We start from the raw sequence: 121,078 nt of genomic DNA, 5'->3' as shown, positions 1-121,078 counted from the left end.
ATATGGCGAAAAAATGGGTGGATTCTTACCCTCAAATTTCCGTACCACGGATAGCTACGGGCCCCGTTCAGACGGACGAGTTCGTCCATGGTCGGAACAGAGGGGGAGAGAGACAGCTGCGAAGCCCTAGTATACTCCATGTTGTAAACCATACCATTAACCGTGGTGTGAGAGGTATTAAGAGGCAATGCTGGCGAAAGAGCTGCGGTCTGAAGGTCATCGTAAAATTACAATTAATTAAGAACAGAAATGATTTAACACATCTTTCCAGTGGTTACTGAGCCTGAATCCATCTTCTCGGTTGAAATTGTCTCTGTGCTTGTATATGTGAATGGCCTCATGAACGAATCTCTCATGGTAGCCAGTTGGTTTGCAAAGAACCTCCGTCTTGGAGAAGTCAATGTCATGTGAGCCCACTGAATTGTAACAGTGATCTGCCACGGCAGAGGAGTTCGTCTTACCGTGTTTCAAGTCTGCTTTATGTTCGCGGATGCGATCCGAGATATGTCTTTTGGTTTCTCCAATGTAGCTACTACCACAGAGGCACTTTAGTTTGTAAACGCCCGGGTACTGTATGTCTGGAAGAGCATCTTTTACAGATGGAACTAAATCACGGATTTTGTGTACTGTGTTGAATCGGACCTGGATCTTGTGTTTATTCAGGATTTTGGAGATCTTTTTAGTGACCCCTGCAATGTAGGGTAAGGTGATGGTTTTGAGTGGCTCCACAAGAGGATCCTTCTTCATGACTGGAGTGATGGCTTTGCGGATTGTGTAGTCGGAGTAGCCATTAGCCCTGAGAGCCTGGTGTACGTGTTTGAGTTCACTGGTAATGTGTTCCTGGTCGGAAATGCATTGGGCTCTATGGTATAGAGTCTTGATGAGGCAGTTCTTCTGGGATGGATGGTGGTGGGAATCCGGTTTCAAGTAAGCATCTGTATGGATAGCTTTCCTGTAGACAGAGTGGCTCATTGAACCATCATGTCTCCTTTTAATTAAGACATCCAGAAAGGGTAGTTTGCCATCTTTTTCGACCTCCATGGTAAATCTGATGGCTGGGTGTATGGAATTGATGTGGTCGCGGAATTGGTCTAGAGCAGGCTGGCCATGTGGCCAGATGACAAAGGTGTCATCAACGTACCTCTTCCATAAGGTCGGGCGTAGAGTGGCAGTCTGGATGGCGTCAGTTTCAAATTTTTCCATGAATACGTTGGCTACAACCGGAGATAGGGGGGAGCCCATTGGGGTGCCCTCAGTTTGTTTGTAGAAAGTTCCATTCCAGGTGAAGTATGTGTTGGTTAAGCAATGTCTCACCAGGGGGGGTACATCAGTATGCAGTCCTTGATGAACCAGGTCTTCAATGATAGCGATGGTGTCAGGTACCGGGACTTTGGTGAACAAGGACACCACATCAAAACTGACAAGCAGGTCGTTTGGGGACAGGGAAATGTCTTTGATTGTCGATACCAGGTGAGTAGAATTTAGTACCGCAGAGGTGGTTTTTCCAGTCAAAGGTCGCAGTATATCAGCCAGAAAACGTGCCAGTTTGTAGGTGGGGGAGCTGATAGTAGAGACGATGGGACGAAGGGGTGTATCTTCTTTGTGTATCTTTGGAAGGCCATATAATCTTGGTGGTCTGGCAGCAGAGGGTTTCAACAAGAACTGGCACGTTTTCTGGCTGATATACTGCGACCTTTCACTGGAAAAACCACCTCTGCGGTACTAAATTCTACTCACCTGGTATCGACAATCAAAGACATTTCCCTGTCCCCAAACGACCTGCTTGTCAGTTTTGATGTGGTGTCCTTGTTCACCAAAGTCCCGGTACCTGACACCATCGCTATCATTGAAGACCTGGTTCATCAAGGACTGCATACTGATGTACCCCCCCTGGTGAGACATTGCTTAACCAACACATACTTCACCTGGAATGGAACTTTCTACAAACAAACTGAGGGCACCCCAATGGGCTCCCCCCTATCTCCGGTTGTAGCCAACGTATTCATGGAAAAATTTGAAACTGACGCCATCCAGACTGCCACTCTACGCCCGACCTTATGGAAGAGGTACGTTGATGACACCTTTGTCATCTGGCCACATGGCCAGCCTGCTCTAGACCAATTCCGCGACCACATCAATTCCATACACCCAGCCATCAGATTTACCATGGAGGTCGAAAAAGATGGCAAACTACCCTTTCTGGATGTCTTAATTAAAAGGAGACATGATGGTTCAATGAGCCACTCTGTCTACAGGAAAGCTACCCATACAGATGCTTACTTGAAACCGGATTCCCACCACCATCCATCCCAGAAGAACTGCCTCATCAAGACTCTATACCATAGAGCCCAATGCATTTCCGACCAGGAACACATTACCAGTGAACTCAAACACGTACACCAGGCTCTCAGGGCTAATGGCTACTCCGACTACACAATCCGCAAAGCCATCACTCCAGTCATGAAGAAGGATCCTCTTGTGGAGCCACTCAAAACCATCACCTTACCCTACATTGCAGGGGTCACTAAAAAGATCTCCAAAATCCTGAATAAACACAAGATCCAGGTCCGATTCAACACAGTACACAAAATCCGTGATTTAGTTCCATCTGTAAAAGATGCTCTTCCAGACATACAGTACCCGGGCGTTTACAAACTAAAGTGCCTCTGTGGTAGTAGCTACATTGGAGAAACCAAAAGACATATCTCGGATCGCATCCGCGAACATAAAGCAGACTTGAAACACGGTAAGACGAACTCCTCTGCCGTGGCAGATCACTGTTACAATTCAGTGGGCTCACATGACATTGACTTCTCCAAGACGGAGGTTCTTTGCAAACCAACTGGCTACCATGAGAGATTCGTTCATGAGGCCATTCACATATACAAGCACAGAGACAATTTCAACCGAGAAGATGGATTCAGGCTCAGTAACCACTGGAAAGATGTGTTAAATCATTTCTGTTCTTAATTAATTGTAATTTTACGATGACCTTCAGACCGCAGCTCTTTCGCCAGCATTGCCTCTTAATACCTCTCACACCACGGTTAATGGTATGGTTTACAACATGGAGTATACTAGGGCTTCGCAGCTGTCTCTCTCCCCCTCTGTTCCGACCATGGACGAACTCGTCCGTCTGAACGGGGCCCGTAGCTATCCGTGGTACGGAAATTTGAGGGTAAGAATCCACCCATTTTTTCGCCATATAGCATTGTGATATATAACGACTTATGGTTGGTAGCTTAGCTGATTGGAGAATATAGAGTTTATTGATAACATGAAGGTAATTTATATTTTAGTTTTTATTGGTTCACTATATAGTACTGTGAATAGCTCAGATTTGTAGTCATTTCTGTGACCAGTCACTAGCAAATCACCCAGTTATTTCAATGCTAAATTCGCCTAGTTATTTCAATGCTAAATTCTCCTGTTTTGATTTGTACTAAGTGCCTCGGTGAATGTGTATGCTCTGACTTCAACGTAACTATTTCTGTAGCAGTTACAAGCGAATGCCTTAATTTAGCTATTTCAATGCTAAATTCTATGCTAATTCCTTTTAACAATGGGTGCCTCTGCGGATGTGTATGCTTTAACTTTTAACATAGCTATTTCTGTGACCAGTCACAAGTTAATCATTCAGCCTTTTCAATGCTAAATTTTATGCTAATTCCTTCGTCAAGGCTCTTTGTTCCTCTCACACAGCTTAAAAGCCGTGATCTGAACGTGGCTCTCTCACTCCAGCGCTGTCCTACCAGACAGTCTCGCTCCCTTCACCTGATGAAGGCCGCTTGTGTTGTGGCCGAAACGTCGTGAGAATATTATGGTGTTATTTTATTTTATCAATTTATTATTTTATTCTCATTCTACGTGACTTTACCGAAAGAACCAAAGAAGATGAATCATTGCAGTCACGAAAGCTTTAAATCGAAAAATGTCACGTAAAGTTGAAAGTTTTATTATGATAAAATTAAAATTCTTAAAATCAGTTGCGAAAAAAAAGACTCTACTCAAGAAAAAACTGCTGTGATCGCCGAGTAAATTTAACACAACGTACCTATAGAATTCGTGAACTAGTTTATGTTGCGTTACAATCGAATTTACATACACTGGGATGCATGTCAGTACAACCGAGTAGACGTGACGCTTCATTTGAGAGCGACTGCATTTAAAAAATAAAATTCTGACCTGGAGACCCCTTGCCACGGTACCAATCTAAACGTCTCATATCTAATCGCTCACACATTCCGTTTGTGATGATCCCCCTCTACATCAACCGCGTAGTTTAAACGCCCGTACGCAAACGGGACAATTGAATTTGGCTTCGTCGGGTGGTTGAGGCTTTTCGACGACGCAACATTCGGGCGAAATTATCACGCGGCCTTAACCCGACAATTGTGAATTTAAACATTGGCCGTGAAAAACGCCTCAAACGTGTTCAATTGTAAGTGGTGTAGGAGCTCTTAAAAAATATTGCAGCTGTAAGCACCGGGTTCATAATGCTGTTGGATTATGGCAGGCAGAGAGCGTTTAATCCTGACGAGTCTCTCCCTCGCCTGGCTCAGGGTGCTCTCATTCACGAATTTATCACTGAAGAGATTGAGGCGGAACTCTCTGTGGGTAATGCTGCTGGGCACTTGCGCGTCCCTCGCCAGGCTCGATGGATTCCCCATAAAGAAGTGGTTGAGTTCCCTTCTCTGCATGCACTCAATGAGGAAGTCCATCAGCTGGTGCAGGTGCTCGTGCAGGCCCTCCTGGGTGTATGGCCTCTGCTCGAGCAGGTGGAGGGAGGCCGTCTTCAGGTGGTACGAGCAGAGTCCACTCGCGAACTGAGACGTCTCCTCCAGCCGAGTGTCGTGCTCCCGCAGGTACTTGAGGATCTTCAGGGCCTTCAGGTGGCAGGAGGAGCTTGGAAGCCGGCTGAGGATGTTTTTCTCGAAGACGGAGAACGACAGCCTCCAGAGATCTGGGTCTGGGGATGTCTTCAAGGGTTTGGCCACCACGAAGAGGTCTCTGCCAATGTAGATCGCTGGGACGAGGTCCACGCAGATTTCAACATCGGGCCAAATATTTAAAATGAGCGTACGGGCTGGCAAGTTGCCGACAAACTTTGTAACAAATTTAGACTTGTTTTTGTTCACCGCTCTGTCTGCTAATGACTGAAACCACTGATATATTTTTGATGGTATCAGGTATCCATTGCTGGTAAAGTCCTTTTCAAATGAGTGAAAGGGACTTAATGATGCCCAATATTTTGCAGTGTGCATTTGAAATTGTGGCTTTTGCTGCTCAGCATTTATTTTACAATAGCCACTGTAATCTGAGGTGATGGGGATAAACTTGAATTCCGAGTGAGAGAGAACGATCATAAAATCCAGCTCCATATCCCCCTTCACTTTGAGTCCTTCGTACGAGCTGCCAGTTTGAACGATGCCATATTCAATCGAGGGATCTATGTTTGGCCGCAGAAGGCTTCTCATCCCCGCCAGGAGTATATGAACCTCGCGTTCGGCAGTGTCGATGTGGGAAGCGAGCAGCCGAGGTGGAAACTCAACCTCTTCGCTGTAGAACCGATCGAGTTCAATGCTGGACGTCATCGTTGGAGTTCACTGCAAATGTGACACAACATGAATGGACCACTCTTTTAATTATTTCCTCGTGCAGCAATGGAGTAAAGTGTGCTGTGCAGTACATCAAAGCACGTGTGTCCACCAGCATGCGATACTGAGTCGGGCCTATAGGTGACTGGCAGGGTTATTGAGTAACCTGATCTGTACACAAGTCACGAGGTTGATAGCGACTCGGTTATAAACTTCTGTGTGTGATATACGTGCTGTTGCATTTTACAGATTACCACAATAAATGTTTGCCCTCGATTTGGAGCACCTGCGCACGTCCTTAATTTCGAGTGTGCAACAAAAACACACGGTAAAATCACAGCGAACTTTTACCTTTCGTGATGTTTACTGCCACGAAGCATTTCATATAATCGTGTTTGTCTACCCAGGGAAAAAGCCTCAAGACATTATTTCAGAAGGGTCCTGACATTTTTTTTCCAGTAGGGTGTGAAGTTGCTGCTGTGTGTAATGTTAATTGAGTAATCTGCAGGTAATTTTGTTTTGGCATTTGGGATGCTTAAACAATACCAGGTACATTGCATGCGGCCTTTTTTGTGTTCGCCGTGGGAGGAAACCGCAAAACTTGGAGCAAACCCACCAGCTAGACACACCGATGACAAGGCATCATCAAGTTCGCATTGACCACACGTGCTCGTGGCAAAAACATGCAAACAAACATGCTCTGATAATAACCCACGCTTTGTCTTTGAAACTGAATGGCCTACACCAGAGGCAGCAGCCTTCTTTATGGCCTTGTCTCACCACCAGCATGAGACCAGAGACCAACGTCAAAGGGCAAAAACTCCAAGGCCAATGCAAATATCAAAGCAAGAATAGCTGGGGTTGAGCAGTGATAAGCAGTTACACAAACCCCACGACTGTATAACCGATGAGCGTCATATATGAGGCATTGCATCTCATCCTCGCACGTTTTAGTTGCACATTCTAGGCAGCATCTGTTTTTAGAAAGACGGGATGGACCCCATCAGAGGAATGTGGAATGTCCATTGGCACTTGTTCAACGACGAACACCGCGCTAAACCACATGCACCCACTGCAGAGTATGGCAGGTCTGCCCCTGGTCAATGGATGAACTTGTCCTTACTGGGATTATATACAGGTTAAGGGGGAGGGAGGAGCCAAGAAGGGACGTGGGTGGGGGGGGGCTGAGTTAAGCCGCCTTTTGTTATGCTGCAGAGGGTTCGGGGGGGGGGGGGAGATGCACAAGTATACGCAACCCACTGAAAGCAATGGCTGTACAATTATAAGGCAGCCAAACTTTGACTTGGTTTATAACATCTTTTCAATGGTTGATGCTGTAGGGGGTTCGAGGGAAGAGATGCATGAGTACATACAACCCACTGCGAGCAATGGAAATGGCTGTACAATTATAAGGCAGCTAACGTTTGACTTGATTTATAACATCTTTTCAATGGTTGATGCTGCAGGGGGTTCGGGGGAAGAGATGCATGAGTACATACAACCCACTGAGATCAATGGCAATGTCTGTACAATTATAAGGCAGCTAACGTTTGACTTGATTTATTACATCTTTCTAATGGTTGCTCAATTTGAAACCATCCTCTCGGTTGAAGTTGTGTCTGTGTTTGTATATCTGGATGGCTTCATGGACAAATCTCTGGTAATAACCGGGAGGTTTGCAGAGAACTTTGTTATCAGAGAAAACAATGTCATGAGAACCCGCTGTGTTGAAACAATGATCAGCCATGGCCGAAGAATTCGTTCTGCCGTGTTTCAAATCTGATTTGTGCTCACGGATTCGGTCAGAAATATTTCGTTTCGTCTCCCCGATATAGCAGTCACCGCAGGCACAACTCAATTTGTAAACACCGGGGTACTGTAAGTCAGGAATGACATCCTTTACGGATGGGATCAGATCACGGATTTTGTGTACTGTATAGAACCGGACCTGGATCTTGTGTTTGTTTAGAATTTTAGAAATCTTTTTAGTAACCCCTGCTATGTATGGTAACGTAATGATTTTGATCGGAGTATCAGGTGGTTGTTTCTGTATGGTGGGAGTAACAGCTTGGCGGATGGTACGGTCAGAGTATCCGTTCATCTTAAGGGCCAGATGTACATGTTTTAATTCACTGGCCAGGTGGTGTTGGTCAGAAATACAATGAGCCCTATGGTATAATGTTTTGATGAGAGAGTTCTTTTGAGTCGGGTGGTGGTGGGAATCAGGCTTCAAGTAGGAGTCTGTGTGGGTGGACTTCCTGTAAACAATGTCCCAAAGAGCCATCAGTCCTCTCAAACAGAACATCCAAGAATGGCAGCTTGCCATCTTTCTCCACTTCCATGGTGAATTTGATGGATGGGTGTCTGGAATTAATGTGGTCTAGGAAATGGTTCAATGCTGGGAGGCCATGTGGCCAAATGACGAAAGTGTCATCCACATATCTCTTCCAAAGGGAAGGGCGAAGGGTGGATGTCTGGATGGCGTCTGATTCAAATTTCTCCATGAAAACATTGGCTATCGCTGGTGACAAGGGGGAGCCCATAGGGGTACCCTCATTTTGTTTGTAGAAGGTACCATTCCAGGTAAAGTGCTGGTGAGGCAGTGCCTAACCAGCGCAGGGACGTGGTCTCTCTGTTTACCAAGGTCCCAGTACCTGACACCATAACAATAATTGAAGACTTGGTCCAACATGGACTGAACTCTGATGTCCCTGCGCTGGTTAGGCACTGCCTCACCAACACTTACTTTACCTGGAATGGTACCTTTTACAAACAAAATGAGGGTACCCCTTTGGGCTCCCCCTTGTCACCAGTGATAGCCAATGTTTTCATGGAGAAATTTTAATCAGACGCCATTCAGACATCCACCCTTCACCCTTCCTTATGGAAGAGATATGTGGATGACACTTTCGTCATTTGGCCACATGGCCTCCCAGCATTGAACCATTTCCTAGACCACGTTAATTCCAGACACCCATCCATCAAATTCACCATGAAAGTGGAGAAAGATGGCAAGCTGCCATTCTTGGATGTTCTGTTTGAGAGGAGGACTGGTGGCTCTTTGGGACATTGTTTACAGGAAGTCCACCCACACAGACTCCTACTTGAAGCCTGATTCACACCACCACCCGACTCAAAATAACTCTCTCATCAAAATATTATACCATAGGTCTCAATAAATTTGTGATCAACACCACCTGGCCAGTGAATGAAAACATGTACATCTGGCCCTCAAGATGAATGGATACTCTGACCGTACCATCCGCCAAGCTGTTTCTCCCACCATACAGAAACAACCACCTGAAACTCCGATCAAAATCACCACGTTACCATACATAGCAGGGGTTACTAAAAAGATTTCCAAAATTCTAAACATACACAATATCCAGGTCCGGTTCAATACAGTACACAAAATCCGTGATCTGATCCCATCCGTAAAGGATGTCATTCCTGACTTACAGTACCCCGGTGTTTACAAATTGAGTTGTGCCTGCGGTGACTGCTATATCGGGGAGACGAAACAAAATATTTCTGACCGAATCCGCGAGCACAAATCAGATTTGAAACACGGCAGAACGAAATCTTCGGCCGTGGCTGATCATTGTTTCAACACAGCGGGTTCTCATGACATTGTTTTCTCTGATACCAAAGTTCTCTGCAAACCTCCCGGTTATTACCAAAGATTTGTCCATGAAGCCATCCAGATATACAAACACAGACACGACTTCAACCGAGAGGATGGTTTCAAATTGAGCAACCATTGGAAAGATGTTATAAATCAAGTCAAACGTTAGCTGCCTTATAATTGTACAGCCATTGCTTTCAGTGGGTTGTATGTACTTGTGCATCTCTCCCCCTGAACCCACTGCAGCATAACAAAAGGCGGCTTAACTCAGCCCTCCCCCCACCCAAGTCCCTTCTTGGCTCCTCCCCCCCCTTAACCTGTATATATAATCCCAGCTGTCTCAGAGCTGTCCACTTGACACAGATATTCTGCTGTGACTGTTCCACCTGAAGACGGAAGCTTGTGTTGCCTCCGAAACGTCGTGATTTAATTTAGATGTTTTATTTTATTTTACCTACGTGACTTTACCGAATAAACCAAAGAGTATGAATCTTTGCAGTCACGAAAGCTTCAAATCTAGAATTGTCCTTACCGATTCACATCACAAGCGACCACCGTTGTGACCACAACAACGGTGGTCATTTGAGGCCATTCCTAATGTGGCACATTAGTGGCACATTAGGAATGGACCACTCTTTTGTGACACATTTGGAATGGACAACTCGTTTAATTATTTCCTCGTGCAGCAATGGAGTAAAGTGTGGTTTTGTGAGGGTCCTTATGTGCTGTGCAGTACATCAATGCACGTGTGTACACCAGCATGCGATACTGAGTCGGGCCTGTAGGTGGCTGGCAGGGTTATTAAGTCACCTGACCTGTACACCAGTCACATGGTTAATGGCGACTCGGTTGAAAATTGCTGTGTGTGACACACGTGCTGTTGCATTGTACAGGTAAAGGACCCGAATGTTGTTTTTGATAGTTATAGAAACGTTACATTCTTTAAACTTGGCTATGATCTGGTAGTTTGTGATATGTTCAATCGGAGGGAGTTTAGCACTGTACACTGTAAAGAGTGACGTACTGTAGTTAATACTGGTAATTCTCTAACCCTAATACTGTTTATTCTATAACTATGCCCATGCACCGAGTATGACTACTTGCAATGCTATTAAGAATGTAACATATACAGTAGTAAGTTGTACAATGGTGACAAGTACAGCACACATACAGTACAGATAATGGGTACAAGATACCAATATAGTGGATGGTATAGACATACAGCTTAGGAAGTAATATTCGAATAGTAAAGTGTAAAGGTTATGATTAAAGACAAAGATGGTTTATCAGTAGTGGAATTGGGTTTAAATGAAACGTATTCAGTAACCTTACCTGTACATCAGCCACGTTGTTAATGGCGACTCGATTGAAAATTGCTGTGTGTGACACGTGCTGTTGCATTTTACAGATTACCATGAATAAATGTGTCTGCCCTCGATTTGGAGCACCTGCCCACGTCCTTCATTTCGAGTGTGCAACACACAGCAAGAGACATCCACTGCTGGACATTCTGTCGGTGACTGGGAAGCAACTCACCTTGCGTTGCCGAACCTCAAATGACGATGAAGCTGTGACCCCCCCCCCCAGGGACATCGCTGCTTTATGCCCCGACTGAGTCGTCCTGCGTCACCTGACGGGGTCACTTCCAGGCAACGGCCGTCAGCAACATTTGCTCAGTAATTGGTCACTGACGTGAAGAACGCGACGCGCCCAATGGGAGAAAGCCACGGGTTGTGTGTGCACAGCGATGGGGGTGACGAATAACCCCGTTGCAAGGCACAGTCTAATACAGGTCACTCCGTGTGTCTCTGTGTCTGTGTGTTGCATCTCCGTGTGTCTCTGCGTCTGTGTGTTGCAACCCCTTGTGTCTCTCTTCTTACAAATCCTTGTGTCTCTGTGCCTGTGTGTTGCAACTCCGTGTGTCTCTGTGTGTAGCGGGTAGCGCTACGCTGCGCTACTGAACCCGGCAACTCGAGTTCGATTCCTGCTCACGGCCACCAACACCAGTGACCATTATCTGAACCGGTCCTGGGGTTTCCCTTAGGTCGACTCAGCCTCAAATGAATAACCTGGTGCGGTGTGAAAACATCGCCACTGGGGAGACAAAGGCGGTCGGGCGTGGTGCTGGCCACCCATCCGTTCCAGCCTTCATAGCTGCTCGCTAACAGCACTTGCCCCGACAGTCTGTTACAGTCTACACGGGGGATCTTTGTCTTTGTGTTTGCAAATCCACTTCTTTCACCTCAATACTCCTCCCCATGCTGCTGTGCCCGTACACTCCCGTGGTGGCGTAGTGATAAGAATGTTGACTCATAACCAAGTAAATAATATACCCGGGTTCAGTTCCCGACTCGGGGTGCCTATCTGCGTGGACTCTGCGTGTTCTCACCCCTCCCTTTGAATGCACAAGTTTCCTCCAGGTTCTGCATCTTCCTGGTATAGGTTAAAAACTCACACAACGTAGGCTGGTGTTGATTGTCCAATTCCCTGCAAATGACTCAGTTGGGACTCAAACGCAGCAGGAACATCGCCTACCTTCTGCAAAAACAAACCGTGGTAGTTCGCTTGCTGGGTAAACAGGAAACATACTCCATAAAACAAGTTTTTTTTGGGTTACATCGCGGAAATATATAAATGTGTCGTTAAACCCGCCACCACCCGACGCAGCCAAATGGTAAGGTTTGTCACGTGAATAGAACGTGCCAATTCGTTACTAGTACAGCACACCGACATTTACAATCAATCTACAATCATTGTAACTGTTGTGGCTTTGCTCTCCTACACACCGGTGTGCTGTACGAGCAACGAATTGGCACGATGATGACTTTCCAACAGTTGGTGCTGCTGCTGCCCTGTGTCACTACCGCCACCACTGTCACTAAAGCTGATTAAAAAAAAACTTTCTCCGATCAACCATGGGACAACGCCGCCTTGTCTTCCCTTACCCTCGATATACGGAACACGTAAGTTCCTGAAAAATCTGTCCGCAAGGCGACATTCCGTGTACAGAGCCCTGTTTTCCCATTGACTTCTATGATCGAATTGGAGATGCGATCCAACGGAGAAAATGTCTGGCCCCAAGACGTAATGAAATAACTGTACATTTAAGCATGCTGCAAACCGTTTTTTTCAAAGCATATGCATATATATGTCACTTAAAGTTGAAAGTTCTTTTTATGATAAAATTCTTAAAATAAGTCGCGACAAAAAAAGACTCTACTCAAGAGAAACTATGGTGATCACCGAGTAAATTTAATACAACGTATATATAGAATTTGTGCACTCGTTTATACGTCGCATTACAAGCGAATTTACATACACTGGATGCATGTCAGTACAACCGGGTAGACGTGACGCTTCATTTGAGAATGGCTGCATTTTTACACAAAATTTCTAACCTTGATGGATCTCGTCCTGGAGACCCCTTGGCACGGTACCAATCTAAACGTCTCCTCGTATCTAAAATAGCTCACACATTCCTTTTGTGATGATCACCCTCTACATCAACCTCGGCGAGCTCGGCCGCAGCGAGGACAATAATACTAATAGGCGCATAGTTTAAACGCTCGTACGCAAACGGGACAATTGAATTTGGCTTCGTCGGGTGGTTGAGGCTTTTCGATGACGCAACATTCGGGTGAAATTATCACGCGGCCTTAACCCGACAATTGTGAATTTATATAGTTTTGGCCGTGAAAAACGCCTCAAACGTGTTCAATTGTAAGCGGTGTAGGAGCCCTTATAAAATTTTGCAGCTGTAAGCACCGGGGTAATAATGCCGTTGGATTACGGCAGGCAGAGAGCGTTTAATCCTGACGAGTCTCTCCCTCGCCTGGCTCAGGGTGCTCTCATTCACGAATTTACCACTGAAGAGATTGAGGCGGAACTCTCTGTGGGTAATGCTGCTGGGCACTTGCGCGTCCCTCGCCAGGCTCGATGGATTCCCCATAAAGAAGTGGTTGAGTTCCCTTCTCTGCATGCACTCAATGAGGAAGTCCATCAGCTGGTGCAGGTGCTCGTGCAGGCCCTCCTGGGTGTATGGCCTCTGCTCGAGCAGGTGGAGGGAGGCCGTCTTCAGGTGGTACGAGCAGAGTCCACTCGCGAACTGAGACGTCTCCTCCAGCCGAGTGTCGTGCTCCCGCAGGTACTTGAGGATCTTCAGGGCCTTCAGGTGGCAGGAGGAGCTTGGAAGCCGGCTGAGGATGTTTTTCTCGAAGACGGAGAACGACAGCCTCCAGAGATCTGGGTCTGGGGATGTCTTCAAGGGTTTGGCCACCACGAAGAGGTCTCTGCCAATGTAGATCGCTGGGACGAGGTCCACGCAGATTTCAACATCGGGCCAAATATTTAAAATGAGCGTACGGGCTGGCAAGTTGCCGACAAACTTTGTAACAAATTTAGACTTGTTTTTGTTCACCGCTCTGTCTGCTAATGACTGAAACCACTGATATTTTTGATGGTATCAGGTATCCATTGCTGGTAAAGTCCTTTTCAAATGAGTGAAAGGGACTTAATGATGCCCAATATTTTGCAGTGTGCATTTGAAGTTGTGGTTTTTGCTGCTCAGCATTTATTTTACAATAGCCACTGTAATCTGAGGTGATGGGGATAAACTTGAATTCCGAGTGAGAGAGAACGATCATAAAATCCAGCTCCATATCCCCCTTCACTTTGAGTCCTTCGTACGAGCTGCCGGTTTGAACGATGCCATATTCAATCGAGGGATCTATGTTTGGCCGCAGAATGCTTCTCATCCCCTCCAGGAGTATATGGACCTCGTGTTCGGCAGTGTCGATGTGGGGAGCGAGTAGCCCAGGTGGAAACTCAACCTCTTCGCTGTAGAACCGATCGAGTTCAATGCTGGACGCCATCGTTGGAGTTCACTGCAAATGTGGCACAACAGGAATGGACCACTCTTTTAATTATTTCCTCGTGCAGTAATGGAGTAAAGTGTGCTGTGCAGTACATCAAAGCACGTGTGTCCACCAGCATGCGATACTGAGTCGGGCCTATAGGTGACTGGCAGGGTTATTGAGTAACCTGATCTGTACACAAGTCACGTGGTTGATAGCGACTCGGTTATAAACTGCTGTGTGTGATACACGTGGTGTTGCATTTTACTGATTACCACAATAAATGTTTCCCATCGATTTGTAGCACCTGCGCACGTCCTTAATTTCGAGTGTGCAACAAAAACACGCGGTAAAATCACAGCGGACTTTTACCTTTCGTGATGTTAACTGCCACGAAGCATAGAAATAGGTTTTACCATTTTAACTGGCACAAAAAACTGACACTTTTATTCAAGGCATCATGCTTGCAATAACCACGACACAAACAGTCAAAATGCAAACAAAAGAGACAACTCTGATAATAATATGCACTGTCCTTGAATTTGATTGGTCCACACCCGAGATGGCTCTTCTTAGAGCCTAGTCTCCACTGGTGTTGGACCAGAAGACGCCAAAAGGCGTACAACTCAAAAACAGCGCACTATCAGAGTATTGAGGGCTCGGGGTGAGCATTTACATCATGAGACCTCCTTTGCCAGTAACAAGATATAGTAATAGGTTTTACCCTTTTAAGACATCCCCAGACCCAGATCTCTGGAGGCTGTCGTTCTCCGTCTTCGAGAAAAACATCCTCAGCCGGCTTCCAAGCTCCTCCTGCCACCTGAAGGCCCTGAAGATCCTCAAGTACCTGCGGGAGCACGACACTCGGCTGGAGGAGACGTCTCAGTTCGCGAGTGGACTCTGCTCGTACCACCTGAAGACGGCCTCCCTCCACCTGCTCGAGCAGAGGCCATACACCCAGGAGGGCCTGCACGAGCACCTGCACCAGCTGATGGACTTCCTCATTGAGTGCATGCAGAGAAGGGAACTCAACCACTTCTTTATGGGGAATCAATCGAGCCTGGCGAGGGACGCGCAAGTGCCCAGCAGCATTACCCGCAGAGAGTGCCGCCTCAATCTCTTCAGTGGTAAATTCGTGAATGAGAGCACCCTGAGCCAGGCGAGGGAGAGACTCGTCAGGATTAAACGCTCTCTGCCTGCCATAATCCAACGGCATTATTACCCCGGTGCTTATAGCTGCAATATTTTATAAGGGCTCCTACACCGCTTACAATTGAACACGTTTGAGACGTTTTTCACGGCCAATATTTAAATTCACAATTGTCGGGTTAAGGCCGCGTGATAATTTCGCCCGAATGTTGCGTCATCGAAAAGTCTCAACCACCCGACGAAGCCAAATTCAATTGTCCCGTTTGCGTACGGGCGTTTAGATTGGTACCATGCCAAGGGGTCTCCAGGTCAGAATTTTATTTTTTAAATGCAGTCGCTCTCAAATGAAGCGTCACGTCTACTCGGTTGTACTGACATGCATCCCAGTGTATGTAAATTCGCTTGTAACGCAACATAAACTAGTTCACGAATTCTATAGGTACGTTGTGTTAAATTTACTCGGCGATCACAGCAGTTTTTTCTTGAGCAGAGTCTTTTTTTTCGCAACTGATTTTAAGAATTTTAATTTTATCATAATAAAACTTTCAACTTTAAGTGACATATATATGCATATGCTTTAAAAAAAACGGTTTGCAGCATTCTTAAGTGTACAGTTATTTTATTATATCTTGGGGCCTGACATCGCATCTCCATTTCGATCATAGAAGTTGATGGGAAAACAGGGCTCTGTACACGGAATGTCCCCTTGCGGAGAGCTTTTTCAGGAACTTACGTGTTCCGTATATCGAGGGTAAGGGAAGACAAGGCGGCGTTGTTGTCCCATGGTTGATCGGAGAAAGTTTTTTTTTTATCAGCTTTAGCGATTGACAGTGGTGGCGATAGTGACACAGGGCAGCAGCAGCAGCACCAACTGTTGGAAAGTCATCATCGTGCCAATTCGTGGCTCGTACAGCACACCGGTGTGTAGGAGAGCAAAGCCACAACAGTTACAATGATTGTAGATTGATTGTAAATGTCGGTGTGCTGTACTCGTAACGAATTGGCACGTTCTGTTCACGTGACAAACCTTACCATTTGGCTGCGTCGGGTGGTGGCGGGTTTAACGACACATTTATATATTTCCGCGATGTAACCCAAAAAAAAACTTGTTTTATGGAGTATGTTTCCTGTTTACCCAGGAAGCGAACTACCACGGTTATTTTTTGCAGACGGTATGCGATGTTCCTGCTGCGTGTGATTCCCAACTGAGTAATTTGCAGGGAATTACGTTGTGTGAGTTTTAACCTATACCACAGGGGTCGGGAACCTTTTTGACTAAGAGAGCCATGAAAGCAAAAAATTTGGAAATTTATTTCAGTGAGAGCCATATAATATATTTTAAAAGTGAATTCAACTAAATGTCAGTATAATAAGCCTCTGAATTTATTCTTTTAAATAATGTTGTTATAACACTCACCATTAATGCGACTTCTGGTGCTGCATGGATTTGCTGATGTCTTTGTAGTCGGGTTGGTACTTGGTGAGGTTAAGCTTCATGCAAGCGTTGAGGCTTTCATCCGTTAAACGTGATCGTAGGTTGGACTTGATGTTTTTAAGATGTGAGAATGACTGCTCACATGCATACGTAGATCCAAACATGGTCAATACAGCAATACTCACACGCTGCAGTGTGTGGTATGTGACAGGAAGCGCGTTCCAAGTTTTGAGAATCAGCTGGTCTTCGGGTTGGAATTTTTTCATTTCTGTCCACATGTGCTTGCTCGCCAACTCCGCTTTCTGTCGTGTGATTCTTTCCAAATCTTCATTCAGTGACTTGAACTTATTCACCCACATGTCTGAGGCCTTCAGGTCAGCCACTTCTGCTTCAAAATCTCTGACGGAGACACCAGGGATGTAATTCAGGTCGGCTGTGTTCAGTGAACACTCGTTTGGATGGGTGATGAACTTAAAAAGACGAGTGTGCTCACGAAATTCTCCAAAGCGTGCTTTGAAGGACTGTAGGAGACTGGATGTGCAGCCAGCTAGCTGGTGGAGATCAAGGTTTTGAATGGGCTCACTTGCTGTGCATGCATCTTTAAATTGGCTCAGTTTTTCAAAATGTAGTAAACGACCTGTTTCAAGATCCGTGATGAAAAGCTCCAGCTTGTTTTCAAAAGCAAATACAGCTTGTTGAAGGGATAACACTGTATTTCCAATGCCTTGCATTTTCACGTTGAGCTGGTTCAGATGTTCAGTCAGATCTACGAGATAGTAAAACTTGAGGAGCCACTCGGTGTCGGCTAGCTCAGGATGCCCGACGCCTTTCATTTCAAGGAAAGTCCGGATTTCGTTCAGGCAAGCCGCAAAACGGCTAAGCACCTTCCCTCTTGACAACCAACGCACATTGCTGTGCAAAAGCAGACCAGGATAGTTATTTACAACTTCATCCAGCAGTGTTTTAAACTGGCGATCATTTAAGGCTCGGGCAACAATAAAGTTGATCACACGAATGACCAGCGACATCACTTCGCCAAACTGCCTGTCACACATCTGAGCACAAAGTGCCTCCTGGTGTATAATGCAATGGAAACTTAGGATGGGTCTATTTTCATGTTCACGGAGAAGCGCCACAAATGCTTTGTTTTTCCCCACCATACACGGAGCACCATCAGTACACACTGAGAGAAGTTTATCCATAGGTAGACTTTTTTCTTGAGCAAACTCCATGAAAGACTTGAATAAATCCTCACCTCTTGTGGACCCTTTTAATGGCAGAACAGCAAGACTTTCTTCGCGCAGTGTGTCACCAACAGCATATCTTGCAATCACGCTGAACTGCGACAAATGGCTCACGTCTGTTGACTCATCCAAAGCCAGAGAAAAGAACGGCGCTGCATTTATGTCCTTCACTTGCGTTTCCTCCACTTTGTTTGCCATCACGATGGTACGATCATGAACAGTTCTTGCCGACAGAGGCATGTCTTGTATCCGTTTGATTATCTTGTCTTTGTTCGGAAGATCATCAAAAAGTTCATTGGCTACATCCAGCATGAACGTTTTAGCATACTCGCCATCTGTGAATGGTTTTCCGTTCCTCACTATTGCTAAAGAACCAGCAAAGCTAGCCGAATTATAGTCACCTTGCCGGGTCCATACGCGGAGTTGCTGCTGGCTAGCTTGCACCCTGCTCAGAAGCTCTTGGCACGCTTTCTTTCTGCTGTCTCCCGCAGGGTATTTTGATGCAAAGGTAGCGTGGCGCGTGTCGAAGTGCCGCTTTACATTCGACCGTTTCAACGATGTAATTTTGTCATTGCAAATTAGACACACCGCAGAACCCGCTCTCTCCACAAAGGCGAATTCTTCGGTCCATTCGTCCTGAAATGTACGATACTCGTCGTCTTTTTTTCTTTTCGCCATCTTCTTCGTCGAAGGGTTAGCTTTGAGCTAATGACCGAGCAGACGCAGTCTCAGACTGATTCAAAAGGGGGCGTTTACCTGTTTTACCCAGCAACGGCAAACGTAGGCCAGTATCATCCAATTAAAATAATGGACAATTGCTCCTGCAGCCCTGAACAGGACATGCGCAGTGAAAAATCGATGGATGGATTAAAACAAGTGAGAATATTTTGTTTTATCTGCGAGCCATATGCAATCATCAAAAGAGCCACATCTGGCTCGCGAGCCATAGGTTCCCGACCCCTGCTATACCAGAAAGCTGCATAATCTGGAGGGGGGAACGTCCGGCCTGTGGGCCGTATAAGGCCCGCGAAATAATTTGGTCTGGCCCTGCCAAGGCAACCGCACGACTTGAAATTCAATCAATCTAGGAGCTTTTTTCATAGCAACGTAAATTTTATTTTGTATGGCCCGCGAATGATGTTACAAATATCCAAATGGCCCTTGGCAGAAAAAAAGGTTCCCCACCCCTGAGTTTTAAAGGGAGGGGTGAGAACACGCAGACTCCACGCAGATAGGCAGGCCGAGTCGGGAGCTGAACCCGGGTATTTTATTTTAATAATATGAACGCCCAACTTTATCTGTGATGAATATGATGAACGCTGAACTTCCCGTCGTTTTCATGCAGGGGGCGCTGCAAACCCACGCGCCCCCTGCATGAACGACGGAGGCGGAGGGACAGACGTTCGATTACGTTGGAATCGATCTGCAGACGGCGGTCTTCTCGCACGGCCAGCAGCTCTGTGTCGCCTTATCTCGATCCCGCAATCCGAAACAGGTGAAAGTCCGCATCGAACCGAACCCCCAGCAAGGCCATCTACTTAACGACGAGATGAAATGCACACGAAATGTCCTTTTCAATGAAGTCTTCCAGATGTAAAATGATACAAGCTTTTAATGAAGAAATAAAAAAATATCTAATTCAAAACATAAGACAATTAAAAGATGTTTCATTTTAAAACTTCAAAACGGAGCATCGGGTGCTTGCATAATTGCGTCGTTCGTGTGAAAAAAATTTCGTGACTTTCCTGGCCGAAGGCCACCATGGGAGTGTCCGGGCACAGCACATGGGGAGGAGTATTGGGGTGAAAGAAGTGGATTTGCAACACAAAGATCCCCCGTGTAGCCTGTAACAGACTGTCGGGGCAAGTGCTGTTAGCGAGCAGCTATGAAGGCCGGAACGGATGGGTGGCCAGCACCACGCCCGACCACCTTTGTCTCCCCAGTGGCGATGTTTACACACCGCACCAGGTTACTCATTTGAGGCTGAGTCGACCTGGGGGAAGCCCCAAGACCGGTTCAGATAATGGTCACTGGTGTTGGTGGCCGTGAGCAGGAATCGAACTCGGGTGGCCGGGTTCAGTAGATGACAAAAGTGTCATCCACGTACCTCTGACACTTTTGTCATCTGGCCACATGGCCCGCCTGCTCTAGACCAATTCTTCGACCACATCGATTCCATACACCCAGCCATCAGATTTAACATGGAAGTCGAAAAAGATGGCAAGCTACCTTTTTTGGATGTCCTAATAAAAAAGAGACCTGATGGTTCAATGAGCCACTTTGTCTACAGGAAAGCTACCCATACGGATGCTTATCTGAAACCGGATTCCCACCACCATCCATCACACGAGAATTCTCTCATCAAGACTCTGTATCATAGAGCCCAATGCATATCCGACCAGGAACACATAGGCAGTGAACTCAAGCACGTACACCAAGCTCTTAAGGCTAATGGTTACTCCGACTATACAATCCGCAAAGCTATCACTCAAACCATGAAGAAGGACCCTCTTGAGGAGCCTTTCAAAACCATCACTTTACCCTACATTGCGGGGATCACAAAAAAGATCTCCAAAATCTTGAATAAACACAAGATCCAGGTCCGTTTCAACACATTACATAAAATCCGTGATCTGGTTCCGTCTGTAAAAGATGTGATTCCGGACATACAGTACCCTGGTGTCTACAAACTAAGTTGCCTCTGTGGTAGTAGTTACATTGGAGAAACCAAACGTCATGTCTCGGACCGCATTCGTGAACACAAAGCAGACCTTAAACACGGTAGGACCAACACCTCGGCCGTGACAGATCATTGTTATAATTCAGTAGGCTCACATGACATTGACTTTTCCAAGACAGAGGTTCTTTGTAAGCCATCTGGCTACCATGAGAGATTCGTTCATGAGGCTATCCACATATACAAGCACAGAGACAATTTCAACCGAGAAGATGGATTCTGGCTTAGCAATCATTGGAAAGATTTGATAAACCATTTCAGGTCTTAATTGATTGTTTACGCTTACAGTGGCTTTCAGACAGCATACATTAATTTTTCGTCTCCCCCCTCCTCTTTTCAGAACATAGATGGACTAGTCCTTCTGAATAAACTGCCAAATCGCTGCGTGTGGCGCTGACGTTTTAATAAATAAATACACCGTTAAAAATAAATAAATTAATGCAAACCGACACACCTGATGACGATCGTTTGTGTTATGGTCGAAACGTCGTGAGAATTTTTATTTATATATATATATTTTATTATTTTATTGTTTCCCTTCAACGTGACTTTACCGAAAGCGCTAAGAATAAGTAGGACGTGTTGTCTATATAGTATTTATTTAAAGTTGCACATTTTTACGTGACGTCACATTTCTCAAACCCCCCCCCCCCGTCACACATCGTCACAAATGTCTGACCCCTCCCCCTAGGTGCGTGACGTCATTTATGGACGGCCCCTATGACTTCACCACTAGTTCACTGCACGTGGAATGTCACCCCCCATCGCCGTTCACACACAAACCGGTGGCTTTCACCCAATGGGCGCGTCGCGTTCTTCACGTCAGTGACCGATTTCCGAGCAACAGTTGCCGACGTTGCCTGGAAGTGACCCCGTCAGGTGACGCAGCTCGACTCGGTCGGGGTATAAGGCAGCGATGTCCCTGGGGGGCGCCACAGCCTCCACGCGGTTTGAGGTTCGGCGACACGAGGTGAGTTGCTTCCCAGTCACCGACAGAGTATCCAGCAGTGGATGTCTCTCGCTGTGTGTGCACGTGTCGACTCAGCCTCAAATTAGTACCTGGTGCGGTGTGTAGTAAACATCGTCACTAGGGAGACAAAGGCGGCCGGGCGTGGTGCTGACCACCCACTTTTTCGTGTTTGCCGTGCCGGCCTTCATAGGTGCTCGCTAACAGCACTTGCCCCTACAGCCTGTTAAGGCTACACGGGGGATCTTTGTGTATGTATACGTGTCACTCGGCCTCAAATCTAACATCGCCCACTGGGGATACAAAGGCGGCCGGGCGTGGTGTTGGCCACCCACACCCTCGTGTTGTCGTGCCGGCGTTCATAGGTGCTCGCTAACAGCACTTGCCCCTATAGTCTGTTAAGGCTACACGGGGGATCTTTGTCTTTGTGTGTGTTTAAGACTCCTGCGCTTGCCACCACGGACATCAAACACCGAGAAAAACATCCTCCCGTGTGCCCCGACTGGACCGACTGGACGACCGAGGTTTTTACTTATTTGCTTATTGTTACTACTACCACACGCTTTTATTTAACTCACTCTGTTGTTGTTGTATCCTCCAATCTTGTAACTCAATTTTACCCACTTCCCAATGTGGTATCGACTGCAAACTTGCTATACTTATGTCATACTAATGACAATACTATATTCTATCAAAATAAATATTTTAAAACATTTTTATATATGTTACTAGCTGTACTAACGGGCTTCGCCCGGGACTTGGATTCACGACGCCCGGCCGCCTTTGTCCCCCCAGTGGCGATGTTCACACAACCACAGCAGTTACTCGTTTGAGGCTGAGTCGATCTAGGGGAGGCCCAGGACCGGTTTAAATAATCGTCACCGGCGGTGGCCGTGAGCGGGAATCGAACTCGGGTCGCCGGGTTCGTAGCGCGGCGCGCTAACCACTACACTACAATGCGTTACGCTTCCACAAGCGCGGGTCACGTGACAGATTTGACGTCACAGCTCACTTGCCGTGCAAAAAAAATATGCATTATTGAGCTCCCCACCCACAAAAAGTGTATTTTTATAATTTCTGCATGGTGTATAGTCTGGAAAGTACCCACATGGCATGTCGGGAAGTAGGCTAAACATTTTGAACAGATACACAGAATCACAACTTTGCCTTTAACATATATGGAGATGTTTCGGCTTGGGTCTAATTGTCCACGCTCAACTCACGTTGGCTGTACATCACCACGGCCCCCTTACGTTATGGCAAACCTCGGGGCCACTTCCTGGAGTCGTGGAATTTTGCCATTACTAGTACGGTACATTTAATTAAAGCGTGTTTAAAAAAAAAGTATTTTTTTTTAATTACTTATTAACATCTAAATCCAGACGGCAAAACTCATTCCTTTAGAACTCGCGTGTTGCCCATTCGTGTTTAAGTTCGCTGTCCTTCCCCCGCACCTACCTGCGGTTAGCACGGCCGGCCACGTACGGCGCAAAAGAAGTTCAGCGTGCGCGCGTACAACGCAGGGTTCTCAGCGGTGCCAGCTCAGCGCTCTGACCTCGGGCGGGAGGGGGGAGGGTCACCCGGTCACCTCGTCAATGTTGAACTTCAGAAATGTTCACGCCCGTTGTTGTGGTCACAACAACGGTGGTCGCTTGTGTTGTGATTCGGTAAGCGGCCGTCCATGAATGACGTCACGCACCTAGGGGGGAGATCAGACATTTGTGACGACGTGTGACGAGGGGGGGGGGTGTGAGAAATCTGACGTCACATAAAAATGGGCAACTTTAAATATGGACAACACGTTCTACTTAATTATATAGACTATTTTTTATTAATGTTTTCTCCTACATCAGAGTGCAGCGCCACATTAAATACGCTCTGCAATGACAATTGTTTAAAACGATTTGAAGCATGTTTTATTTGGGGGGGGGCAGAGCTTTGTGACGTCATATTTGAGGGGGCGGTCTGACTTTTTGTGACGCCGTATGACGAGGGGGGTAAAAAATCGTCCAAAATCGCGTGACGTCATTTATGGACGGCCCCTAAGGACAAGTTCATCCATTGACCAGGGGGCAGACCTGCCATGCTCTGCAGTGAGTGCATGTGGTTTAGGGCGGTGTTCGTCGTTGAACAAGTGCCAGTGGACATTCCTGTGATGGGGTCCATCCCGTCTCTCCAACAACAGATGCTGCCTAAAATGTGCAACTAAAACGTGCGAGGATGAGATGCAATGCCTCATATATGACGCTCATTGGTTATACAGTCGTGGGGTTTGTGTAACTGCGTATCACTGCTCAACCCCAGCTATTAGTGCTTTGATATTTGCATTGGCCTTGGAGATTACTCAATTAATATTACACAAAGCATCAACTTCACACCCTACTGGGCAAAAAAAAAATGTCAGGACCCTCCTGAAATAATGTCGTGAGGCTTTTTCCCTGGGTAGACAAGCACGATGATATGAAATGCTTCGTAGCAGTAAACATCACGATAGGTAAAAGTCCGCTGTCATTATGACGTTCTTTGTGTTTGCAGTGAACTCCAATGATGGCGTCCAGCATTGAACTCGATCGGTTCTACAGCGAAGAGGTTGAGTTTCCACCTGGGCTGCTCGCTTCCCACATCGACACTGCTGAGCGCGAGGTTCGTACACTCCTGGAGGGGATGAGAAGCCTTCTGCGGCCAAACATAGATCCCTCGATTCAATATGACATCGTTCAAACCGGCAGCTCGTACGAAGGACTCAAGGTGAAGGGGGATATGGAGCTGGATTTTATGATCGTTCTCTGTCACCCGGAATTCAAGTTTATCCCCATCACCTCAGATTACAGTGGCTATCGTAAAATAAAAGCTGAGCAGCGACAACCACAATTCCAACTGCAAGCTACAAGTTGGAAATCATCAAGTCCCCCTCACTCATTTCAAAATGACTTTACCAGCAATGGATACCTGTTACCATCAAAAATCTATCAGTGGTTTCAGTCATTAGCAGACAGAGCAGTCAATGAAAACAAGTCTAAATTTGTTACAAAGTTTGTAGGCAACTTGCCAGCCCGTACGCTCATTTTAAATATTTGGCCCGATGTTGAAATCTGCGTGGACCTCGTCCCAGCGATCTACATTGGCAGAGACCTCTTCGTGGTGGCCAAACCCTTGAAGACATCCCCAGACCCAGATCTCTGGAGGCTGTCGTTCTCCGTCTTCGAGAAAAACATCCTCAGCCGGCTTCCAAGCTCCTCCTGCCACCTGAAGGCCCTGAAGATCCTCAAGTACCTGCGGGAGCACGACACTCGGCTGGAGGAGACGTCTCAGTTCGCGAGTGGACTCTGCTCGTACCACCTGAAGACGGCCTCCCTCCACCTGCTCGCGCGTCCAGCGCAGCCGCCGGACACCCCGGAGGGCCTGCACGAGCACCTGCACCAGCTGATGGACTTCCTCATTGAGTGCATGCAGAGAAGGGAACTCAACCACTTCTTTATGGGGAATCCATCGAGCCTGGCGAGGAACGCGCAAGTGCCCAGCAACATTACCGACTGGGAGTGCCGCCTCAATCTCTTCGGTGACACCGTTATGAATGAGTGCACCCTGAGCCAGGCGAGGGAGAGACTCAACAGGATTAAACGATCTCTGCCTGCCGTAATCCAACAGCATTCTGGCCCCGGCACCAGAATTCTGGCACCAGGGCCTTCGCCGGGATATCACGATATCGCGATATCGCGTTACGGCGATATCGTATCGCGGCGACCGCCGTCGTTTCAAAACCAGGCAAATGTCCGCGGTCCCCTGAGCCTCCACATCCCGCCCCCTCATCCCCTCCAGCTGGGCAATCTGGAACGGTTCGGCCAATCAGAGGCTAGGACTTTGATGACGTCACAGAAAGTCGCCGTGGTAACCAGGGACCCCCTGCGCGGGAAATTTGCTGCCGCGTCAGAAGGAGACGCCGGCGGCTGCCCTTGGCTGTACTTAGGCTGCTGTTGTTGTTTGGTTGTTGTTTGTTGTTGTTTGTTTGGTTGTTGTTATTATTTTGGTTTAAGCCGGATTCTGTCAGCCGCTGCTTCTGTCCGCATTGCGGGGGCCACTTTTTGGTGAGCAGGGCTCGGCACGAACTTATACTCGCTTAGTTCGTATAGAAGACACTGGCTTGTACTGTACACGAACTGACTCACATAGACACACTCACATAGACACACTGACTCATAGACTAACACATAGACACACTGACTAACAAATAGACACACTCACTCATAGACTCACTCACACATAGACACACTGATTCATTGACTGACTAACACATAGACACACTGACTCATAGACTGAATGACACGTAGACACACTGACTCATAGATTGACTAACACATAGACACACTGACTAACAAATATACACACTCACTCATAGACTAACAAATAGACACACTCACTCATAGACTAACACATAGACACACTGACTCATAAACTAACACATACACACTGACTCATAGACTAACACAGAGACACATTGACTAACAAATAGACACACTCACTCATAGACTAACACATAGACACACTGACTCATAGACTAACACATATACACACTGACTCATAGACTAACACAGAGACACACTGACTAACAAATAGACACACTCACACATAGACTAACACATAGACACACTGACTCATAGACTAACACATATACACACCGACTCATAGACTGACTAACACATAGACACACTGACTCATAGACTGACTACCACATAGACACACTGACTCATAGACTAACACATATACACACTGACTCATAGACTGACTAACACATAGACACACTGACTCATAGTCTCACGTATTTTTCACTTTTTTCATCAAGGATTTCAAAGCATTGTACAGGATACAGCAGCAGCAGCAGACACTCAGCATAAAAATAATATTATACATACATTTTGAAATATAATTTACTAAATAAACGTTTAATAAGCTTAAGCGTATAAGCTTAAGCGTATAAATAGTTTTTAAGATGAATTTTTTAAATGTTCACAGACTCTAGAGAGAGATCCCTGATGTCTCGTGGAAGAGCGTTCCACAATAGCCTGGGGGGGGGGGGGGGTGGAGGCTACACGGGGACAAAGCTGGGTCACCCATAGACGGAAGCCTCGACTTAGGAATAGAGAGAACATCTGCATCCCCCATCAGGGGTGGGGAACGTCCGGCCCACGGGCCGTATAAGGCCCGCGAAATCATTTGGTCTGGCCCTGCCAAGGCAACCGCACGACTCGAAATTCAATAAATGTAGCTTTTTTCATAGCAACGTGAATTTTATTTTGTATGGCCCGTGAATTATGTTATGAATATCCAAATGGCCCTTGGCAGAATAAAGGTTCCCCACCCCTGCCCCAGATTTTAGTGACCTTAGAGTTGACACATTCACAGTGATAGAGTTGAAATATGACGTGATACTTGCAGGCAAATTTCCAGTCCGTATGCTCATCAAGGTTAGAACCAAGGCCGTAGCCATGGAGTCAACATTGGGGGGGACCATATCTTACAGGGGGTCTGGCGGTCCCCCCCCCCTAGAAAAAAATCTAAATTTGAAAACGAATTTCCTGCTTAAAATATAATAAATTAACTAACACCTCGGATGGACTTTTTATGTTTTTTACAATAATGTCTAATAGTATATTGTATTACATTGCTCTGTTTTTCTTTTTTTACCTTTTCTTGTTTTATTGTATGTAATGCAGATATTAGGGATTAATAAAGTACAACCATAACCACAATAATATAAACAGAAATCTATTTTATAGCAATATATTGGGGGGGGACATTTTGAGCATATTTGAATATTGGGGGGGGGGGGATATGTTCCCCCCCAATATATATTATAATTACGGCCTTGGTTAGAACCGACTTTGAAATCTGCGTGGATCTCGTCCCAGCGATCAAAATCGAGGGAGATCTCTACGCGGTGGCCAAACCCTTGAAGACATCCGCAGACCTGCACCTCTGGAGGCTGTCGTTCTCTGTCTTCGAGAAAAAAATCCTCAGCCGGCTTCCAAGCTCCTCCTGCCACCTGAAGGCCCTGAAGATCTTCAAGTACCTGCGGGAGCACGACACTCGACTGGAGGAGACGTCTCAGTTCGCGAGTGGACTCTGCTCGTACCACCTGAAGACGGCCTCCCTCCACCTGCTCGCGCGTCCAGCGCAGCCGCCGGACACGCCGGAGGGCCTGCACGAGCACCTGCACCAGCTGATGGACTTCCTCATTGAGTGCATGCAGGGAAAGGAACTCAACCACTTCTTTATGGGGAATCCATCGAGCCTGGCGAGGGACGCAAAAGCGCCCAGCAGCATTACCCACAGAGAGTTCCGCCTCAATCTCTTCAGTGGTAAATTCGTGAATGAGAGCACCCTGAGCCAGGCGAGGGAGAGACTCGTCAGGATTAAACACTCTCTCCCTGCCGTAATCCAACAGCATTATGACCCCGGTGCTAATAGCTGCAATATTTCATAAGAGCTCCTGCACCGCTTACAATTGAAGACGTTTGAGGCATTTTTCACGGCCAATATTTAAATTCACAATTGTCGGGTTAAGGCCGCGTGATAATTTCGCCCGAATGTTGCGTCGTCGAAAAGCCTCAACCACCCGACGAAGCCAAATTCAATTGTCCCGTTTGCGTACGAGCGTTTAAACTACGCGGTTGATGTAGAGGGCGATCATCACAAACGAAATGTGTGAGCGATTAGATACGAGGAGGCGTTTAGATTGGTACCGTGCCAAGGGGTCTCCAGGACAAGATCCATCAAGGTTAGAATTTTTTTGTAAAAATGCAGTCGCTCTCAAATGAAGCGTCACGTCTACCCGGTTGTACTGACATGCATCCAGTGTATGTAAATTCGCTTGTAACGCAACTTATAAACGAGTGCACACATTTTATATTTACGTTGTATTAAATGTACTCGGTGATCACCGTAGTTTCTCTTGAGTGGAGTATTTTTTTTGTCGCGACTTATTTTAAGAATTTTATCATAAAAAAACTTTCAATTATACGCGATACATATGCATATGCTTTGAAAAAAACCGGTTTGCAGCATGCTTAAGTGTATATTTATTTTATTACGTTTTGGGGCCTGACATTTTCTCCGTTGGATCACATCTCCAATTCGATCATAGATGTCAATGGGAAAACAGGGCTCTGTACACGGAATGTCACCTTGCGGAATGCTTTTTCAGGAACTTACGTGTTCCGTATATCGAGGGTAAGGTAAGACAAGGCGGGCGTTGTTGTACCATGGTTGATCGGAGAAAGTTTTTTTTTAATCAGCTTTAGCGAGTGACAGTGGTGGCGGTAGTGACACAGGGCAGCAGCAGCAGCACCAACTGTTGGAAAGTCATCATTGTGCAAATTCGTTGCTCGTACAACACACCGGTGTGTAGGAGAGCAAATGTGTGGGCTACCGTACCCCGCCATCACCGAATTGTCGGGGCCGTTGTCCCCCGATTCCTCCATAACGCTCGTACTGCTACCCCCCAGCTGTTCCATGGGGTCCGGGCTACCAGTCTCCACTCCCTCTCCCCCCTGCACCCCTGACTTTGCTGCTGACCGCGTCGGCATATTTCGATCAGCGGGGTGGTACGCTTTACGTTTGCAGTGCACCACGCTGTTCGGTGGCGGTGTGCCGACGTGCGATTCTCTCACGCCCACGTTCCACGCGCTCCGTCGGTGACAACACACCGCGACCCCCTGCCCAGCCCCGTACACTAATCGCCCGCGAGGGAGTTGGGGGTGGGGCAGGGCGTCTGCCGTGCGCGTGCCGCTGGTTGGAGGGGATCCCTGCGTTCTGACTTAAAGGGACGTTTAAACCGCCGCGCGAACACGCGCACGCCTGGCGCGTCGCTCGTTACCTCGCTATAGACACTCGCGGAGGCGAGCGATCGCACCACAGTCACGCCGGCGCGCGAGCGCTAAGCACTACTGTAAGCGATTGCACAGGTACGCGAGCGCGGGACACCACCCGAAAATAGTCGCGTGTGTACGCGGGCGCTAAACACTACTGTAAGCAATCGTGCAGATGCGTGGACACCCAGAACGCTCCACACTCTCAAAGACCACACGACGCAGTTTATCCCCCTACTAGAAATTTTATTTGCCGCGAGTAACCCGTTTAATCTACGCGTGATGGGGTGGGTCTGTGGACGCTAGTCTATCCCTCGGGGATCTTAGATTCAATTTATCCTGCCTGTCGCACCGCTCGCTACCCTGGATTAAAACACTCAAACTCACGTCTCTCTCTCGCGCTTATTTCCACTCTGCTGTGCTGGTCGCTGTAGAAGGACGAGGCGATGAGTTGTCTCTGTAGGGGGTCGAGCCTGGCGGCGCTGGAGTACGTCTCACGGACGTCTCGGACAGCTGACTTTGCTGCTCCCTGGACCGCGATGATCTTGAAGAAGAACTTCCCCAGTACTGCCTCCTTTTATCCTACCTATCACAAAGGCATTCCGTGGTGCCCCCATGTTCCGCACCCGTGTCCTTTGATGTGCGGATCCTAGCGCTGGTGATGTCACCGCAGTGGTTTCCCGCTACCAGTCCACTGACCCGTGCTTGTGTGTGTGTGGTTCCAACCGCGGTGGCCCGACGGCCCCTGCCGTGACCATGCAACTTTAATATTAGGTCACGGCGCTGCAGAACATGTCAGCTACGGGGGGAAGATCGCCCAATTTCCCGGCCGCAGGAAACCATGAAGTTCGATCCCATTAGGGACTTCTGGAAAAAAACCTATCGGCCGGGTGACCTCCCCTCCCGGCTCTACGTGGGGTGCATGTGCGTTCGTGCGGGGGGGGTGGGGGGGGGGCGGCGAGGGTGCGCAGCGTCGGCATCGGCATCCCCCGGTGGCGGCTTCACGGCGGTGGGCACGACCTCGGCAGAGCGGCTCTGCTGCGGCGGCCTCACGACTGTGAGTGGGTAAAACGCGGACGTCTGAGAAGGCACCGGCGCCGGGAGAGTGGCGGGAAATCCGAGGCATCGGTGACGGCGTCGCGGCGGTGGGTACGGCTCCGCTGGAGCAGCTCCACACAAAGCCACAACAGTTACAATGATTGTAGATTGATTGTAAATGTCGGTGTGCTGTACTAGTAACGAATTGGCACGTTCTGTTCACGTGACAAACCTTACCATTTGGCTGCGTCGGGTGGTGGCGGGTTTAACGACACATTTATATATTCACGCGATGTAACCCAAGAAAAAAAACTTGTTTCATGGAGTATGTTGCCTGTTTACCCAGCAAGCGAACTACCACGGTTTGTTTTTGCAGAAGGTAGGCGATGTTCCTGCTGCGTTTGATTCCCAACTGAGTCATTTGCAGGGAATTGGACAATCAACACCAGCCTACGTTGTGTGAGTTTTTAACCTATACCAGGAAGATGCAGAACCTGGAGGAAACTTGTGCATTCAAAGGGAGGGGTGAGAACACGCAGAGTCCACGCAGATAGGCACCCCGAATCGGGAACTGAACCCGGGTATATTATTATTTACTTGGTTATGAGTCAACATTCTTATCACTACGCCACCACGGGAGTGTACGGGCACAGCAGCATGGGGAGGAGTATTGAGGTGAAAGAAGTGGATTTGCAACACAAAGACAAAGATCCCCCGTGTAGACTGTAACAGACTGTCGGGGCAAGTGCTGTTAGCGAGCAGCTATGAAGGCCGGAACGGATGGGTGGGCAGCACCACGCCCGACCGCCTTTGTCTCCCCAGTAGCGATGTTTACACACCGCACCAGGTTACTAATTTGAGGCTGAGTCGACCTAGGGGAAGCCCCAGGACCGGTTCAGATAATGGTCACTGGTGTTGGTGGCCGTGAGCAGGAATCGAACTCGAGTTGCCGGGTTCAGTAGCGGAGCATAGCGTTACCCGCTACACACAGACACAGAGACACATAGATTTGCAACACACAGACACAAGGATTTGCAATACAGAAACACAAGGGGTTGCAACACACAGACACAGAGACACACGGAGTGACCTGCATTAGACTGTGCCTTGCAACGGGGTTATTCGTCACCCCCATCGCTGCGCACACAAACCCGTGGCTTTCTCCCATTGGGCACGTCGCGTTCTTCACGTCAGTGACCAATTACTGAGCAAATGTTGCTGACGGCCGTTGCCTGGAAGTGACCCCGTCAGGTGACGCAGGACGACTCAGTCGAGGTATAAAGCAGCAATGTCCCTGGGGGGGTCACAGCTTCATCGTGATTTGAGGTTCGGCAACCCAAGGTGAGTTGCTTCCCAGTCACCGACAGAATGTCCAGCAGTGGATGTCTCTTGCTGTGTGTTGCACACGAAATAAAGGACGTGGGCAGGTGCTCCAAATCGAGGGCAGACATTTATTTATGGTAATCTGTAAAATGCAACAGCACGTGTGCCACACACAGCAATTTTCAATCGAGTCGCCATTAACCACGTGACTGGTGTACAGGTAAGGTTACTCAATACGTTTCATTTAAACCCAATTCCACTACTGATAAACCATCTTTGTCTTTAATCATAACCTTTACACTATACTATTCGAATATTACTTCCTAAGCTGTATGTCTATACCATCCACTATCTTGGTATCTTGTACCCATTATCTGTACTGTATGTGTGCTGTACTTGTCACCATTGTACAACTTACTACTGTATATGTTATATTCTTAATAGCATTGCAAGTAGTCATACTCGGTGCATGGGCATAGTTATAGAATAAACAGTATTAGGGTTAGAGAATTACCAGTATTAACTACAGTACGTCACTCTTTACAGTGTACAGTGCTAAACTCCCTCCGATTGAACATATCACAAACTACCAGATCATAGCCAAGTTTAAAGAATGTAACGTTTCTATAACTATCAAAAACAACATTCGGGTCCTTTACCTGTACAATGCAACAGCACGTGTGTCACACACAGCAATTTTCAACCGAGTCGCCATTAACCATGTGACTGGTGTACAGGTCAGGTGACTTAACAACCCTGCCAGCCACCTACAGGCCCGACTCAGTATCGCATGCTGGTGTACACGTGCATTGATGTACTGCACAGCACATAAGGACCTTCACAAAACCACACTTTACTCCATTGCTGCACGAGGAAATAATTAAACGAGTTGTCCATTCCTAATGTGTCACAAAAGAGTGGTCCATTCCTAATGTTCCACTAATGTGCCACATTAAGAATGGCCTCAAATGACCACCGTTGTTGTGGTCACAACGGTGGTCGCTTGTGATGTGAATCGGTAGGGACAATTCTAGATGTGAAGCTTTCGTGACTGCAAGGATTCATACTCTTTGGTTTATTCGGTAAAATAAAATAAAACATCTAAATTTAAATCACGACGTTTCGGAGGCAACACAAGCAGGGACGTGGTCTCTCTGTTTACCAAGGTCCCAGTACCTGACACCATAACAATAATTGAAGACTTGGTCCAACATGGACTGAACTCTGATGTCCCTGCGCTGGTTAGGCACTGCCTCACCAACACTTACTTTACCTGGAATGGTACCTTTTACAAACAAAATGAGGGTACCCCTATGGGCTCCCCCTTGTCACCAGTGATAGCCAATGTTTTCATGGAGAAATTTGAATCAGACGCCATCCAGACATCCACCCTTCACCCTTCCTTATGTAAGAGATATGTGGATGACACTTTCGTCATTTGGCCACATGGCCTCCCAGCATTGAACCATTTCCTAGACCACGTTAATTCCAGACACCCATCCATCAAATTCACCATGGAAGTGGAGAAAGATGGCAAGCTGTCATTCTTGGATGTTCTGTTTGAGAGGAGGACTGATGGCTCTTTGGGACATTCTGTTTACAGGAAGTCCACCCACACAGACTCCTACTTGAAGCCTGATTCACACCACCACCCGACTCAAAATAACTCTCTCATCAAAACATTATACCATAGGTCTCAATAAATTTGTGACCAACACCACCTGGCCAGTGAATGAAAACATGTACATCTGGCCCTCAAGATGAATGGATACTCTGACCGTACCATCCGCCAAGCTGTTTCTCCCACCATACAGAAACAACCACCTGATACTCCGATCAAAATCATCACGTTACCATACATAGCAGGGGTTACTAAAAAGATTTCCAAAATTCTAAACATACACAAGATCCAGGTCCGGTTCAATACAGTACACAAAATCCGTGATCTGATCCCATCCGTAAAGGATGTCATTCCTGACTTACAGTACCCTGGTGTTTACAAATTGAGTTGTGCTTGCGGTGACTGCTATATCGGGGAGACGAAACGAAATATTTCTGACCGAATCCGTGAGCACAAATAAGATTTGAAACACGGCAGAACGAATTCTTCGACCGTGGCTGATCATTGTTTCAACACAGCGGGTTCTCATGACATTGTTTTCTCTGATACCAAAGTTCTCTGCAAACCTCCCGGTTATTACCAGAGATTTGTCCATGAAGCCATCCACATATACAAACATAGACAGGACTTCAACCGAGAGGATGGTTTCAAATTGATCAACCATTGGAAAGATGTTATAAATCAAGTCAAACGTTAGCTGCCTTATAATTGTACGGCCATTGCCATTGCTCGCAGTGGGTTGTATGTACTCGTGCATCTCTTCCCCCAAACCCCCTACAGCATCAACCATTGAAAATATGTTATAAACCAAGTCAAAGTTTGGCTGCCTTTATAATTGTACAGCCATTTCCATTACTTTCAATGGGTTGCGTGTACTTGTGCATCTCTCCCCCCGAACCCCCTGCAGCATAACAAAAGGTGGTTTAACTCATCCCTCCCCCCCACCCACGTCCCTTCTTGGCCCCCCCCCCCAACCTGTATATAATCCCGGCTGCCTCAGAGCTGTCCACTTGACACAGATATTCTGCTGTGACTGTTCCACCTGAAGACGGAAGCTTGTGTTGCCTCCGAAACATCGTGATTTAATTTAGATGTTTTATTTTATTTTACCTACGTGACTTTACCGAATAAACCAAAGAGTATGAATCCTTGCAGTCACGAAAGCTTCAAATCTAGAATTGTCCTTACCGATTCACATCACAAGCGACCACCGTTGTGACCACAACAACGGTGGTCATTTGAGGCCATTCCTAATGTGGCACATTAGTGGCACATTAGGAATGGACCACTGTTTTGTGACACATTAGGAATGGACAACTCGTTTAATTATTTCCTCGTGCAGCAATGGAGTAAAGTGTGGTTTTGTGAAGGTCCTTATGTGCTGTGCAGTACATCAATGCACGTGTGTACACCAGCATGCGATACTGAGTCGGGCCTGTAGGTGGCTGGCAGGGTTATTAAGTCACCTGACCTGTACACCAGTCACATGGTTAATGGCGACTCGGTTGAAAATTGCTGTGTGTGACATACGTGCTGTTGCATTGTACAGGTAAAGGACCCGAATGTTGTTTTTGATAGTTATAGAAACGTTACATTCTTTAAACTTGGCTATGATCTGGTAGTTTGTGATATGTTCAATCGGAGGGAGTTTAGCACTGTACACTGTAAAGAGTGACGTACTGTAGTTAATACTGGTAATTCTCTAACCCTAATACTGGTTATTCTATAACTATGCCCTTGCACCGAGTATGACTACTTGCAATGCTATTAAGAATATAACATATACAGTAGTAAGTTGTACAATGGTGACAAGTACAGCACAGATACAGTACAGATAATGGGTACAAGATAGCAATAAAGTGGATGGTATAGACATACAGCTTAGGAAGTAATATTCGAATAGTAAAGTGTAAAGGTTATGATTAAAGACAAAGATGGTTTATCAGTAGTGGAATTGGGTTTAAATGAAACGTATTGAATAACCCTACCTGTACACCAGTCACGTGGTTAATGGCGACTCGATTGAAAATTGCTGTGTGTGACACACGTGCTTTTGCATTTTACAGATTACCATAAATAAATGTGTCTGCCCTCGATTTGGAGCACCTGCCCACGTCCTTCATTTCGAGTGTACAACACACAGCAAGAGACATCCACTGCTGGACATTCTGTCGGTGACTGGGAAGCAACTCACCTTGGGTTGCCGAATCTCAAATCACGATGAAGCTGTGACCCCCCCAGGGACATCGCTGCTTTATACCCCAACTGAGTCGTCCTGCGTCACCTGACGGGGTCACTTCCAGGCAATGGCCGTCAGCAACATTTGCTCAGTAATTGGTCACTGACGTGAAGAACGCGACGCACCCAATGGGAGAAAGCCACGGGTTGTGTGTGCACAGCGATGGGGGTGACGAATAACCCCGTTGCAAGGCACAGTCTAATGCAGGTCACTCCGTGTCTCTGTGTCTGTGTGTTGCAACTCCGTGTGTCTCTGTGTCTGTGTGTTGCAACTCCGTGTGTCTCTGTGTCTGTGTGTTGCAACTCCGTGTGTGTCTGTGTTGCAACTCCTTGTGTCTGTGTGTTGCAACTCCGTGTGTCTCTGTGTCTGTGTGTTGCAACTCCTTGTGTCTCTGTGTCTGTGTGTTGCAACTCCGTGTGTGTCTGTGTTGCAACTCCTTGTGTCTGTGTGTTGCAACTCCGTGTGTCTCTGTGTCTGTGTGTTGCAACTCCGTGTGTCTCTGTGTCTGTGTGTTGCAACTCCGTGTGTCTCTGTGTTGCAACTCCTTGTTTGCCTGTGTGTCTGTGTTGCAACTCCTTGTGTGTCTGTGTTGCAACTCCGTGTGTTTCTGTGTCTGTGTGTTGCAACTCCGTGTCTCTTGTGTCTGTTGCAACTCCGTGTGTCTTTGTCTGTGTGTTGCAACTCCTTGCGTCTCTGTGTCTGTGTGTTGCAACTCCGTGTGTCTCTGTGTCTGTGTGTTGCAACTCCGTGTTGCAACTCCGTGTGTCTGTGTGTCTGTGTGTTGCAACCCCTTGTGTCTCTCTTCTTACAAATCCTTGCGTCTCTGTGCCTGTGTGTTGCAACTCCGTGTGTGTCTGTGTGTTGCAACTCCGTGTGTCTCTGTGTCTGTGTAGCGGGTAGCGCTATGCTGCGCTACTGAACCCGGCAACTCGAGTTCGATTCCTGCTCACGGCCACCAATACCAGTGACCATTATCTGAACCGGTCCTGGGGCTTCCCCTAGGTCGACTCAGCCTCAAATGAGTACCTGGTGCGGTGCGTAAACATCGCCACTGGGGAGACAAAGGTGGTCGGGCGTGGTGCTGGCCACCCATCCGTTCCGTCCTTCATAGCTGCTCGCTAACAGCACTTGCCCCGACAGTCTGTTACAGTCTACATGGGGGATCTTTGTCTTTGTGTTGCAAATCCACTTCTTTCACCTCAATACTCCTCCCCATGCTGCTGTGCCCGGACACTCCCGTGGTGGCGTAGTGATAAGAATGTCGACTCATAACCAAGTAAATAATATACCCGGGTTCAGTTCCCAACTCGGGGTGCATACTACATGAAACAAGTTATTTTTCTTGGGTTACATCGCGTAAATATATAAATGTGTCGTTAATCCCGCCACCACCCGACGCAGCCAAATTGTAAGGTTTGTCACGTGAGCAAAACGTGCCAAGTCGTTACTAGTACAGCACACCGACATTTACAATCAATCTACAATCATTGTAACTGTTGTGGCTTTGCTCTCCTACACACCGGTGTGCTGTACGAGCAACGAATTGGCACGATGATGACTTTCCAACAGTTGGTGCTGCTGCTGCTGCCCTGTGTCACTACCGCCACCACTGTCAATCGCTAAAGCTGATTAAAAAAAACTTTCTCCGATCAACCATGGGACAACAACGCCGCCTTGTCTTCCCTTATCCTCGATATACGGAACACGTAAGTTCCTGAAAAATCTGTCCGCAAGGCGACATTCCGTGTACAGAGCCCTGTTTTCCCATTGACTTCTATGATCGAATTGGAGATGTGATCCAACGGAGAAAATGTCAGGCCCCAAGACGTAATAAAATAACTACATTTAAGCATGCTGCAAACCGTTTTTTTTCAAAGCATATGCATATATATGTCACTTAAAGTTGAAAGTTCTTTTTATGATAAAATTCTTAAAATAAGTCGCGACAAAAAAAAGACTCTACTCAAGAGAAACTACGGTGATCACCGAGTAAATTTAATACAACGTATATATAGAATTTGTGCACTCGTTTATAAGTCGCATTACAAGCAAATTTACATACACTGGATGCATGTCAGTACAACCGGGTAGACGTGACGCTTCATTTGAGAGCGACTGCATTTTTACAAAAAAATTCTAACCTTGATGGATCTCGTCCTGGAGACCCCTTGGCACGGTACCAATCTAAACGTCTCCTCGTATCTAAAATAGCTCACACATTCCTTTTGTGATGATCACCCTCTACATCAACCTCGGCGAGTTTGGCCGCAGCGAGGACAATAATACTAATAGGCGCATAGTTTAAACGCTCGTACGCAAACGGGAAAATTGAATTTGGCTTCGTCGGGTGGTTGAGGCTTTTCGATGACGCAACAATCGGGCGAAATTATCACGCGGCCTTAACCCGACAATTGTGAATTTAAACATTGGCCGTGAAAAACGTCTCAAACGTGTTCAATTGTAAGCGGTGTAGGAGCTCTTATAAAATATTGCAGCTGTAAGCACCGGGGTCATAATGCTGTTGGATTATGGCAGGCAGAGAGCGTTTAATCCTGACGAGTCTCTCCCTCGCCTGGCTCAGGGTGCTCTCATTCACGAATTTACCACCGAAGAGATTGAGGCGGCACTCTCCGTGGGTAACGCTGCTGGGCACTTGCGCGTCCCTCGCCAGGCTCGATTGATTCCCCATAAAGAAGTGGTTGAGTTCCCTTCTCTGCATGCACTCAACGAGGAAGTCCATCAGCTGGTGGAGGCGCTCGTGCAGGCCCTCTTGGGTGTCCGGCGGCTGCGCTGGACGCGCGAGCAGGTGGAGGGAGGCCGTCTTCAGGTGGTACGAGCAGAGTCCACTCGCGAACTGAGACGTCTCCTCCAGCCGAGTGTCGTGCTCCCGCAGGTACTTGAGGATCTTCAGGGCCTTCAGGTGGCAGGAGGGGCTTGGAAGCCAGCTGAGGATGTTTTTCTCGAAGACGGAGAACGACAGCCTCCAGAGATCTGGGTCTGGGGATGTCTTCAAGGGTTTGGCCACCGCGTAGAGATCTCCCTCGATTTTGATCGCTGGGACGAGGTCCACGCAGATTTCAAAGTCGGTTCTAACCTTGATGACCATACGGACTGGAAATTTGCCAGCAAGTGTCACGTCATATTTCGACTCTATCACTGTCAATGCTCTCTTTGCTAATGATTGAAACCACTCGTATATTTGTGATGACATTAGGTATCCGTTGCTGGTGAAGCACACTTCAAATAAGCAACAGACGGTTCCCGATAGCCAACGTGCGGCTTGAGATTGAACGTGTCGCCGCTCAGCTTTTATTTTATGAAAGCCACATGGTGTACTGGGGTCTGAGATGGGGAAAAAGTTGAATTCAGGGTGAGAGAGAACGATCATGATATCCAGCTCCATATCCCCGTTGACTTTGAGTCCTTCGTACGAGCTGCCGGTCCGGACGATGTCATAGTGAATCGAAGGATCTATTTTTGGCCACCGAGTGCTTCTCATCCCCGCCAGGAGTGTACGGACCTCGCGTTCGGCAGTGTCGATGTGGGAAGCGAGCAGCCGAGGTGGAAACTCAACCTCTCTGCCGTAGAACCGATCGGGTTCAATGCTGGAGGCCATCGTTCACTGCAAACACAACAAAAGGTTACAATCACAAGAGTCTCTGACAATCCACTTCCGTCCCATCTCGCCTATCAGCTTCTGCGGACCCCGATCGACATCCCGACTACAGACCGCGGCTCGCGGTGTATCTGCCCCCGCGGGAACCTTGCGCGCGATACGAACCAACGCTGTTTTGGGGTCACCGGCCCCAAAATGCCGCTGGAACATCGCTACCAAGCTCACTTTCGGGATCCATCCCTGAGTCTGAGCCACGATCTGCATCAGATCCAACACGCTGTTTTAGATAGCCTACTTCACTGTGTGACCAATGTGGGGTCAATGTTTGATCGATGTTGGGTAGTGGAGGCTTTTTGACGACGCCAAACATTCGGTCGAAATTATCACGCGGCCTCAACACGACAATTATGAAATGGGAATTTTGGCCGTGAAAAAAACTCAAACATGTTCGATTGTAAGTGGTGTAGGAGCTCTTAAAAAAAATATTGCAGCTATAAGCACTGTGTGATCAATATAGGGGCAATATTTGATCAATGTGTAATAAATGTGGGATGCATGTGTGATCAATATAGGGGCAATATTTGATCACTGTTTGATAAATGCGTGATCAATGTGGCGCTACTATTTGAACAATGTGGGATCAATGTGTGATCAATGGGCACACGCGATGGACTGCACTCATAAGAGTGTGCAGTGTGCAATAACAAGCGTGCTTGCTGACTCTCACATTTTTTGTGAAGTTTACTTCGGCAAGCGTCCATGTTGCACAGCGTGTTTGTCCAGGATAGCCTCACCGAGTCTCAAGATATTCTCTCGCGAGGTACTCCGCGCCGAGCTGGCATGGGGTTAACAAGTGCAGTGGGTCGGTGGACCACCGAGTCCACCACTGTGGTCTCTGCTTCTTCAACGGAGGAGGAACAGCAAAACGACATGAACTCTCTCTCGTCGTGGTGTCGGCATCTATCTCCTGAACATGTTTCTGCTGCTGCTGCTGCTGCTGCCATCACACGCAAGAGTGGAATAGTTGATGGTCTCAGCCCAGTCACCACTGAATGCGCACAAACACGCAAATCCTTATCCACATATAGTTATGACGTCTCTGAAAATGTTAAATATTTTTTTCCGTCCCACCAACATTATCATCAAACTGGATATCTTTAAAATCATCCGAGCTGGAATGTATGCATAGCAATGACAAATACCCATCCCCCCGTATATCATTTAACAGACTGCTGGGGCAAGTGCTGTTAGCGAGTGGCATCTATGAAGGCCGACACGGTGACCCTGCGGCTCCAATACGGTCTCCTCCTCAGGGTAGACACGGCGCCTGCCTCAGGGTAGACAGGCCGCCATCTCCGCCCCATGTTCCAGTCACGCCTGCCTGCCCGCCTGCCCGCTTGCCCGCCTGCCTGCCTGCCTGCCCACCTGCCTGCCCGCCTGCCTGCCTGCCTGCCCGCCTGTCTGCCCGCTTGCCCGCCTGCCCGCCTGCCTGCCCGCCTGTCTGCCCGCTTGCCCGCCTGCCCGCCTGCCTGCCCGCTTGCCCTCCTGCCTGCTTGCCCGCCTGCCTGCCTGGCCGCCCGCCTGCCTGCCTGGCCGCCCGCCCACCTGCCTGCCCGCCTGCCTGCTTGCCTGCCCGCCCGCCTGCCCGCCTGCCCGCCCGCCTGCCCGCCTGCCTGCCCGCCTGCCTGCCCGCCGGACGGACAAGACAAGTCACCTCGACGGAACCGGCGCTCTGGCACGCGCGCGAGTGTCGCCGCAACTCCGAGGAGAAGGCGCTTCGACATCGACCCGAGCCGGGGGGGGGGGGGGGGCTGCCTGGGGGCCGTGGGACGGCCACTCACCTCGGCGGCGGGGAGCAAATTTCATCGGCCGGGGAACGGAGGAGAGAGGTCTCGTGCGAGTTGGGGAAAAGATCCGTCCGCCCTGCCGAGGTCGCGAGCACTCAAAGACAAAAAAAAGAGCGTGGAACTCATAAAACGGTAGTGGTCTGGACTTCCCCCCCACTTAACTTCCTCCAGCTCCTGACCTCTCGCTGCACTGGTACTTGCAAGAAACTAAAGGCGATGCCATTGCGATAAACGCCGGGGCGGCTCTACCGAAAGTTCACACCGACATTGCTCACGGGTGTTCGCCAAACAGCCCAATGCTCCAAAATGTTACCATTTTCTCAATTGGGATCCACACGCAGCTGCAACATCACCCCCCCCCCCCCTACTCTGAAACAGTGGCCCGATAGCTTTCCTGGGAAAACAAGCACACCAATAATAATTCTGTGATAGTGACAGGAATGCATCACAATGCATTGTCTAGGCTCTCCCAACTCTGCATGCTGAGTGGGGGTTAAATAAGTTAGTGAATGAGGAAATGGGTGAGTGGATGACTGGGTGAGTTGATGAATGAGGGAATGGGTGAGTAGTTGCCTGGGTGAGTTGGTGAGTGGGTGAGTTAGTGAATGAGGAAATGGGTGAGTGGATTACTGGGTGAGTTGGTGAGTGGGTGAGTTAGTGAATGAGGAACTGGGTGAGTGTATGACTGGGTGAGTGGGCGAGTTAGTGAATGATGAAATGGGCGAGTGGATGACTGGGTGAGTTAGTGAATGAGGAACTGGGTGAGTGTATGATTGGACGAGTTGGCGAGTGGGTGAGTTAGTGAATGAGGAACTGGGTGAGTGTATGACTGGGCGAGTTGGCGAGTTAGTGAATGATGAAATGGGCGAGTGGATGACTGGGTGAGTTAGTGAATGAGGAACTGGGTGAGTGTATGACTGGGCGAGTTGGCGAGTGGGTGAGTTAGTGAATGAGGAAATGAGTGAGTGGATGACTGGCTGAGTTCACGAGGGAAGGGTTATTGGATGGCTGCTGGCCAGGTTTGGTGTCTCCCAGCCGTTCCGACGAGTTGAAGCCGACACCACTCACCGGTCCGCTAGGCCACACCTCGGCCAACCATGGCGTGTGTCTGTGTGGTGTGACAACGAGAATTTGTAACGATTACTGGGGCGTTAAACAAAATAGCGAGACACATCTTTATTCCATTATCGTCACAAGCCGGGGTTCAACACAGCTCTGTACGCAGACGCACGCAACACCGGCGTATCAAGGGTACACTGCCCTTCTGTTATCAACGCCATTCCATTATCGCCACAAGCCGGGGTTGTGATAATCGCGCGTTGTTACTGTTGTTGTTGCTGCTGCTGCATAGAGGCAACATCGTCATTGTATCAGGGTCAGCAGCTCCCGTGATCGACGCTGTGCAGTTGAGTGGTCCCGGATCTCAGCTGCCACCCAAAGACGCCGATTCTGGAAAGGGTGGTGACCTTGGATTGGGGTGGGGGGGGGGGGAGGTGATGGTCACTGCAGATCGTGGGGGGCCCTGGTGAGCGTCTCCATGCCGTTGGAGGGGGGGTCACTCCAGTTAATGGGGGGCCCTGGTGAGCGTCTCCACGCCGTCGTGGGGGAGTCACTCCAGCTCGTGGGGGGCCCTGGTGAGCGTCTCCATGCCGTCGTGGGGGGGGGGGGTCACTCCATTTCGTGGGGGGCCCTGGTGAGCGTCTCCATGCCGTCGTGGGGGGGGGGGGTCACTCCATTTCGTGGGGGGCCCTGGTGAGCGTCTCCACGCCACTGCTGGTGATGGCGACCGTGTGCTCCGCCTGCGCCGACCTGCGGGGTTCACGGTGGGGGGGGGGGAGGGGGGTCGCCTAGTCAGCTGCCAAAGCAGTAAAAATGTCAACTCGTAACGCTGCGCCCTCGCCACCACCGCACGGTGTCGAGATTTAGCGAGATGGGGGGGGGGGGGGGGGGGGTTAAGAGGAGCCGCAGACGAGCGGGAAGGCGGCAGCAGCAGCCACGCGACGGGCCGGCGCTGCCAACGATCGCCCAAGCTCTGCGGTCCTCCGTGCACGAGGATGGTTTTCGGCAACCGATGGAGTGTTCAGGCACGTGCGAGGAAACAGCCGGAGCGCACGGAGAAAGGCCGCGCGCGAGTGCGAGGGACAAACGCTATCCTCGTGCGGACGCAACGGGTGCGGAGTCCGCGTCGTTTTTATTTTCAAATCAAGTTTGCTGGACCACTTCGTCCAGGCAAGGGAGTTTCGCAAGCATCCGTGCGGTGATCCAACAACCCTCGCTGCTCCCTCCACAGCGCTGGATAAGAGGTCACTCGCGTAGGACCCACCGCCACCGCCCGGCTAGGCCTGTGGCGTGACACTGCCGCATCGGCTGCCCTTCTTCCGTAGTCGGTGGAGAGCGACGGTTATTGGAATCCATTTATTATTTTCTTTTTAAGTCAAGATTTAACAGGTCCCTGCAGGGTGGGCTGGTAGGAACATTGGAATCTTGCGCAATTTCATTTTTACACCCCAACAGCACGAGATTTCACTTCGTTAAAGTATTGAAAGGGGACGGACGGACGGACACATTAATCTATTGCAGGCTGGTACACTCAGTTTACATCTTCGTTCCTACCAGTATTATTATCTTATTATGGTTCTGCGTGGTTACCCAGGTAAGGCTCCCTCCCCAGTCTCAAGACTTTTTTTTAAGGAGTCCTGGCAAGTTTGTCGGAGTAGGGGCTGCTGCTGCTGCTGCTGCTGCGTGCGATCTCAAATGATGGGGAGCGGCGGTGTAGCGGCTACCGTGCTCCGCTACGAACCCCGCTCGTGGCCAGCACCAATGACGATTATCTGAACTGGTTCTGGGCCTCGCCTAGGTCGACTCAGCCTCAAATGAGTACCTGATGCGGTGTGTAAATATGGACACTGGGGAGACAAAGGGGGTCAGTCATAGTGCTGGCCACCCATCCCCTCGTGTGCTGTGCCGGCCTTCATAGGTGCTCGCTAACAGCACATTCCCCAACAGTCTGTTAAGGTTATACGGGGGATCTTTGTGTATGTATGCGTGTCACTCGGCCTCAATTGAGTAGCTGGTGCGATGAATCTAACATCGCCCACTGGGGATACAAAGGCGGCCGGGCGTGGTGTTGGCCACCCACACCCTCGTGTTGTCGTGCCGGCCTTCATAGGTGCTGTCTCGCTAACAGCACTTGCCCCTACAGTCTGTTAAGGCTACACGGGGGATCTTTGTCTTTGTGTGTGTTAAAGACTCCTGCGCTTGCCACCACGGACATCAAACACTGAGAAAAAACATCCTCCCGTGTGCCCCGACTGGACCGACTGGACAACCGAGGTGAGTATGGGGGGAGCGGTAGCGTCGGCATTCGTTTGCATCGTGCGTAACCAACCCGGAATAATCGGAGGTGCAGTACTACGGTAGCGCTAGCCGCTACCCTACCCCTCCGCACGGGCACAAAGACCAACAGCCGCATGCACACAGATGGGGAGACGAGGACAAAGATGCACACGATGCCATGTACCTGCTGTGATCCAGCGTGACCACGGTCCATCCGTCTGCGAGCGTTCTGACCTCCGGCGAGCCCTCCATCAGGATTGGTTCTGGAAGGAGTAAGGCAGGTCGTGTTTGCAAGGCCGAAATTATAATATATATTGGGGGGGGGGGGGGACACATCCCCCCCCCCCCCAATATTCAAATATGCACCAAATGCCCCTCCCAATATATTGCTATGAAATAGATTTGGTCCCCCCCCCCCCCAATGTTCACCTCCATGGCTACGGCCTTGGTTTTTTGTATCCCACTTGTTAACCAAGGGAAGCCGAATCTTAAGGCTTATTTTTCAGGAGGGTCCTGCCAGGTTTTTGCAGTGGGGGGGGGGGGGGGGAGGAGGGTTGCTGCTGCTGCTGTGTGATCCCAATTGTGGGGGGAGGTGGTGCAGCGGTTAGCGCTACGCTGCGCTTCGAAGCCGGCAGAGGCCCGAGTTCGTCTCCCGCTCACGGCCAACACCGGTGATGATTATCCGAACCGGTAATGGGACTCCCCCTAGGTTGACTCCGATTCAAATGAGTACCTGGTGCAATGTGTAAACATCGCCACCGGGGAGACAAAGGCGGCCGGGGTGTGGTTACAGGCCGCCCACCCGCTCGTGTGCCACAGTGCCGGCCTTCATAGGTGCTACTCGCTAACTGCACTTGCCCCAACAGTCTGTCAAGGCTCTGCATAGGGGCATCTTTCTGAGTACTTGCAGGGAATGTTTCAGCATTGGGATGATTTCGATGTAAAGCTTTCGTGACTGCAATGATTCATCTTCTTTGGTTCTTTCGGTAAAGTCACGTAGAATGAGAATAAAATAATAAATTTATAAAATAAAATAACACAATAATATTCTCACGACGTTTCGGCCACAACACAAGCGGCCTTCATGTGTTGTGGCCGAAACGTCGTGAGAATATTATTGTGTTATTTTATTTTATAAATGTATTATTTTATTCTCATTCTACGTGACTTTACCGAAAGAACCAAAGAACATTGGGATGATGTTCGTTTTGGTCAATTCCGGTAACATTGTGTGTGGGGTTTTTTTTTTTGCTAGGGGAGGAAGCCAGCGAACACAGAGGAACCCCACGCAGAACAGGAGGAGATCATACTCTTTGGGTCTTAAGGTAATCGTGTTGCCACGGCTGATGCGGGACTCATGCAGGTGAGTGGCTGCCACTCGTCCCCCATCCATCCAAGCCATCCATTCATCATCATGTGCTCTCATCAATGTTGCACGGTTGGCTACGTATGGCGCGAAAGAAATTCAACTAACGTAATTCTCTGGTGAAGTGCATCGGTCGAGGCGCTTTAGAAATCATGTTAAGATGAGATTGAGAGCACAGGAAGATGACATTGAGAGCACAGGAAGATGAGATTGGAAGTACAGAAAGATGAGATTGAGAGCACAGGAAGATGAGCTTGAGAGCACAGGAAGATGACATTGAGAGCACAGGAAGATGAGATTGAGAGCACAGGAAGATGAGATTGGGAGCACAGGAAGATGAGACTGAGAGCACAGGAAGATGACATTGAGAGCACAGGAAGATGACATTTGAGAGCACAGGAAGATGAGATTGGGAGCACAGGAAGATGAGACTGAGAGCACAGGAAGATGACATTGAGAGCACAGGAAGATGAGATTTGGAGCACAGGAAGATGACATTGAGAGCCGACGGCATTGCGTCCCACTACAAGTCGCCCACCCCCCCCCACCACCACACCGCGTCTCCATGGTCCACCCACCGATGGTGAAGACCATCCCCTCCTCCATCAGCAGGTCGACGTCGTTCTCTGCAGAGAGGCGAGAGGGGACAGCGAGGCGTCACAACGCGTCGTTCGGCCGCCCTGCGTTGGGTGGCCTGTGCAGGAGCGCCGCACACACGCGATCGAAGTGCAACGCATTCGCCGGCAACACTGCACTGTTTGTCTTTTGCTTGTTTTTGTGTGTGTGTGTGCGAATAAACAATACAATACGTACAAAGATGAGGAGGAGAGAGACGGCGGGGGGGGTCACGTTGATAATGATGTTAATGATGATGTTAGTGATGATGTTCATGATGATGATGTTAATGATGATCCATAATACAGGGGTTTTTTTGGGTTAGATCTAAATGTTGTGTCGTTAAACCCGACACCACCCGACACAGCCAACTAGTAAGGGGTTGTCACGTAAACAGAACGTGGCCAATTCGTCACTAGTACAGCACTAGTGTGTAGTGTATAGTAGTGTATAGTGTAGTATACTAGTACAGCAGTAGTGTGTAGTGTATAGTGTAGTATACTAGTACAGCACTAGTGTATAGTGTAGTGTAGTATACTAGTACAGCACTAGTGTGTAGTGTATAGTGTAGTATACTAGTACAGCACTAGTGTGTAGTGTATAGTGTAGTGTATAGTGTAGTATACTAGTACAGCACTAGTGTGTAGTGTAGTATACTAGTACAGCACTAGTGTGTAGTGTATAGTGTAGTGTATAGTGTAGTATACTAGTACAGCACTCCGGTGTGTAGTGTATAGTGTAGTATACTAGTACAGCACTAGTGTGTAGTGTAGTGTATAGTGTAGTATACTAGTACAGCACTTGTGTGTAGTGTATAGTGTAGTATACTAGTACAGCACTAGTGTGTAGTGTAGTTTATAGTGTAGTATACTAGTACAGCACTAGTGTGTAGTGTATAGTGTAGTATACTAGTACAGCACTCCGGTGTGTTGGAGAGCCAAGCCACAACATTTACAATCTGAGTACGACGTTTCGCCAGTAGTTACAACTAGCAGGCGACAGCCAGATTTTAATAAGGAAATGGCATGTTTTGTTTACATGACAAACCTGAATAATTGGCTGTGTCGGGTGGGTTTAACGACACATTTAGATATTTCCACGATCTAACCCGCGCAAAAAACCTATATTACGGATGACATTGGTCGCGAAAGCCTACGTGTTAAGATGATGATGATTATGTTAATGACGACGACGACGACGACCAAGTTGATGGAGGTGCCGCCGCGGCACTCACCGTGGTGCCAGACCTCGGGGTGGCCGTGGAAGTAAGAGCCGATGCCGTGTCCCACGAAGTAGGGACACACGGAGAAGCCGCCGTCACGGGCAAGCCGGCTGCAGGGCAGGTGAGCGCAGGTGAGCAGAGGATGAACATAGGCTGTAGGACGAGGCTCACAGCCGTGTTCTGAAGTCATGGCTTGCCTCTGGCTTGGCTCTAGACGACCGCTGCCTTGTGCCCCGGGCTGAGGCCGTGCCTAAAGATCACCCGCAGCTGAGCTGCCGCTTGCGTTTAGTTTGCTGTTGGCTGTAGCAGAGGGGCGAGGGATTCCTAACCACGGCGCTTGTGCCAGGCTCGGTGGCTTTCGGGGCCGTCAATGTGAAGTGTGGAAGGCCCTCGCTGGCAGGAGGTCACGGGACAGGCTAAAGTGAGCGTGCAGGCTTTAGCGACCGATGTTATGACTCGGAATCGATTTCTTTTTCGGGTCGGATCACCGCGTAAGCGCAATACCTCGCCGATCTCGTCAAGGAGCATAAACCTTCACGTAAATTTCGGACATCCTCGCATCAGCGGCTTTTGGCTAGCCATCGAGCAAAGACGGTCACTTTATCGCCCGCATTCAGATACGCTTCTGTGGCCGTCTGGAACGCTCTTCCGATGTTAGAAAGCAACTGGAGCTGTGCACTTTTAAATCTGGATTGAAAACTAATTTCTTTAGAACTGCTTTTTTCCGTTCAGTTTGCTGTACTTTCCCCGCACCTCCGATTAGCACGGTTGGCTACATACGGTGCGAACGAAGTTCAACACACACAGACACACATTACGCAGTCACCCGAGCCGAACGTCAATGATGAATCGCGGCTCCGTCTCACTGCCGCTCTCACACCTGATGGTGTTGCCGATGACGCACAGAGGCTGGCCCGGGCCGCAGGCGGCGATGGCGGCGTCACGGCAACGCCGCGCCGCCTCCACGAGACGCCGGCCGGCCGCGTCCACATCGCCCACCAGCACGGTCTCGGACGTGTCGCCGTGGAAACCCTCGTGGTAGACCTGCTCGCTCGCGCGCACGACCCTGGCTCGGTGAGACACCGAACGCCCTTAACCCGGCTGCTGGGAATTTCCACGCGGCGATAAGCCGCTTCGTTGAGCTATTATCATTTGCGGTCAGGTCGCTTCTGGTAACAACAGAGCTACACGGCTCAGTTGTGCATAGTTTAGTTTTAATAGCAAACGAACACGGAGAACTTGCTGATCCGCCCATACTGGACGTCTATGAAAAAGAGCTTCATTGCTCATCGGATTCCCCCTCCTGTGGACTTCACCAGGTGAAGCTCAGCGGGCCTTTCAGGGTAAAAAAATAAAAATAGTAACCGGGCCGGTTTGCTTGCGTTTAACCCAACGCTGCTGAGATTATGCGCTCGCCAAAAGGCCATGCGGCTGATGAGATGTGTTTAAAAAAAATTGTGGAGGGACTGATATTTCAAGGAAGTTATTTGGTTACGCGTAGCTTATATCACTTTGTCCACCAGAGGGCGCCATGTATTGCAGTAATTGCGTGTGCCCACCAGAGGACATCGCATAGCCAAGTGCAGGATTTAAAAAAAACTGCAGCTGTTTTTTTGTTCCACGGCTGGGGGTGAGTTCTAAAGGAACAGATGGGCGCTTAACCCACTGTTTGTTGGGAGCATGGGGACACGATCATGTCACCATCGTTTTTGTTCCACGGCTGGGGGTGAGTTCTAAAGGAACAGATGGGCGCTTAACCCACTGTTTGTTGGGAGCATGGGGACACGATCATGTCACCATCGTTCCGATTTCGCTCGTTTACCCAGGAAAGTCTCGCCGAGTCTCAGGGATTCGTTTTACAGGAGGGTTCTCCTGCCGAGGGCCACGGCGGTGGTGAGATGTGAACTACCTCGCCTGGTATACAGGAGGTCGTGGGTTCGATCCCGACCCTCTCCCCGTGGTCGTGTAGATTTTTCTCAGGGTCCTCCGGTTTATCCCTCCACGTTTACAATCATGCGTTTAGAGCAGTGGTTCTAAACCTTTGACTGCAGCCTTGCACCCCTTTGGTCCTCAATCGTGAACAATTGTATAATGTTAACAAATACACAGGTTTGATAAAACAAAGTAGTTGTACTTACATGCCCATGCTTAATTTGTGTTTTCGATGATTTACCTTCTCAGAAATATCTGGCCATGTCTCGCACTCCCAGAAGGGGCATCTCGCACCCCCAGGTTAAGAACCACTGGTTTAGAGTATTTGGCTGCTATGAGTTTCCACGTGATGACGATAAGCCATTTCGTTGAGCTATCATTTGCGATGGCCAGGTCGCTTCTGAAAAAGAGCTATGTAGCTCAGTGGTAGGCACCTACCTGGTAAAATAAATAAAAAATTAGGAGCAGTAGGGGGGGGGAGCAATGTTGCTGCTGCTGATGCTTCTGTGATTCCGATTGAGTAGTTTGCAGGTGATCTTGCAGCATTTGGGATCTGTGGCCAGTACCGATTACATTCTAACGTGGGGTTGTTGTTGTGTTTTTATTGTCCACCAAATTTCAGATAGACGCTGAAGAGACACGTTATCGGAGATTTCCTTTTCACGTTTATGTGCAATTGATTGCTCTGCTTTTTTTGCAGGCTTTAAGTTGGCACACACACATGTGTTTCTATTTGACTATCGCACCAAGCTCGGTGCCATTTTTACCCTCGACTTTTTTTGTACGTGATGCATTCTACTCGCCTAGTCATACAGCAGAACTCAACGACGGCGATTGGCGGCACGTAACTGGTCGTTAAGTGATTTAGTCGTTAAGCGAGTATAGGAGATAAAGTGAGGGAAAAAAGTATTTGATCCCCTGCTGATTTTGTACGTTTGCCCACTGACAAAAAAAGATCAGTCTATAATTTTAATGGTAGGTGTATTTGAACAGTGAGAGACAGAATAACAACAACAACAAAATCCAGAAAAACGCATGTCAAAAATGTTATAAGTTGATTTGCATTTTAATGAGGGAAATACGTATTTGACCCCTCTGCAAAACATGACTTAGTACTTGGTGGAAAAACCCTTGTTGGCAATCACAGAGGTTAGACGTTTCTTGTAGTTGGCCACCAGGTTTGCACACATCTCAGGGGGGATTTTGTCCCACTCCTCTTTGCAGATCTTCTCTAAGTCATTAAGGTTTTGAGGCTGATGTTTGGCAACTCGAACCTTCAGCTCCCTCCACAGATTTTCTATGGGATTAAGGTCTGGAGACTGGCTAGGCCACTCCAGGACCTTAATGTGCTTCTTCTTGAGCCACTCCTTTGTTGCCTTGGCCGTGTGTTTTGGGTCATTATCATGCTGGAATACCCATCCACGACCCATTTTCAATGCCCTGGCTGAGGGAAGGAGGTTCTCACCCAAGATTTGACGGTACATGGCCCCGTCCATCGTCCCTTTGATGCGGTGAAGTTGTCCTGTCCCCTTAGCAGAAAAACACCCCCAAAGCATAATGTTCCCACCTCCATGTTTGACGGTGGGAATGGTGTTCTTGGGGTCATAGGCAGTATTCCTCCTCCTCCAAACACGGCGAGTTGAGTTGATGCCAAAGAGCTCCATTTTGGTCTCATCTGACCACAACACTTTAACCCAGGTGTCCTCTGAATCATTCAGATGTTCATTGGCAAACTTCAGACGGGCATGTATATGTGCTTTTTTGAGCAGGGGGACCTTGCGGGCGCTGCAAGATTTCAGTCCTTCATGGCGTAGTGTGTTACCAATTGTTTTCTTGGTGACTATGGTCCCAGCTGCCTTGAGATCATTGACAAGATCCTCCCGTGTAGCTCTGGGCTGATTCCTCACCGTTCTCATGATCATTGCAACTCCACGAGGTGAGATCTTGCATGGAGCCCCAGGCCGAGGGATTGTGAATAATCGCACCAACTGTTGTCACCTTCTCACCGAGCTGCTTGGTAATGGTCTTGTAGCCCATTCCAGCCTTGTGTAGGTCTACAATCTTGTCCCTGACATCCTTGGAGAGCTCTTTGGTTTTGGCCATGGTGGAGAGTTTGGAATCTGATTGATTGATTGATTGCTTCTGTGGACAGGTGTCTTTTATACAGGTAACAAGCTGAGATTAGGAGCACTCCCTTTAAGAGTGTGCTCCTAATCTCAGCTCGTTACCTGTATAAAAGACACCTGGGAGCCAGAAATATTTCTGATTGAGAGGGGGTCAAATATTTATTTCCCTCATTAAAATGCAAATCTATTTATAACATTTTTGACATGCGTTTTTCTGGATTCGTTTGTTGTTATTCTGTCTCTCACTGCGTCAAATAAACCTACCATTAAAATTATAGACTGATTATTTCTTTGTCAGTGGGCAAACGTACAAAATCAGCAGGGGATCAAATACTTGTTTCCCTCACTGTACACGTTAGAGGCTTAATTCGTTCTGAAGGCATCGAAAGTTACCCTCTTTCACCCAAAAAACGTACTTAATATTTTAACAATGGGTATTAATACTTAAAGATACTAACACCATTAGAAACATATAATATTAAAAGAAACATGGTTAATCAATGCATTAATTCATATTTACCGTACCTACAACAGCCCGTCGTTCACAGGGGAATGGTCGGTAAGTGGACACATTGGGCTCTACGGAGGCACTACACTGCACTAATACACTACACTATACACTAGACTACTACACACTACACATTGGGCTCTATCGAGGCCCGTCGTTAAGCGATTAGTCGTTAACTGGGGTGGTCGTTAAGAGGGGTTCCACTGTATATGTTTTCATGCTGCTGGTACTAGATTAACGTACGACCGTGCCATTCTTTACCTCACACTATTGATTTTAAAGTTGTGTTATTACGTTCTTTGCTGTAACCAGGCTCCTGTTGTGTGACCAGGTCCCCATCGACAATGTGCATTCATTCGCCAATGCGTGTTTTACGGGTGCCAAAAATAAACGAGCTCAATAATAATAACAACAACAGAAAAGGCGTCCTACCGTGACGTCAACGTTGACGATGTCTCCATTCTGCAGCGGTCGGCTGCAAAGGGGAGAAACGCGCGCCGGTTTAAACGCCGATTCGCGGCACTGCAGGCTGCACGTGTGGTAGGACACGCAAACTCCACAGACGGAGGCACGGATTCTATAGCTGGCGATAAGTTCACTCGACGCGTTTACATTATTTTTGCTTTGCGGATTTTGCTAACTGCTTTCCCTCCCCCCCCCGTTTCCCCCCTTAATAATGATAATTTAATTTCACCTAACATCATTCGTGCAATTGCATCCCACAACGCTGCACATCAATTAGCCAGTCCCTTACGCAGATGGTACCAAAAATAGAACCCCTCTACTTAACGCATCAAAAACAAAAAAAATGAATGTAAAAATAACGAGAGAGAGAAAAAAAATGCACGTAACGAGAAAATGTTTCCCTTCAATGTGACTTTACCGAAAGAGCTAAGAATATGAATTACTGCAGTCACGAAAGCTTTAAATCAGAAATGAAATTAATAAACCCGTTCAGTCTCCAGCGCTCCAGAACACAATCCCAACATTTTGCCGGATTTAGCAGAACCTTCACAGGAAGGGAGGGTGGAGTGGCCAAAAAGTCATGAGCCAGTTGGACTATATTTCCCTTCTCTCCCCGTGCCACCCCCCCTCACTCACTCACCTTTCCCTCCCTTCCCCACCCCCATTTTTATCCCCTTATTTTTGTCATCCTTCCCCTATCATTCCCACCCAAAATGAATGTTCGTGCCCTCGCTCGCCGTCCCCCCACCTGACCGGGGGCAGTAAGCCCAACTTCTCTCCCACTATACTCTGCTGATGACGGACGCTTGTGTTGCGTCATCACCTGATGACGGACGCTTGTGTTGGCGCCGAAAGGTCGTGATTTCTTTTATTTTATACCTACGTGGACTTTACCGAAAGAACCAAAGAGTATGGATTCCTGCAGTCACGAAAGCTTCAAATCAAGATTCTCTCCCCCTGCTTCCTTAAACGCCGGAGGAGCACTGAGCTTGGGTTTTTGTCCGCCGAGTTTTCGGTGCGCACACCCCACCCTCCATCCTCCTCCTCTGCCCCCCCCCCCCCCCCCCCCGCCGGTGACACCCGCGCCGGCCCTCGCCTGTCGGGGATGCCGTGGCACGCCACGTTGTTGACGGAGGTGCACACCGACTTGGGGAAGCCGCGGTAGCCGAGCGGCGACGGGTAGGCGCCGTGCGCCACCGCCTCGCGGTGCGCCACGCCGTCAATCTCCTCCGTCGTCGTGCCCACCTGCACCGCCCGCCGGCACCACGGTGGCGAGGATGTTAACTCCCTCGCCTGGTATACAGGAGCTCGTATGGTTTTGACCCCGACCCCGACCCCGACGCCTGCTGTATAGTTGGAGTTGGAGTCTCTCATCATCATCACAGTGGCGAGGAGATGGTAACTATCTCGCCTGGTATACAGGAGGTCGTGGGTTTTGATCCCGACCCCGACGCCTGCTGTTGTATAGTTGGAGCTTGAGTCTCTCATCATCATCACGGTGGCTAGGAGATGGTAACTACCTCGCCTGGTATACAGAAGGTCGTGGGGTCGATCCTGACCCTGACGCCTGCTGTATATTTGGAGTTTGAGTCTCTCATCATCATCACGGTGGATAGGAAATGTTAACTACCTCGCCTGGTGTACTAGAGGTCGTGGGTTTTGACCCCGACCCTGACGCCTGTGGTATATTTGGAGTTTGCGGTGTCTCTCTCTTTCCCCATGGTAGTCGCGTGGATTTTTCTCCGGGTCTTCCGGTTTTTCCCTCCACATTTAGAATCGACATCACGCGTTTAGAGTATTTGGCTGCTATACATTTCCATATGATGATAAACCACTTAATTTGCGGACAGGTTCGCTTATGAAGAATAGCTACATAGCTCAGTAGGCCTTCACTCGTCAAACTAATTTCTCTCGAACTGCTTTTTGTGTTTAGTTTGTTGTCCTTCCCCCGTACCTCCTTTTTTAGTGGACGTGGTGATAGTAGTTGTTGTTTTGTTTGTTGCAGTAGTTGTCAACTGAAGATGTTACTGTAGTTATTAAGTTTGTAGTGTCTGTGGTTGTTGTTACTATTGTTGTGTATGCAGTGGTAGTTGTTACTGTTGTTTGTAGTCGTGGTTGTTGTTTATCGTAATAGCTGAGGTTGTTATTGTTGCGGTTGTTGTGTTTGTGGTTATTGCTGTTTTTTGTAGGACTAGTTGTGTTTATTGTTTGTATGTTGAACTCGTCGCACCGTACGTAGCCAACCGTGCTAATCGGGGGTATTCGCTGCAGTCATAGCTGCTGCTGTTTTTGCTGTGGATGGAGGCCGTCACCTGAATGCGCGAGGCCGCGTGCAGGAGGATGTGGCGCGCCAGCTGGCACGCGGCCCGCACGCCCGCCAGCTCCTCCGGGCCCTTGAGCTCGATGTAGTCGCCCCACTCCGGCACAGCCCCCGACAGCACGTAGTCCGGCCGCTCGATGTGCTGCGCGCACACGCATCACGCGGCCGAGACCGAGGGTCTGCAGTTCGCTGTCCTTATCCGTGCCTCCGATTAGCGGAGTTGGCTATGTATGGTGTGGAAGAAGTTTAACATGCATACGTCGCCGTCATTATTCCGATAGTTACGTCAATTTGTGACGCGACGAGGAACCACAGACAATTCTAGATTTAAAGCTTTCGTGACTGCTAGGATCCATACTCTTTGGTTCTATTTTTTTGTTATTTTATTTTCACCTACGTGACTTTACCCAATAGAACCAAAGAGTATGAACCACAGACGAGCAGGAAGGCGGCAGCAGCAGCAACCACGCGGTGAGCTGGCGCCAACAATTGCCACCCCCGCCCCAAGCTCTGCGGTCCTATACGTATTAAGATGTTCAAACTTGATTTGGAGCTTTTGTGACTGCAGGAATTACTCTTTGGTTCTTTTTGGTAAAGTCACGTAGAAAGAAAAAAAAAGTTAAATATTTGTACCTGATGATGATTGCTTGTGTTGCAATCGAAACGTCGTATGCTAAGGTGTTATCGGTCAGGTGAATGTTCACACGATGTGGGTGGGGACCGGAGCACCCGGAGAACACCCGCATGTGCGGGTGGCGCAGCACAGCTACGCGCGCTCTACCTCGGGCACATCGTGGGCTGGTCCCACCAGGGCCGGCTCCACCACCGCGTAGGCCCTCCTCCTCCACAGGCCCCCGCCAAACACCGACCGGAGCTGCGTGCGCGGAGGCAGACGCAGGGGGGGCCGGCGCCCCCCACGGAGCGCCGACACGGCCGCTCGGGACGCGTTGAGTGCCATCATCGCAGCTGCCCCGACACACAGAAGGGAGAAAGAGGGGAGAAAGAGGGGAGAGGTAAGACAACTGTTGTCAGCACTGCGCTCGCTCACCCAAGGCATCTTTTTCAGGAGGGCCCTGCCAGGGTGTTTTGTCGGGAATCGAACCCCACGTGCTCCTTGCTGTGAAGCGTCACGTGGGTACCACGGGGTCAACCACCACCCTGCTACCCCAGTATCACTCACCAGCATCACTCACAAGCATCACTCACCAGCACCAGTCACAAACACCACTCACCAACATCACTCACAAAGACGTCTCACCAGAAAACAATGCAACACGCTGCAAATCACACCACGCAGCACACCGCGCCGTCCAGCACACCATGCAGAACGCTACACCGTGCAACACAACACACCCAAAGCAGACTACACCACACAGCAGGCGATTTATCACGCAGCCCTACACGCACACGTTCTTCGGGACTTTCGGTAAAATCACGTCGATAGTATTTCGATTTAAAGCTTTTGTGACTGCAAGGATTCATCTTCTTTGGTTCTTTCGGTAAAGTCACGTAGAATGAGAATAAAATAATAAATTGATAAAATAAAATAACACAATGAGAATATTATTGTGTTATTTTATTTTATCAATTTATTATTTTATTCTCATATAATAACATAAATAACACAATGAGAATATTATTGTGTTATTTTATTTTATCAATTTATTATTTTATTCTCATTCTACGTGACTTTACCGAAAGAACCAAAGAAGATCACGTCGATAGGTTCAGAGAAAATAACAAACACGCGCACACGTTCTACACACGGGCTCACGCACACCCCCAAGTGCCAGGCTAGGTGCACGTGGAGACCACGACGTGAAGCGTGCTGGGTGTTTACGGTTCGACTGTCTTGAGATGACTGACAGTGGCGTCTCGTGACATCGCCACAAGGTGGGGCTGTTGCGAGTGACGCTCTGAAAATGTGGCGTTCTAATGAAGAAAAACCTCGTCATGTTATTATTGGCCTTCCCGTGAAAGTGGCACAACGGGTAGGCATTTGCAAGCAATACAACAAAAACAACAAAACGCTCAAATGCTGTCCCCATGACCCTCAAAAGTCCACGTCACACAACCCCGTTCATCCGTTCAAAGTGAATATTTAGGAGTGGCTCCAAAGTGTTCCTTGCTATCATCTTCGGTTCTTTCGGTAAAGTCACCACGTAGAATGAGAATAAAATAATACATTGATAAAATAAAATAACGCAATAAAATTCTCACGGCGTTTCGGCCCACAACACAAGCGGCCTTCATCAGGTGAAGGGACGAGACTTATTATTTTATTCTCATTCTACGTGACTTTACCGAAAGAACCAAAGAAGATGAATCCTTGCAGTCACGAAAGCTTTAAATCGAAGTGTTCCTTGCTAATTCTTCGTTTGCTTGCACGTGCTGCACGTGCAGCCATTGCCCCTGCCGCTGCATCCCCCTGTAAGACCGTGAGCTGCTGCGTTTGCACGGTGCGGCCCAGCGTTGTGACTTCGTCTCACGACTGCCACGGGCGACTTTTTTCACCGCCCTGAATGGGTCTCGTAACGGCGTGGCCGCGACAATGCCGAGGAGCTCATCGCGGCGGGCGGAGGGGACATCTCTCTCACTGGGAGGACGCCTTCTTCACGACCGCCCCGAGACCTCCCCACAAATCAAGACTTGCGGTGCTGCGGCCGTTTCTAATACGAACTTAAAATGTTATCTTCGTTAGGCAATTCACGTCGAAAGAATCCTCATTATACCTACTTAAAACAACAAAAACTATTGATAGAAAAGTATTATTTTTTTAACGAGAAATAATCATCTCTCATCTCCAGCTGCTTTAGTCAGATGGCGCCCCCCTACGACCCCTTGTGAACGAACTGCGCCTGCTGACAGATGATGGTGCATCGCCGCCTGTGCATCACCGCTTGTGCATCACCGCCTGCGCCAACTCACGCTACACTCAACACAGGCCAACAACACTCGCACACCACACACAAAGACCCCCCCCCCCGCCCGCCCCCCTTGACAGACTTTTTGGGGTAAGCGCTGTGAGCGAGTGGCAGCGCCTGTGAAGGCCGGGACTGCGGCAGACAATGGGGGTGCGTAGTCAGCAACCACGCCCGGCCGCCTTTATCTCCCCCAGGGGCGATGTTTACTACACACCGCGCCGGGTACTCATTTGAGGCTGAGTCGACCTAGGGGAGGCCCAGGACCGGTGCTGATGATCGTCACCGGTTTTGGTGGCCACGAGCGGGAGTCGAACTCGGGTGGCCGGGTTTGCGGCGCAGTGCGCTGACCGCTACACTCGAACAACCCAGCCACACACACACACACCCTACTACAACAACAACCGCCATTCGCCACTAAGTGGCGGTGACGTCACCACGACGCTTGTGCCAGGCTATGTGCACCCTGAGGCCACGTGAAGTGTCGAACGCCCGCTGGCAGGAGGTCACGGGGCAGACCCAGGTGCCACGGGTCGACTGACTGAGATGACTGGCTGATGCACCACCTGTGCCCCCTACTGTGCCAACCTGCTGTGCTTTAGCCACCCGGCGCTCCGCTCGCTGTTGTGAGCGTCGCTCCTCCGCCCTCCGTTGTTGTTGGAGGGCGACTGCCTCCAACTGCCCAGTAGCATCCTTCACGAGCCTCCTCCACAGAGGCCGATCTTGACACCGCTGGTACCAGTCATCGGCAAGTCCACTCAGCTCCACGTCCTCCTGTACCACATCACTCCATCTCTTCTCTAGCCCGTGCCGCGCCCGCTTAGCCCCCTCAATCCGGCCAAACAAAAGCTGTTTCGGCATGCGGTGGCTGGGCATGCGGGCTACATGACCCAGCCATCGCAGCCTTGCCTGCCGGAGGAGCTCACCGATGGGACCCTGCCCAGATCTTTCAAGGATTTGTGAGCTCCTCACACAATCCAGTCTGGTTAAACCCAGGATGGATCGTAGGCAGGCCAGCCTAAATGTTTCTAACCGGCGAAGATGTTCCATTAGGGGGGTCCACGTTTCGCAAGCGTAGAGAAGGGAGGGAATGACCGTGGCCGAGAAGACCTGAAGCTTAGTGCGGAGCGACAGACCAGGTAGCTTCCACACAGCGTTACGCAACCGATGAAAAGATATTGCCGCTCGACTGATTCGGAGTGAGACCTCTGCTGTTAAACTGGAGCCAGTCATAAGCACACTGCCCAGGTATGGGAAACTCTCCACTCTCTCCACAACTGTCCCATCACCGATTGGGAGTTGTGGGGGTGGAGTGTCGGATGGTACAAAATACCCAGGCAGGTGCTTAGTTTTGGTGGGGCTGATGGTAAGGCCCCACCTCTTAGTGGCACGCTCCAGTCTCAGCAGCAGCGTCTCCAACTCCTCCTCTGACTGAGCAGCTATTACCAAGTCATCAGCATACATAACGTGGTTGAGCAATAGGGAGCCATCTCTTGACCGCACCCGGGCATCGATTAGCCTCCCATTATATCTGTACCATATGGAGATTCCCCCGGTACAGCTATTGAAGGCTTCACGAACTACGTGGTCAAAATAGATGTTAAATAATGTGGGAGCCAGAGGACATCCCTGTCGCACCCCAAGGTGTACAGGGAATGGCTCTGACTCCCGGCCACGTAGTTTTACCCGGGCCCGCTCACCATCATGAAGGTCCTTAATGATCGTGAGCAGAGGGTCAGGTACTCCAAAAGCACGAAGAACGACCCAGAGCCCAGGCCTACTGATGGTATCATAGGCCTTGACCAGGTCAATAAAGCAGAGATGTAGGTCTTGTTGGAATTCCCTACACCTCTGCTGTAGCAGACGGACTGAAAATATGGCATCTGTGCAGGACCGCCCTTTCCTGAAACCGCATTGGGGCTCCGCAAGCCTCTCCTCAGCGTGCCTGGCAAGGCGATGCTGAATAATCCTTGCCAGGACCTTTCCCGGCACACTGAGGAGTGAGATGCCCCTGTAGTTGTTACAGTCTGTGCGGTCCCCCTTCTTAAAAAGGGGGACCACCAGGGCATCCTTCCAATCCTGCGGAACCCGTCCAGTGGTCCAGACTGTTGTTATGATGTCATATAGGGCAGTCTGTGCACAAACGCCACCCTCCCTCAGCATTTCGCTTGGGAGATCATCTCTGCCCGCTGCCTTTCCTGGTCTCAGACTCCGGATCGCCTTCAATACTTCATCAGCAGCTGGCACCTCAGCCAGCCACTCACAGGGGGTGACTTCATCCAATATTTGAGGCACCGCAGCCTCAGCAGGGTCATCCTCACTTTGTGCCACGATGTTTTCCTGGCTGAGGGAGTTTCCCTCCCCCAGGACCTCACAGAAATGCTCAGCAAATCTGCGAACCTGTTCCTGGGGGTCGGAAATTGGATCACCGTTTTTTCCCCTAATGATGGTAATAGGTGTGGCGCTGCAGGTTACTTTTTTGATGGAGTTAAATAGAGATTTGTGATCACGGGCCACTGAGGCAGACTCCATCTCCTCAGCAACCCGCGACCACCACCCATCCTTGCAGCGCCTCACGGCTCTCCGAACCTCCGAGCGAAGGCTGCGGTAAGCCTCCTCATTCTCTGACGTGGGATTCTGTAGCCGATGACAGTGGGCCTGTCGCTTTTTCTCAACCATCCTGAACAACTCCTCTGTCATCCAGGGTGTCTGGGGAGGTCTGGACCGCGTACCCAAAGCAGCCATTGCAGCTGCATGAGTCACAGTCCTAAACCTCGCCCATTTACCCTCGACATCAGGAGTCGGGGACGATGCCAATCCCAGCCGCAAGCGATGATGAAATTCTCGCTTGCAACTTTCATCAGATAACTGAGACCAGGCCACTTTAGGTTGGAATGGGGTCCTGGGTGTACACCCACCACCGGAGTGGAAGAATGGCAGGCGCATCTTACAGATGACTAGTCGATGGTCAGAGGGCAGATCAGCTCCACGGTAGGTCCTGGTGTCAAGGACATGGGCTCGCATTCGCTGGTCCGTCACTATGTAGTCCAGCAGATGTTCTTGCTTGGACCCGGCATGCATCCATGATGTTGTGTGGATGCGCCGATGCCGGAACAGCGTGTTGGTAATTACAAGCCCATGGGCTGCACAAAAATCTAGCAGCCTCCTACCGTTGTTATTGAGCTGATCTGGCCCATGCCCTCCAATCACTCCAGACCAGGTGCCAGTATCATGACCAACTCGGGCATTGAAGTCACCCAACATGATGACTCTATCCCGAGGGGCCACTTTAGCCAGCACCTGTGACAGGAGGTCATAGAAGGCATCTGACTCATCGGCTTTGCCTGCATCCCTCCACGGATGTTCATCTTCGGTGGGGGCATAAGTAACCACGACCACCATTCCTCGCCTCCGGTTGATGGGAAGGCGAGCCCAAAGTAGCCTGGGGCTTACAGCTTCCCACAACTCACCGCCACGCTCCCACGCCCCCTTCATTCTTTTGTTCAAAAGAAGACCCACACCCTGTTGTTTGGCAGTCTGCTGCCCCGAGTAGAGGACTGTCCACCCCTCATGGTGGCAGGAGCCAGAGCCGGTCCACCGGACCTCCTGAATGCCGCATAGATCCAGGCGGTACCGGTCCAGCTCCCGACAGAGGAGTGGCAGCCTCTCCTCTGCAGTGAGCGTTCGAACATTCCACGTGGCCACCCGTAGTGGCTTTTCGTTGTTTCTGGAGTAGCCCCGAGGGTAGGTATTCAATCTCCTGGCTCCGCCAATTGGGGTTTGGCCAGGAGACGTCATAGACGCCTGGCCCCCCGGGGCCTCCGGCACAAGCTTAGTTGTTACATATTTCAGTTTAATTCGTAGTTTCGTGGTAATTAATTGAAGGTGGAGGGGTTACCAGCCCCTCGCACCCGTCCAGAGCCCCCGTTTAGCCCCTGTGGTGGACACATATGCCATGAGGGGAGGAGCCAATCAAAATTGGATCTCCCCCCACAGCGCTGTCCACGACAGAGTTGCCCGTCCGGCACCGCGAGGAGGTAGGGGGTTGTTTTGCCGGACCACCCTACTACACACACCCAGCCACACACACACCCAGCCACACACACACACCCTACTACACACACCCAGCCACACACACACCCAACCACAACAACAACCGCCATTCACCACTAAGTGGCGGTGACGTCACCACGACGCTTGTGCCAGGCCATGTGCACCTTGAGGCCACGTGAAGTGTCGAACGCCCGCTGGCAGGTCATGGGGCAGACCCAAGTGCCACGGGTCGACTAAGATGACTGGCTGATGCACCACCTGTGCCCCCTACTGTGCCAACCTGCTGTGCTTTAGCCACCCGGCGCTCCGCTCGTTGTTGTGAGCGTCGCTCCTCCGCCCTCCGTTGTTGTTGGAGGGCGACTGCCTCCAACTGCCCAGTAGCGTCCTTCACGAGCCTCCTCCACAGAGGCCGATCTTGACACCGCTGGTACCAGTCATCGGCAAGTCCACTCAGCTCCACGTCCTCCTGTACCACATCACTCCATCTCTTCTCTAGCCCGTGCCGCGCCCGTTTAGTCCCCTCAATCCGGCCGAACAAAAGCTGTTTCGGCATGCGGTGGCTGGGCATGCGGGCTACATGACCCAGCCATCGCAGCCTTGCCCGCCGGAGGAGCTCACCGATGGGACCGTGCCCAGATCTTTCAAGGATTTGTGAGCTCCTCACACAATCCAGCCTGGTTAAACCCAGGATGGATCGTAGGCAGGCTAGCCTAAATGTTTCTAACCGGCGAAGATGTTCCATTAGGGGGGTCCACGTTTCGCAAGCGTAGAGAAAGGAGGGAATGAAAAACAGGAGCCGGTCATAAGCACACTGCCCAGGTATGGGAAACTCTCCACTCTCTCTACCATCACCGATTGGGGGTTGTGGGGGGGGAGTGTCCGATGGTACAAAATACCCAGGCAGGTTTTGGTGGGGCTGATGGTAAGGCCACATCTCTCAGCAGCAGCGTCTCCAACTCCTCCTCTGAATGAGCAGCTATTACCAAATCAGCATACATAACGTGGTTGAGCAATAGGGAGCCATCCCTTGACCGCACACACCCTATCACACACACACACGTACCTGCCACACGCACGTACCTGCCACACGCACGCACCCTGCCACACGCACGCACCCTGCCACACAAAGATCCCTGCCACACAAAGATCCCTGCCACACAAAGATCCCTGCCACACAAAGATCCCTGCCACACAAAGATCCCCTACACAAAGATCCCCTACACAAAGATCCCCTACACAAAGATCCCCTACACAAAGATCCCCCACACAAAGATCCCCCATATAGCCTATGAAGGCCGGAACGGTACACGAGGGGGTGGGTGGCCAGCACCACGCCCGACCGCCTTTGTCTCCCTAGTGGCAATGTTTACACACCGCACCAGGTACTCATTTGAGGCTGAGTCGACCTAGGGGAGGCCCGGGACCGGTTCAGATAATCGTCACTGGTGTTGGCCGTGAGCGGGAATCGAACCCGGGTCGCCAGGTTCATAGCGCAGCGCGCTAACCGCTACACTATCGCTCCCCACACCCAGACACAGACACACACACATACAGACACACACACCCTATCACACACACGCACCCTACTGCACACACAACCTACTACACACACAACCTACTACACACACACCCTGCCAAACACACCCAGCCACACACACACACTACTAGACACACACATACACCCAGACACACACACCATATCACACACCCTATCACACACAAACACCGGGCCACACACACACACACCGCGTGAGTGAGGTCACGGGGCACACCCAATGTTAGGGGTCGACTGGCTGAGATGACTGACAGATGCGTCAACTCGTGCCCCACACTCACACCCATCACGCACACCCTGCCAACAACACACACACCCTGACAACACACACCCCCTGACAACACACACGCACACACCCTGCAACACACAACACACCGCATGGGCAGAGGATGATAGCCGCGGTCCCTCAACGTCGCCGCTGGTGACGCGCGTGAAACCGGGGGGAGCGGTCCTAGGGACCGCGGTGAAGCGCAGCGCGCCCTCGCTATTGGCTACTGCTCTACCCCCCAGGGAGCCTCCCCCCCCGCATGCCCCTCCCCGTTGCCATAGCGACGACGCGGGGCCACGGGCAGTGGTGGGGTGGGAAGGTGGTCGTGGTGGTGGTCGCGTGGTGGTGGTGTGGTGGTGGTGGCGTTCTGGACGACTCGCGGCGATCATTGGCGGCGGTGAGAGCCCTAAATCCCCGTGCTGCTGGGACCTCCCCTCCCCTTAGGTCGGACTCACAGCCTTGTACGCGTACGCCCTGGTCGCGCTGCCGTACCGCGTCAACCCCATTCCGTTTTAGAGCCCGTATTCTTGTACGGGGGGAATAGAGTTTCAGTTTAATTTATTAGGTACTAGCTGTACTACCCGGCTTCGCCCGGGACTTGGATTCACCACGCCCGGCCGCCTTTGTCTCCCCAGTGGCGATGTTCACACACCACAGCAGTTACTCGTTTGAGGCTGAGCCGACTTAGGGGAGGCCCAGGACCGGTTAAAATAATCGTCGCCGGTGGTGGCCGTGAGCGGGAATCGAACTCGGGTCGCTGGGTTCGTAGCGCGGCGTAGCGCTAACCACTACACTACAATGCGTTACGCTTCCACACACACAGATACACACACAGACACACAGACACCTACACAGCGCGCTAACCACTACACCACAATGCGTTACGCTTCCACGTGCGCGGGTCACGTGACAGATGTGACGTCACAGCTCACTTGCGGTGCAAAAAAATAAATGCATTTTTGAGCTCCCCCCCTACCCTCCTAAAAAAAACAACAAAAGTGTATTTTTATAATTTCTGCATGGTGTTCAGTCTGGAAAGTACCCACATGGCAAATGTCCAGTTTGTTGCATGTCGGGAAGTACGCTAAACATTTTGAACAGACAACACATAATCACAACTTTGCCTTTTATATATATGGAGATAACCCTGTGAGCCATGCGGCTCTTGACTCGGGTGCAGCCGTAACAAAACAAAAACATGAACAAGAAACATCTTAAAGTGACTACGCGCAACAGAACAGTCCAGGGAAAAAAACCAGCAAAGTCTTCCAGAAAAAAAGCACCGTATATCAACGCTGTGTGCAAAAATCCCAGTGGGATGCAAGTCAAACAATAACAACCATAAGACAATGTAGATTAAAGTTATCAGGCTAACTCTGTACTACAACAAACAGGTCCATACGGCGTACGGCCGTTTTGTTGTCTGTGTTTCTCTTCCTTGCGATGGGACTTTGTATGCGAGTCTGAGTCAGTGTGTCTATGTGTGAGTCAGTCTATGAGTCAGTGTGTCTATGTGTGAGTCAGTCTATGAGTCAGTGTGTCTATGTGTGAGTCAGTCTATGAGTCAGTGTGTTTATGTGTGAGTCAGTCTATGAGTCAGTGTGTCTATGTGTGAGTCAGTCTATGAGTCAGTGTGTCTACGTGTTAGTCAGTCTATGAGTCAGTGTGTCTATGTGTTAGTCAGTCTATGAGTGAGTGTGTCTATGTATGAGTCAGTTCGTCTATGAGTCAGTGTGTCTATGTGAGTCTATAAGTCAGTGTGTCTATGTGAGTCATACCTGTCGAGCCATACGGTTTACCCCGTATTCTTGTACAGGGAAATGCGTTTTGTCTTACTCCCTTGTGATGGGACTTTGAAGGATGAACGTTGAGATTTATAAGGGGCACGGGGTGACCAATAAGGTCTTAATTGGTCTGTAATAAGGTAAGGGCACTGATAAGGGGTTGACAAGTATATAGTAGTGTATAGCAGTGTAGTGTATAGTAGCCTCAACGTGCACATAACCTGGCAAAAGCGCCATGGTGACGTCACTCCCACTTATTGGCGAAGGGCGGTTGTTGTATAGTAGTGTATAGTGTAGTGTATATGTAGTGTATTGTAGTAGGAAGTAGTGTATAGTGTAGTGTATAGTAGTGTACAGTGTAGTGTATAGTAGTGTATAGTAGTGTAGTGTACAGTGTATTGTATAGTGTATAGTAGTGTATAGTGTAGTATATTGTAGTAGGAAGTAGTGTATAGTATAGTGTATAGTAGTGTATAGTAGCATACCAGGCAACCCTGTGCAGGGAAATTGAGTTTTCAGGTCCATAAGGCGTACAGCCGTTTAATAACCGGCAACAAAATATTTTTGTCGACAGTATTTGTGTTTTTCCCTTGTGTGGTTGCGTGGATTTTTCTCAAGTTCCTCCTGTTTTTCCCTCCACATTTATAATCGACACGCGTTTACAGTATTTGGCTGCTATACATTTCCATATGACGATAAGCCACTTGATTGAGCTTTAATTTGTGGGCAGGTTCGCTTATTAAAAAAAAATAACTACATAGCTCAGTGGGCCTTACATGGTAAATATTTTTGTGTTTAGTTTGTTGTCCTCCCCCCGCACCTCCTTTTTTTAGTGGACGTGGTAGTTATTGTTTTGTTTGTTGCAGTTGTAAACTGTAGTTACCGTAACATTTTGATTTAAAGCTTTCGTGACTGCAGGGATTCATATTCTTGATTCTTTCGGTAAAGTCACGTAGAAGGGAAACAATAAAATAATAAAAATATAAAACACTAAAATTCTCACGACGTTTCGACTGCATCACAAGCAATCATCATCAGGTGATGATGATGATCAGGTGATGATGATCATCACCTGATGATGATTGCTTGTGTTGCAGTCGAAACGTGAGAATTTAATTGTTTATATTTTTATTATTTTATTGTTTCCCTTCTACGTACCTTTACCGAAAGAACCAAGAATATGTAGTTACCGTAGTTATTGAGCTTGTAGTACCTGTGGTTGTTGTTACTGTTGTCATTGTTGTGCATGCAGTGGTAGTTGTTACTTCGTTGAGCTATCATTTGTGGCCAGGTCGCTTCTGATAAAGAGCCGTATAGCTCCGTGGGCCTTACCGGGTAACATAAAAAGTTTATATTTATATTCTTTGGGTCTTTCGTTAAAATCACGTAGATAGGTTCACAGAAAATAACAAAAAACTGCCACGTTTTGATCGCAACACAAGTGATTGTCATCAGGATGGAAAAAAAAGAGGGAGAAAGCTGCTGAGGCTGACTGTTTAAGTCAAGATAAAAAGTTTCGTTTAGTATTGAGTCCACACGAGGTGACATTTGCGTACGGCCTTCATTGAAGTTCTTGGCACGACACAACATGCACACTCGTAGGAAGCCTTCTCATCATGTGCTAGGGCAGGGGTCGGCAACCAATATAACAAGAAGAGCCATTCTTTCGAATTCGGTACGAAAACTCAATGTTTATAGAGCCGCAATGCATGTGAATACACACGTACACGCATACATTACAACACGTAGCAGTCCGTAAAGGAGCCACATGCCTCTCTGGAGCCGCAGGTTTCTGACCCCTGTGCTAGGGCATACATCACACACCCCTTTGCATACTCTCTGCCCCCCACTTCTCTCCCCTCCCCCCCCCCCCCCCACGATGTCCTCACGTCGCCCTAATGTGTCCCAACACGACCCTTTCATCAGGGATCTCAAAGCGCTGTGCAAGACACAGCAGCAGCAACAGACACTTTGATGGCAACTCCTGAAGCCAAACACGGCAAGACACTAAAATAAATACTAAACACCAATTGCTGAATTAACTAGAAGTTGAATACACCTGAGTGTGTAGATACGTTTTAAGATGTGCATTTGAAAATATGATGAATGTCGAGTGTGTGTATGCGTGCTGAGAATGTCATCGCAATCCTCAGAATCGCTTCTGTGCCCAGGACCCCGACGATCGCTGCGCTCCGTCTCCACAGCGGAACGACCTCGGCGCATTCCCTCTCCTTCGCCCTCGCCACCGCCGCTGCTCCCTTCCGTCGCGCTCGCGCGTCACCGTCGATCCATGGAATCGCCGGCAGTGCCGCTGACATTGCCGGACTGCCGCCGCCGCTCTCGGCGCCGCCTCTGCCGCTCGGCCGGGGCGGCCCACGGGTCCGTGAGCGAGCCGCTCGGCGCCGGCGCCGCGCTGGCCGTCGCGGGCGCCCTGGCGGACACCGTGGGGCGCTGCCTGGGCCCCGCGTGCGGGAGCCTCCTGTTCGCGCGCGACACGGGCGACGTGCTCCTGATGGCAGATGGGAGTCGCGCGCTCGCAGCGCTCCGGCTGGAGCACCCCATGGCCCGGTAACGTGACCCTCGCTCGGCCAACCAATTGGGCGGCAGAAGAGCGGCGCGGTGGTAACACTCGGGTCCCGTAGCAAGATGGGCCCTGGGTTTGAATCCTGACATGAGTGGGTTTCTGTGAGGAGTTGGGCATTCTCCCCCGCTTCTGGGTTTCCTCCGGGTTCCCCCAATATCCTCCCGTGGTTAAATAACCCACGGACAATGTAAATGGTATTTGCTAAACATCCAGATGCTAAAAAATGTCCTGTAATTTACTCGATTGGGATTGCACACAGCAGCATCATCGCCCCCGACTGTGAAGCTACCGCAGACTGTGATGATTGCCTTGTGCTATAAGAATGACACGAATACCAAATGTACTCATTGTTACTATTATCCTGTGGTGCATTCACAACCCAGACACCGTGCGTTTTTTGTGCCCCGGTGGTTCGACGCAGCATGGTGGTGGATTGCACGTTGGCACACTGCGCCGTCACGGGCGACGGTGCCAAGTCCTTCGTTCTGCTGCTGGCGTCGCTGCTGCGCAGCGCCGGCCTCGGCCCGGGAGCAGCGGCGACGGCACTCTGCGGCGGCCACCCCCCCACTAGTCCCGGCGCTCACGAGCGCAGGGAAACCTCCTCTTGCCGGGCCTTCGCCGGCCAGGTGCCCGCGCTGCAAACCGACGTGCTGGATGGGATCGTGGGAGAAAGAATGAGGCGGCACATGACCCTGGCGAACCTGGAGTCGGGGCGAGACCTCAGGGATTCCACGGAGGGCATCGTGAGGACCTCCTTGTCCTGCAACCTGGGCGCTGCTGCGGCGGAGGCCCTCGTGCCGGCGGTGCTCGGCCTCGTCTTCCCGCGCGGCACCGACGTCCCGCGCTTCGGGGAGCGCGTGAGCTTCATCCTCGGCAACTTTCCGGAGATGTGCACAGAGGTCAGCGGCGCGCCCGTCAGCCGCAGCCGCTGCCTGGACGGCGTGCTGCTGCGCAGGGATTTCACGGTGCGCCCCTCCGGCGAGGACGTCGACGGCGACGTCCGCTTCGTCGCCGTGACGGGGCGGGTGCGGCCGTTGTCTTCGGAGAGCCTGGGCGTCACCTGGCAATACGGGACGGTCTCTGAATTTCAGCAGGCACAGCTGTGGGCCGACAGGTACGTGGAGAGGTTCGTGGAGGCGCTGGCGAGGGATGGCGTCCGAGTTTTGTTCTCCGCCGTGAAGCAGAGCGACTGCCTCCTGCACTACGCGCGGCACGGCGGCCTGGCGGTGGTGGAGTGCGTTCCCGCGGAGGAGCTGGCTTTCCTGTGCGACGTCGCGCCGTGCGAGGCCCCGCCGACTGAGTGCGGCGACACCGTCGCCCGGCTCGCGGGCTCTCTGACGTTTTGCCGCAGGCTGGAGTTGGGGGGCGGCCGTGCCTGCGTGCACGCGGGAGTGCGGCGAGCGCTGCGTTCCCTCGTGGTTTACGCGCCGGTCCAGGGAGTCGCGTCCCAGTACGCGGCCGCCGTGACCGGTGCTCTGAAGACGCTACGGATGTGGGCTCGCCCCGTGCCGTGCCGCGCCGATCTGCGCGACGGTTCGGCCGTGGTGCCGGCCGGGGCCGTCCTCCCGGCCGGAGGGGCGTTCGAGTTCCTCCTCCACCATTACCTGTGCGAGGTGGCCGACGGGAAGCGTGAACCGCTTCTGGCGCCGCCCCTGCGGCAGGCGTGCGCCGTGCTGGCCGAGGCGCTGCTCGAGATCCCGCGGCGGCTTCACCGCAATCTCCGCCCCGACCGCCGGTTCCTGACGCTGCTGAGCGCGGCGAGCGCGGGCCTGAGGGCACGGGGAGAGCTGGACGGGCATCTGCTCAGCATCGGGGGCGGGGTGGAGCCGGTGGCGGCCAAGTTGCAGCTCGTGGGCGATGTGCTCCAGTGTCTGCAGAGACTACTCCGCGTTGACGTGGCGGTGAGGGTCACCGGGCGGCTGGTGGATGGCGCGCGCGGGCACCACGGTGACTCGGAGGACGACTCGTGAATGCGCGGCGGCGCGCGTACGCAGCAGGGTGACGGCGGCGCAGCAGTGACGCAGCAGGGTGACGGCGGCGCAGCAGTGACGCAGCAGGGTACACGGCGGCGCAGCAGTGACGCCCGCTCGCGATAGTTCTTTTGTGCAGTCGCTGGTGAGCGCTCGCGTGATTTGAGAGTCTGCATTCATCATGGGGTGGCTACCCGGATCCGGGCTCGGAATCTCGGCACTGCTGGCGCAGTGGGTGGCGGCGAGGTGGTGACACACGTGCTTCACAGCAAGAAGTTTACCTGGGCTCGGTTGCAGAGTTTGTTCTCCGCCTGTTCTGCATGGGTTCTGCACAGCACAAGTGAGGGCAGCCCTGCACATGGGTAATTGCACGTGGGTTGACATAATCCAGGGTTGATGGACTGAATCACAACTTGTCGATAAATAGAATTCCCCACTATCCGACACCAAAGGTGTGGTTGCTTGACACGTGTTATTTTTTTTAATGATTTTGATAACTCAACCCACTCCACCACTCATTCATCAATTCACTCATCCACTCGTGCAACTCCGAACCACTCTTTTTTAGGTGGGTCTTGCCAAGTTTTCTCAGTAGGGTGGAGGCAATATTTCTGCTATGTATAATTCCAACTGAATACATTTTCACTTTGGGGATCTTTGGGGCCGTCCATAAATGACGTCACGCACCTGGGGGGGGGGGGGGGGGGGTCAGACATTTGTGACGATGTGTGGCAAGGGGGGGTTGAGAAATATGACGTCACATCAAATTAGCACTATTAAATAAATATAGACAACACGTTCTACTTATATTCTTGGTTCTTTCGGTAAAGTCCCTTCTACGTGACTTTACCGAAAGAACCAAGAATATCAATCCCTGCAGTCACGTTCTACTTAATTGAATATACGTTTTAATAAATGTTTTCTCCTACAACATCAGAGTGCAGCGCCACATTAAATACGCACTACAATGACAATATTTTAAAGCGATTTTAAGCATGTTTTTTTTGGGGGGGGGGAGGGGGAGGGCAGAGCTTTGTGACGTCATATTTGAGGGGGGATCTGACTTTTTGTGATGCCGTGTGACGAAGGGGGGTGGGGTAAAATATCGTCCAAATTCGTGTGACGTCATTTATGGACGGCCCCTTTGGCTAATACCAGTTTCAATGCATGTGGATTTTTTTTTTAATATTTGAACAAGAGCCCGGTACAGAGTGTGAGGAGGTGAAGGGGGTTTCATTCCCCACAGAGTTGATTCGATTGAGGGGCTAAGGTTAGTGTCACAGATGCTGCATCTTAAGGCAGTCCGGGGAAGCGTCAGTGAATTTGGGGGATGGGGGGGGAGAGATCAGAGAGCAATCGGTCAAGATACAGATGAAATTGGAGACGGATAGCCATACAGAACCGAATCGCCCCCTGTCTCCAAGCCTTGCAATGAATACGTGTTGTCAACGTGCCAAAGTCGTGGTCTCAGCATCTTCAAGAACTTTTTCAGGAGGATCCTGCCAAGTTTGCAGTAGGGGGCGATTTTGCTGCTGCTGTGTGTCATGCCAATAGTAATTTACAGATTCAGCATTGGGGATGTTTGTGGCCTATACCAGTTACATTGCACGCGTTTTTCTATTTATCTACGGGAGTAAACCGAAGAGCCCGGAGGAAACCAATGGACAACAGGAGGAGAACATACAAATTCCAACACACGCTGAAGAACAGGGTAATAATACACAAACTCTACGCATTAATGCGCCCAGGGCCGGGAAACGAACACACTTCTTGGTGCGAGGAACGAGTATTACCACTGCTCCGCCACGCTTTCACCCAAGCCATGTGAAGTCGCGATAACAAGACAAAGTTAAGGCAAAATTGGTCCCAACTGTTATCATTGTTGACTTGGAGCTTTCGTGACTGCAGAAATTCATATTCTTTGGATCTTTCGGTAAAGTCACGTAGATAGGTTCAAAGAAAATAACAAATTATTAAATTTCATTTTTTGTTATTTTTGGTTATTTTCTTTGAACTTATCTACGTGACTTTACCGAAAGACCCAAATAATATGTTATCATTGTTGCTCCCAGAGCTCTGGATATGATATCTTTTGACACATTTTCAGAGGCATGTTCCTTTTGAAACGCAGCTGATTGTGTGCCTCTGGAACGTGTTAGTCTCAGATAAGACTGACATGCCGCCGTCCGCGAATGAAGATGAGATCGAAACCACAGACAAGCAATGGGATTTGTAAACAACTTCATTGATTCAGGTTTCACGTAGCACGTACGCCAAGCCTGTTTTTGTCGACAAGAGATTCCTTCCTACCAAGACGAACTGATGACCTGCCAGAGTTGCCCCGGGGCAGGATTGGAACATGGCCAGCAGAGCGGGAGCACAGCGGTGATGTTTCAGCCTCAAGATCAGCAAGGTCATGGGTTCGATTCCTGACTCGGACACCATTAGTGGATGGAGTGCATATGTTCTCCCTCCATTCTGTATGGGTTTCCTCTGGGTTCTTCGGTTACCTCCTCTGGCTAAATAAACCCACCCAGTGTAATTGTTATTGGCCAAACATCCCAGTACTGTTAAATTACCTGCAAATTACTCAATTAGGATCACACTCCAGAGTACAGCTTTGTGGGACGTCAGCAATTGGCCATCCTTTTGCATAGCCTGCTGCGTGCCATAGGAATGTGGAGTATCCATTACTTGGTGGGAAATGCAGACGTCCCCAGTGCCCCTTATGAAAACAGGAGAGTGGATTTACTGGCCTGCGTTGGTGGCTTGAGCTCCTTGTTGAACAGAGATGCGACGACCCAAGGCTACCCAAGATTCCAGGAGGGTCCTGCACTTGAGAAGCCAGTTAAATTTTTCGGAAGACGTGCTCCCCACTGTGCCAACGTTCCGTATTCTAGGCACCCGGCTAAATTAGTCATGGCTAGGACCATATAAAAACTCGTATGGACTATTCTAGATTTAAAGCTTTCGTGATTGCTAGGATCCATACTCTTTGGTTCTATTGGGTAAAGTCACGTAGGTGACTTTACCCAATAGACTGTCCTCCAGACAGTCTCGTCCCTTCACCTGATGAAGGCCGCTTGTGTTGTGGCCGAGACGTCGTGATTTTTTGTTATTTTATTTTCACCTACGTGACTTTACCCAATAGAACCAAAGAGTATCGTATGGACTAGTTGTGAGTCTATAGATTAGTGAGTGTGCAGGTGGGTGAGTGTCCAAGTGAGTGTACAGGTAAGTTAAAGTACAGGTGAATATACAGGTGAGTGAGTGTACAGGTGAGTATGCTAGTGACTGTACAAGTGAGTGTACAGTTGAGTGTACAACTGAGTGTACATGTGAGTGTACAGGTGAATGTACAAGTCAGTGTAAAAGCGAGTGTACAGGTGAGTAAAAGTGCAGGTGAGTGTACAGGTGATTATACTGGTGAGTGAGTGTACAAGTGTGTACAGGTTAGTGTAAAAACGAGTGTACAGGTGAGTGAAAATACAGGTGAATGTACAGGTGAGTGAGTGTACAAGTGAGTGTACAGGTGAGTGAAGATGGAAAAGAACTGTTCACAAAACAAGACATGGATTTAATCTCATTTGGTGCAACAGTGCATATCTTTGACAAACAGAGTGAAATGTCTCAAAATACACCGCCACTGTTCACATCACCCGCTTCTTCCTCTTCACACGCCAACCCTAAAAATGTTTGTGAAAGTCATCGCCCATACTTCTCGTTTAGTCCCTTATCCGAACTGGATGTATTTCTTAAGCTACCATCAATTGAGACAATAATCATTCACGGGAGAAGACGAGTTACCTGTAGCTGTGGCAGATCTCATTGATAAACCTCTCGAGCACATTTTCAACCTCTCACCGAAGGTGCATTTCCGCTCGAGTGAAAGTCCATTCTTATTCGTCCAGTATATAACAATTACTCTGAAATTAAACCCTATTTAGCCGACCTGCCCCGTCGTTACGATCACGGGAGAGGGACCGGGGCAGGGGGGGGCAGCTACACTTCTGCAAAACCAAAAACTTTTTCCGAGAAACTCGGCCTTAAATTTATTTGAATAAAAGTGGTTTGTGCAATGCGCTGCTTTTATAAGTGTGATGTGTCGAACGTGCGATTTGGACATTTCAATTTATTCCGGTAAATGTTTCCAAGTACCCGGTGCAGTGTGGTAACATTAGGGTGGAGATGGTCACATTCCACGCCTGCCTTAACAAGTGCTCACTAACCGTACTGGCTCTCGCAATTGATAAGGCCTTGTGTTAACGCATGAGCCTCGCATTAAGAAGGTTACTGGGTTCGATTCCCTATTCGGCACCTTTCTGCGTGTGGAGTTTGCTTTCTTGCCAAAGCTAAACCCCCCCCCCACCTACCCCGTACAATGTAACTGGTGTTGGTCAAATTTTCCAAATTAAAAAAATTAAACTGCAAATGACTTAATTCGGATTCCACAGCAGAAACATCGTCCCCTACTGCAGACTATCTCAGTTTTCATGTATTAGGTATATCCCTGTGAGCCATTCGGCTCTTGACTCGGGTGCAACCGCAACAAAAACATGAACAAGAAACATCTTAAAGTGACTACGCGCAACAGAAAAATCCAGAAAAAAACAGCAAAGTCTCCTAGAAAAAGCACCGTATATCAATGCTGTGTGCAAAAATTCCCAGTGGGATGCAAGTCAAACAACAATTTAGATTAAAGTTATCGGTCTAACTCTGTACTACAACAAACAAATATGGCTAAACCAAAACGTTTTCTAAATCACCAAAATTGAAAGCTATAAAAGCAATGTAACAGTGATCATAGGAACTGTGATTGAAATTGTACGATAAACGATATACATAACATGTACTACCAAACTTTGCAGCCATAGCTGGCTGCATGAGTGACTCCATAACAGCAGGAGTATCAGTAGCAGTATCAAAACATTTCAATGCACTTTTAAAGATCAGCACACTATAATCGAAACTCAAGATCATACTTTTCAGCGGTCATCCAGAGTTGTTCCTAGCCTATGTGCAATGTTTAACTTCTTTCCCACCATACGCAGCCAACTGTGCTAATCGGAGGTGCAATGTTAGTCTATGGACAATTTAGTCTTAACTTATTATTTCGTACTAGCTTGTTTGCCCGTCCAAGGACGGGTGTATATTGCACTAAATGTGAAATATGCAATAGAAAAATTGTTTAGCTCATGATTATTAATGAAGGGTGGGGGGGGGCCATGTAGAATGACGTCACCCGTTAATGGTTATTGTGGAGTGGTGCGGCATGTGGAGCGATGTCATCCATTAATAGTTATTGTGGAGGGGTGCGGTATGTGGAGTGACGTCACCCCCTCATGGCGTTCTTGTCCTTTGCGAGACGATTATCAGTATTGCCAGCGAGGCGAGCTTGTGTCTGATGTGGAGTTTCTTGCTCTCGTCGATTTGCTTGAGAAAGAGCGTTAGCTGGACGTCGAGTTTGCGTCTGATCCGGAGTTTCTTGTTCTCGTCGATTTGCTTGAGATTTCGGCATTCTCTCTCAGAATTCTGTCCAAAGTTTCTTGGCTCTGGCGAGCTCTCCATCTCTGCTTTCTTTCTCTTTGCAAACGCCATTTCTTAGCTGCAGTATCTTCGTCCTCCATGATGGTTGGCAATCCTGGACTGGCGTATTTAGACCTTGTGACACTTTACGTGTTCCAGCAGCTGGAACTGCGAATCAGGTTGGCTCTCGCGTTTTTTGACAGTGCATATGGGCAGTGAGATCGCCATACAAGCCAAATTTTGCACACAAAAAAAGAGCCAAAAGCATAAAAATTGGTGAATTATTTGAGCACGGACTCTTCTGTATCTTGTGCAGTTTTCAAAGGCAAACAATATCTGTCACAGAATAATTTGAATAAACACTTCACGTAACTTTAGCACTGCTTTCAACTCACCCGAAGCTTTGAACGGACAAATGTTTCTTCCGCGACGGACGATTGATAGCGAAGAGTGAAGAAAGTAGACTGCTGATACTTTCAATAATAAAATACCAAACATAACCATTAAAATCCTGATTTGAAGCTTTCGTGACTGCAGGAATCCATACTCTTTGGTTCTTTTGGTAAAGTCACGTGGGTAGAAAAATAATAGATCAAGACGTTTCGATCGCAACGCAAGCGATGACGGTCGCTTGTGTTGCGATCGAAACGTCGTGATTTATTATTTTTCTTCTTACGTGACTTTACCGAAAGAATCGAAGAGTATGTAGCCCATTAAAGTTAGGACAAAATTGACCAGAGTATAATTGTATCTTGTGTAAATTTAATGGCAGTAATTCTTGCACAAAACTATGTCATAAAACACCTAACTTCATGTCACTGTAGCACTGTATTTAACTCACCTTCAATTATAATCTTAGCTCTTTCGGTAAAGTCACGTTGAAGGGAAACAATAAAATAATAAAAATATATATAAAACAATAAAAATTCTCACGACGTTTCGACCATAACACAAACGGTCGTCATCAGGTGTGTCGGTTTGCCTTCAACGTGACTTTACCGAAAGAGCTAAGAATATGAATTACTGCAGTCACGAAAGCTTTAAATCAAAATTTCACCTTCAATTAGTTCAAAATCACTGCTCTGATATCTTGTTTTCTTCTGCTTTCGCTCGCTGGGTTTGTAATCAATTTGAATTCGATACATTATCTGGAAAATCACGGAGAAATGTACATATTCTATCATAATTTAGAAGCAAAAATTAGACTTACCTTTTGTTTCAAGCGCTGCAGAAATACATAAAGACACCAAAAACACTTTGTTGCTGCGTAGAATTATTTATTTGATTAACTTTTTCAATAAAGAAACGTCTTATTTAAAGCGAATTTGCGTAAAAATATTTATTTCCGCTCGACCTGCGGGAGTGTAAAAATTCATCCGCTCATGATTATTAATGAAGAGGGGGGGGGGGCTCTTTTTCAGTGACGTCACGTACGGATGTAGCAGTGTGCTGCGTATATTTATTTTTTACCGTCACTTTCTGTAAAGAAACGTCATATTTGAAGCGACTTTGCGGAATACATTATTTAAGTCAGCTGGACCTTCCTCTGCGTTTGTGTAAAAATCCACCCACTCATGAATATTAATGAGGGTGGGGTGGGCCTCATGTGGAATGACATCACGCTGGGGGGGGGTGGGCCTCATGTGGATTGACGTCACGTGGGGGGGGGGGGGGCCTCATGTGGAGTGACATCACGCGCGGGACACACATTCCTGGCTTATTATAGTTATAATGACTGATGTAGCCGCAGAGCAACAACTTCAAATTCAGGTGGTCAAGCCAGATAACCGCGTCAGGAGTAGCAAAGTTTACCATTGTGATGTTTCCTTCGTATATTTATGGATCGCGCATTGCATCGTTATATGTTGTATGGTCTGTTCTGGATGATCACGGTCACACACTGGATAGTTTTTTAAATTTCTATTTGTGCATCAGGTATCCACATTTGCTATGGTTTGTGCAGTGGATGCAATTTCAGGGGTGGGCCATGGGCAGCTTTGTGGAAGATCAAACCCAGGGATCTTCTGCATTGGGTCTTTCACAACAAGGTGTCTGTGAGTTCTTTTGAACTCAATTCAGCTCTCAAAGCTTCATTCGGGTTGAACTCGCATCGTTGAAGGTTAAGCGCATGGGTCTAAAATGACTTACATGACTTCAGGCGATGACAAGGGATGTTATAGAGGTCCTGGTGATTGGGAAGGCGGCTGTTTTTCTCGATTTACAGGACTTACCGGAGGGTTGTAGCGTTGTGGCGGATGGGTGGGGGTGAGATGTGTGACAGCACGGGCAGCCATGGTGTTGGAGTCGACTTGAGGGTTCCAGTGATACACCACATTGCAGTATTCAGTTTGACATCAACAAATCGAGTGTGACTACTGGTTCATACTGGTGCACAGTACCCGGCTACAAAATACACAAGGGCCATCGTTGATGTCCATAGCATTGGTGCTGGTGCACCAATGCTACCAGTTTCTGGACCAGTTTGACCCTTGTTTTGGTCTTGGCAGACACCTTTTTTTAGGTGGTTGTGGAATGTTAGCATATGGTCGTTTCGCACAGTGTTACTTTCATAGTGTGCTTGGCGCTCCTATTATCAAGATGAAATGCATTGATTGTTGTCTTGTTTGGATTTGGTTTGAGCCTCCATTTCTGGAAGTATTCCCCCCGTGGTGTTTAGGTCTGCTTCAGAGTGAATTCGATGTTGTTGAAAGTGGCTGCTTGCATTGCCTGGGCAAGGTCATCCGCATATACAAATGTGCGTGATCCGGTTGGTGGCATGTCGCTCGTATAGACATTGAAGAGCATTGGCGTGAGTACTGAACCTTGTGGCAATCCATTGTTGAAGAACGAGAGTGAGCTGGATTTCTTGCCCTTATAGACTCGCAGTCGCTGATTGCTCAACATCAGAGGTGTTGGAGAAACAACAGAGAAGCACTTGGGAGATGCTGCCCGAACCGGCACCACCCAATTTTGCCAATTTTTGTGGTCCTATATTGCGAAGTTTGGCCAGCTTCATTAATGAGTGTTGATACACATGTGAGGAAAACAGAGTACTTGGAGAAACCCCACACGTCTGAGATTGGGGTAATAATTAATCCCTATACAGATGGAGTACAGTTGGAAATTAAACCCACTTATTGTAGAGCCATGATATCCTGTATATCAGTTCAACTTTCGTGCCTTTTTCCTTCAACTATTCGGGATTTGGCAACATCGCATCCACGGGGAGGGGCACTTGAACAGTAGAGTCGCAGTGTTTTCTTTTCAGTCATGGGGCCGAATCATAGAGTGGAGGAAGTGAGAGCAAGAGCAAAAGGAGGAAAAAAACTACATGTGGTTCAAAAGTAGATGTTTTGGATAGACTTGCTCGTGGTGATGGTGCATCTGCTGACCATCATCATCATCACACCCCCATCATCATAAACATCAAAGGAAAACTAAACTTCCAAATCTACAGTATCATTGATGTTTTATTGTCATTTCCTGATTATATTTTGTTGTATTTGCGTCATTTGTTTGTACATTGTTGTACAATTTAAGTACAAAACCCCAATTTGCGGCACCAATGCCTTCCTGAAATTTGCGATGGCGAATATCGAAATGACGTAAATCAAACAAATTTTACAGGGTAGGTGGTGGGAGCCGAGGCCAAGGTGATAGATAACGAGAAAGGACGGATGATGCTGTCAGCAACGTTAGCGTGGGTTGAAGTGCCGTAAATCGGGTAGCGGTATTAATTGACAACGTATTTGTGAAATGAAGTGAAAGAGGTAAAAAGTGGGTATTACTGTTTATGGATGGCATGTGTACAGTACAGGGTTAATGTTACGAAATGTTTTCATTTTCCGTTACATTCCAATTTCTCCATCCCCAACCACCCCCCCTCCATTTAAACGTAGTGTCTACATTCGCAAATTCTACTTCGGTGCAGGTTTTCAAGAACCTAACCCTCGCGGATATCGAGGCCTTATCATACCTGAAAATGACTCAGTTTGGATTCAGAATCGGAATCTTTATTTATCCTGGAGAAATCCAATGAGGTATGAAGATATTTTTCACACATGTCCATTTGGGGTGGTCGGAAAGTTACAACAACAAACAATACCCAAAACGATAGTAGAAAGTATAGGAAATGTAGGAAAATGACAAAAAAAGAAAGTACAGGGTGTTTAAAAAAATAGACCCGATTTGAAATCGCTATATCTCTGCAAACATGAACCGCCCATGAATGAAACTCTTACCACTTGAAAGGGTGGGGCATAGATAGGGCGGGGCATATAGAGGGCGGGGCATATAGAGGGCAGGGCTTAGAGTTTCAAATGATTCCCGCTAGATGCCTCTCCCAGCGCACAAACAGCCCCTAGCCTCAGTCATTCGCAAGACAACACTGCCTCAACGTTGGATAGGTCGCACGGCACCCCAAGACTTGGCGCTACACTCTTGGCCCCCAAGATCACCCCCAGACATCACCACACCCTGCGACTTTATCTTGTGGGGATACGTCAAAGACCGTGGTGTTTTTGTGCCACCATTAGCGACTAATCTGGATGACCTCAAAAACAGAATCATGGCAGCGGTTAGTTCAGCGGAAGAAGACACTTTAAGAGGCGTTTGGGGCGAATTCAACTATCGTCTTAATGTTGTCCGTACAGCAGGTGGAGAGTACATAGAGCATTTATAAAATGGTTAGTAAAACTTGATAGCTCATTAAACCGTTTGTAACTTTTGGCGTAATTGTAACATGTTGCCATCGTGGAATATACTGCTTTGAAATTGGATTAATCAATTTTAAACACCCTGTATATAAGTTAAAATTGCATAAGTACATAGAGCAGCAACATCGCCCCGCTACTGTGAAGACCTGGCAGGACCCTCCTGAAAAAGAGTCTTGAGACTCGGTGAGTCTTCCCAGGGAAAGCAAGCATCAACAATAATGAAATTAATTCCTCACAATGAAACACCTCTAGGCTCTGCCGACTCTGCATATCCAGTGCGTGAATGGGCAAATGGGTGACTGTGATTTGTACAAGTGGGTGAGTGGGTAATATAATTTTCACAATATGTTAAGCGGCCACATCGGAGATGTCAACAGGGGTTGTTTTTGATTGCACAGGAGGTTGTGGTGCAGTCTGTTACCCTAGATTATATCGACCCACACACTCCTGTAGCAAGCCCGCCCTGTCCCGCTTTTCCAGTGAATTATAACCAAGGGACAGGTGGACTAAATAAACAACAATAAAACATAATCAAGGTCGGAGACGATACGTGGATACTCAGTGTTGTGTTCTGTCCACCGGAGAAGTGGGTGACACCACAACTTTGGAGCACCAGAGGTTTTTGAAACGGCCAAGCGTTATTTCAAAGTGTTCTTCCGAGGGGCATTTTAGCATCCGCAACAATGACACCCTTATCACCCTCCACATCACACAACATCTCAGCTCAGTCCCTTAGCACGGAATCCACGCAAAATATAAAAAAATATAACAGCAGCTTATATCTAATAACGTTGAACATACATATTACTTAACAAGAAACATGTTTACATTTTTCATAAAACATGTAATGCCTCCTAAATTTCCTAGTTCCTGATACTTCTAAAACGAAACAATGTGTACAATTATACTTGTGATTCATCACAAGTAAGCTCACACTGGCTACACTCCACAGTCCAAACGCTTGCCCACACATAATAGCTCAAGGGCAAGGCTGACATCACTTGAATTGTGAAAACGTGGGAGGATATGAGGAAGTGTATTGTTAACCATGGCGAGAAAACTCAAACCCTCCTCCTCCCGACCACGTCCGTGTGGATTCCTGGTGGACTGGACGAATATAAACGTGCGATCACAAGTTTTCGGACTTACTTTGCAGATCGCCACCATCGGCCCTGTCTACCTCTACACAGAGGAATCACTCTAGACGCCCTTGACTGGTGGAGGTGAGTGGATGTGTGGGTGATGAAGGTTGTGGTGAGTACTCACTGCAACGTACTGCTAATTCAATTACACTTCCATCCTGGAAGAGAACCCAGCATTCTGCAAGCTGTACACTTGCACCGTATGTGTCGTTGAGCGTGAACGTTTAACCTTCATGGTTTGTAATTTGCGTGCAGTATTCCGTATATTTGTAGCCATGCATATTTGGATTCTCACATTTTGACTTTTGGCCATCTGTGTGGGTTAAGAGATGTGTAAAGATGTCTAAATAGGCTCTCGCCTCTGCGTGGGTAAAAGCCCCCATGCCAGGGCATATGCAGGTGCGCGTTGTTGGCAAATCACTCGTTGAATATGTGTCGTGTCACCTGGTGATGGTGGAGTTTTCTTCCAAGTCGCGGTTGTAGTAGCGCCCGTGAAGGAGACATAAGCACAGGTTCTGTGCAACACGGCATCTGACGTATTTAGTGAACATCGCGAATAGACAAGGAGTCCTGGAACGTCTCCCAACACATGCAGGTTAATGGCATCATTCAAGTTGTTGAGAAAAGTGAGTGTAGCTTGAGCATAGGAACACATCCCTGGAAGATTTTATCAGGCCCCATGGTGTAAACAGGTGAGGTATCCGACTCTTATCTCTCTCGCCTCTCTCTGCTATAGTCATGGGGTTAATTTACAGTCTCACAGCTGGAGCGGACAATCTACATTACAGCTAGTTGTCCAGCGGCTGCCCTAGTCTGAACACCCGAGTGAATTTGGCCCTAAATGTACGCAATGCTAACAGCACCAGGCTACCGATGTCTAAGATTTAGAGACTTCGGGCGGTTTTTGAATGGCTTAACGTACGATCGTACGAGTTGGTTCCAGGGTGGTGCGACTCATACCAGACACAGTTGATACATGTGTAATGACCGAAAAATTACCCCCAAGCCAATATGCAGCCTAACGGAAGAAAGAGGCATCCACGGTGATTTGGTCGGGAGGCAGACTTTTAAAGAGATTTGAAAATAAGGGCTGAACGAGAAAACGGGAAAACAGGAAGGATCCGTTAGAGGGAAGGGACAGGGATTGCCTAAAATGTAAAAAAACACAAAGACAAGAAGATCTTTCGTGACTGCAGGAATCCATACTCTTTGCTTCTTTCGGTAAAGTCAAATAGGTATAAAATAAAATAAATCACGACCTTTCGGCGCCAACACAAGCGTCCGTCATCAGGTGATGACGCAACACAAGCGTCTGTCATCAGGAGAGTATAGTGGGAGAGAAGTTGGGCTTACTGCCCCCGGTCAGGTGGGGGGACGGCGAGCGAGGGCACGAACATTCATTTCGGGCGGGAATGATAAGGGAAGGATGACAAAAATAAGGGGATAAAAATAGGGGTGGGGAAGGGGGAGGGAGGGAAAGGTGAGTGAGGGGGGGGGGGGGGCGGCACGGGGAGAGAAGGGAAATATAGTCCAACTGGCTCATGACTTTTTGGCCACTCCACCCTCCCTTTCCTGTGAAGGTTCTGCTAAATCCGGCGAAATGTTGGGATTGTGTTCTGGGGCGCTGGTAAAGCCATCACGTATTTACCGAAAGAACCAAAGAGTAAGGACAAGAAGGTTCGAGAAAGGGGGCTGAGCGATATATAAGGGGAGAGCACGAGGAGTGGGGATGCTCGGAAGAAGATACAAGCCGGAAGATGAGAATGAAGCCTCGGGTCTCTTCGTGTGAAAGTCTTTATTGGGGTCCCTTCTTGTGGACGCCTTTAAATCAAAGTGGCTCTCCTTATTGCTTGGTTCGTCGGAGTCGTTACACGTGAGCTAGTGACTGGCAACCTGGGTACCGAGTGGCCGATTCGTGAGGTTGTGATTGTGTGTGGGTGTGAGCGCAATCACGTCTGGGTGTTAGTGCAACTGGTATGGAGCCGTCCATAAATGACGTCACGCAATTTTGGACGATTTTGACCCCCCCTCGTCACACGGCGTCACAAAAAGTCAGACCCCCCCCCTCAAATATGACGTCACAAAGCTCTGCCCCCACCCCCCCCAAATAAAATAAAACATGTTTCAAATCGCTTTAAACTATTGTCACATTGTAGTGCGTATTTAATGTGGCGCTGCACTCTGATGTTGTAGGAGAAAACATTTCTTTAAATGTCTATTTAATAAAATAGAACGTGTTGTCTATATTTATTTAAAGTTGCACATTTTGATGTGACGTCACATTTCTCAAACCTCCCCCCCCCCCTCGTCACACATCGTCACAAATGTCTGACCCCCCCCCCCCCCCCCAGGTACGTAACGTCATTTATCTCGCGTATCACCATCGCACTCCACCCCTTGGTGCATTCGCTTACACGGCCCCGGGTTGAAACGTTTTAAACATGAACGGAGGGCAAGGGTCTGAAGTACCCCACGTGTGTCCTTGGGTTCTCGCACCCGAGCCTCCCGTGACAGCTATGAAGCGGGGACCATTGAGGAGGCTTTGCAGGACCCTCCTAAGAAAGGGAGTCTTCACACGCGGTGATGCTCTCTCGCGTGAACACGAAAACAACGGCGATCGACAATAAAGCCCCGGTAGATGCGCTCCTGAAAAGCTGCCGCCGTAAGCGAAAAATGCGTGAAGCAATAACAATGCTCCCAAAGAACGATGTAATGATAGTTTGGTGAGATACGATCCACCACGCATAAGCGCAGTGAGATGGCAGGTAAAATAACTAAGTTGGCAGGTAAAATAACGAAGTGGATGCCGCCGTGTTACCGTATCATTTCGCGCATTGATCGTACCGCTAAGCCGCGCAGCGCAAGAAAGTAGTCCGTCGTTGACCGCGATGTAGCGGGGCACGTTCTGTGTTATAATGCTGCCCGTTTCCCCTTACAACGCTGCGCGGTTCCACATTACGCTGCACGTTCCAGGTGAGAACGTTACACGTTCAACGTTATATCATTGCACGTTCAACGTAATGACGCTGCAAAATCCACGTTATGACACTGCGCAGTCCACGTTCTAAGGGGGCACATTCTGCGGTGTATGAGAAATGGTCTCTCATGGGAAAACCGTGTTGTACGAACACGCATTAACCGAGGACTTACCGCACCTTGCAAATCGGTAGCTCTCTCTCTTCTGGTGGCACTTTTTGTTCCCCAGCAAGATCCCATTTGCTATAGCACAAGTGCAATATCCCCCCCTCCTCCTGCCAACATGCCCCACCAAGTGCTCCATTGCCCCTTCATGCCCACCTCCAAAACATTTCTGACGATCTCAACTCCTGTCTCCCCACACATCTTCCAGTCCCAAACAATCCAACTTCGAGAGAATCTCTGTTTGCGTTGCACTTTCATATCCGCCATTTGATTGTGACACTTTTTCAGTTTGAAAATGCAGTCAACCCTGACTGTCTGCGAGGGTTACGTTCTGCATTTGCAAATGCAGAAAACCTTGTTCAAAGGGAAAAATGGAGTTACGTTCCTGGTATGAGAGAACACAGGGGGGGAAATGGCAAACGGTTTAAAAAATCACTACAATAAATAATACATTATAAGGAACAATGTGTCTTTAATTACCGTTGATGATGATTTGACGGGAAATGCAGGTGTTTGATAACACATAGTTATAATTTTAGCACTCTGTGGAGGGCTAGCCACAATACTTTCCCTGATTGCATTCGCGTTCATTTTAATGACCTCGCGGTCAACTCGTTTATACCAAAATGTTGGCTTACCGCTGATGTACTCTCACCGAAATCCAATCTAACGATTTTAACTTTTAACTCAAACTCATCACTTTCTTATGCCTTTTTTCAGCAGACGCACTTTCCTCTCATTTGACGCTTGGGAACCATGATTAAGGGCAATTCACAAGCAAGTACATAATGACGTAAAAATGAACAATGGAGAGTTAAGAGCGGGATTACTGCGAGAATTTAGGACAAAGCGGGTAGCCGAGGGGGCATGCCTAAACATTCTGGGCACACCACCTGTGAATACTGCCAGCGGGTTGTGAATGAGCCATTAGCATGCATTTAGTAACTCGCGAATATTCGAAACACGTGAATATGCGAAACTAGTGAATCCAGAACTCAGCCATAGTGAGGGTTTACTGTACAGGCAGTCCCTGGGTTATGGAATGGTTAGGTTCCCGAAAACAATCCGTAACTCGAATTTTTAGTTTGTCGGAAACTGAACGATTTTCCCCCCAAATCAAGATAAAATCCCATATCCGGAAGTAGTAGTGCCTCCCGTACTCGATTACTAGGTTTGTTTCTCTCAGTAATGCTACAAAAATACATTTAACTTAATCCTAGTGAAACTCGGTGAAGGCGGCGTTTTGGTGGACCAAGGCGTAAGGCGGCTATCCGCGTTAAGTCTCGCTCTGCGGTAGTCATCCAAAACCTCAACGCGCTGCGCTATTTCGTAACTAACGCAAACATATCCGCATATTGAAATTTTTTTTTAACACGATTTATGGGAAAATTTCCGTAAAGTCGGATTTCCGTGAGTCGGGTCTTCCGCAACCTGGGGATCGCTTGTGTACGTATTTATTGCCTACTTTACACACATTGGAATACGTGGCTCAGGGAATGATATTTGAGCGTGTAAATTTTTGCAGGAAAATATTGCGTTTCATAACTGTTTTTTGTTGGGCCACTACAAACCATTCAAATCTGGCTGTGAGAATCGTTCAACTCACTGGGTGAATGAGTTGAAACAATCATGATAATCAGCACACTTTTTAACGCCAGTACACCGCGTGACGATTTCATTTGTTTTTCCACTTCGGGTGGTGTTGGGGTCTTAACGGTCAGATCACTGTGTACGTGGCCTCACCCTATACAAATCTTATAAATTGGTGACACTCCGCAGGTGACACGCCATGGACAACAACCCCAAAACGATAATCTCGTTGGAGTATGAGCTCTTCTCTGCTCAAGATTTGGGAGCCTCCGTGCTGAAGTTGGAGGCCCTGACCCTGCACAAGGTTGGAGCAGAGTCGCCCACTTTCCATGGGGTGATGAAGGCGTCGGAAGAACCCGAGCGGTGGGCGAGGTGAGGACGGCTCTGTCCGTGCACGTTCCACGTCGCTCGCTTCACGCAAAGGAGCTGCTCCGAGGCCCGCGCTTCCACGTGGGGCGGCAGTGGTGGTGGTGGCGGCGCAGCGGTGACGCTCTTGCCTCACAGCAAGTAGGGGCCTGGGTTCGGTTCCCAACTCGGACCACCTTTCTACATGTTTGAGTTTAAATTTTGATTTAAAGCTTTCGTGACTGCAGGGATTCATATTCTTGGTTCTTTCGGTAAAGTCACACCTGATGACGATTGCTTGTGTTGCATTCGAAACGTCGTGATAATTTTATTGTTTTATATTTTTTATTATTTTATTGTTTCCTTTCTACGTGGTGACTTTACCGAAAGAACCGAGAAAATGTTTGAGTTTGTATGTTATCCCCCATGTTCTGCATACGTCTCTCTGGTTTCCTCCCATAGCTAAAGAAAAGCCCATAATGTAAACGGTACTGGCCAAAACCACATCCCAATGCTATAAGATTACCTGCAATTTACCCATTTTAGATCTCACACACAGCAGCAACATTGTGCCCCTACTGAGAAAACCTGGCAGAACTCTCCTGAGAAAGTCTTGAGACTTGGTGAGGCTTTCCTGGGTAGTAATAATAATAATAGGTGAAATGAGGGTTCTGTATTGGGTGAGATGAGCCTTCTAGAGCAGATGAAACAGGTGATCGAGTCATCAGCTTCACAAGCAAGACACCTACAGGGGACGAGTCCATCAGTAGGAGGAATGGCCAGTGGGGAATTATGACGGTACAAGGAGACGGATAAGGGAGTGATAGGGGGGAGATGCGAGTAGGGAAATAGATAGGATCACAGAAGAGTGGCAAGGCTTGTGCAGAACACACTGAATAAAATATCACCTGCGAGTTTGTGTTTTAATGCCAGAACGTGGACCGTCGATGGATATCTTTGAAGTTATTTCTTGAGGTTCTTTCCCATGTGGTCTCCCTCCCACCTCCCCTCGGCCACTACCCGGCATCGCAGAGTGTTCACGGAGCGTGACGAGGGCACGGCGCGGGGACTGGCAGAGCGGCTGGACGCGTCCCTCCGCCCGTTCACGAGCTGCCCGTGGGACGACGGCGACGACAACCAGCAGAGACGACGCAAGCTCCTGGCCGTCGCCCGGTGCCTCCAGGAGCGGCCGAAGTGGACGCTGGCGCACGTGGCGGCCTACTGCGGCCTTCACCAGGCCCTGTCTCACGCCGAGGTCAGCAGGTGGGTGCGGAGGGGAGGCCGCTGGACACAGGCTGAAGCGAGGCGACGTTGGAACAATGGTGGAAGGTTCCTGTCACATACGAGTTTAATCCATGACAAAAAAAATAAATGTTGTATTTGGCTGGGTCACGTAGCCCACATGCCCAGCCACCACATGCCCAAGCAGTTCCTGTTTGACCTATAAAGGGGACTCAATGGGCATGGCACAGGCTGGAGAAATAACAGAATGATACGGTACAGGAGGAAGTGGAGCAGACACCGCTGGTAACCGTTGATGGTTACCAGCGGTGTCAAGATCGGCCCGTGGAGGAGGCTGGTCAAGGACACTGCTGGGGAGTTGGAGGCAGTTGCACGAGTTGAATCCCCACTCACAGCCAAACTAAGTACCAGGTCCTGGGGAGACAAAAGTGGCCAGGCCTGGTCATAGCCACTTCACCAGGTGCTTGCTAACAGCACTTGCTGCAGGTCTGTTAAAAGCTTTATGGGGGAACTTTGTTTTTGAGTCTAGCGTGAGTTGGCGCAATCATCTCAGCCATAACCCCCGGGTCTGTTCCGTGACCTCACCCACGAAGTGTGTGACATGTTTATGCCTGTGTAGCGGTCAACACGCTACACTATGAACCCAGCAACCCGATTTCCATTCTTGCTCACGGCCGTCAACATCAGTGACGAATATCAGAACCGGTCCTGGGACTCTCCTAGGCCAACTCAAGCCTCAAATGAGTCCCTGGTGCGATGTGTAAACATCACCACTGGGGAGTCAAAGACGGCCGGGCGTGGTCCTGGCCACCCACCCCCTCGTGTGCCTTGCGGGCCTTCAAAAGTGCTACTCCCGAACAGCACTAGCCTCAAGAAGTCTATTAAGGCTACACGGGGGATCTTTGTCTCTATGGCGGCAGGAACATCGACGAGCCGGAGAGCGACGACGGCCGCACCCCGCTGATGATGGCTGTGGAGGCGAAGCAGGTGGCGTGCGCGCGTGGGCTGCTGGGCCTGGGCGCGCGCGCGGAGGCCACGGACAAGCACGGGAACATCGCGGCGCACTACATGGCCTCGCAGGTCGACGACAACGTCGCCATGGTAACGCAGCATCTCCTTCACGACGCCTCACGACCGGTGTTATCACGGCGCTCGTTTGCTTGCCCAGGAAAGCCTCGCCGAGTCTCAAGACTCTTTTCAGGAGGGTGCTGCCACGTGTTTTTTTTCGGTGGGGGGAGGTGTTGCTGTGCAATTGTTGAACCTATCGTTCTACTACTTTTTGACTACGCTGACGCTGCTTAGAGATCATCGCCAATGCTGAAAAATCACCTACAAATGACTCGATTGGGATTGCAAAGACAAACATCCCCTGTAAAGCCTTCAAAGACTATTGGGGCAAGTGCTGTTAGCATGTAGGACCTATGAAAGCAAGGTCAGCCCAAAACAACACCAGGGCCTTCATCACCGTGCACAGATTCTGAAAGCGCAAAGCAACACACCCCGCACAACAAAGACTGTTAGGGAAAGTGCTGTCAGCGACTACCTATGAAGGCCGGCACGGCACAAGAAGGGGTGGGTGTCCAGCACCACGCCCGGCCGCCTTTGTTTCCCCAGTAGTGACGTTCACAAACACACTGCACCAGGTACTCATTTGAGGCTGAGTCGATCTCGGGGGAGCCCAGGGCCAGTTCAAATAATCGTCACTGGTGTTGATAGACGTGAGCGGGAATCAAACTCGGGTTTCTGCCGGGTTCGTCGTGCATGCACCCACCCACACTTTGCGCCTTGTCCCCTCGGCCACGCCAGCTGATCTACGACCTGGCGGAGGGCGGCGTTGAATGGCTGGGTGCACGCAACGACGCCGGCAGCACGCCGCTGCACGTGGCCGTGCGTGCCGGGGCGCTCTCCGCCGTCATCGCGCTGCTGGCCAATGGCGCCGACTTGGACGCGAGAGACGGGGCCCACGGAGACACGCCCCTGCACGTTGCCATCAAGGTGAGACATCCGCCTCCTCCTAGACTCCTCCCCCCCCGCCAGTTGCGTCACGAGCGTGGGGGTGGGGGCGCACCTTGCCCCGCCCCTTCGGCGAGTACTACCAAAACTGTGGCTTCTGTATGTTTGTGTGTGAGCGCGGCGGTCTATGTGTGTGCAGTGGGTGTCCATCTAGGACCCAGTCCAAACCCAAAGTCCGCCCTGTCCCTCTCCTCCCATCATAAATTCTGACGAAGAGGACAGGTCGGCTAAATAGTCAACAATACAAATAATAAAGTTCAGAGACGATGACTAGGTGCTACACGTTGTGTTTTGTCCTCTGGATAAACCTCTGTGCACCAGAGGTTTGTGGAATGGCTAAACTTGATTTCAAATTGTTCTTCCGAAGGGCATTTGTGTATCTGCAATAGCGACACACCCTCCACATCACAACACCACGGCTCAATTCCTCAGTACGGATCCACCAAAATCTCAATTGGGGGAGTGCCCCGTACTCTACAGTGTACGTAGGGCTCAGGGTCGTTTCCCTGGTCACAATTGCATTCCCTTAATGTAAAAAAAGAAAACGAACTTGACTACCCGTAGCTGTTAACAGCGCACAATAATACCTGTAATTAATAACAGGCGAGCTCACACCACTTAAAATTGCAGCTGGGGTTGGCATCGTCTCCCTGCCTCCTGATGCCGAGGAGAAATGGGTGAGGTTCAGAACTGTGGCTCATGCAGTTGCAACGGCTGCATTGGGGATGCATTGAAGACCTCCCTAAAGACTCTGACTGAAGGATGAGGTGTTCCGGTTAGTTGAGAGAAAACGACAGGGCCACTCCTGTCATCTATAACATCCAACATCAGAGTATGAGGCTTAACGTAGCCTTCGCTCAAAGGTTCGGAAAACCATGCAGTGTTGCAGGGATGAGTGGTGGCCGCGGGTTGCTGAAAATATGGAATCTGCTTTCAGCAACCCGTAATGACAAATAACTCTTTAATTCCATCAAAACAGTAACTTGCAGTACCTCACCTATCACCATCCCGAAGGGAAAGAATGATGATCCGATCTCCAACCCCCAGAAACTGCAGGTTTACAGATCATTTATATGAGGTCTTGGGGGAGGGAAATTCCCTCAGCCCAGACAACACCAAAGGGCAACGTTGGGACGACCTTGCTGGGGCTGCATTGCTTCACATATTGGCAGAAGTAGCGACCCCTTCTGAGTGTTGGCTGAGGTTCCATTTGTGGAAGAAGTATGAGGGACGATCCAGAGTCTGAGACCAGGAAAAGTACCGGGCAGAGATAATCTTGCAATCGAAATGCTGAAGGGTGGCATTGGTGTGCATACGGTCCTACATGACATAATCACAGTTGTATTGACCACATAATGGTTCCGCAGGATTGAAAGGATGCCCTGTTGGTTCTCCTCAAGAAGGGGGACCGCACAGATTGTAACAACTACAGGGGCATCTCTCTCCTCGGTGTGCAAGGCTTATTCAGCATCACCTTACCAGGCACGCTGAAATGCTTGCAGAGCCTCAATGTGGATTCAGACCAGGGCGGTCTGGGTATTTTGTATCAAACACTCAACTCCCACAACTCTCCATTGGTCATGGAGCAGTTGTGGAGATAGTGAAGAGTGTTTCATAACTGGGCAGTGTGCTTATGGCCAGCTGCGGGTTGACACTGGAGGTCTCACTCCAAATCAGTAAAGCAGCTGGGTAATGCTGTGTGAAAACTACCTGGTCTGTCGCTCCACATTAAACTTTGGGTCTTCTCGGCCATGGTCATGCCTTCCCTTCTCTATGCTTGCAAAAAAATGAACCATCTGTGCTGGTTAAAAACATTCAGGCTGGCTTGCTTACGATCCATCCTGGGTTTAACCAGGCTGGATTGAGTGAGGTGCTCACAAATCCTGGAAAGATCTGGACAGTCCCATCCAATGCGTTATTCTGGCAGGCAAGGCTGCGTTGGCTGGGTTATGTAGCACGCATGGCCAGCCACAGCAGGCTCAAACAGCTCTTGTTCGGCAAGATAGAGGGGGCTAAATTGGCGCGGCATGCGCTAGGGAAGAGATGGAATGATGCAATACGGTGAGCTGTGGAGCTGAGTGAACTTGCCGAAGTCTGCTCCAGTGGTGTCAAGATCTGCCTCTATGGAGGAGGCTCCTGAAGGATGCTAGTGGTCAGTTGGAGGCAGTCACCCTCCAACAACAATCCAGGACAGACAAGCGACGCTCACAACAATGAGAGGAGCGCCGGGCAGTTAAAATACAGCAAGTTGGCACAGTAGAGGGTGCAGGTGGTGCATCGGCTAGCCATCTTAGTCAGTCAACCCATGGCACCTGGGTCTGGCCTGTGAGCTCCTGCCAGTGGGCATTCAACACTTCACTTAGTGGTGAATGGCAGTTATTGTTGTGTAATAATTACGTGTAACAGTCTGTTTTAAGCTATAGAGATATTTTGTGTGATGATGTTCCATGTCCTTGCAGAGGATCGTGCAAAGCATGCGCGACAGCTGCAGCTCAAGCGGCGTCGGTGAGAGTGAGCATGTACAGGTGAGATCCGCGTCTGCATGTCTCTGTCATACGGCTCTAGCGGACACCTCTCATGCAAGAGCCGCTAGGTGAGTGCAGGCGAGATCCGCGTGCTCTCGTCTGTGAGACGGCTCCAGTGGACGCCTCTCACGCGTGAAAAGCCAGGTGCGTGCAGGTGAGTACCTGGTGCGGTGTGTGAACATTGCCACCCGGGAGACAAATTCAGCCGGGCGTGGTGTTGGCCGCCCACCCCTTCGTGTGCCGTGCCGGTCTTCATAGGCACTCGCTAACAGCACTTGCCCAAACAGTCTTTGGTGTGCGGGTTTTGTTGCTTTGCACTTTCAGAATCTGTGCACGGTGGTGAAGGCCCTGGTGTTGTTTTCGGCTGACCTGACAGTGGAGAATAAAGATGGACATTCGGTGTGGAACCTTGCCGCAGACGTGCACGCCGGGGGTGAGAGATAGGCACACGGCTCGCTTCACCGCACGCGCACCGCATAAACAATTACAACAGCCGCCATAAACCACTAATTGGCAGTGATGTCACCATGGCGCTTGTACCAAGCTAGGTGCATTTTGAGGCCGTGTGAAGTGTCGAAGGTTCGCTGGCACAGGTGGTCACGGGATAGACCCAGATGCCATGGGTTGACTGACAGATGATTGGCAGATTCACCAGCTTTGCCACTTGCTGTGCCAACTTGCTGAATTTTATCCGCCCGGCGCTCTGCTCATTTTTGTGTGCGTCGCTCCTCTGCCGTTCGCTGTTGTTGGAGACGAATATGTTTATATTTTTTTTGCATTGAGGAATCCAGCCCATACCAGTTAAATTGTATGTTTTGTATTAACTAATGGGGAGAAAGTAAAAACTCCACGCAGAGAAAAGGCGCCCGATTTGGGAATCGAAGCCAGGCACCTTCACGCTGTGAGGCGAACAAAAGCTTTATTAGGTCGCACTCATTACACACAAAGTGCTTGCCACAAACGAACCACAATCTTGCCGACCTCGTCAAGGAGCATGAACCACCAATCGAAGTCTGGTAATCCCTCGCAGCAGCGGCTTTTGTCTAGTCATCAAAAGAAAGATGCCCACTGCATCACGCGCTTTAAGATATTAGGAAGCCACTGGACCTATGCACTTCTAAATCATCTAAATTGAAAACGTATTTCTTCAGAACTGATTTTTGTGTTTAGTTTGTTGCCCTTCGTCGGTACCTCTGATTATCGCGGTTGGCTACGTACAGTGCGAAATAAGTTCAACATACATACGGGGCAGGAGTGTTGCCACCACTGACGATGTTTGTTGTCGTTGTGCAGGCGTGAAGGACCAGGTGTTGTCGCTGCTAAGACACGGGGAGGCTTATGCACGAGCATCAGCTCCAACTCCAGTCCCAGGTGTGAGTCGCCATCTGATTGTTTCATGAAGCTGATATAAATTTCAACATGTGTAAGATGTTGTGTCATGCACCCTCCGCTCCACCCAGCACGGCCAGAGCCATGATCTTCGGGACTAATAACTGCGTAATGTATGCATGTTGAACTTCTTTCATGCCGTACAAAGCTGACCGTGCTAATTGGAGGTCTGGGGGGGGGGGGGGGGGGGGGGACAAACTAAACACAAAAAGCAGTTCTAAAGAAATTCGTTTTCAAGCTTGATGATTTAAAAGTGCATAGCTCTAGTGGCTTCCTAATGTCGGAAGAGCGTTTCAGACAGCGACAGAACTTACGCCACTTCGTTGAGCTATCATTTGTGATAGCCACGTCCCTTTTGAAGAAATAACTATTAGCTCGGTGGCCTTTACCTGGTCAAATATTTTGTTTGTTTATTTAGATCAACCTTTTACCCCCACTTTCTATAACTTTTTGATTCAGGACTTCTGAAAGGCTCGTATAATTGTGCTGACGGACAAATGGAGACAAACTGAACGCCGGGCTATCATAATAGCTTCGTATTTCTGTATAGATATGTTGTTTTTTAAGAGTAGACAAGTTTCGAAATATTTTTCCCCCGGGCAAACCTGGATACTTCCTGCTAATACTGCATAAAAGAAACAGTATGTATGTATATGATAAAGCAATATTTAATATCACATTGTATTAATATGTAAATTAGGGAAATCATATTTTACTGTCAATAAACATGTGTAATGGGTCAAATACCAGAGGAGATACCAGTTTAGGCAACACGATATTTATTTAACACTATACTTCTTACAGGGTCCCTAACACAAAGGGGTAGTGGCCCCTTTCACCCGATACCTGAGGAGGTATGGCCTCCGGACTACACGGGCCCTAATACTGGGACCACGCTAATTCCCAGTCCTCCGGCTAGGGGCCCTAGGGGAGGCTATGCTGACCCGACTGTGCCAGGGTCTTCAGGTCCTGACCACTGGCCTCACTCAGCTCCGGCCCTTAGAAGGACGGCGGAGCTTGGGGTCCAGGGTCATATCCTCAGCCCAGGTCTTTGGTCTTCAGCTTGGAAGTGACTCTCTCGATCGTTCAGAGTTCCGACTTATATACAGGTCCGGGGCTTGCTCCGCCTCGGCCACGCCTTCCTTCCAGAACCTTCCACCAGGTCCTGGAAGGGTGACGTCATCCCCCAGTCCCCCCTTCCGGGGTTTGGGGATTGTGTCCCAAGATCCGTTATCCAAGGGATCTCCGTTGGCCCCTTTGGCCTTCATTCTACCACCCTGCCATTCAATAACTGCCCCATCATTCAATAACCGCCCCACTATTCAACAGCACTCACTCAATAATTTCTCCTACTCCGGAGTTCCTGGGTAGTAAGTGTTATTTCCTAATTACTTATGCCTCAAATGTACAGAAAATGGCTATTATTCTCCACAAACTTTGCTTTTGTGACCAGGACAGTGATATTTTGAAATGTACCTATTTTCCAGAACATTCCAGATAAATTCAGTGCTGAGTAAACTTGGAGTAACTTATAGAACATTCTAAAACTTTCCAGTAATATAAATAGTAGTATAAATACAGAGGCCTAAAGTCCAGTTTAGTTCCAGCTGCCTAAGTGGATACGTATCTGCATTTTTCTGAGATAGCATCAAGAGGTTGCAAGCATCCGGCAGATGCATTTTGCTATGTCTGCGGCCAATTTATCAAGACGAGAGCAAAAAGTACTCTGTGGAAGCATCTGCTAAGATGTGTGAGGCCTACAAGGCATATTTTGGCATGCCTGTCGGGGATCAAGACAAACCCTGGGCACCTCATTTCACCTGTGAGAAATGCAAAACACTCTGGAAGGCAAGCTGGACAATTGTTGCTTGGAATTTTACGTGATAAAATTTGTTAAAAAAATTTAAATTGTAAAAGTTTTTAATTTTAAAATGTTTTACAATTTTCAATGTTATGGAAAAAAATTTTTGAAAAATGTTGCGAGAATCTCTTACACATTAGTCATGGGTGAAATGAATGTATTTTTGTTGGATGGTACAGAGGGGAAAATAGAGCCATGAATTTCGCTATCCCAAGAACCTACTGACCACTCAAGCAACTGCTACTTCTACATGGTGGACCCTTCCAAACATCGGACTGGCAAGAATGCACCTGCTATCACGTATCCGGACCTTCCTTCATCCATTGCCCCGGTGCACATTGCCATGAGCTCCCCATACCCACTCCTCCGGAAAGAGAGCAGCCGTCTTTAGAAGAGAGCAGAAAGTCAGAGAGCGAGGAAGACATTGTAGATCCAGATAACAATTTCAGAGGTGGAGCTGAGGAGAGAAACCCATACTACCCCAACCAAAAAGACCTCAACGACTTGATCAGAGATATTGGTCTCACCAAGTCCAATGCCGAGCTTTATACGTCTAGGCTCAAGCAGTGGAACGTGTTGGATGAAAGTATGCAAATCGCAGATGAGAGGAAGCGTGACCAACCTTTTTGCAGCTTCTTCACCCATCAAAATGGGCTCTGCTCCTGCCACAATGTGACCAGTCTGTTCAAGGCAATCATAATCGCCTATATAACCAGAATGAGTGGCGCCTCTTCATTGACAGCTCATCCAGGAGCCTCAAAGCCGTGCTGCTCCATAATGCTAACAAGTACCCGTCTCTTCCCCTGGATCACTCAGTGCACCTCAAAGAGGATTACAACAGCATCAATACCTTGTTGGACACCTTGAAGTATGATGAGTACGGCTGGGAGGTCATCGGAGACTTCAAAATGGTGGCATTCCTGATGGGTCTCCAAGGCGGTTTTACCAAGTTTCCCTGCTATCTTTGCCTTTGGGACAGCAGGGACACCAAGGTGCATTACCACAGGCGGGACCGGCCACAGCGGACCGAGTTCTCTGTGGGGAGGAACAACGTCAAGTGGGAGCCACTGGTGGACCCCCAGAAGGTGCTGATGCCACCACTGCACATCAAATTGGGCCTTATGAAACAATTTGTCAGAGCTGTAGATAAGGAGTCGGCAGCCTTCAAGTACCTTCAAGACTTCTTCCCATAAGTTGTTTGAGGCAAAGGTCAAAACCAGTGTCTTCATCGGCCCACAGATAAAGAAGATCCTGGAGTGCAATGAATTCCCCAAGAAGCTCACTAGTAAGGAGAAAGCGGCTTGGAACAGCTTTGTCACAGTGGTTCGGGGCTTCCGGGGCAATCACAAGACTTTGCTGTTTTTTCCTGGATTTTTCTGTTGCGTGTAGTCACTTTAAGATGTTTCTTGTTCATGCTTTTGTTTGTTGCGGTTGCACCCGAGTCAAGAGCCGCATGGCTCACGTGGTTATACCTAATAAATGAAACTGAAACAAGGCCGAAAACTGTGGACCTGGTTGAGACTCTGGTGAAGTACTATGGCACAATGAGCTGTAGGATGTCCTTCAAAGTCCATATCCTTGATGCTCATCTTGATAAATTCAAGGAGAACATGGGAGCGTACTCGGAGGAGCAAGGCGAGTGCTTCCACCAGGATATACTTGACTTGGAACGCCACTACCAAGGACAATATAACGAGAACATAATGGGGGCTGATACGTGAAAGTGATTTACAGTATAATCGTAAATCTCGAAAATTACTCACTTCTAAATTTCTGTAGTCATTTTTGTATTACTTTAGTATAAATACATGTACATTTTTATTCATATGGTTTTTTTCTGACTTTATGTGAACGAAAAGACACAAATTCGCCAATCTTCTCACTGAAAATAGATACATTTCTAAATATCACTGTCCTGGTCACAAAAGCAAAGTTTGTGGGGAATAATAGCCATTTTCGAAACTTTTTAGGCATGAGAAATTACGAAATAACACTTACTACCCAGGAACGAAAATTGTGTTACATTAGTGTAATTATCCCACTATTCAATAACCACCCCACTATTCAAAACCACCAAGCACCCATTATGCTTGGGGTCCCTGACTGAGTCCAGGCATTGATTATTTGTGCTGGGGCTCGTTTTTGTCACCCGTCTGAAGTGGCCAGCAAGAAACAGCACCTGTATCAAATTTGTACAAGAGGGTGTAACTCATTTTTTGCATTGAGCAAGATTGCTATGATGGTAAGACCTTGCATGTGGAAAGAGACGACGATGATAATGGTGAGAAGTGAATTCCAAAGTGTGAATGAAGAATTGGAGAGACGAGCGGATGTTCCATGCACATTTCCACCATCGATGCTGAGTGAATCCAGACTGTGATTGACGCTCGAATTTCGGACGGTGGCATCAGACAGCTCGCATTGATGATGATGCTACTACTGCACACAGCAGACAGAGAGAACCCACAGCACAGACCACATCACTGTTTATTTCTGTTACTATGGACCAGGACTCAATGACTCCAGTTCTGCTGCGGATGAAGACGGCAAAGAAAGGTATTTTGTTGGGATCTTGTCCTTTTCAAATCTGCTCTTTTTACTGAAATAATTTGTGACACTGCTTTTATTGATTGCAATCGCCACCTCTGAGCCCAGTCGATCAAGGGCCAAGAATAGATTGGCACATCCTCACGCAATCTCAAGTCTCCCCCCTACTCTCCTCGTTACAAAATTCCTACCGGGTTTGGAGACGGCTAGGGACGACAGCCCTCATCGTCCAGCAGTGGATTTATAAAAAGGGCCGCGCTCAATTGTGATGTCGTATCGCAGTGAGGCAGTAGCCTGACACGGAGCTGTGGCGATCACTGTGGTTGTATCGACTCGGGTTGTTAAATGAAAAACGGTTATGTATGTCATTAGACCTCCTTTGCCAGTACCAAAATGTAATAATAGGGGTTTTCCCCTTTTTTCTGGAAACTAAACTGAAACCTTTTTACAAGGATTCATGTCTGCATTAACCACAATACCTGCAGTCAAAATGCAAACAAAAAAATACTATGATAATATATGCATTGTCCTTGAAATTGATTGGTCCACACCAAGGGACGGCTTTCTTTTGAGCCTCGACCCAATTGGTGCTCGACCAGATGATGCCAAAAGGCGTACAGCTCAAAGACTCTGTGCACTCGTTGCAGCGTCACGGGCGGCAGTGGTGATGGTGGTGGCGCGGCACCTGTGCTCGGTGGGGGAGGCCGCGTGCTCTGCATGGATGGCGGTGGCATTCGGGGCCTGGTGCTCGCTCGCATCCTTGATTTCCTCTGGCGAAAGAACAATCGCCGGAGCCTGGCTGAGCTCTTTGACTGGGTGGCCGGCACCAGCACCGGCGGCATCCTGGCAATCGCCATAGTCCTCGGTAAGTCCTCGTATTCCCGTATCATCATCACCACCACCACCATCATCGAACTCTAGTAGAGCAGTGTGTCACATCGTGTTATTAGAGAATGGCCCACGGAATCTAATATCAGAGCTACCTCTGAGATCCCCTTCTTCAAATGATCCTCTGGTTTACATAAAACGCCCGACGAAACCGGATATCAGAGCTACCTTTGAGATCCCTTCTGCAAGTGACCTGTGTTGCACACAATAAGGAGCAGCCCTTTCCCAACCGCCCTGCCACTGAGGGTAGTGTTCACCACACGAGCCAAATTAATATGCTTCATTCTTGGAGCTAGATTTCAGCCAAATGTAGTGCAGAATCAATTTTAATGCAATCATAGGTTTCTTGTATGCAGTCATTTGTGACCGGTCAGGGACCATCAACTCACTGTACATAAGAACCCGTTTAATCATGGTTGGGCAACTGTCCAGATTTGAAACCCAATGACCTTTGCTGTATTCATAGCTCTAAATGAACCCGGTCACCTCTCCACATTCACTTCGTTGAGGGTATAAAGTCACTCGTTAAATCACTGTGGCCTCCTTTTGAAGTAAATATGGGGTCCTGTCAAGTTTTCACAGTAGGGTTCAATGCTGCTGCTGTGTACGCGTGTACACTTCCAATTTGGTAGTTGGCAGGTGTCTTTTTTTAGGATTTATTCCAGGATTTATATATTTTGGCCAGTACCAGTTACACTTCGTTTTTGTGGCTCTGGGAGGAAACCGGAGAACCCGGAGGAAACCCATGCAGAAAAGGGTGAGCGAGAGAGAGCTAACACACATGGTCCACACACACAGAGGCGCCCGAGTCGGGAGTCAAACCAAGGCCCCTTCTCGCTGTGAGGCACGATCATCACCACTGCCACGAAAAAAAACTCTCAAGAAAAACTTTGCCCTTGGAAAGTGTTTTTTTTTTATAACGTTGCTTGGTTTGTTTCAGGATTTCAACCACCGCAAATAATAGGGACGTACTTACAATTGAAGGACAAAGTGTTCCGAGGAGCCAAGCCACATTCCACCATAAAGCTGAAAGAGGCCATGAAAAGTGTATTTAAGAACGTTAATCTTGGATCCACCACACACCCAAGGTATCAGCATCTCAACTAACCTCACGCATCATTACGCGTCATCATAAACACCTAATTCGAGACTCAAATATCGCACCACCTCCTGGCTTTTACATTGCTCCTCGAAGACACTGTTGGTGTAACAATCAACCGCATCAAAACATAAACAGACCAATGCGCACCATATCTCCTTCATAATTGGAAAATTTAAGGACACAAACCACAGTAGTGCGATTGTGGCCATTCAGCCCAAACTATCGACCATAGTAATAGATCCACTGTAGTCTGTGCTCCCTCAACGCAAGAATAGCAAAACTATATGAATTATCTCTCTGCTGCAGGCTTCTCATCAATCACAAAACAATCAACCAGCTCGCGTCACCCCGAAAGTTACCCAACCACGCAATAAAGTATTGACTCTGGTACTCTTCTAGCCTCATGCCAGAGCAGCTTACAGCCTCAAAGCTCCTGGGCTTTGATGCAGTGAGCAGCTTGCAGCCCCCTGAGCCAGAATCAGGAGCAGCATGTAGCCTCAGACGCCAGCCTCCGTACTCGGCGGTACTGCAGACAACGCACGCCCATAGCTCATAAGTTGCAGAAATGTGTAGGCATGGGAGGTTCATCAACAGCGAACGCTTCCTCATTGAAAGCGGATGGCAAATGCAGGGCACGATCACCAACCCAGACACCACGATGGCTGAGATTGGCCGAAATACCCTTCTTCCTGAAACACCAGAACCGATTTATGAACATTTCCTATATCAAACGCACTGCTTGAAACACTGAATCTGTCGATACAATTCCTGTATCACCCTGCCTGAAACACTGAACTTGTTAATACAATTCCTATATCAAACAATCTACTTAAAAACTCAGCTCCAGGACTCTCTCTCTCTGCCTGAATGATTCTGTAACAACCTGTAAATAATATTTATCCCGGACTATCTCCCTGCCTGAAAACTGAAAAACGAATATATGATCACGAACATGTACCCAACCTGTACTTTTAAAATGAACATCCTCAGGGATCACTTTACCAAGGCACACCTGTTGAAAGGGATGGGGGGGGGGGAAGTGCCTTGCAAAGGCCGCTACACAGGACTAAAGCATTGGTTACCCCAGCGTGTAATGCTCTTCTGGGACACTTGCACGAATGCCCAAACACACACACACACACATGTCGTACCTCAAACACTCGTACACCGCGTTACAATTAAATTTGTTTTCGGCTGCGTAGGGTGGTGGAGGGCTCTTAACGACACAAATTTGGTCAGATGGTGTGACCTAACTTACTCCGTGTCGAGTTGCTGCATTAAATAAATCCCAGACACTGTTGAGTAAACCTGGCCAGGCGCTGCAGTGGTGAGATCTTAACTACCTCGTCTGGTATACAAAAGGTCGTGGTTCGATCCTGAGACCGATGCCTGTATATTTGGAGTTTGCATGTTCTCCCTGTGGTCATGTGGATTTTCCTCCGAGTCCTCTGGTTCCGTCAGATAAAAATAAAACATGCGTTTCGAGTATTTGGCTGCAATACATTTCCACTTAATAAGCCACTTCGTTGAGCTGCCATTTGTAGCGAGGTCGCTTCTGAAAAAGAGCTACACAGCTCAGTGGGCCTTGCCTGGTCACATAAAAATAGTTTAGAGTTTCGTGTAGCTTAGAACCTGTACAGCCAAAAGCTATGGGGTGTCTAAGCGAGAGATGGCCATGCTTAGCATTTCTATAGATGATCCTTGGTTGTTTGGACAACCGGCCAGCTCAAGTCCCATGAGTGTCTCACAGTCGCACGTGGCTCTCCGCGTGACAGAGTGATGGTGACGTCCACCAAGGTGGATATTTTGCCGGTGGACCTGATGTTGTTCACGAACTACAAACATCCTGAAGCAGAGAAGTGCGGAGACTCCCCCGGTCTTCCAGGTGATGGAACATCACGCAGCTCTGCATTAAGATTCACAATTCTTAACATCTGCATATTAACCAGTTACATAACACGTAATCATCACTAAGAATCCTGTATTATTAATATTGGCTCGGCTTATGCCTGGCTCTGGCTCAAGTAAGCCAGCTCAAACCCACCGCTCTTAATTCAGGTCGACTTCAGCCGTGCTCAGGATTTCCATGAGCAGAGCCTGAGCCGAGCCACAGGTGAAGCCGCTCACTCACTTGCTGGCTCGTCTTTGGAAGTGTAGCGCTGTAAATGGGCTGCACTTATCTGCAGTAGCAGACAGGGCCCACCAGGGGCAGTGCTTCGTACCGACAGGGGGGTCGCTACGTTCTCCAGCCCAAAAGCAGGAGGGGGCTGCGGGGTGTTCTGGGATCCTCCGCGACCCCTCCCAATAGGAGGGGGCTACGGGGTGTCCTAGGATCCCCCGGGACCCCCCTCCTGGAACTCTCTGGAAGAGATGCGTGGCCAGAGGCTGACACACCTGGGAGGTGTATAAAAGCCGGACCTCTCAACGGGTTCGGGGCCAGTCCAAGACAGAAGCCAGAAGACCAGCTAGCCTAGGACCCTGGGACCCCTAGCCCCGCTGTCTTTGTAAGGGCCGGGACTCTGTGGGCCAGTGGTGAGACCCTGGGAATCCCCGGCCTGACGTCCTTGTAAGGGCCGGGTCCGAGTGGGCCAGTGGTTGGGACCCGTACCTTGGCTGGGTCGGGTCAGAATAGCCTCCCCTAGGTTGCTCGTAGCCGGAGGACCTGAGAGCTCTAGCCCGGTGTTAGGGCATGGTAGTCCGGAGGCTGTACCTCCCCAGGTGGTAATTAAAGAAGGGCTGTTGCCTTAGTGAAGGCTGCAACTCTTACTGTTAAGCATTATTGAATAAACGCGTTGCCTCTGCAAGTGGTCTCCAAGAACTCACTACAGAAGCAACAGAGTGGCTCAAGCCTGAGTTGAGCCTGAGCATTAGAGGCTGAGCCTGAGTAGGGTCACAACACAGAACATGGCCCCGACAGTGCATGTGGAGAATAAGTGACAAAATGAATAAGTATACCATTCGTCTCCTTCCCATGTTTGTCACGCAAAAGTTAGAAGTATGTTCACACATCCCATCATCCGTACAGCCTTTTGGGAGTGCATCCAGTTCATCATCGATTGTCCGGCTTCTAACATTATCCGGTGAAACCGGCAAAAATACTCCATAGGTTCTAACCAGTCTGACGATCGACACCATGTGCATGACAAAAAAAATGAAGCTATGCTTGATTTCAGTGTTAAATACTATATACAGTACATTATCTTACCTATAAATGTATTTTTCCATCTGTCTGTCTCTCCATCTGTGTACGCCTATAACTGACAAACTGTTGGGTTTATATTTTGATTTAAAGCTTTCGTGACTGCAGTAATTCATATTCTTAGTTTTTTCGGTAAAGTCACGTTGAAGAGAAACAACAAAATAACAAAATATATATAAAACAATACAAAATTCTCACGACGTTTCGACCATAACTCAAACGGTCATCATCAGGTGTGTCGGTTTGCATAAATAAATTTTTTAAACGGCACATTTATTTATTTATTTAAAAAAAACGTTGGCGTCACGCGCAGCGATTGGCAGTTTGCCCAGGACTAGTCCATCTATTTTTTTGAAAAGAGGAGGGGGGAGACGAAATTTTTTATAATGTATGCTGTCTGAAAGCCACTGTAAGCGTGAACAATAAATCAAGAACTGAAATGATTTATCAAATCTTTCCAATGATTGCTAAGATAGAATCTATCTTCTCGGTTGAAATTGTCTCTGTGCTTGTATATGTGGATAGCCTCATGAACGAATCTCTCATGGAAGCCAGATGGCTTACAAAGAACCTCCGTCTTGGAAAAGTCAATGGCATGTGAGCCTACTGAATTAGAACAATGATCTGCTACGGCCGAGGTGTTGGTCCTACCGTGTTTAAGGTCTGCTTTATGTTCACGAATGCGGTCCGAGACATGGCGTTTGGTTTCTCCAATGTAACTACTACCACAGAGGCAACTTAGTTTGTAGACACCAGGGTATTGTATGTCCGGAATCACATCTTTTACAGACGGAACCAGATCACGGATTTTATGTAATGTGTTGAAACGGACCTGGATCTTGTGTTTATTCAAGATTTTGGAGATCTTTTTTGTGATCCCAGCAATGTAGGGTAAAGTGATGGTTTTGAAAGGCTCCTCAAGAGGGTTCTTCTTCATGGTTTGAGTGATAGCTTTGCGGATTGTATAGTCGGAGTAACCATTAGCCCTAAGAGCTTGGTGTACGTGCTTGAGTTCACTGCTTATGTGTTCCTGGTCGGATATGCATTGGGCTCTATGATACAGAGTCTTGATGAGAGAATTCTTCTGTGATGGATGGTGGTGGGAATCCGGTTTCAGATAAGCATCCGTATGGGTAGCTTTCCTGTAGACAGAGTGGCTCATTGAACCATCAGGTCTCTTTTTAATTAGGACATCCAAAAAAAGGTATCTTGCCATCTATTTCGACTTCCATGGTAAATCTGATGGCTGGGTGTATGGAATTGATGTGGTCGAAGAATTGGTCTAGAGCAGGCCGGCCATGTGGCCAGATGACAAAAGTGTCATCCACGTACCTCTTCCATAAGGTTGGGCGCAGAGTGGCAGTCTGGATGGCGTCAGTCTCAAATTTCTCCATGAAAATGTTAGCTATAACTGGAGAAAGGGGGGAGCCCATTGGGGTGCCCTCAGTTTGTTTGTAGAAAGTTCCATTCCAAGTGAAGTATGTATTGGTTAAACAGTGTCTCACCAGGGGGGGTACCTCAGTGTTTAGTCCTTGATGAACCAAGTCTTCAATGATTGCAATGGTGTCAGGTACAGGAACCTTGGTGAATAAGGAAACTACATCAAAACTGACAAGCAGGTCGTCTGGGGACAGGGAAATACCCTTGATTGTTGATACCAGGTGAGTAGAATTTTGTACCGCAGAGGTGGTCTTTCCAGTGAAAGGACGCAGGATTTCAGACAAAAAACGAGCTAGTTTGTAGGTGGGGGAGCTGATAGTAGAGACTATGGGACGAAGAGGTGTATCAACTTTATGTATTTTTGGTAAGCCGTATAATCTTGGTGGCCTGGCAGCAGAAGGTTTCAACGAAAACTGTTTAGATTGATCAATTAATGCGGTTGAATCAGAAATTATTTTGTTGGTTTGTGTGACGAGGCTGTTGGTGGGATCTCTTTTTATTTTTGTATAACTACCATCGTCGAGTAATTCTTTAATTTTGTTGTTGTATTCTATTTTATCCATGATGACAGTAGCATTGCCTTTGTCAGCTGAGAGAACTACAATATCATTCCTCTTTTTTAATTTATATAATTCAAAACGCTCATCTTTGCTGAGGTTACTAGCTGGCATCTTAGCGTTTTTGAGGGTTGCAGCGATTTCAGATCTTGCTACGTCTGCAGCGATGTGACCCAGGCCCCTGAGAGCAACGTCTACTTGGGCAATTATATCATTAACTGGTATGTGTTTAGGTGTGACTGCAAAGTTTAGACCTTTAGCTAAAACGGATTTCAGACCATCGGAAATAGAACTGTTACTGCGATTAATTACGACTTTATTAACGTCTAACTTTTTGGTGTGTGGGTCCGGTCTTTTGTTGAAGAGGAGGTTAAATTTGGAAATCAGGTTTTCCTTACATTTGGTCGACATAGTAGCAGCTGAAGAGGCAGTCATATTGTCTACATGTTCCCAATCCGATGTGGACATTATTGCCGTCAATGATAAGTGTGATTTGTAGAGTGTCTTGTCTAACTGATCTAGTTCTGTGCGTATAAGTCTGATTTTTTCTGAGATAAGAGCTAAGCTAGTTTTGAAAAGAATTCGTTTCGCATTAGAAGAAGTTACAGCAGTAGAGGTCAGTGTAAATGCGATTGGTATTACCCCAGAGTCACGGCATCTCTTCAGGAAGGTGAGAGACTCGATCAGCTGAGCTTTCTTATCCCGGAGTTTGTTGAAGGATCTTAAAGTTATGTGAAAACCCTCCCCGTAGAGGCGATTAAATTTTGATTTAAAGCTTTCGTGACTGCAGTAATTCATATTCTTAGTTTTTTCGGTAAAGTCACGTTGAAGAGAAACAACAAAATAACAAAATATATATAAAACAATACAAAATTCTCACGACGTTTCGACCATAACTCAAACGGTCATCATCAGGTGTGTCGGTTTGCATAAATTAATTTTTTAAACGGCACATTTTTTTTATTTATTTAAAAAAAAACCGTTGGCATCACGCGCAGCGATTGGCAGTTTGCCCAGGACTAGTCCATCTATTTTTTTTGAAAAGAGGAGGGGGGAGACGAAATTTTTTATAATGTATGCTGTCTGAAAGCCACTGTAAGCGTGAACAATAAATCAAGAACTGAAATGATTTATCAAATCTTTCCAATGATTGCTAAGATAGAATCCATCTTCTCGGTTGAAATTGTCTCTGTGCTTGTATATGTGGATAGCCTCATGAACGAATCTCTCATGGAAGCCAGATGGCTTACAAAGAACCTCCGTCTTGGAAAAGTCAATGGCATGTGAGCCTACTGAATTAGAACAATGATCTGCTACGGCCGAGGTGTTGGTCCTACCGTGTTTAAGGTTTGCTTTATGTTCACGAATGCGGTCCGAGACATGGCGTTTGGTTTCTCCAATGTAACTACTACCACAGAGGCAACTTAGTTTGTAGACACCAGGGTATTGTATGTCCGGAATCACATCTTTTACAGACGGAACCAGATCACGGATTTTATGTAATGTTTTGAAACGGACCTGGATCTTGTGTTTATTCAAGATTTTGGAGATCTTTTTTGTGATCCCAGCAATGTAGGGTAAAGTGATGGTTTTGAAAGGCTCCTCAAGAGGGTTCTTCTTCATGGTTTGAGTGATAGCTTTGCGGATTGTATAGTCGGAGTAACCATTAGCCCTAAGAGCTTGGTGTACGTGCTTGAGTTCACTGCTTATGTGTTCCTGGTCGGATATGCATTGGGCTCTATGATACAGAGTCTTGATGAGAGAATTCTTCTGTGATGGATGGTGGTGGGAATCCGGTTTCAGATAAGCATCCGTATGGGTAGCTTTCCTGTAGACAGAGTGGCTCATTGAACCATCAGGTCTCTTTTTAATTAGGACATCCAAAAAAGGTATCTTGCCATCTATTTCGACTTCCATGGTAAATCTGATGGCTGGGTGTATGGAATTGATGTGGTCGAAGAATTGGTCTAGAGCAGGCCGGCCATGTGGCCAGATGACAAAAGTGTCATCCACGTACCTCTTCCATAAGGTTGGGCGCAGAGTGGCAGTCTGGATGGCGTCAGTCTCAAATTTCTCCATGAAAATGTTAGCTATAACTGGAGAAAGGGGGGAGCCCATTGGGGTGCCCTCAGTTTGTTTGTAGAAAGTTCCATTCCAAGTGAAGTATGTATTGGTTAAACAGTGTCTCACCAGGGGGGGTACCTCAGTGTTTAGTCCTTGATGAACCAAGTCTTCAATGATTGCAATGGTGTCAGGTACAGGAACCTTGGTGAATAAGGAAACTACATCAAAACTGACAAGCAGGTCGTCTGGGGACAGGGAAATACCCTTGATTGTTGATACCAGGTGAGTAGAATTTTGTACCGCAGAGGTGGTCTTTCCAGTGAAAGGACGCAGGATTTCAGACAAAAAACGAGCTAGTTTGTAGGTGGGGGAGCTGATAGTAGAGACTATGGGACGAAGAGGTGTATCAATTCCATACACCCAACCATCAGATTTACCATGGAAGTCGAAAGAGATGGCAAGATACCTTTTTTGGATGTCCTAATTAAAAAGAGACCTGATGGTTCAATGAGCCACTCTGTCTACAGGAAAGCTACCCATACGGATGCTTATCTGAAACCGGATTCCCACCACCATCCATCACAGAAGAATTCTCTCATCAAGACTCTGTATCATAGAGCCCAATGCATATCCGACCAGGAACACATAAGCAGTGAACTCAAGCACGTACACCAAGCTCTTAGGGCTAATGGTTACTCCGACTATACAATCCGCAAAGCTATCACTCAAACCATGAAGAAGAACCCTCTTGAGGAGCCTTTCAAAACCATCACTTTACCCTACATTGCTGGGATCACAAAAAAGATCTCCAAAATCTTGAATAAACACAAGATCCAGGTCCGTTTCAACACATTACATAAAATCCGTGATCTGGTTCCGTCTGTAAAAGATGTGATTCCGGACATACAATACCCTGGTGTCTACAAACTAAGTTGCCTCTGTGGTAGTAGTTACATTGGAGAAACCAAACGCCATGTCTCGGACCGCATTCGTGAACATAAAGCAGACCTTAAACACGGTAGGACCAACACCTCGGCCGTAGCAGATCATTGTTCTAATTCAGTAGGCTCACATGCCATTGACTTTTCCAAGACGGAGGTTCTTTGTAAGCCATCTGGCTTCCATGAGAGATTCGTTCATGAGGCTATCCACATATACAAGCACAGAGACAATTTCAACCGAGAAGATGGATTCTATCTTAGCAATCATTGGAAAGATTTGATAAATCATTTCAGTTCTTGATTTATTGTTCACGCTTACAGTGGCTTTCAGACAGCATACATTATAAAAAATTTCGTCTCCCCCCTCCTCTTTTCAAAAAAATAGATGGACTAGTCCTGGGCAAACTGCCAATCGCTGCGCGTGACGCCAACGGTTTTTTTTAAATAAATAAATAAATGTGCCGTTTAAAAAATAAATTTATGCAAACCGACACACCTGATGATGACCGTTTGAGTTATGGTCGAAACGTCGTGAGAATGTTGTATTGTTTTATATATATTTTGTTATTTTGTTGTTTCTCTTCAACGTGACTTTACCGAAAAAACTAAGAATATGTTGGGTTTATGTTTCAACAAAGTACACAGATACAACAAACTAAGCCCCCCGGACGAACACTCGCTATTTGTTTTTGCTCTTGGTCCAATCTAAACTAAGAAAATCACACTTTGTACAATGTACGCTGATCGTAATGATAACTTTGAAATGTGTGCCAAAGCACGCATCTGCGCATGCGCGTGACGCTGGCTCACGGCTGCCCATAGCAACGCAAATAAGCTTGCTGAGCTGCAACGGGAGACTCCTGTAAAGTCAGTATATACTACTGTAATGAACATTCTTGCTCGTGGGGAGTTTTGGTTAATTCCAGTACAGTTCACACGGCGCATCCAACGTCTTCAAGATACAGCCAGGTACACCGTGTCTGTCTTCACCGGGTCTGGGTATTTCCCACGGGGCTACGTCACCAGCGTCACGAGCGTCCACTGTGCAGACAAAGAGGTGGAGAAATGAGATGCAGAGTCGCCCATTGCCTCAGATGCGGCAGCAGAGACACGTATAGAGAGCCCCCCCGTGTTTCTGAACCCGGCTCTTAATAGGAGTTTAAGGGCCTATGCCCAGCTTCGCACCTGGCACTAATTACACGACCCCCCTAATAATTATGATGGGCATCTGAACATTCTGAACCAGTTTGTCCTCACTCCCCACTCCCCTCATATCTTTCCCTGCTCCTTCAATTTTCGGTCTTCGCCCTGCTATAGAGTCAGTAGATACTACTGTAGAGTCAGTAGATACTACTGTAGAGTCAGTAGATACTATTATAGTCAGTAGTTATTACTATAGTCAGTAAATGCTACTATTGAATCACTAGATACTACTATAGTCAATATATACTGCTATAGAGTCAGTAGTGCAAGAGCCATAAGACAGACAGTTAATGTATTATTTCTGTGTATAAATTTTATGTACATCTGTCATACATTTGTTGAAGATTTGGCATACGTGACTTGGAATATTCCAACTGTTTAGAATCCCCCTTGGTTAGACGCTCCGTTGGTTGAACCCATGACGTCCCTTCCGGTCTGGCAGTATAAAAGGAAGCCAGGAGATGAACCAGATGGAGCGAGTGGACAAGTCTTTGACCGTGTAATAACGTGATAAAGTAAAAGGCGAGATTTAACTTTGGAAATCGTTAGTTTTGTGCAACTAGAAAATAAGGAAACAGTTTTGTATTTAAGACATGTCAAACACGCGTCGGACTTCTGGCTCCACCAGGTTAAGGCGTAGCTTATTTTTTGGTAGAAGAAACCTGTGCCTAGAAGTAGTTTCTACTATAGAGTCAGTGGATACTACTGTAGAGTCACAAGGTACTACTATAGAGTCAGTATATACTAATGTAGAGTCACAAGATACTACTATAGAGTCAGTAGATACTAATGTAGAGTCACAAGATACTACTATAGAGTCAGTAGATACTAATATAGAGTCAGTAGATACTAATGTAGAGTCACAATATACTATTATAGAGTCAGTAGATACTATTGTAGAGTCACTAGATTATTACGATAGTCAGTAGTTACTACTATAGAGTCAGTAGTTACTATTGTAGAGCCAGTAGATACTACTATAGTAGTGACTACTATAGAGTCAATAGATACTACTATATACTACTGACGCTATTGTATGTAGAGTGTATAGGTATATATGCCTATAAAAGAAGAATTTATTGGGGGGGGTCGACAATTTTTTTTACTTTATTAGATCAACTATTTACCCTCTACTTTGTATAACTTTTTGATTCAGGCCTTCTGTAAGGCTCTCATAATTTTGTTGACGTACAAATGGACAAGCGGAACGCCGGGCTTTTATAATAGCTTATATGTCATGTTTTTTAAGAGAAGACAAGTTTTGAAATGTATATATTTTTTATCCCGGGAAAAGCTGGGTACTTCCTGCTAGTACACTATATAGAAATTGATGAAATTCTGCACATACATACATCACCATATGCAGAGATTAAAAACAATATATAAAAACACCTACAAAAAATTATATAATGCAAGAATGCGCAAATAAATAAGATTTTTTATAATTACGTGATTATCTGCCATTATTGAAAATTTGCCGTCCGTCCCCCCCCCCCCCCCCCCCCCGAAGCGTCCGGATAATCGATGATCTACTGGAAATATATACAGGGTGTCCCATAAGTCTGGAATCATAGGAAAAACACAGCTCTGTGTAATTGGCTCACGGTCTGGATGCAGTCTGTTAAATTCAAAAGCAAACTCCCTCTGACTCCGATTTCCTATGAATATAATTATCCAGACTCGTTCTTTCTTACTCGGAGACATCTTGGGCCTGCAGAAAAAAAACATGGATTAATTAATTTTCCCAATGATTCCAGACTTATGGGCCACCCTGTATTAGAAGCAGTGGTTTAACACGACCACACTCTGAACTGGTTTCAACATTTTAGTGTCTCATCAGCACAATCAGGGCAGTAGAGCGAGCGGTGTGAGGAGTTGGTGGAACCCTCGCCGGAGGGGCTCCCTAGAACTCGCGCTGTTCTGATGGTCTTTCTCGTTGTACAAGCAGATCCCATCTACCGTCGCATGTCGGACCTTCCCGCGTGGCAGGCGGCCACGTTGACCTGCTCGGCACCATTCTTATTCTCGCCGATCTATGACCTGGTGGATGGGGGCCTCCTGGCCAACAACCCCACCATGACCATGCTGGCGGAGGTCTACCACCACAGCAGAGGCTTGAAGTCCAAGGCAAGGCCTAAAACTAAACTGTTTCATTTTACTAGGTTAAAGCCCACTCAGCTGTAAGCTCTTTTTCAAAAGCAACGTGGCCACATGATAGGTCAACGAAGTGGCTTATCGCGTGGAAATGTATCACAGCCAAATACTCTAAACGCACTTTGATTTAAAATGTGGAGGGAAAAACCGGAGGACCCGGATAAATATCCACGTGATCACGGGGAGAACGCATAAACTCCAAATATACAGGTATCAGAGTCGGGACCGAACGCACGACCTCGCCAACGTGGTGCCACTTCTGCCAGAGCTATTGACGTGTCAAACTCTACTCGTTAATGTACCAAAGTATTAGGCTGCCTAGTGGTAACACTCGCGTCACGCAGCCAGAAGGGGCATGGGTTGCTTGATTTCTGACTCAGGAGCCTTCCTGTGTATGGAGTTTATATTTTCTCCCCTCTGCTCACCGTTTTCCTCCCATAGCGATACAATAATGGACGAATTGTAACTGGTATTGGCAAAAACTATATTCAAATGCTGAAAATTTATCTGTACGTTATTCAAATGGGAATTACACACAGCAGTAGCAACATCGCCCCCTACTGCAAAACTTGGCAATCCCACCCACATGATATTACATGTTTATCACACTTGTTCACCCAGGAAAGGCCTTTTTAAGGAAGGTCCTGCCACGTTTGTCCAGTAGGGAGCGATGTTCCTCGACACTAACCTAAAACTATTTTTTATTTTACCAGGTAAGGCCCACTGAGCTTCATAGCGCTTTTTCAGAAGCGACTTGGCTATCACAAACGATAGCTCAACGAAGTGGCTTATCACGTGGAAATTTATAGCAGCCAAATACTCTAAATGCATCTTTCTAAATGTGGACGACCCGGATAAAAATCTATGCGACCACGGGGAGAACACGCAAACCCCAAATATACAGGTGTCAGGGTCGGGATTGAACCCACGACCTCTTGTATACCGGGCAAGGTAGTTAACATCTCGCCATCGTGTTGCCCACGACGTTGCGTTCACGACCGCTGGTTTTCCCCGTGACGTTCCAGGAGCCAGATGTGGACAAACCCTCGCTGAAGGTGGTGCTGTCGCTCGGCACTGGGAAAAAGCCCACGGTGGATGTCGGGCCCCCATTCCCGACCTGCTTGTGCGAATTGTTATTACCAAATAAGCTTCGAAAAGTGTTGAACTGCGTCATGTCTGTCGTAAGTATAACCCCTGAGCAGCTCACACAATATACTCCACTGCCAATGGGCGCATTGCAATGTGTGGCAAAGTGCACTTGAATCCTAACCCGTTCTGAGACGTCTGCAATTTGCAGGGTGGGTGTCCCGTTCACCGCTGAATCTCAGAAAGTGCAAGCGGTTCAGCGTTCATTTTATTTAGAGAGGCGTAGCGCCTCTGTTTTCCCAAGACGTTGTACTCCCTGCAGATAACTGTTTCGACACTACACTCCGTGATAGCTGGCATTTGACTTCTGATTCCGTTCAGAATTTATTTGATTCTGTTCAGAAACGATTCCTTTCCGATGTCGTAAATGTACGTAATTGTAATGGAATCGGAAGACAGAAGTTTTTTTTCCCGTCTCGATGACTAACGTCATCTAACGTCACTGGAACGGGATATACGTATGTTGAACTTACTTCGCACCATACGTAGCCAATTGTGCTAATCGGAGGTGCGGAGGAGGGACAACAAAAATAATTGAGTATATTTTGTACTGGCCGCCATCACTCCACAAGGGCAGGGCAATCATCGCCAAGGAAGGCACCGCTGTGTTGAGCAGACACAGTCTGCAGTAGTTTCATGGTAGGGGTGGTGCTGCCGTTTGTTGTGATCGCAGTTGATTATTTGCGGTGTAATTCTTGAGTTTGGAAAAATTTGAATAATTATGCCAGCACACAATGGCACACTCGTTCTGCATTGAGAATGACAGCACGGATCTACAAGATTCACTGTGAAGGCAGGCGGCAAGTACATTACGTGCTAATACACACACCGCAGTAGAAACCAGGGCTGCCTGCCTGATTCAAACCACTACCCTCTGCAACGAGCAGCCAATGCGCCACCGCATTGCATGAAGCCACGAAAATACAGCAAAGGCCTGCACATGCAGATATGCCTAGACGCAGCCGGATCATAACCAGCCTGAAAACATATTTGAAAAACGTCTATATTTGTATCTACTGACTAGAGTAGTAACTACAAACTCTATCGTAGTATCTAGCACTACAGTAGTACCTATTGACTCTATATTAGTATCCACTGACTCTACAGTAGTATCTACTGACTCTATAGTAGTATCTACTGACTCTATAGTAGTATCTACTGAATGTACAGTAGTAAGAAGGCCTGAATCAAAAAGTTATAGAAAGTAGAGGGTAAATAGTTGATCTAATAAAGTAAAAAAAAATTGTCGACCCCCCCCAATAAATTCTTCTTTTATAGGCATATATACCTATACACTCTACATACAATAGCGTCAGTAGTATATAGTAGTATCTACTGACTCTATAGTAGTCACTACTATAGTAGTATCTACTGGCTCTACAATAGTAACTACTGACTATATAGTAGTAATTACTGACTATCGTAATAATCTAGTGACTCTACAATAGTATCTACTGACTCTATAGCTGTATCTACTCACTCTACATTAGTATCTACTGACTCTATAATAGTATCTTGTGACTCTACATTAGTATCTTGTGACTCTACATTAGTTTTTACTGACTCTATAGTAGTATCTTGTGACTCTACATTGGTATCTACTGACTCTAAAGTAGTATCTTGTGACTCTACATTAGTTTTTACTGACTCTATAGTAGTATCTTGTGACTCTACATTAGTATCTACTGACTCTAAAGTAGTATCTTGTGACTCTACATTAGTATCTACTGACTCTACAGTAGTATCTTGTGACTACATTAGTATCTACTGACTCTAAAGTAGTATCTACGGACTCTATAGTAGTAACTGCAAACATTACGGTGGGGGGGAGAAGAGGACATCACACTGTTCTGTATTTACCTCAGCGTGTGATTGTGCAGCAGTAACTGTGCTTGATTTTTGTCTTTTTGGCATTTTTTACGTGAAGGAGACCCGACCACCCGTCGCCTATCAGCAAGTTTGTTTGTTTTGCTAGGGGCAACAGCGAGTCGGCGTTTCCGCGCATGCGCAGATGCATGCTTTGGCGCTGGCACAAAGTCATCATTTCGATCAGTGTACATTGATAAAAAGTGTGATTTTCTTAGTTTACATTGGACCAAGGGGAAACACAAATAGCGATTTTTCGTCCGGGGGCTTAGTGTGTTGTATCTGAAACGTACACCCAACAGTTTGTCAGTAAAAGCGTTACAAGGATAGGCGTGCACAGACAAAAAAAATACATTCATCGATAAGATTATTTATTGTAGTCATTGTTCTTGAACTTTAACCATTTACCCCCTGATGTTCACTCGTACCAGGAACATAACTCCATTTATCCTTTTGGAACAAGGTTTCTGCATTCGCGAATTCTGAATTTGCGAGCGTTTTCAAGAACGTTACACTCATGGATAAAGAGGGTTCACTGCACATGGCTAATTATTGGAGTGGTATTTTGTGAAGCTTTCCTGGGTAAACATGCGAAATAACAATATTAATAATTACCTACTGTGGCTCTCAAGAGCAAAGCAATGATGTGTTTATTAAGGCTATACGGGGGGGTCTTTGTCTTTGGGTATAGATGACCATCACCGAGGCACATCAGCTGAAGGCCGCTGAGGGGTGGTGCCACAGCATCAACGTGCCTTTCTTCAGGTGAGATTCTTGTTGATCTAATGGGGACAATAACACGGAAGACAAATCACGCACACGCATGGCAGCGGAGTAGTTGTGACAACGCTCGCGCCTCGCAATGAAAAGGGGCCTGGGTTCGACTCTGGGAGCCATTCTGCGTAAAAATTTTGTGTGTTCTGGATGAGCTTCAGTGTTTTCTACTTTCCTCCCCACAGGTAAAAAAACCCAACACAAATACATGTAAATAATTCAATTGGGGTTATACACAGCAGCAATGTAGCCCCCTTGACTGTGACAACCTGTCTGGACCCTCCTGAAAAAAAGTTATGAGACTCAGGCATTGCCGAGTCAACGAGCGCCACTGCGGTCTCAGATTAGAGTGCACCTGGCGTGTTTTCTGTAACTGCGCCCTCTTGTTGTGAAATTTATTGAAGGCGGTGGTTCTCAAAGTTTGGTCCATGGAGCCAGCAGTGGTCCGAGACGGTCCTCCAGGTGGTTCGTGCGGCTGTGATGCAAACGCAGGTTGATCCGGAAATATTGACAATGTTTACACCATTTGTTTCGGACGTGAATACTTAGTAATGTTTAATAAAAGAATGAAGTTAGGTAAACTACCCCTATTGAAGCATTCTAATCCTAAGATCTGAATTCCCCTCCCCCTAATAAAAACACTTTATAGCTGTGTCTATTTTGTTTTTGTATGTTCCGGTAATATGAATCATTTTGTATTACTGGCATTTAGATAGAGAAGTGAAATGAGGTTTGTCACCAGCGTTGGGGGGCTGGGTGGTGGTCCGCGGAAACGTTTGCATCGGCCGAGTGGTCCGCAGGCCAAGACAAGTTTGAGAAAAAACGCTTGAAGGCGAACAGCGCCGCTCAACCTTTTTTGTGTTCCGTTGCAGGAAGAACCCCGAGTTCGAAGACCTTATCAAGGCTGATGAGACGGACAACACAAAGTTGCTCCAACTCATAAAGGAAGTGGATGACTATATACTCGGTGATTTGGATAACATGTCACACATCGCGAAGCTGTTGTCACCCTCCGACGTGACGACTGGCTTTGCTGCATATTCAAGCTGCAGCTACCAGTAAGGCCAGCACGTTCACTCACCTTGCGCCATCCGCCACTGTTAAACGTCATGGCGGGAATCCTGATTACGTTTGATAGTCGCCTCCCAGCGCAATACTAAGCTACGTTCGGCCATGAATACACGATAGCTCAATTGTGTTTTAAGTCACAAGATCAATTTAATAATTTACACTGGGAGGCAGGTTGGTGTCGGCGGCGCAGTGGTGATGCTCTTGCCTCACGGCAAGAAGGGCCTGGGTTCGATTCCCAATTCAGGCATCTTCCTGTGTGGAGTTTGTGTGTTCTCTCCCTCTGTTCTGCATGGGTTTCCCCACTGGGTTCTTTTGTTTCCTCCCATGGTTAAACCCCCCCCCACAATGTGACTGATATTGACCATAAACATCCCGGTGCATCCTAATGCTGGATACGTGTTGCATTTGTTTTCCGGCCTGCATTCGCTTTTATGTTGTGATGAGGTTTCTCATTTACAGATTTGAACTGCCAGATTTTTACAGGCTAAGGTCCTTCTCTGCCAGATGGTTGTCCTAGATCTAAACGAAGCTACAAAGTGCTACGATATATAATTCTTATCATCTGTGATGTTATGCTCGTTAACGGCCACAGTGCACCTTGCAGTGTGAGTCGCCAGTCTTTCGCCATCACCCCGTGGGTGGGCGAGTGCCGACCCAGGCTTCGTTACCTTGAGAAGGTGATGTTTTTGAGCAGAAATGTGATTTTGGCTAACCATCGAACAAAGACGGTCATTGCATTGCGTGCTTTCAGATGTGCTTTTGCGGCCGTCTGGAACGCTCTTTTTTCTGATATTAGGAAGCGACTCTAGCTATGCATGTTTAAGTCTAAATTGAAAAGTCATGTCTTTAGGAACTGCTTTTTGGGTTTAGTTTGTTGTCCTTCCCCCGCACCTCCGAATAGCAGGGTTGGCTATGTACAGTGCGAAAGATGTCCAACATACTTATGTTTCAGTACATCCCCACACAAGACTCCAGTTCAGTTATATCAACACATACTTGATATTTTATCATTATGCTCATTTACCTAGGAAGGCCTCACCGAGTCTCAATTATCTTTTTAAGGCACTTTCCTGTCCTGCCAAGTTTTTGCAGTAGGTGGGGTTGGGGGTGGGAGAAGGGGGGGTCGGAGGGGGGGGCGATGTTGCAACGCGTTATCTCATGTGAGTAATGTACAGGTTATATTTCTGCACTGGGGATATTTGGCCAATATCAGTTACATTGACTCGATTCGTAAACGTGCTGTGGGCTGTCCTCAGAGGCTCAGTATGTCTTGCCTATGAACTTGATAGTCTCCTGCTCTCCTTATGTCATATAAGACACTCCTGATAATGAGAAAAAGCATTCAATTCACAATTAGTTTTGGGTTAGATCGTATAGGTATAAAGCCAATTTAGATTTGAAGTTTTCATGAATGCAGGGATCCATACTCTATGGTTCTTTCGGTAAAGTCACATAGGTATAAAATAAACACGGCAGAACTAATACCTCCGCCGTGGCTGACCATTGCTATAATGCTGAGGGTTCTCATGATATTGTTTTTTCCGAGACCAAGGTACTCTACAAACCTTCGGGCTACTATCAAAGGTCTGTTCATGAAGCCACCCAGATATATAAACATAGACATAACTTCAACCGAGAAGATGGATACAAATTGAGCAATCATTGGAAGGATGTTATTAACCAGGTAAAACCTAACTTGCAGCACTCCACTCCCCCTTCATATCCGCATCTCCAGTTTCTTCAGCTTCCCACTCCCAGCCCCGCTCACTTCTCCATCCCCCCCCCCCCCCCCCCCGGCATTTTGTTGTGCTCGTACCTTGCTCGCCCTTAATCCCTCTAATTTGCAGCACTCCATTCCCCCTACCCCACACCCCCACCCTCTATCTCTCCTCCCTGGCTCCTCCCCCCTCTCTTACCTACAGCAGCCCGTTTGCCCACTTCAGCAATTGTTTTCTTGCTGTGGTTGTCCCACCTGATGACGGACGCTTGTGTTGCGCCCGAAACGTCGTAATTTAATTTATTTTATTTTATACATACGTGAATTTTACCGAAAGAACCAAAGAGTATAACGCCAATTGTTCAGCTATATCCTCTACTACCTGACAAGTTCTTAACAATTGTGAGACGTATTCTTGGTTCCTTCGGTAAAGTCACGTAGAAGGGAAACAATAACATAATAAAAAAATATAAAACAATAAAATTCTCACGACGTTTCGACTGCAACACAAGCAATCATCATGATGTAATCCCTCTAACTTGCTGCGCTGCACTCCACTCCCACTCCCCCTACCCCATGATGATGATTGCTTGTGTTGCAGTCGAAACGTCGTGAGAATTTTATTGTTTTAGATTTTTATTATTTAATTGTTTCCCTTCTACGTGACTTTACCGAAAGAACCAAAAATATGACTCCCTGCAGTCACGAAAGCTTTAAATCAAAATTGTGAGACGTTTCGTTGGAGATTACACCCAGCATCATCAGGCGTTAACGGCTCAGCTCTCGCATGGAAGAGCTCCGTGATCCGGGTCCATAAGTAGGTTCTGTGATGGCATCAGCACAGTCATGCCTACGCGATTAAATTGAATAATTAGAGTTGATTGCTGGTTTATCGGTTGTGATTGACAGGTAAGGTTAGTTCAATAAAAAAAATCAATAAAATAAAATAAATGAAAACAATGAAATTTAGTTGTTTTCATATATTTTATTTTATTGATTTTTTTACCTACGTGACTTTACCGAACAAAAAAACAAAGAGTATGAATCCTTGCAGATCTAGAATTAGTTCAATTAGTTTAGGCTTTCGCAAGCAATATCATTCATAATACCGGGTTTTTTTTGCACAATTCGTAACGAAACAAATACAGCCCTACATCGGTAGGACCTCTTCTTCATTAAAAAACTCTGAACATCTCGTAAATATAATGAAAGATATTAAGCTTAACCCTAATGATATTCAAATTAAGTTTTGATGTGACTTCTCTGTTCACGAGGGTCCCGGTCATCGAGTCAATTAAATTACTCGACACTCTGGTAACACAGGTTTAGCCAAAGATATCCCACGACTAGCTGAACACTGTCTAAAGAATACGTATTTCTTGTGGAAAGGTGATTTCTATAAACAAAAGGAAGGAGCAGCAATAGGCTCTACTTTGTCTCCTGTGATAGCGAATTTGTACGCGAAAGATTTTGAAACAAAACCAATTCTTCAAGCACACTTAAACCCTCTCATTGGTTTAGATATGTGGATGACAAATTGGTGGTCTGGCCACGCGGCAAAGATACACGAATTTCTAAAACGTCTTTACTCGCAATACCCATCCATCCAGTTCACCATGGAAGTGGAAGCTGATAGAACTCTACCATTTCTGGATATTCTGCTCGGACGGGGTCGAAATGGTAAAATAACACGCACCTTTCACTGAAAGAAAATGCACACTTACGCCTATCTGAATGCAGTCACACCATCACCCCGCACAGAAATCTGCTCTCATCAAGACGCATAAAATACTCATTGGTTAATAAAGTATTAAAGCTTTCGTGACTGCATAAAATTACTCATTGGTTTTTTGGGTAAAGTCACGTATGTAGAAATACAATAAAATTATATTAAAACAAAAAACAATCACGACGTTTCGATCACAACGCAAGCGATCTTCATCAGGTGTCAAGAACAAAATCACGGAGGTAAATACAACAAAAAGATGAGAGATGAGAATTCAACAAACCTGAAAAAAACATTATGTGAAGCACATCCAGTCAGGCCAACAACACAGACACTTCCTGGCAGACCACGAATTTCAGAAGTGTTAAATTTCGTGTTCAACCTTTGGATTGCACATACCAGCATAGATAGAATGAAAAATACGAGGTACACGGTCAGTAGAAATACATATACAAGTCCACCAAGAGGTAAGGAGGGAGGAAAGACGGACAGGGAGGCAGAGAGGGGGGGGGGGGGGGCTTGAGGGATGAACAGAAGCTTAAATAGGAAATACGGTTGGAGGGGGGGAAGGGCCAGAGCAAGAGCGGCAGCTCAAACACGCACATCTTACACATACAAAACGACAGCTCAAAAAATGACCACCTCTGGTAAATACAAAACGGCAGCTCAAAAAAGGGCACATCTTACACATAATTACAACGGTAACTTCCCCGTAGAAGTGTGATAATAAAGTATTAAAGCTTTTGTGACTGCATAAAATTACTCATTGGTTTTTTCGGTAAAGTCACGTATGTAGAAATACCATAAAATTATGTTAAAATAAATCAATCACTCACGACGTTTCGACCGCAACACAAGCGATCTTCATCAGGTGTAAAAAAAACAAATAGCGAGGGAGCATACAGAGCGACACCAACGCAACACGTAGAGAGCGCCAAACTGCACGGAGGTAAATACAACAAGAAGATGAGAGACGAGAATTCAACAAACCTAAGAAAAAATGAAGTGATGCA

At 47.9% G+C, this 121,078-nt stretch overlaps 6 protein-coding genes and 2 long non-coding RNA genes across 15 annotated transcripts; 5 read left to right on the top strand and 3 right to left on the bottom strand.

The window, feature by feature from the left end:
- Nucleotides 1-3,188: 3,188 nt before the first annotated feature.
- Nucleotides 3,189-10,811, bottom strand: LOC116956096 (inositol 1,4,5-trisphosphate receptor-interacting protein-like). The gene is made up of 2 exons (XM_032977548.2): nt 10,759-10,811; nt 3,189-5,606 (listed from the first exon to the last, which is right to left on the bottom strand). Exon 2 carries the CDS (start codon nt 5,592-5,594, stop codon nt 4,461-4,463), a length of 1,134 nt encoding a protein of 377 aa, XP_032833439.1. The 5' UTR covers nt 5,595-5,606; nt 10,759-10,811; the 3' UTR covers nt 3,189-4,460.
- Nucleotides 10,020-14,378, top strand: LOC142906339 (uncharacterized). The gene is made up of 2 exons (XR_012930153.1): nt 10,020-10,115; nt 10,631-14,378. It is a non-coding gene; the product is annotated as an uncharacterized LOC142906339 (long non-coding RNA).
- Nucleotides 14,379-21,351: 6,973 nt separating this feature from the next.
- LOC116956053 (inositol 1,4,5-trisphosphate receptor-interacting protein-like) lies at nt 21,352-28,549 on the top strand. Of its 2 annotated transcripts, XM_032977483.2 has the most exons (4): nt 21,352-21,610; nt 22,048-22,131; nt 24,143-25,692; nt 27,514-28,549. In XM_032977483.2, exons 3-4 carry the CDS (start codon nt 24,152-24,154, stop codon nt 27,842-27,844), a joined length of 1,872 nt encoding a protein of 623 aa, XP_032833374.1. In that variant the 5' UTR covers nt 21,352-21,610; nt 22,048-22,131; nt 24,143-24,151; the 3' UTR covers nt 27,845-28,549. The 2 variants fall into 2 exon arrangements, with proteins under 2 accessions (XP_032833374.1, XP_075910033.1); XM_076053918.1 differs by lacking the exon at nt 21,352-21,610 and having other exon boundaries at nt 21,922-22,131.
- Nucleotides 28,550-37,667: 9,118 nt separating this feature from the next.
- LOC116956095 (inositol 1,4,5-trisphosphate receptor-interacting protein-like) lies at nt 37,668-42,177 on the bottom strand. 5 transcript variants are annotated; one of them, XM_076053916.1, is made up of 3 exons: nt 41,151-42,177; nt 40,037-40,306; nt 37,668-39,315 (listed from the first exon to the last, which is right to left on the bottom strand). In XM_076053916.1, the coding sequence occupies exon 3, from the start codon at nt 39,307-39,309 to the stop codon at nt 38,173-38,175; it is 1,137 nt and encodes a 378-aa protein (XP_075910031.1). In that variant the 5' UTR covers nt 39,310-39,315; nt 40,037-40,306; nt 41,151-42,177; the 3' UTR covers nt 37,668-38,172. The 5 variants fall into 5 exon arrangements, with proteins under 5 accessions (XP_075910031.1, XP_032833436.1, XP_075910032.1 ...); XM_032977545.2 differs by having other exon boundaries at nt 40,037-40,303; XM_076053917.1 differs by having other exon boundaries at nt 40,037-40,300.
- A 140-nt stretch (nt 42,178-42,317) lies between these two features.
- Nucleotides 42,318-64,032, bottom strand: METAP1D (methionyl aminopeptidase type 1D, mitochondrial). 3 transcript variants are annotated; one of them, XM_032977583.2, is made up of 11 exons: nt 63,951-64,032; nt 55,828-56,012; nt 55,039-55,188; nt 53,823-53,971; nt 52,694-52,736; nt 48,576-48,739; nt 47,708-47,805; nt 46,437-46,484; nt 44,677-44,755; nt 42,922-42,965; nt 42,318-42,803 (listed from the first exon to the last, which is right to left on the bottom strand). In XM_032977583.2, the coding sequence occupies exons 2-11, from the start codon at nt 56,005-56,007 to the stop codon at nt 42,766-42,768; spliced, it is 993 nt and encodes a 330-aa protein (XP_032833474.1). In that variant the 5' UTR covers nt 56,008-56,012; nt 63,951-64,032; the 3' UTR covers nt 42,318-42,765. The 3 variants fall into 3 exon arrangements, with proteins under 3 accessions (XP_032833474.1, XP_032833475.1, XP_032833473.1); XM_032977584.2 differs by lacking the exons at nt 42,318-42,803; nt 63,951-64,032 and adding an exon at nt 63,767-63,929 and having other exon boundaries at nt 42,821-42,965; XM_032977582.2 differs by lacking the exon at nt 42,318-42,803 and having other exon boundaries at nt 42,822-42,965.
- A 104-nt stretch (nt 64,033-64,136) lies between these two features.
- Nucleotides 64,137-70,620, top strand: BBS10 (Bardet-Biedl syndrome 10). The gene is made up of 3 exons (XM_032977485.2): nt 64,137-64,240; nt 67,799-68,195; nt 68,633-70,620. The coding sequence occupies exons 2-3, from the start codon at nt 67,918-67,920 to the stop codon at nt 70,179-70,181; spliced, it is 1,827 nt and encodes a 608-aa protein (XP_032833376.2). The 5' UTR covers nt 64,137-64,240; nt 67,799-67,917; the 3' UTR covers nt 70,182-70,620.
- Nucleotides 70,621-77,385: 6,765 nt separating this feature from the next.
- On the top strand, nt 77,386-112,340 carry LOC116956156 (intracellular phospholipase A2-like). Its single transcript, XM_076053915.1, has 13 exons — nt 77,386-81,645; nt 86,485-86,667; nt 87,673-87,903; nt 88,803-88,983; nt 89,689-89,877; nt 92,355-92,420; nt 92,745-92,853; nt 93,714-93,791; nt 98,181-98,226; nt 98,865-99,082; nt 100,046-100,193; nt 101,983-102,092; nt 111,560-112,340. The coding sequence occupies exons 2-13, from the start codon at nt 86,495-86,497 to the stop codon at nt 111,793-111,795; spliced, it is 1,785 nt and encodes a 594-aa protein (XP_075910030.1). The 5' UTR covers nt 77,386-81,645; nt 86,485-86,494; the 3' UTR covers nt 111,796-112,340.
- Nucleotides 112,341-112,495: 155 nt separating this feature from the next.
- Nucleotides 112,496-117,714, top strand: LOC142906336 (uncharacterized). The gene is made up of 3 exons (XR_012930152.1): nt 112,496-112,946; nt 115,469-115,542; nt 116,424-117,714. It is a non-coding gene; the product is annotated as an uncharacterized LOC142906336 (long non-coding RNA).
- Nucleotides 117,715-121,078: the final 3,364 nt, after the last annotated feature.

The sequence above is a fragment of the Petromyzon marinus genome, chromosome 63 (assembly GCF_048934315.1).
Source record: "Petromyzon marinus isolate PM22_M1 ecotype Great Lakes invasive population chromosome 63, UKy_Petmar_22M1.pri1.0, whole genome shotgun sequence".
NCBI lineage: Eukaryota > Metazoa > Chordata > Hyperoartia > Petromyzontiformes > Petromyzontidae > Petromyzon > Petromyzon marinus.
The sequence above is the reverse complement of the archived record's forward strand: the minus strand, read 5'-3'. Positions and strand labels throughout refer to the sequence as shown.

Coding starts and splice junctions, on each gene's coding strand:
- LOC116956096 (XM_032977548.2), bottom strand. CDS start 5,594: ATGACGTCCAGCATTGAACTCGATCGGTTCTACAGCGAAGAGGTTGAG.
- LOC116956053 (XM_032977483.2), top strand. CDS start 24,152: ATGATGGCGTCCAGCATTGAACTCGATCGGTTCTACAGCGAAGAGGTT. Junction 25,693..27,513: donor ATTGCGGGGGCCACTTTTTG/GTGAGCAGGGCT, acceptor ATCTCGTCCCAG/CGATCAAAATCGAGGGAGAT.
- LOC116956095 (XM_076053916.1), bottom strand. CDS start 39,309: ATGGCCTCCAGCATTGAACCCGATCGGTTCTACGGCAGAGAGGTTGAG.
- METAP1D (XM_032977583.2), bottom strand. CDS start 56,007: ATGATGGCACTCAACGCGTCCCGAGCGGCCGTGTCGGCGCTCCGTGGG. Junction 52,737..53,822: donor TGCCACGGCATCCCCGACAG/GCGAGGGCCGGC, acceptor TCCCCTTTGCAG/CCGACCGCTGCAGAATGGAG. Junction 42,966..44,676: donor GTCACGCTGGATCACAGCAG/GTACATGGCATC, acceptor TGAACCCCGCAG/GTCGGCGCAGGCGGAGCACA.
- BBS10 (XM_032977485.2), top strand. CDS start 67,918: ATGGAATCGCCGGCAGTGCCGCTGACATTGCCGGACTGCCGCCGCCGC. Junction 68,196..68,632: donor CTGGAGCACCCCATGGCCCG/GTAACGTGACCC, acceptor GGTTCGACGCAG/CATGGTGGTGGATTGCACGT.
- LOC116956156 (XM_076053915.1), top strand. CDS start 86,495: ATGGACAACAACCCCAAAACGATAATCTCGTTGGAGTATGAGCTCTTC. Junction 88,984..89,688: donor TCGACGACAACGTCGCCATG/GTAACGCAGCAT, acceptor CGGCCACGCCAG/CTGATCTACGACCTGGCGGA. Junction 100,194..101,982: donor GGATCCACCACACACCCAAG/GTATCAGCATCT, acceptor TCCGCGTGACAG/AGTGATGGTGACGTCCACCA.